Source organism: Vanacampus margaritifer, chromosome 2 (assembly GCF_051991255.1).
Source record: "Vanacampus margaritifer isolate UIUO_Vmar chromosome 2, RoL_Vmar_1.0, whole genome shotgun sequence".
In the NCBI taxonomy this organism is placed as follows: Eukaryota; Metazoa; Chordata; class Actinopteri; order Syngnathiformes; family Syngnathidae; genus Vanacampus; species Vanacampus margaritifer.
The window spans coordinates 41,217,468-41,361,646 of NC_135433.1; the positions used below are offsets into that span (position 1 = coordinate 41,217,468).

Here is a 144,179-nt window from a genome sequence, read left to right on the forward strand (position 1 = left end):
TTATCGTATTGTATTATTGTTGGATAGATAGATAGATAGATAGATAGATGTACAGTATACATTACATACTGTGGTGCCTTGAAATACAACTTTAATTCATATTATGACCACGTTCATTACTCCAGATACTCTCATCCCAAATCATCTTTCCTTATTGAAATGAATGGAAATGCCATTAATATGTTGCAGCCCCAGCCCCAACACCCAAAAAAAACTAAAACCTTTTTATAAATGCGTTTTTTTTTAAAAATAGCACTCTATGTTGTTCTGTCTAAAAATGTATTGTGATAACAAAATTACAACGAAATTAGAATTGAACAGTTAATGCATCTTGATTAATAATTGAGTCTGTCATTGCAACTTTGTCAGCGAAAGGCAATATAACAGAGTCATGTAGACAAACAAAGAACAGTTTCACTCAACTACTGCAATCGACGCAGTAATCTACAGTGAGATTGGTCATTAATCACAGAGGACAAAGAATATGTGACAGTGAGTATATATTGTCTGTCTTCATGTGTTTTAAAGTGGCTACTACACTATTTGTGTTATCCTGTCTATTGAATGTTAGCATTATGCTAGCGGACTTTTATGTAAAGTTATGTTGTTGTTTTAATTACACAACGTCACATTAACAAGTAGTGTCAACAATCAATTCCACGCAATCAACAGGATTCTTAGCAAGCGCCACTTGTCTAGGTGTAACCAGGAATTAACGGGTTTCATTTTTTACATGAAAATTACAAGTCACTGAAGCATTCCTAAGGTCCACTGTACTGTACACTCCAACCATAAATCATGTTGACAGACAGCCAAAAGCCAGCAAAGACAAGGACAGGCTGACGAAAGCCAAGCGCAACACTTGTCAGGGTCCTTCCCGCCAAAAAGGTCCGCCTGACAAGTGGTGCATCGTAAGATGGCCAAGCGAGAAAAAGTGAGGCCACATTTCACGACGGCGTTTCTGACAGAAGCGCAGCGAGTGGCCACACGCTGCTGGTGGCCCACAAATTATTCAGTGTTGGAGTACAAAGCGGCCCAGCCAGAGGGCGCATTGGGGTGGGCTAGGGAGGGGGGGTTGCAGGGATGAGTTGAGGGGGGTCTCTGCTGCTTGGATGGCAGGCCACTTGTTTGTATTTATGAGATTTTGTAGTGTGTGTGTGGTGGCGATTGGGAGTCATCCTGATATCAGGCTGAATGCAGAGTCGGCACTAATCTATGACAAAAAATGCTAAATGCTAATGCAATTAGCAAGCATATTAGCAGGGACATCAGGACACAGGACGGATACACTCGATCAAAGATGGATTAATGTTTAGAATGTTTAGCTATTTGTTAGCTCACATTAAGAAAATTGAATAAAAAAAATACAGATTGGTAAAGATCTTAGCAATCTTTTTTTTTTAAGGCATTGTTTTGTTCGCCTAAACACTTAACAGTTTCTCATCATCTGGACATTACGTTTTGGATAGTTGACCAATCTTATATTAGTGCAAAGTATAAGTGTATTGGTTTTGTAAGATTTTGATATTTTTAGCAATAGTATTATTATTATTATTGATGGCTAACTTTTCTAAATGTGAATCTATTACTGCGTATATACACCCTTTCTTAGAGTGGGCAAGCTAGCTATGGGGTAGATGCCACGGACTTCCGACTTCCGGGTTTCACACATCAGCGTCGTTTCCGGCCACTGATGGCCGCGTTCCAAAACTCACAGCCCAGCCCCTGTGCCCCCCCAACTGCGCACTCCCGCCGGGCGTCTCAACTCTCTGAAATGCTTCGGACAACTGAGGCAGACACACTACATGCTCGCACCCGTCGACGGGAACGTGCAACCGAGGGGCACAAAGGCGGAAGCGCAAGAACTGAGACGCGGCCCGCACGTGGCAAACAGGAAACAGAAACAAGGCGGATGTGTGAAAACCAGGGATGTCCCGTCTCCTCCGTGGTATATACCCCATTACTTTTGTTAGCCCTGACACATTTTGTTTTTTTAAATGTGGATATTTTACGAAAACATCAGTAAAATCCAACTCGCAACCACAAGAAAGTTTACCAGAATGTTATGTACCATTTTATAGATAGCTACAGTTTGCCTTTTATATGGCTCAAATTGTTATGATTTGTGTATCATGCTTAGGTTAACGTTTTGGCTTTGTGTCCTGTCTTGCTCGTTAGGTTTTGTTTTCGCCTGTGCTCGTCAACCTGTTCCCTTGTGTCATCCAATCATCTCCCCCAGCCACTTGTGTCTTGTCCAGGTGTCTCTCGTTGTCAGTTGGCTTCATTTTTGGCCCCGTTCAGACGGAAGCAAAGCCATCTTCGTTCCTCAAACAAATCTCGTACACACAGAAGCATTTCAAGACTTGCATGTGTCCAAAAGAAGACGCTGAGGACGCTTAACGGCTGTTATGTATATGCCAAGTCTGGAGTGGCGCTGTAGCGCAGCCCCAAGGAGTTAACGCAAAGCGTAGAAGAAGAATCAGCAAAGAAGACGAACTATTTTTTTCCCTAACTTTATTGCAAACTACAGAACAAACATGGCGTTGCATGTATCAAAACAACATGAAAAAGTCGAACACAGAAGAAGTGACAATGGCGGGTGATTCAAGTACAACACCGCTTGTTGAAAGTGGGAATAAAGAAGCTAAATATTTTGCTTCAAAAGCATAAGCAAGCTTAGGAGGCTGCGCAAAACGACTACGACATGGCTATCCGCCATTGTTGTTGACAGACGTACGCGAGAATTGGCGCATACGTCATCAATGTGCGACAATGCGTCGTCATCGAGCTGCGACCATTACGTCATCGCCGGAGGAGTATGCTGCATATGATGTCCAGACGGACGCGTACGGGGCGCGTTTTGAAATCTTTCCACTCTGAAGCCCGGTTTCAAAAGTGATCAGTTGCAAAAGTGATCGGTTTCAAGCTCCGAAACTGCACCATCGAACTCCGGCCTGAATGGTAAGAAACTTGTGAGGATACATTGAAACTGGCTTTGGTGTGGACGGGGCCTCAGTTTCCTGATTTTGTTCAGTCTTTGTTAGATCATTGTTGTTGTCACCACTCTTGTAAACTTTTTTGGTTTTGTTTATTTAGAGTTTTACCCAGTACCCCTGTTAGTATTTTTTGTTAAATAAATTGTGTTCAGTATTCCATGCATCCCTGCCGTGGTTGTCCTGCCTACCTGTATTTGAGTCCTTCCCCACCAGCTCACCGTGACACAAATGCTAAATGCTAATGCTAGTAATGAATGTTAAGAAGCTTACCAAGGCCACCTCCTTCTTCAACTCATCTAAGTCTCGGTTCTTCTTCCTCTTCTCTGGACCGCACTGCAAGGACCAAGACAATATCATCATCGTAAGAGGGTTACTATTTTTATCTATATACAATATTATTAAGATGTTGTTGTTTTTTAGCCAAATATCTTTTTTTTTTTGCTTTTATAGTTGGAAATTTCCCCAATATTTCATATAAGATTTTATTTTATTTTTTTAACCAATCACAGTTTCCATGCAGAAATTAACAGCTAAACTAACTAATCTAAAATTAAATGTAATACCTTTTCAATAAATTTTAATGCCATTAATTTTTGCTCATTTCAGTACAAACCCAATTCCACTGAAGTTGGGATGTTGGGTTAAACATAAATAAAAACAGAATAAAATGATTTGCAAATCAAAATAATAAAAACTTTTATAATTTTTATAGCTGCAACACTTTCCAAAAAAGCTGAAACAGGTCCCCAAAAAAACGATAAAACCGTTGAGGAATGCTCATCAAACAGATGATTGGAACATCCCTCAGGTGAATAGCCTAATTGGGAATTGCTCAGTCATTCAAAAGCAAAGATGGGGCGAGGTTCACCTGTTGAACAATTGCGTGAGAAAATAGACAAACAGTTTAAGGACAATGTTGCTCAACGTACAATTACAAGGAATTTAGGAACACTTAAGGATCAGGAACCCTTCAGAAAACCAATGTCAGTAAATACAGCAAAAGCCATTTATCAACAACACCCAGCTTCTCTGGGCTCGAGCTCATCCAAGATGGACTTATGCAAAGTGGAAAGTGCTGTGGTCTGACAAGTCCACATTTCAAATTGTTTGTGGAAAATGTGGACGTTGTGTCCTCCGGGCCAAGGAGGAAAAGAACCAATCGGACTGTTATGGACGCAAAGTTCAAAAGCCAGCATCTATGATGGTATGGCGCCGTGATATTGCCACTGGCATGTGTATCTTGCACATCTGTGAAGGACCCATTAATGCTCAAGATATAGGTTTTGGAGTAACATGTCCTGCCATCCAAGCAACGTCTTTTTCATGGACGCCCCTGACAAGACAATGCCATACCACATTCTGTACGTGTTACAACGGCGTGGCTTCATAGTAAGACTGAAGAGTAGACTGGCCTGCCTGCAGTCCAGACCCGTATGCCCCATTATGAAGCGTATAATACGACAACAGAGACCCCGTACTTTTAAACAGCTGAAGCTGAAAGAATTCCACCTACAAAGCTTGAAAAATTTGTGTCCTCATGCAATTCCCAAACATTTATTGAATGTTTTGAAAAGAAAAGGTGATGAAACACAGTGGTAAACTTGTCACAGCTACATGAAATGTGTGGCAGCTTCCAAGGTAATGATTATTTGCTAAAAACAATTAAGTTGGGCAGTTTGAACATTAAATATCTTGTAGTGTATTCAATTAAATATAGGTTGAACGTGATTTGCAAATCATTGTATACGGTTTTTATTTACGTTTCACTCAACAACTTCATTGGAATTGGGTTTGTATAAAAAAAAAAGTGTACACTGTACACCTGGTACGTACAATAATAATAATAATAATGTTGTTTTTTATACTCACCAAATTTAAAGTAGAATATAGTTATAATGTTCAATACTAAAGCCATTCAATCTTTATTTATGTTTATATCTTGCGCGCATTCACACTTTCATATCACTACACAAAAGCTCCTCACACATGCTAATAAACGCCACTAAGGGAGCGTTGAAGTCACCTGCCACTGTCAGTCTCCGCAAAGCGCATGGCGGCCGGCCGGGAGAAAACAGGCGCAGAGGGAAAAGTAATCAAACGGAAGCAAAGGGGGAGCGCCGAGCCCGAAATGGCGTCTGGCGGAGCAATTCTCCTACAAGATTACCCCCATGTCCTGCCATAAAGCTAAATGGAATGGGGCCCGACGGCAAAGAATAAAAACACAATTGCGTCATTATGCAAATAAAAATCAAGCCGGGAACGATATTTCCCCATCTCATCCTGAGATGTTAAGTGTGTCGGAAATAAAGATAAAGCAAGGCAGTCGTAAGCTTTTTTTTGTTTGCTAGCTAATTTGCTTTCAGGGAAACGGCACATTTTGCGGGCGTATTCGATAGCTCAGATCGTGATTTTTTTTTTTCAGCCCCCAAAGACAGTTAATTTGGCAACCTGAAATTTGGTAGTCATGTCTATCATAAGTACACCCATAAAAAAGTCTCGAGAAACCTTCCCTAAAAAGACACAGGAAGTCTGCCATTTTGGCTCCTTTAAAATGGAAGTCAACCTTCAACATTTCTTGACAATAATATGTTATATGTGACCTCACTAGTCTGAACATGACATTCTGATTGATATTGCATTTGTGGAATATATGGAGTTATGAAGCAAAATCCAGCCGTTTATGTCCATCTCAGGGGCGGCCATTTTGCCACTTTCTGTCAACTGACATCTCAATTGCTCAGGCAACGACCAATCACAGCTCCCCTGTTTTCTGAAGCTGAGCTGTAATTGGTTGTTACTGAGACCTGGACAACATTGATGTCATCTTCATTCGACAGCAAGTGGCAAAATGGCTGCCCCTTGACATGGACAAAAATGGTTGGATTTTGCTGCTTAAAAAAATTCCACAAATGTAATATTAATCAGAATGTCATGTTTAGACTAGTGAGGTCACATATAATATATTATTGTCAAGGAATGTTTCCGGTTGACTTCCCCTTTAATGAAATATCATTTTATTATTGTCGAGATTTTTGGGGGGGAGGGGTTGACTTCCCCTTTGCCATAAAACTCTTGAGATAACTCACATATTTTATTTATGTATTTTTAATTCAGCCCCCGAAGACAGTTTCACTTGGCAATCTGAAATTTAGTTGTCTTGTCTATCATGAGTAGCCCCCCAAAAAAATGTCTCAAGAAACAATGCTTGAAAAGACACAAGAAGCCTGCCATTTTGTTTCAAAGGGGCCATTTTAGTTTAATCTTGGTCATTTCCTGGGGTCTTCCTAAGGCAAACGCCCCCCCCCCCCCCCCCCTCAAGATTTTGTCCGATTGCTACCAAAATGGTTCCAAAAGTACTACAAAGATGATTGACATGATGTGCCAATTATTGGAGTTTTTATCATTGTATATACGGGTGAAAAATGGTGACAAAGTTTGATGACTTGTAGCATAATATCAAACTATAGTGATAACCCAGCTCATTCTCTTTTTTTTTTATTATTCAGCCCCCAGAGACCAGCAACCGGAAATTTGGTAGCTATGTCTATCATGGTTAGAACCACAAAAAAGTCTCTAGAAACCATGTTGTGAAATGAACAGGAAGTCTATTTGGGTTTGGAGCAGCCATTTTAAGGTCATTTTTTATGTCCATAATAGTTTAGCAGTCATCCGACGTGTGAGGAGATGCTGGATGAAGACATTCCTTTGTCTTTTTTATACCAAATACTTCCCGAATGAGGCCTCTTAGTCTTGTGGAATTTCCCAGTTGTAGGGCGAATAAAGGCGTATTCAAGTCTTATCTTCCCTCCCGACAAAGGAAGCCAAGTAGACCAGAATCTCCACAAGGGAAATCATTGAAAAAGGCCATTTGAAGTTGAAGTTTGACCGTTTGCTGATTGGCCAGCAGATTCAGGCACTGCTCGAGCAATCAAGGGGACAACCTCGCCTGTCAATCATCACAGCTGCACCACTGATTTGCAAGGGGGGGGATTGCGACGAATCCTCAAGTTAAAACGAATGCTAGAAAAACTACAGACAAATGGCCAATACAAGCACATTTAAATCCGTACAGCCACCAAATATGGCATTCACATCAGAATGGTCGAGGAAATTCCTACATTTAAATCATATTTTCATTTTGAATAAACTCATGTTTATGCAATCAAAAATTTTTGGGGGTGTTTTTTTTACATTTTTTTTTAATTGGGGGGGTGGGGGTGATATTTAGCTAATTGCATCTAATATTTTTTTTTTCAAATATTTTTTCCAACAAATAGAAAAAAAAATATTTTAAAATTTGTGTTTGTCATTAAATATTTGTTGTTTTTTCATTTATTTTTTTATAACACAGTTTAATTTAACTCACAAACTTTATGAATACAGTTCTCAAAAAAAAAAAAATTGGTTCAATTGTAGTTTTTTTTTTTCATGTCTTATTTTGTTTCATCAAGTATTTACGGATTTTTCCATTCAATATTTTTAGTCAATCACGGCTTCAACCAGGGGTGTCAAGTTAAATTTAGTTGCAGGCCACTTTGTAATTAACTGCTTCCCTTAGACGGTCGTTATGACGGTGAAATAAAATAAATATTTAATGATTATTACATATACTGTACACAACAAATTAATGTATTACTAGTTTTGAAATCAGACGTCAAGGATAATAGTTTTTTGCTCAAGTTACTGTTCAGTGGGGAACAAAAGAATTCTTACAAAATCTCAACATTATTATTTTTTACGTATGAAAATTAAAAAGTGTTGGTTGAGATTTCAGGAAGTAACATGAAAGTTGACACACGATTGATTTGCTTTCATGGGCCACATAAAATTATGTGGCGGGCCGGATATGGCCCCCGGGCCTTGAGTTTGACACCTGGTGTACATAAACTTTCTACATAAAATTCTAATATTCCGTTTAACACTTCTCAGTACATTTGAATGGCTTTCATTTTTATATTCTTTATCACCTTTATCGCTGTGGACAACTTGTATAAAGGAAAATTGCAATTATATTCGTCTATTATGTTCCCGTATTTGAAAAATATATTGATATAAAGAAAATCAATCTATTTTCATTAGTAGATTATTTTTGTATGCATGCAGATGGGTTTTCATTAAAATCGTACCTGGCCTATTCAATCAAGTCTCGTACTTTGTATTGTGTTGTTTTGTTCATTGTAATACATTATTCAAGTCAAATGTCTGTTTTATCAATCCAAAACAACACCAGCAGCGCATGCGTACACATATTTCGAACCAAAATGTGCTCACCAGATGTTAGCAATTTGACAGCCCAATTTCCACATTCCAATTGCATCGCCTAACAAACAATGTGAACGACATTTCAACCACTTCAACGAAGAAAGAAAGACACAAACTTACCCCTTTGCCCATGTCGGATGTCCACAAGCCGCCGGCTTGAAAAGTAAAGGACGGCACTCTACCACCCCCACCACATGTGGCTTTTTTGGGGGCCTGACACTGTATTCTCCCCCCCTCCACTCACAGGGGTAACCCGAGCCAGGCAGCCCTCCAGTCCCCCTACAGGCTCCCCTCTGGAGGTGAGAGGGGTGATCCGTGGGTTGAAACCCCCAAACACTAGCATACAAACATGCACACTCCTCAAAACAACACATTAATCTGAGCCGTCAACACATGAAAGCAGGCAGCAGGGACCAGTTAAACAATGGAATACTGTAGATTACCTTACTACAGTACAGTATATACTAACAGGGTTTTTACATTCTAAGAAGAGATTTGTTGAACCAATTTGAGATTACAAATTAAATTGCTGTCCAACTTTTTTTTTTATATCTAAAAACAGTTGAGTCAAAAGTAACCCATTTATGGTTCAAAAATGGACCGATCCACATAAAGGATCTGACTAATATTTACACTGAAAGACCCATTTATTGACTCAAAGTTGGGTCAAATCGACCCAAGTAGAGGATTGGTTCATTTTTGAACAGTTTTAGAGTGTAGATAGTAAACTGAAACCTCATCAATAAACATCAGTGGCAGAACTACATGTTAAGAGTTGGGCCGGGCTGGCGTGCCTAAGTCAAAATGCCAGGGCCGACTTTTTTTGTGCCAGTCCAGCCCTGAACACAGCTGACTCAAATGATCAGCTCATCAGCAAGCTCTTTAGAAGCCTGATAACGATCCTGTTCATCAACCAATCATCAATCAGGTGTGTTGGTGGAGGGAGACATGGAAAACAGGAAGGACAGTGGCTCTCGAGGACCAGAGTTCCTGGCCCCTGCTCTAAATTGTGGGCCGGTCTCTTAGCATAAAATTGAGGAAAATAATTAAATCGCTGCATCAACTCCAAAAGGAACCGGCCCACCTGGCATCTGCCCTGAATGCCAGATGGTCAGTCCATGTACAAAGTGTGCGTATGGACAAACATGTTGAAAAAATATCTCAGACTAGGTAAGTAAGGGGCCAAACAGATTTTTTTTTTAGCATATCGTCGATGCTATGTGAAAAACACTTACGTCTATTTATCTCATTTTTTAAATTGTTATGTTTTTGGGATGAATCTAAATGCAGACATGCCAAAAAAATGTACAACATGATCATAAAAAAAATAATAATAATTTATTAAAAATTTGAAGAAGAAAAAAGGACAGAAGTGTTTTTCACATAGCAGCGATGAAATAATATATAATATAATATTGATTTTTTTAATGACCTCTATATGTTTTTGTGATTATAGAAGAGGTTGGGAGAATAAATGAATAATTAGTTTGTGATTACCTAATTATTACATAATTTGACAATATATTAAAATATTCACGACAACTCACGACAATGCAAACCCCATCTTTCATCATTTGTCCGTTTAGGACCACCGTCCATTGGCTTCTAGTTTGTTCAATGATGTTTATGTTTTTCTTATGACAATGAGTAAAACATGCCGACCGAGTGAATGGAATTTAAAATGGGCCACGTTTTTGTCGGTCGCACAAAGTGGATACGTCTGGTCACCACAAGGTTAAAAAATACAGTCGCTATTCAAAGTGAAGCAAGGGGTACAGGCGGGGGCAGCTGATATTAGCGTTAGCATATTGGGAGCATACGCCAGCGGGCCCACGCGACAGATGCCACCGGTGATCCTGCGACACCGCCAGCCTGGCATATTTTCACGCTGGCTGCCAACGCGTGCGTTTTGGCTTCTTGCCTTCTGTTCCTTCTTCTGCACTTGTGCGCTTCAGGCGCATGAGTCACTTTATTAGGTACGCCTGCGCAATCTACTATACGGGGAAAAATTTTGACGGTGAAGGGCCGGACTGGTTTTTCAACCTTTACTGAGCCCAGGCACACACAATCATGTGCTAAACTTAACCAAAAAAAAAAAAAGAGAATTACACACCTTGTGTATTTAAAACAACTAGCTTAGCCTTGAAGTCCTCTAGCATAATGCTAACGCTAATTAGCATCTATATTGCAGTGCTATATAACTCAACAGTGGCAGAAAAACTCCAATACTCTCAAATTGTTTTTATGTCATTACCTTATGTTTTTATGAAGTACAAAGAATATTATGGAGTACTATTTTTCTTTCTTAAAATTCCCATTAAAAAAACATTTTTTTCAGGTCGGAATGGATGGCATTTCATTCATTTCAATGGGAAAAGATGGTTACAGTAGGTGCCGCCTGGATAAAGGAGCAATTATCACCGAATGTTCACACATGGATGTCATGCAGGGCATATCATTTTTTTGAAAGTATTCCCAAAGTGTCTCATTAACATGTCTGCGGCATACTTTTGTCAAAACACCCCAAGGATCAAGAATTATGTATGCATTTTTACAGCATATATCACTATATCACGCAGTGATGAAACTGGCCTGAAAATTACACTTGTCAATTAATATACAGTATTAATGTGTGGGCAAAGACAAATAAACCCCGCCCCCTTGTAGAAAATGTATGCTAATACATGCCGTGCAGGCAGGCCTACAATTCCAACCGCTAATCAAGTAGCAGAGTTCAAATATTCACATGTAAGCTTCATTAAGAAAGACAAACATGGTGGGCTTAAATGTTTTATTCATGTTCTTTTTTTACAACATATTACACATTCAATTAGAGCGACGATAAGCGTTAAATTAAATAAACGTAAAAAACAACAACAAAGAGATGAAGCTGCAGTCAATTCAAATGAGGGAATGTTACACTTCTCCTACTACGGCTCATCAAATATACAAGGTGTTTTAATAAGATTACAAGCGTTCCAGATAGCGAGGAATTTTCAAAAGGAACGTTCAAGTCTCGGCCATCCCCAAAGCTTGACGTCTACCGATCCGCCCTTTGGCTCATGGTTTGGTTTTTGGAGGACAGGGGAGCACCTTTGAAGACCACCAGCCAACTAAGACTTGGCGAAGGATGTGCAGCCATCCACAAAACTCTATTGCTTTACTTGGGCTAACATTGTTGGTTTGATGCTTAGCTTAGCATGACGTACATGATGAGCCGTGTTTCCACCAAGTTCTGTTCCAGAATGGTACGTAATTCTCTGCGTTTTTACTGTCAAAAGTAGTGAAGTTGAACAAAATATCTGGTCAAATCACCCATGCCAATTCCTGGTCTGACTTCCTGTTCCTGCCGACTCTCCCTCACCTTTCTCTGTTGTGTGTGGGACACAAATTTGGCCTAGAGAGAATTCAGTCTAGCAAGTGCAACAAGTTAAAGTCTTGAAAGGACCAAATTTTCTGTTATAGAAGCGTGCCTTAGGTTCTTGCCAAAAAGCAAAGCATTCTGCCCCACACAAACTTGTCCTCAGCGGAATTCTGACTAGCAACAAAGTGACAAAAGTCAAGAAAATTTGGAACAATCGTCATTGCATCTAGGTAGCTAAGATTTTAAGTTGTTGGGTTTTTCCTCGACTGTCCCTTTCCTTTCTTTGGTGTGCGGGGCAGTACAGCCCTCTGCCCCAAGTTGCCAATAAAACAGTGTAGCAAGTGTGACTGGTGTGTTAATTTTAGATGTAATTCTGCCTGGCAACAAAGCAAAAAAAGTCAATAAAGTGTCCATCCAAGTGGCTTCATTTCATAAAAGCCTAGCTAACTAACTAGCTAGCTAGCATATCGTTAGCTGTTCTGTCTGTAAATGTTGTTAGATGTTGTGTCTGCTACATCGAGTTGTCTTTGTTTATGAAATGTGCTACAGAAATAAATCTACCTTTCCTTGACTTTTTTGTTGTTGTTGTATTTTAAGTGTTACCAAGTGTCCAACGTAATTTTGCCTAGCAACAAAGCAAAAAATTCCAGTTTCAGTTGTGTTGTGTTCCTGAAGTTTCTGCCACCGCTCCCCCTCCGTTTTCTGCTGTGTGTAGGTAGCTCAGCCCTCTGCCCCAAGGTGTTAAAAAACCTGTGTTGTAGCTAACAGTTGACGCTAAAATTGACCACTACAAGAAATGCGCTAAAGCCTATAGCAGCAATTGTCCTGTCAAATTACTGAGGCATAGCTAAAACAGAATATTATGACAGCTGCTGTTTGTGTGTAGCTGGCTAAAGTTTCCCATAATGTGTAGCTTAAAGAAAACTATTGTAGATGAAAACAGTCTGTTTGTTCGTTACAAAATGTTCCATTTATGAGTCAATTACACGCAGCGATTGCCACCCAAGAAACACAAACCGGATCAGGATTCATCTTTCCAAGCATACCGAACCGAACTAGACCTTGGTGAAAATACGGCTTTTACACCCCGAAGCTCCCTTTGCCAGTCGGGGGCAGAGGTGAGCGTCTTGGCATTTGAACAAAAGACAGAAGAAGGGTCAGAAGAAGGAGAGCGGGATGGCGAGGACCGCACGGCTCCCCGGGAGGGCGAAGGGAGGGCGGGGTTGTTTGAAGGACAAGCCAAGGAGGGAGGAAGCTGCGAGTCCGATAAGAAGAGGCTTAACGAGCGTAGTGGATTGTGCGGGGCCGCCAGACGACAGGAAGCGGAAGGCGATAAAAGCCAAAGACATGATGAGGAAGTGGGGAATGGAGGGACGGCAGCGAGATGTTTGGGGGGAAAAAGGACAGTCCCGTCTTAAGTAGCTCCCGTCCGCCGCCCGCCCTCCAGCTCCTTAACGTCATCCGTGCTCGTCAGTCGCCGGCCTGCCGGGCGAAACGGCGGACGCTAAATCATACCTGCCACCACCCAACACCGACCCACTAACTCCTCTAAGAAATGCGCAGCTGTTACAGTCAAGGCGGACAGAAATAGACGTATTGACCTCCATCAGGGGCCAGAAGGGGCTTTGTAGCGCCCTCTATTAACAGGCCGAGACAAGACAGCGGCAAAACATGTTGGTTTTATTTTTGATGTATTTTTATCCCGAAAAAAGTCGTATTTAATAGTAGTTTTGGGACATTTTCCCTAAAAAAAAAAGAAACAAAAAAACCCACAGCTTTATTCCTATGAGATTAGATTTTTTTTCTCAAAAATGTCCGACTTTTTTTCTAGAAAAATTGTATTTGCGGATTTATTTCCCCTGGTACGAATCATCTTTTTTTTTATATTAAATTTTAATGTATGTTTTTCCACGAAATCCTACAATTTTAATCAGGTATTTCCCCTTCAAAATGTTTTAATTTTCCCTTTGACCCCCCCCCCCCCCACAACTTTATTAATGTAAATTATGACGTTTCTTTCCCCCAAAAAACATGCAACTATATAATGGCAATTTCCCCTCAAATTACTACTTTTTTCTTGGAATTTTTTTATTTTATTTATTGCTGTAAAGTTAAGACTTTTCTCCCAAATTCCAACTTTATTCTAAAATATTAAAATTCCCGCGAAAAAAATGCAACTGCATCTTTGTATGTTTCGGACTTTTTTCCCATAATAAAATCTCATGCTAAGATGATTTCAGGAATCATATCTCAGTGGACGCTGCCCCGAGGTCTGGCCGGGGCTCTGTCACGTGCTTTCCGCCAGATTGAGTCATAAAGGGGGAAAAAAGATTCAGGAGACTCCGGCCCGGCCCGGGGGCCGTCTGGCGGGCACCTGTGGCGCCGGTTATGAGCGTCGTTAGGCCTTAAACACTTTTTTACGCGTCGCCCGGTGAGTGCATAAAGGGACTCCTGTGAGGAAATTATTTGACACGACCACTGACAGTGCGGGAGGGAGGTGGCCATAGAGGGAGGGGGGCTATTCTTCTTATAGCCTGCCTTAAAGGAGGAGAGATAATTTAAAGTAATGACGACTGAGGGGAAAAGAGAAGGGGGGGTGCGTCAGGCAGACTAGAGAGGTGGAGGCGTCACGGAGGAGTCAGACCTTTATCTAAGAAAAGAAGAAGAAGGGCGGGGGGTGAGAGAGAAAGAGAGAGAGGAGACAGTGGTTAGAAGAGAATATTGAAACATCCGCAGGGTGAGGGGAGGGAGGGGTCGGTTGGCGCCCCAGTGGGGTGGGGGCACAAGAAAGGGGGGCGGCGTCAAAACGAGGCTGGGACTAGATAACGCGGACGTCAGGACCAGAAATTGATGTAGATACCGCTGCACTCGTTTATTAGAGATGTTACAGCCCCCCCTCGCCACGGGCGCACCCCCTCATTTGAGGGTGAGCTGCCGGGCGAGCCGGGAAAGGAGGCCGGGTGCTTTAGAGGGGCCGACGCCCGGGCCCTCCTGGCCGTTCTTACGGGTCAGCTCCAGCTCGATGGTCATCAGCACCCGCCCGGCGGCGTCCTCGACGGCCGCCGCCGCGCCCCCTCCGCCACCCGTCCCCTTGTCCCGCCCGGGCTGGAGCAGCCGCCCAAGGAGCGCGCCCCAGCCCCGCCCCGTATCCTATTTGCGCTCCTTGCGGGACTCCTGCTTCTTCTTCTCTGAGGCCTTCGGCTTGGCGGGGTCGGCCGCTGGCGCGGGGCCCTGTGGGGGAGCAGGGACAGAGAGGGGGGCGGGGGCAGAACAGGGGTGGAGAGTCACTCGAAGAGGAAAGGAGTGCCGGGGGAGCGGGGGCGTGGGGGTGCTTTAGAGGGACGGGCGGCGCTGTGGTGAACGGGAGAGAAAAAACATTTAAAAGAGAAGAAGAGACTCAAAGAGGTGAGAAAGAGGGCGGGGAGGGGGCGGAGAAATGTCCTTTTAAGGGCGGGGGGAGAGAGTGAGAGGGGGCGGTGTCCAGAGCTGGAAGGGCGGAGGGACAAAAGAGGTAACCATGCATTAGGATGGGACAATGTGACAGGTGGGCTCCACACACCTGTACAAGTCGTGACAAGTCATTGACAACACACACACAAACACACACGTGGATGTACACACAAATCCCATCATGTTTCATTTGATCTTTTTTTTAAGGTTTTTTTTATTTTATGTGAAAACATCACGTAACATCATCACTATTTTTCCTATTTTTCATGCAAAAAATTTTTTTTTTATTTCTTTACGGCCTTGTTAAAAAAAAATTAAAAATTTTATCTAACTCCCCTATTTTGGTAATACTGTATTTTGTCTTTCCCCCCAAAATATATATTTTTTTTGTAAATTTGTGAATTTAATTTAAAAAACAACAACAACTGTGTTCTTTCTTACTTTTCTGCAAATAAATTTAATTCAAATTCTCATAAAATTCTGACTTTTTAAATCCAATGTATTTATTTTATTTGTATTCTCGGAATATTTACTTGTTTTCTCCAAAAATGTAAGTTTTGTAAAATTACAACACTATCTAAAAAAATTCAGTTTCTTAAAAAATGTCAGAAAATTTTCGGGAAATTACAACTTTGCATCATTTTGTATTATTTTCATGGTTTACATTTTTTCTTAAATGCCTGTCGACTTTTGTGTACTTGCTTTCTCTCATTTGTGAGCATTTGAAAATGCACGTAAATAGCCGATGTACTGTATGTAAAAATAGTGTGCGCAAAGTGGAACTGGAGCGTGTAAAGGCCGCTTTTATGAAGCCTTCTCACTATGAGTCCTTTCAAAGCGCGGACCGCTGGCGGCGAGGAGAATTTAAAACACAAGCATCAGCTTGACGAGCACGCCGGTGGTCTCTAATCAACCCCCCGCTGAGCACCTCTAATTGGACTCTGATCATCACCAGGAAGACCAAGAAGAGGAAGAGGAGGAGTAGGAAGAGGAGGAGGAGGATGTGGACGCGGCCGCATCCGGAACCGCCACCGTCCGGAGCTTCTGCCCCTTGAGGCTAAAATGGAGGACGGCGGAGGAGGGTGCGAGGGGGAGGGGGGGGGGTGCAAAAGCCTGAGGGAGGAGGGAGAAGATGAAGAGTGAGTGCTAGTGATTTCCTGTCCGAGCGCATCACATGACCTGAAGGAGAAAAGGAGGAGGGGGGAAAGGGGAGGAGGGAGATGGGCAGATGCTCCTCCTGGCCTGCGGGGGGGAGTCAAAGGTGAGGGAGGAAGAGGAGTTCCAATCGATACAGAGCGACAGACGCAATTAGAATTCCACCACTCGTGTGTGGATGTGTGCGACTGACTACATGTATGTCTGGGAGGCTGCAACTGTGTGTGTTTTCGTGTGTATAGAAGAATGTGTGCGCTTGAGTGTGAGTGCATGCGTTTGACACCATTTTGTGTGTGTGCGTGTGTGCATGTGTTTATACGCATTTCTTTGTGTGTACATGTAAGTGTGTATATGAGACTGTGTGTGCGCGCATATATGAATAAATAACTTAAAAAACAGGAAGGATGACATGCGTGACCGCGTCGTCACGGCAACCAAGCAACGACCACATTGGCCTGCTTGCGCGCGCGCACACACACGCACACACACTGCCCTGTAGCACTGGAGAGTAACCTGACAATCATCTGACAGTTAAAAGAAGAGAAAAAGAAGAAGACAGAGAAAGTGGGGCCACGGGTGGGGGCCACGGGGGCGGGGGGACGGGGGGGGGGGGGTCTGTCGAGTGACGACGACGAACATAAGAGGCAGTTTGGTGCCCCCTGTAGGCGTTAAGCATAATAACAAGAGAGACTTTGTTTTGCTTTGCGTTTGAGAACTTCACTGATGAGACGTCGCTCAAAATACACAAGATGCTGGTTCAAAATAAATCGGAATCTTATGATGGCAGTAATCCCAAATGTAGTAATGCGATATCAAAATCAAAATCACTCAACTTCTTGACATCAACTTGCAATGTTGAAAATCAATTAGGTTCTTTTCATAAGCCGTAGGCGCACACTGGCAGCCGCGCTTCCGTCAGCCTGCCCCGGGGCAGCTGTGGCGACTTAAGTAGCTTATCGCCACCACAGTGTGAATGTGTGAGTGCACGAAGAATGTATCCATTCCATTGTAAAGCATGTTTGAGTGTCTAGAAAAGGGCTATATAAATCCGAGGCATTATTATTATTATAATTATTATTATTATGTGATGTGATATGCTTATTTTATGTGTCGGTGTTGACGGCGTGTGATTGGGCGAGGAGCGGGAACAGGACGAGTGAGAACAAAAACCGTGTGTGAACTCGTCAACTTGCCTGTCTCTGCTGTGATCCCTCCTTCTTTTTCTTGCCGTGTTTGCTGGAGGACAAAACACAAAACAAATAGAAGTCAGGATGTCTTTCTGCCGGCGGGGTGACGGACGCCGCGTCATCGCATCCTTGCGCTGGATTATCCGGCGGATTACACGGAGATGAAGATTACAATCATGCTAAATCACTTGGCGCGCATCCAGGGGCGGCGCTAATCGCGTTCTTGTCATAATGTCGCGACAGCCAAAATCAGCCATGACAAAGATCATTGGTTGAAAATCATCTTTAAAAAGAAAAAAAAAAGTTTAGGTCCCTCAAAACCAAGTTGTAATGTCATGACACTCAAACTGATAAAGCCCACCTCCCAAAAATCCGCAAAATTTAAAATAAACAAAATAACGAACTCCTTTGACCTTTCACATTGCAATTTAGGTCATTCAAAACCAATAAAAAAATAATTTAAAAACATTTCCTAAAAATTTTGACTGTTAGAGATGTATTAGGGTATTTTTCAACACAGATAAATCCGCCACCATACATAAAACTTGTTGCCACTCAAAACCAATAGGCTGCTTTTCACAGCGAAAAGATGGCCAGTCGAATACTCGGGGCTGACTGGACCAGAGCTAACGAGGAGCAGGCGCCGACTAGGCGACGCAGGTGTCGGTGCCCGGGAGGGGCTCGGCCTTGGGATGCAGCCCGAGGCGGCCGGCGCGCAGCCGCAGCGTCCGCTCGGGGCCCCGCACTGACCTGACGCTGAGGCTGAAGACGCGGCGCGCCACCAGGAAGCGCATCAGGTAGTAGATGACCACAATCAGCAGCAGCAGGCCCAGGACCGCACCCACGATGGAACCCGTGATCACGCCCGCCTGGATGGGCACTGCAATGCAAGGAGAAGCACGGAGGGAAAAAAATTGGCTATTGTAATCATGAACATTTGGTTGTAAATACAACTGATAACAAGGTGATGTTAAAAATGTGACCGTAAAAAAGTGACGATAGAAAAACTGACGATAAAAAGCTACGATAAATTAGTGCCGGGAAAAAAGTCAAAGTATAAAGTGGTGAAAATAGAAACAGTAAATAGATTATGGTTTAAAAACTAAATTCAAGAAAATTCAGTTAAAAATGTTGACAATACAAAAGTGACTATAGAAAAACTGACAATAAAAAGTTATGAAAAAGAAGTGCCAGAAAAAAAGTGAAAACATTAAGTGGTGAAAATAGTCAAAGTAAATAAATAGGTCATGTAAAAAAAAAAAAGTGATGTTGATTAAGTGACGATAGAAAAACGGACGATAAAAAGTTACAATAAATACTGTAAGTGCCGAAAAAAAAGTAAAAGTATAAAGTAGTGAAAATAGAAACAGTAAATAGTGTTTAAAAAAAAACATTACGGTAAAAAAATGTGACCATATAAAAGTGACGATAGACAATAAAAAGCTACGATAAATTAGTGCCGAAAAAAACTCCAAGTATAAAGTGGATATATAAATAGATCATGGTTTAAAAACAGAAGTCAAAAAAATTCAGTTATAAAATTTGACAATAAAAAAGACCATTAAAAATGTGACAAGTGATGTTGATTAAGTGACAATAGAAAAACGGACGATAAAAAGTTACGATATATAAGTGCCGAAAAAAAGTAAAAAAAATAAAGTGGTGAAAATAGAAACAGGAAATAGTGTTTTAAAAAACACATTGAAGAATGGCAAAAAAGTTACGTAAAAAAATGTGACTGTAAAAAAGTGCTGAGTGATATTGATTACATGACGATAGGAAAAGCGTCAATAAAAAGTTGCGATAAATGAGGGCTGAAAAAAAGTTAAAGTAAAAAGTGATGAAAATAGTAACAGCAAATAGATTCAAGTTAAAGCACCACTTGATTGTCACACCCGTCTACTAAGTGGGGCGAAATGTGTTCTCCGCATTGTGATTAAAAACATTTTTTTTTTAAAGAGTAACAGTAAACAAAGCGATGACAAAAAAAGTTACATAAAAAACGTGATAGTCAAAAAGTGACATTAAAACCTGCAATGATTGAAAAAAAGTGACGTTGATCAAGTGACAATAGAAAAACGGATTTAAAAAAAACGTTACAATGACTGCAAAAGAAAGTTAAAGAAAAAAGTGGTAAAAAAAATAGTAACAATACATTATTGATTAAAAAAAAGTGACGTAAACAACGCGATGACAAAATGTTAAAAAATGTGATAGTAAAGAGCAATGGTAAACCTTCGATGGTGTAAAAAAAAAAGTGACTGTAAAAATTTGTCAATAAAAAAGTGACATTATGAAAGTGCTAAATGCATAAGTTGCGGTGGAGAAGAGAAGAAGGTCGGGAGCTAAATCAAACGATAACAATCTCAAAGATAAGTCCAATGACTTCCAATGAGCGGAATCATGCATTATTCATTCAGCACTTAATGGATCAATGGTGGCAACACGGTGAACAAGTGGTCAGCACGTCTGCCCCACAGTTCCGAGGGGTTCGACTTTGCAATTCAACCAGCTCAGGAGGTATCAACACGTTTTTACAAAATTGTAAAAGATAAATAAAACCCCAATTTTGTTACACTAACAAAGTTTCTTTTGTTGCTTTTTTTTGCACACAATTGTACAAAATGAACAAAATTGTTTAAAAGGTTTTTTTCTTTTCTGTACAAGCAAAACAAAAAAACTTTTTAAAATAAAGTGCATACATTTTTGTACAAAATGTATAAAAATTGCAGAAGACTGGTCACAAATCTGCAAAACTGTAAAAAAAATAAATAAATAAAAAGGGTTTAAATGAACAAAATCGACAAAAACTTTTTCTACTAATGGGATTACTTTTTTAGATTACTTTTCCTACAAATTTGATAAAAAATGTTAAAAATTATTCACAAATCTACAAAGTGAGGAAAATTATTTTAAAAAGGGAAACAGGTAAAAATCTAACAAATAAAACCCCAAAGTTTTTCTGATAATTAGATGACTTTTTTAAAATAGAATAATGGACTAAATTGTACAATATTGTGCAAAATTGTACAAAAGGGTAAAAAATGAGTCAAAAAGTTAAAAAAATGAACTAAAGTACCAAAATGTAGAAACAAAAAATGTTTTTCTACAGATCAAATTGTGTACAAAACTGTTTAAACTATATGCCAATTTTATGTATAAAAAATAAATGTACATCTTTTTTTTTTTTATTTATTTATCAAAAGTCTTTTTTTGTTATGTAAAGTAGTTGTAAAAATGGACGATTCCATTTAAAAAAAAAACAAATCTGCCGTGCGGGCAGGCGTCTGACCTTTCTCAAAGACGAGCAGTCGCACGCTGGAGGGCCGTCCGCCGATGTCAGGCGGGTTCTTGGCGTCGCAGGTGAAGGTCCCGTTGTCGCTGAACTCTAAGTTCTTAAGCAGGATGGAGCCGTCGCGGCGGCCCGGGTTCCCCACAAACTCCAGCCGGTCCCTGAAGGGACCCTTGTTGTCCACGTAGGCCATCCCGCCCGTGTAATGGAAAATCTGAAAACGTTGCGTCATTTAGGAACACTTTCACTACTAGCGCAACATCAGAGGTGTCAAACATACGGCCCGTGGGCCAGAACCGGCCCGTCGGGGAGACCAAACTGGCTCGTGAGGACAACACAAACTGCAGTTTTTCACTAAAATGAACTGATGTTGCTAATTATGTCCACTGGAGGGCGCAATGACAACCATTTAAATGACATTCTGAAATTTGGCTGTTACTCAAAATTTGGTGCAAAAATGTTGCCCTCATTTTTGTTACAGCATTTCAGATTAATCTGCAATAAATGGGAATATTTTCAGAATGTACCTATTTATATGTAATTATTTGCATCAGGAAACAGGAATTAAAATGAATTTGACACCCCTGCTCATCATGCTTATTTATCATATACAATTGTCAACAACTAGAAAAATGTCTGGATTGGCTCATTCAGAGAAGTACTAAATATAATGGTTCTCATTCATAATGAATTCATATGAAATTATATTTAATCATGCATTAAATTTAGAACTTTTTATTTATTTATTGAAATATAAATATTTATCCCAAAACATTTTTATTGATTTAAAAAATACATTCTACTTTAGGTTATGAGTGTTCAATGAAAAGGTGCTCAAAATTTCCTCTTTTTTTTCTCTTATTAAAACATTAAGTGTATGGTAATCTTTATAAAATTCTTGAAGAAAAAAATTCAAGAAGCAACTTTAATACTCCCAATTAAAATGCGATTTTGTATGAAATTGTACTAAAACATACTTTAATGATTCTTTATAGCACTACAGCAGCAGTTCGGAAATATGAAACAGCTGCTAAAATGTCCGCCGCGGCCGAGATAATGAAAAAAAAGGAGGAGGACAGATGGAGGGAGATGAAAGTGGAGATTAGAGGAGCGATGAGAGAGGACGATGAGAGGACGATAAGTGGGTGAGGACGAAATGGAAAAAAGATTCCAAGCTAATGCATGCAAAGTGCAAACGTGATGATGCTAATTAATAAGCGGCACCTTCAAGTTTTATCAGCACCGATGTGTTTTTCTTATTAGCACCATCTTCTCTTCACTGATTGGCTGGGAGAAATCACATGCTTCAACTACATTTTCTATCAATTTGGCTACCAAATATGGTTGCAGAGATCCATTTTCGGTAGCTTGTCCTCATTAGTATTTAACTTTTTATGTTTATATTAGGGGTGTCAAAATTAGTGCATTCTTTTTTTAGTTAACTTAAAGTCCCTTTAACCCCACTCTTTTTTCTTTTTCTTTTTTACGCAATTAATGACCTCCTCTTACTTGGAAAGCCTGTACTGGGGTAATTCCAGTTGCAATAAAGAAACGTCCATGTCAAAATTTTGCAGTAATAAATGTAATAATGCATATATTTGTAGAGACTGGGGTCAAGTTGTATTTTACAATTTAAAAAATGTGCAGAATTTCACAAGCTTCTTCATGTTAAAGATTAAATAGCTCTTAATATAAAAAGAAAAATGCACTGAGCTGTTACCATCGTCTTACATATGCAATTATGCCATCTAGGGGCAGAAAAATGACCTCAACACAAATCAATATCATATTTTTTACAGTACAGTACATCTTTTTAATTTTAACTCGATTTGATGAATTATTTATATATTATATTTATATTTATTTATTATTATTATGGCTAAAAGATGCAGCCATGTTTCTATTAGTTTAACTTTTGTTTCACTTTTATGTTAACAAGAGTATGAAAACTTAATTATTAATTAATATAATTAAATAATTTGATTAATCGTGAGTTAACTATTGAAGTAATGCGATTAATTCTGATTAAAAATTTTAATCGCCTGACATCCCTACTTTATATCAACTCATTTGCTTTCAAAAATGTATAAATATGTTCTATTTTAAATGTTTTAAGTTTCCAAAAGGTATTATTATACGTCTACGTATTTATACGTCTTTTTACGCTTAAGCATACAGAAGGCTTTGATGCAGCCTCTGACCTGAAGAGGTCGCTTAAAGCAATGGTAGTTATTACAAAAAACGGCCAGCAGGTGGCAGCAGAGTATAAGAGATCAACCAGTGCCATGTTGCAAAAATCTCTTTCCCAACTGTTTTAAATAGATTTGTGAATAATGATGAAACTTAGCTATATTCTCATGCTAATTGCTGCAAAACGGAAACAGATAGAAATATATTTTTTCCCTGATGAAAGAAGAAACTCAAATCTTTATTTGGGTGGTTCCATAGCCGGGAGAGAAGGGCATTGCAAATGGCTGCGAGTGAATAAGTTAAGTGTGTGTGTGTGTTTGTATTTACAGAGATGCTGTCCCTGGCCCCATCAGGCCTGTAGGTCCAGGAGAAGGTGACGTCCTCAGAGATCCAGCGCCAGGAGAAGAACGAGCAGGAGAGCCGCACCTCGGTGCCCACCAGGGCGTGACGCTCCCAGCCCGTGTAAATCACGATGGCTTGGGATGGCTCGGGCACTGCACAAATGCAGGCAAGTAGCAAAAGTCAGTTCTTGCTACTTTACAGCAAAGCAATAAAATTCCTGGACCTTTCCTAAGTATGCAAACCTCCTCCAAAAGTTGCTAGTTCCTACTTCTTGATCCACCACACACCCTTCCTTCTCTCTGAAAATGTTTTTTTTCCCCCACCTATCCAGCAAACTACTAGCACCAGTCAACACAACTGTATTAACAAAACTATGAAAACCTAGAAAAAAAAATGTTTTAAATCTCAAACAACAATTTAAATCGCCTGACACGATTTAGAATAAATAAATAAATAAATAAAGATTATTAAAAATTAGGGATGTCAGACGATAAATTGTTTAAATCGTAATTAATCACATGACTTCACTAGTTAACTCACTATTAATCACAAATTGTATATCTGTTCTAAATGTACAATAAAAACAATTCTAGGTTTTCATACTCTTGTTAACAAAAGTGGGAAAAATGTGATACTAATAGAAATAATTCAAATGAATTATTGACGTCTATAGCCGTCAATGGCAGTGAATGAGTTAATCATCCTAACCTGCTGCACATCCTTTCCATCGCTATCTCTCGGTCTGGCTAACCTGTAAAGATGATGTGTTTCCTTAACTGAAACCATACAAGGGTGAGCAGGACACGCAAAAAAGGAGGAAACAATGTATAAAGTGAGCACATACATGATCATCCCAATCAAAGCATAATGTAGAGAGAAAATATTGAACGTGTCACTAGTAGCGGGTGGATGATGATTGATGCTAATTGGCTTTCAGGCACTAAATCAATATTTCACCAGCCGGGAAAATATGACGCTGTCAAACAATCTGAGTGCATGGAGTAACATCTTAATAATGCGGCGCAAAAAGGGAAATAGCGTTGTAGCTTTTGTGGCGAGTCGTATAGCGAGCGAAAGGGTCACGATGTGTCAAGTAAGGAAGACGATATCATTAAAGTGGAGTCAATTAATGATCGCTAAGCCGCTTAGTGGTCGTTAAGGAGATGCTGAGGACTAATCAGTAGCATCAACGTGTCCTTCATATTTACACATAGCATATTTGAACATGTAAATGTATATATGATATCACATTATAGCCATTAAAGAATTAATGGTTATGTAATAATGCTCGTCTTGCAAAACATCTGACTATGAAAAAAAAAAACGTTTTGTTTTTTTTTTATCTAAAAAATATATGTGATGATAGTTGAGTTTTTTCAAATTTATTTACCCAAAAAAACTCGGCCATGAAACTAATATATTCATTCAACTAACATGTCAAATAAATTTATTATAATTGTAAAGGATTTATAAAGCTAAAAATATTTCAGATGAAAAGCTAACAGGCTAACATTAACAAAAATTCATTTTGATCTAAAAAAAAAATATATATATATATATATATTTTTTTATGAATGTTTTCAGAAGCAAAGTTAATCAAATGTTTTCACTATATCGTCGCTGTCCATTTAAAAATAAAACAACTATGTGTAATATGTGTATACAACACGTATATTTTATCTGACCCCCCCAAAAAAAAAAGAATAAAAGGGGAAAAAACAGTGGGGATGGGTGAGTACCAAAACCAAGAATCGGTACCGATGCAAGTCTTATTTTGTGGTATTGGTCCTTATGGAGGCTGCCAATACCAGTATCGGCCGCCCTCCTGTGGCAATTTTACGATCAGGAACTAAAGATGCCCATTAAGACGCAATGTCTGTAAGTATATGTACAGAAATATTAAAACATACCGATAATAAAAAAAACGCCATTAATTTCATGAAGTTTTAAGGGAAAATTCTATATTGGAATATAATAGATAATTTTAAACAAAGACTTGTCTTTGTTTTTGTTTTCTTATTTTAGGTATCAAAAGTACTTCTAGTATTGGTATCGGTGACTTCTCAAGAGTTGAGTACTCGTACTGGTATCGGTCTGAAAAAAAAAATTGGTATCGAACATCATACATAATTTGAAGATACTTGTTTCTGATTGGATATTGTAGATGCACGGACATGGCTTTCATCACACAGCAACAAATCCATATTTGACACTGGTTTATCAATACTGTATCAGAACACAAGTTAAACTTTTGTTTATGTGTACTGATCAATTTGGCATAAAAATGTGAATTTCTGTCACAAACAATTAGCAATTAACATTTTGACATCACTTAATATTATAAAATAATAACTGCACTAAATGCAATATACACACATAATAATTACTGTGCAACACATATTTTTTCTGAATCTTTTTTTTTTGGGCTCATTTTCTCCCACTGAAAATTTGCATATCAATGAATAAAAAATAATTTTGGAGATTAATCCACATGCACATTGCATATTGTCACCTAGTACAAAGATTGTCTTTTTTTGTCCCTTTTCAGCTACAGTAGAATTAAATAAGTTTTGTTTGGGGGTGGGGGGGGGGCAGAAACAGAAAATGAACAACAAAACAAACTTGCATGTGCAAATGTGTTTTGTTTTCCAACAAACAAAACACATTGTGTTCCCGCATGGGGGGGAAAAAAAGACTCACACACCAAGAATTTAGTCACTGTCTAATAAACAATGAGCCTTCCAAAAAGTGTTCAATTCAAAGGCGAAAGAAAATTACATTCTTTTTTTTTTTTGCAGAAAACTAAACAACACAAATTGGGTGACACACATGATCATTTTGATACATTTCCCTTTTCATCCAAAATAGGCCCCAAAAAAAGGAGGTTATTTTGTTCCTACGCTAAAACACGGACATACATGTTTTCCATCAGATATGCAAAGCTGACTAGAAGCACATGCTTTCGATACTTGATGCAGGTGTACGGGTGTGGTTTACTTACCTGCGGCCAGGACGAGGAGGGACGCCAGCGCCACCAGGGTCAGCATGATGGTCTGCGGTCGAGTGTGGACTTTCCACCGACACAGGAATCAACAGGGGTGAGAAATATACACAAAACGCTCAGAGACACACAAGCGAGCGGTCTCGGTGGCGTAAGAGTCCCACTCTGCAGGAGAGTGTGAAGAAGACGACGAAGGATGGAGCCAAGAGGCACGGGACAGCAACAGGAGGCCCGGCGGTGTGAGGGGTCTTTATAGGGGGACACACCCCTCGTTCGTCCCCGGCCCCAGGGACCCTCCTCCTCCTCACCCCCCCCCCCACACACACACTTCCAGGGGGCCACGCAGTACGGCCATCCCTGATAGAAACACACCCTCCAGAGACGGTGACGTTAACCCCTCATGTGGAAGACAGGAAGTGACATTTATTGTAAGAGGTCGAATTTGAGGAAATACTTCTTTTAAGTGCACGAGCTGAGCTTAGAGAACCACTCTGGACCCTACTTGGACCACTCTAGAACACCTTGGACCAACCTTAGGACACTTTGGATGACTCTATACCACCTTGGACCACCCTAGTTGAACTCAGATGACTCTTGACAACTTTGGACCACCTTGGACAACTCAAGACTGCCCTGGATCAAGCTTAGACCAACCTACTTCAGACCACCTTGGACCAAACTTCCAAAAACGTGGATCATCCTGAACCACCTTTAAACCTCCCTGGACAAGTTGAAACTGCCATGGACCAACCTTACACCACCACAGACCACCATGGACCACTTGAAACTACCTTCCACGACTCCTGATGACTTTGGACCACCCTGAACAATTCAAGACCTATACCACTTTAGGACACCTTGGACCAATCTTGAATCCCTAAGACTCACTTTATACGACAGTGGACCACCTTAGATCAACCTAATTTACTATAGACCACCTTGGACAATCCTTAGAACCATCTGAATCACTCTAACCACCTTGGAAAACCCTAGATCAACTTGGACAATTCTAGATCACCTTTGACCAACCTTGGAACCCTCTGAATCACTTAATACCACCTTGGACCACTCTTGATCAACTCTAGCCCACATTGGAGCAAACTTCCATCATCCCTGAACATCTTTAACCTTGCCTGGCCTACTTGAGACCACCATGGACAACCCTAGACCAACTTGGACCCCTCTACACCATAGGTGTCAAACTCCAGTCCTCGAGGGCTGTAGTCCTGCAGGTTTTGAAGGTTTCCCTCTTCCAACACAAGCTGATTTTAATCAGCAGGATCGTTATCAGGCTTATGCAGAGCTTGCTGATGAGCTGATCATATATCAGCTAAGTTGGAGAACGGAAACATCCAAAACCTGCAGGACTGCGGCCCTCCAGGTCCGGAGTTTGACATCTATGCTCTAGACCACCATGGACCAATCTGAGACCACCCTGGACCATTTGAAACTACCTTGCACCAAAATACGCGCATCGTAGACCAGCTTGAACAATTCAAGACCAGATTGAACTACTTTAGACCAACAATGGAGAACCCTTAGCCCCTTGAGACCATCTAGTACCATCTTAGACCACCTTCTGCCACTCCTGACCCGCCCAAACTACTTTCAGCCAACAAGGGCCAACTAAGACAGCCTCGGACCAATCTTATACCACCCTTGCCCTAGAATTGAACCGATCCTTTTTTGTGTGTGGCTCTGTGATTCTAGGATTAATACTACATGCTGTATTAAATATAAAATGGACATTGGAGAGAAAACAACAAGGACAGACTCCCCAGTTGAGTCGCTGCATAAAATTGGCTAATTCCATTTTTTTTATTTTTAGCAGGAGAGTGATTTAAAATTTAATGGCTGCATTATGGGGGTTTATATCGTTGTGTTTTATTCGACAATGATTACTTGTTTTTACAGAAATTGTGGTTTTCCTCAGATTTGGCCATTTTGAAAATACTGTATGATTTTGGACTTTTATCATACTGGATATTCATATTGCTTGCATTTTTTATCCACAGAGGAGGCACTTTAGTTCTCAGTAGCTCAATTGACCCAAGAGTTTTGTTGGTATTTTTATGGGCGCTAAGTGTGGCGGGAGGGCATTTAGGTCTGGGTCACGGCGGTCCAGTTTGCTCAGAAGTCAGAACAAAGGCCGTAAAGTCTTTACAGTCCCTCCCGCCAGATTCCTGCTGACACAATGGAGCGCGAGGGGGACGGAGCCCGGGCCCGGGACCTCAATGGCGCTTTCTCCCACCCCACTGGGACGCACAAAGACGTGCATTGAGTGCCCCCACGCCGGAACGTGTCACCGCCGCCAGCCCAGAAAGTTTAGGCTAGGACAACGGGAATAGAGACAAACGAAGGACAAGATGGGCAAGAGGAAAGAGCACGTTTGACATCTTGTTCAGGGGTCCCAAAACGCATACAGTAAATGTACGTACTAATGGAGCCAACAAACCGCTCAAATATCCCCATTTTCTCCTTTATTTCTCATCAGTTTCCTCACTTTGTATTATTGTGATATACTGTAGCTACAACAGCCAGGGCAAGTCGCTTCTTCCCTGGCAATCACACCATACGGTTTGTGTTTAATTAAAAAAATATAAACATCGTTTATGGAGGAGAACACCAGAGGTCAAAGTATCGCACGGTGTGCGGCAGTTTTCGGGTGGTCCGAGATGGTTTACTGTGAGCCACTTTGGGCTCGAGTCATCCAGGGTGGTCTGAGCTGGTCTAGTAACTCTAGCCAAGATCACTAGACCACTCTGGACCTATCTACAACACCACCTTGGTCACCTGATGTTTCCTTCTTCGAACCTTGGAAGTAGCCTACCCTGCTGAGTCATTTAGGCTTAAAAGCTGAAACCATGTGGAGCACTGCTTTAAAAAGTAATAGCACATATTGCAGTGATTGGATGCACTTTTTGTGAAATTTTCTCATAGCTGCATTCGATCGTTTGGAAGGAGTAGCGTACAGACTAAAAGGGTTTGGAACGTTTGTAGCAGTCATTAGTCATGATGCAAACACCCTGAGGGACGCATGAGTGATGATGGTGGGGGACAAGGAAGACGAGGAGGTCTTGATCATCATGCTCATCCTGGCACCTCTTTCGTGCTCAGGGGTCCTGGGGGGGGTCTAGCGGTAGACATTTTGTCCACTGGTGACAAATCACTGCCTCTCCTAATAGAGTCCGCCGACGTCACCGCACAACCAAACGGACCATCTGCCACCAAAATGGAGACAAAAAAAATGTGGCAGATTGGTGATGGTCTGTAGGGGTCTGAGGGGGACTGTGGAGGGGGCTGCAGAATTTGGTGCCAGTGCTGCAGAAGCTGCATCACATGCGGAACGAAAGGCCTCATTGTTCCCCCGGTGACATTGACATCATTATACAATGCAGACTTGGATCCAGGACAAGCCAAGAACACCTTGGACCCACTTCAATGTATGAAAGAGAATTTGGTTTTCATAAAGTGTAATTAATGAATGTTGGGAAAAGCTGAAAGTCAGCAAAAACAAGAGTGTATTCGAAGTGGTCTACTTTTTTCCTAGTCTTTGTAATTTAGCAGTTACTTTCAGTTATTGTCAAATTGCCTTTTGCCCTGCCTTAGACCCTGACATCGGAAAATCTCTCGCAACGATCAAAGTGAGACTGTTGCATTCCGCAACAACCACCAGGGGACAGGTTTTGAGGAAAAAACAACTCCCCGAAAACATCTACCTGTGGCGTTTCATTTCAGGAAATGGACTCTTACTTCAAACATTATACAGCGCCAAACTATGTGATGAAAGCTGCCCACTCTGCATCCATCCTGCATAAAACTCGCTGTTCTCTCACAAGGAGCTGAACAACAAAGTTCACAAAAGTTGCCTGACCCATGAAAATCCACCTCTGTGCCTTTCTGTGACTCTTCCAGTCTATGTTGCAACCTCCCGATGACACTAAATTCAGAGGCCACTCCCCTCTGAGAACATCTTCTCTTTCAACATTTTGACTTTTCGCACCACATTTTGATTAGAGTACCGATTACAAACTGGCAGCTGGCCTCAAATTGATGCTCTTGGTCTATCGTTTTTTTTTTATTTTTTTTAATATGTGTAAAGAATGGATTTCATTGGGGTAGGAGGAGCCCCTACAGTAAAAAAATAAAATGAGATCCTAAAGGTTAGTAGCCAACGCCGCGAAGAAAAACACTATTGATATTCCGAGGTCTTCGGCCCAGGACAATGGCGGCGTGTGTGCCTCCCGCTCTCCCTCATGGCTTGGAATGGCAGCGATGTCACAGCCAGCGCCAAGATGGAGGGATGAGGAGGGATGGACAGATGAGAAGGAGGAGAACAAAGCCTTTGTTACCGCGGATGAGGAGGGTTGGACGGATGGAAGGACGAAGAGGCGGAGGAGAACAAAGCCTTTGTTAGCACAGTGGACAAAGAGACCATTGGGAGGGGAAGACACGGACACCATGACGGACAAAAGTCTTGGGACGACGTCCACCTACAGGAAGTCGACAACAGCGGACAGACGCGCTTCTAGGAAGACCTGAGCTGACCTGATGCAAGCTGACCAGCTGGTCGTCTGACCGTATCCAAGATGGCCTTTACAGACCAAACCAAGTCAAAGCGGCAGTAAAACAGGCCAAAATCCAGATCCAGTTTTCTCAGATGTTCTGACAAATTTAAAAGAACAAACTAGAGAGAATAAATACATTGAACCAGGTTCATCTTTGTGAACTGAAACCCTATCATCATTTCAGTATTCTAACTTTTTGTGTCTTGGTTCCGGCATGTCATGAGATTGTTCTCATGTAAAGTGGGTGCCTTCCCTCAATACAAGTTGGGAAACACTTCCACAGAGCAACTTTGAGCACCCTGCATTGCTCGGGAACAGTTGAGGCCGCTGTGCAGCGCAGTCCGATAACAACAGACTTGGAGCACACCTCATTCCATATTTGCATTTTCAATATTTTCTGCTCTGCTGCCTGCTTGATTTCCATTCAGCAGCAACAACAGCGACGATGGGGAGGAGGAGGACATTTTGGAAATTCAGTCACACGCACGCTGGCGCACACAAATGGACAAACGCACACACCGACTCGCAAACACGGTGCACCACAAAGACTCACATCTAAACACATGGACACACACACACAGAGACTATTACATACACATACCCTCTCACATACACAAGGCACCAGCACACACACACACATTCGAGAGTAGCATACACACACGCTCCCTCTCACACACACATGGACTAACAGGCGCACACACACAGGGTCCATCCCTCTCACGCACTTTTGAACCAACAGACTCTCATACACATTAACGCACTCTCGCACACAAACTCACACTCTCTCAAGGTGACTGTCTCCCTTCTTCTTGGACTAATACAGACTATAGCACACACACAAATTGTGTCCCTCCCTTTCACAAACACTTGGACCAACAGACTCTCACACACACACACTAGGACAGACTTAAATCTCCCTTCCTCTCTCTCACACTAATACATAGTCTTTCACACACATGGACTAACACACTGCATCCCTCCCTCTCACTAAATATGTTCTCTCAACAGTCTTTCATATTTTCACACAATGCTCTCTCTCACACACATATGGGCCAACAGACTTTCACACCCAAACAGGACTAACATTGACTTGCACATACATTAACACTCTCTCTCACACACACACACATTCTCTCAAGTCTCTCGTATTTTCACAAAATCACAGTGCGCTCTCTCACACATACACACACGGGCCAACACTCTCACACACAAACAGGACTAACATTGACTTGCACATACATTAACACTCTCTCACCCACACACAAAAACACTCTCTCATGGTGACTGTCTCACTTCCGCTCACTCTCTCACAATTGGACTAACACAGAGACTATAGCACACACACAAACTGTGTCCATCCCTTTCTCACAAACGCTTGGAACAACAGACTCTCACACACAAACAGGACTAACATAGACTTACACACACACTCATAGAGACAATCTCTCTCTGAACGTGTGCGCGAGAGGAACCTTTGCTACTGGAGCTGTAGCCTACATGTCGGGGAGGTGGGGACAAATTGAACTGACTTGTCGTGTCCTCCACACGCGGACAGTTTAAAAAAGCTTCACGGACGGGAGGAGGAAATGGCGACCGTTATTTACTGTTTGGAACTTACTCGGCTTTCTGAAGGAGCGAAAGTTTGAGTTGAGAGTCCAGCGGCATGCTATGTGCTGCAGCCCGCTAGCCTACAACCATAATGTGAGTTACACCTTCCAAACAAATTCACTCTTTAAACATCATGCAAAATATATACACTGGGATAAAAGTTAATTTTGCAATTGATGTCACACATCGTCATCCTCATTGGATGATGATGTCACACATGAGAAGCTCATGATGCTTGTGTGCTATTAATATTACTTTAAAACCATCTCCCTCCCCTCATCGGGCGGGTTCGGGCATTTGGTGTTGGTGTTATAACTTGTGTTATGGTTCGGACAGATGGATTTCAACGTATGCCGCTCGTTTGCTCGTTGCCCGGGGTAACGGCCATTTCTCATACAACGATATGGGACGTGCATTGAACGTCGGCATATTGGCTCCATTACTGAATCGCTTTGTGCTTAAAAAGACTTGTTATCCCCTCCGGCTCCAGCTCCGACACAAAAGCGAGTGGCCCCGTACTTCCTACTTCCTTTCCTCCCGGTGGGGGTCACATGCCTACAGGGAATGCGCAAAAAGTGTTTCCATTAGACTTTTGCCAAATACTTCTATTTCGACACGTCTCAAAAACCACCTGAGAGCGTAAAAACTTTTTGGAAAGTCACGTGTTTCCATTACCAGCTTGTTTATGGGCAACTTGAGTTTTGCGCAAAACTGAGGGTAATGGAAACAGTTCAGTGACAGTTCGAAAAAAGCATCTGACCTTCAATTAATCGCCTACATGTTTTTTAATTACACAAGGATTTTTGCTATTTGTAGGCCGCCCGGGTCCCTATCACCCGTAAATAGCAGGGGCACATTGTATAGATTCTATACAGAGTATCACCACAACATATATTCTATACTATAAAATATATATTGTGGTGATTCTCAATATTGGAGTAATCCAAAGTAATCAAGTTACATTACTTTAATAGTATGGTACTTGGCTTACGTTACCAACTACATTTTTTTATCAGGTAACTTGTAACTGTAACGGAATACATTTTAAAAGTAACCCTCCCAACCCTGTACGTACGCTTGGACTAACACACAGGCTAGCACATACATTAATACACACTGCGTTCCTGCTTCTCAGTTAAATTACCTCACACATACGCATACACAAGTCAGGATGTGTGACAGCCAGGAGCTTTTATTTCCATTCAAATTGCTAAAAATACATTTATTTACATTCAGGCTGATATCAATGATTGAAGACAATAATTATTCACATAGCGATCAGGTCAATAGTAGTCCTCCGTGTCGGCTTTGTCTCCCTGATTCTGGATCTGCTGCTGCTTCTTGTACAGGTTGGCGATCTTGAGGGAGGAAGAGGAGGATAAATCCAATATCCTTCAAAATCAATAACCTTCTTCCTGACATAAAACATAAGCACTGAAAGAAAAGCTAATCAAGTCTAGGGGTGCCTTCAGGGAAAATGCAAAATCATAGCGGTTGTCACAAAACAACCCAGGGATTTTTAAAAAATGTCATTAAATGCTTTGTCTATCTGTCACTCGATCCATCCTAATTAAGTCTACTGTTGCCTTCAGGGAGAATCTGAACTCACAGTGTTCCTTGCAAACCAACCAAGGTAAAATCTACTGCTCCACTAACTAAATCAAGTGTTGCATTCATGGACATTCTGAAGTCCCAAATGAGTGATTGTCTTGTGCAACCGCCAAGAGATTGTTCCAAATGTCTTTACATGCTTATAATTTATACCGCTACCTGTTCTTACCAAGTGTTGCCTTCAGGGACAGACTGAAAACACGGATGCACTCACAAATGAATAATTGTCCCGAAAGTGCTTAACTGCTTACCTAAATTGTCTTATTGCTCCTCTAATCAAGTCTCATGTTGCCTTCAATGGCAGTCTGAAATAACAGTATTCTTCACAAAACAAGTGAGTTATTGCCCAACTTTTTCATTAAATCACTATCCATCTGTGTCAAGTCGAGCGTTGCCTTCAGGACCAGCCTGAATTCACTGCTCTCCTCACACGACTGAGTGATCGCTCCAAATGTCTCCGATGGAATTGCCTATCTATCCTAATCAAGTCTGCTGTGGCCTTAAGTGACGGCCTGAAATCAAAGAATTGTCTTTTTAAATAAATAAATGAATAAATCACTCCATCTCAAGTCCAAGCGTTCAGAATTCAGATACAATCTGAAATAAATCAATCCATACATACATCCTCTATCTACTCTAATGAGGTGCCTTCTGAAATCACAGTTTTTCCTCACACAGCAGCTGATTGTTCCAAAGGTCCTGTTGAATTTCTATCCATCCATCTATCCAGTCTTGCGATGCATTCAGGGACACAACAACCAAACGATTGTTCCAAATGTGCTTTAATGTTGAATTTGCATGCATCCATCCAAAGCAGTTATCCTCACAAGTGATTGTTTCAAATCTATCCGTTTGTTCATCTCATAATCAAGTCTCGCGATGCCTTCAGGGACAGTCTGCAATCATTTTTCCTCCCACCACAACCAAACGATTATTCCAAATGTCTTTAAAAAGTCGATCTAAATCTATCCCTTGCAATCACTGCTCATTGATTTCAGCGAGGTGTAGAAGCTCCCCCTACAGGCTTGGCGGAGAAAGACACACGCCCACTGAATACATGTGCTATACATTACTTTGATTCTGGTGCACTCATTTATTAATGAATAAACGAGTAAGCGTGTTGTACATCATAGTGTGCGTCTAGTACGCACTTTATCAATGAATATATGTGAGGGTGCTGTACATTAGACTGCGCTTCTGGTGCACTTTATTAGGCAGACGGCAGCAGTAAAGCTGCTGTTATACAGCCTGTAGTAAAGCAGCCTCGCCCTTGTACTTGCATTCAACCTTGAAGTTGAAAGAAACTTAACAGGTCAGATCTTTGGGGGAGGCCACAAACAAATGCCCGTCGTCACACGGCTCACCTGAGATCCGCTGGTGGCGTCCTCGGGCTTCTTGTCGTCTCGGAGGCGAAGGAAGCGAGGAAAACGCAGGGAGATTCCCTTTTCTGGATCCACCTGAAGAACATCATTGGGCGGTGAAATGAGGAAAAGGGGGATGAGGAACAAGTAAGGTGGAAGGAAGAGGAGGAGGCAGGAAAAGGAATACAATTAAGAAATGAGAGAGAATATTAACTCATTGACGGCTATAGACGTCAAAAATTCATTTGAACTATTTCTATTAGTTTTACACTTTTGTTAATAAGAGGATGATAACCTAAAAAAATGTTATTCATTTAGAACAGATATATAATTTGTGATTAATCGTGAGTTAATTATTGAGGTCATGTGATTAATTACAACTAACAATTGTAATCGCCTGACGCGATTTAAAAGAAAAGAATATAAAAAATTAGGGGCATCAGGCGATTAAAATTATTAATTGTATTTAATCGCATGACTTCACTAGTTAACTCACGATTAATCACAAATTTTATATCTGTTCTAAATGTACAATAAAAAAAATTCTAGGTTTTCACACTCTTGTTAACAAAAATGGAAAAAAATGTTAAACTAAGAGAAATAGTTCAAATGAATTTTTGACGTCTATAGCCGTCAATGGCAGTGAATGAGTTAAGGGAGGCGATGATGAAAGAAATGAGGATGAAGACTGACAAGAAGAATGTGTCGACATGAACTGACCATTCCCATGGCGGCCTTGTACACGGGCGACAGCGACAGGTCGGCACACTTCACTTCCCAAACCTGCACGGCATCCAGCCACACGTCGGGCTCAGCCGATTGGTCCACGCGGTAGTAGGGGCGGGGCTTGGGTAGGATGTGTTCCTGGTGGCAAACGCATTAAAAGAGGCTTGCTAAGGAAATCAAAATCAAATACATTCCCCTTTGACACAAAAAGGCTGACTTCCTGTTAAGTTTTCGGGCACGGGTCCCTGAGACATTTTTATGCGTGTTATCATCTCAGATATAGCTATTACATTTTAGAACTAGTGGTGAAACCTTCTAAATTTCCAAGAATTTCCAAGGGGCACGAGTGAGCCAATTGTTTATCCTCTAAAACAGTGGTTCTCCACCACGGTCCACGAGTACCCCTATCAGGCGTGTCTCCCACAGCCAATACAGGTGTTTCAAACGTTCATCTAATCAGCAAGCTCTGCATGAAGCCTGGTAACGATCCTCAGCTGTGTTGGCTGAGGGAGACATGGAAAACAGGTTGGATGGGGGTACTTTGGACCGAAGTTGAGAACCACTGTTCTAAAACCCTTCTTTTATTTACGGTAGCTATTAAGTATGGAAAGGTTACAAAAAAATACCACAAATAATAGTTGATGTATTTATTTAAACATGACATTTGGAATAAACTAAATACGTAAGCATAAGAGTTAGCGAATTAAAGTTATGAGAAACATTTCAATATTTCCACTTCCCTGCAAAATAACTAACTTGCTGTTTGTTTTCAGGCGTGGCTTCTTGAAGCTTTTTCTTGAGGCTTATCACAGCAGATGTGGCAATTAAATTTTGTGCCGATCAGTAAAACTTTTTTTTCCCCAGGGGGCACTAGTGAGGCAAACCGCGGAGCCTATAAAATTGTTTTATTTAATGGTACCTAATAAAATTATTATTTTTTAAAGTGTCAGAATATCAGTCATGAGGAATCAGTCTTATGTTCCCTTTGACACAAAATGGTTGACTTCCTGTTTGGATTTTGGACAGATTCATGAGGTTTTTTTTGCACATCTCATGAATTCTGCATCAAATAATGACATTTTTTCATAAATTTCTCATGGTGAGTTAAATCTAGATCCCAAAAGCTGGGAGATGATGAAGTGCATGCAGCAAAATAAAAATACAAATATGTACAATTATTATTTGTTTTTATTTTTAATTACTTCATTTACTGTCTAATAAATAATACATTTTATAATAATATTAAGTTATACTATTGTGCTATAAGCGCCATATGTCCACATAACACGCGCAGTCGAACCGTCGCTGATGTGCGAACGGGGCCAATCACGTCGCAGGCGGGCTCCCATCAGCTTTCCTTAATCCACCATCCATCACAAGGAGCGCTTGATTACGGAGCGGCGCAGCGGGATCCGATCGAGCCGGGTGAGGGCGGGGGACTGTTTTTCTCACAATCAGCGTGATTGTGCACCATCAATATGTTGGAAGCCGTGTTTTTCAAACATTATTTGCTTAAACTCTTCAACGGTAAATGTGAGGTATGAAGTGATTCGATGCGTTTTAAAAGTCAGCAGTCGGTCCAGTATGTTGATTTCTCAATTGGTTGGACTTTTGACATCATTAAATTCATTCCACTTCACTTTTTCCCCCCGATAACTGCCCCCTATGTGAACCGCACCGAATTCTTGACTTTTGTGCGTTACCTTCAAGAACTTGTGGTGTTGCTCCAAGTCTTCGTCCTTGAAGCCGGTCCCGATCTGGATGAGACGCAAACAAGAAAGTCACGTTTATGGAGTACAACTCATAAAAAACATCAATAATGTAGGATTACTATGACTGGAACACTTCGCTATCAATGTGCATTGTGTGCAAAAGTGTGTTGTTTGCATTTGTTTGTGTTTTGCTGGCAGCATTGCACTCACAAATCCTTTTGCCATGGATAAAGACATAAAAGTTACGGCGGTAAAAAGCAGGGATTAAAGTTTTTTTTTTGGAGGACGGAGACAGGAGGGAACCTACGCTGCACGGTCCTTGTTTACACACTTCACAACCACACAAGTGATAAAGGCGTGTGCGCGCGCACACACACACACACACACACACACACACACACACACACACACACACACACACACACACACCAAGCCAAAGAAACATAAAAAAAATAAAATAACTCCTGCATCGGACGCAATCCAAACAAACAGTAAACACACAAAGATGAAGCAGTGTGCACTATCAACAGCTGATTTAAAAAAATAAATTAAAAAAATCACCCAAATTCTAAAGGATCAGTTCAATCGGCAAAGCCTAGATGGGCTGCGGTAATTTGTTTTATCATGAAGAACTTTCGACTGTGCGCTGTGTAGGTTTTAAAAGGTCAAAAGTCAACTCCAAAAATTATTTTTAATAATAATATGTTTTATGCAGCCCCACTAATCCAATTATGGTGTTCTGGTTAATATTGCAATATGAGTTATGAAGCAAAATCAGGCCGTTTGTATCCATCTCAGGGGGCGGCCATTCTGCCACTTGCTGTCGACTGAAGATGACATCACAGTTGCTTAGGGCTCAGGCAACGACCAATCACAGCTCACCTGTTTTCTGAAGCTGAGCTATGATTGGTTGTTGCCTGAGCCCTGAGCAACATTGATGTCCCTTTCAGTCGAGAGCAAGTGGCAAAATGGCTGCAATTTGAGGTGGATAAAAGGGCCTGATTTTGCTTCATAACTCATATTCCACAAATGTAATATTAATCATGTCATGTTTAGACTAGTGGGGTCACATATAACACATTATTGTCGAGAAATGTTTAAGGTTGACTTCCCCTTTCAGCACTTATTTAAGTAAAAAAATAAATAAATCTACTCTTGAACCTTATTTGGGCCCGACTAGTTTTATGCCTAAACAGGCTGGAGACGAAATCAAAAGTTTGACTACGTCTTGAAACTGTGTAAATACAGAGCGTGGATAGAAACCTTGCACTACAACTTGCCGAGGATTAATTAAAGCCCAACTAGTATGGTGCCTAAACGAACGGGCTACAGAATTAAGTGAAGGTTGTACAGCGCAACCTCTAAAGGTTTAGCCAGCGCTAATTACGCAACACTTTGAACACTTAATCAGGCCCTAATAATGGGCTACAGAAGAAATTGAAAATTTGATGCTGCTAAGTCTCGAAGCTGTGTAAAAAAAGGCAACGTGGATTTTCAGTGGGTGTCATTAATTCAGGGTTAGGGTTTGAAAAAATATTTAAACGGGACGTCAAAGTTAAATAGCTAACGGTTTAGCTTTGGTGAGGTACCATGAAGAGAGTAACATGTTAGCACAGATGCTAAGCGTAGCACCGATGCTAGTCCCACACCTTGCAGACCGACTGGAACTCCTCGTTGTCTTCGTCGTAGCAAGCCAGCAGGAAGCCGCCATACGTTCCCGTCCTCTTGCCTTTACCCAGGTAAGCGCCGATAACGCACAGGTCCACCGTGTCTCCAACACCCTCCAGGTAGTCCTTCTTCAACTGTAGGGCGGGGACACATTATGAAAAAGTGGCTTTTTAAATTCATTGTATGCAAATAAATGAGCAATTGACAGATATAATTAAAGTAAATCAACAATGTGGTTCAAATCAAGTAAAGAACTAAAATATGTTATTTTTAGCTGCAGAAATGAAGACAAATCTTTTTCAGCCGATACTGATCAGCTGAAAGATCATATGTTCATCGGGATAAACCTGACAAATCCATCAGAAAATTGCCATTTTTGAAGGAAAATGCGGTTTTACCCACGTTTTGTTGTCGAAATGTCAAACGCTTCGCAACTTCCTGTTGTCAATCTGACCACTACACCCATTTAGAATCCGGTAATAATCGGCTCACTCCCCCAAGGGAAATTCATCAACTCATTCACTGCCATTGACGGCTATAGACGTCAAAAATCCATTTGAACTATTTTCCACTTTTGTTAACAAGAATGTGAAAACATTTGTGAGTTAACTAGTGACGCCCCAAATTTATATATATATATATATATATATATATATTTTTTTTTTTTTTTTTTTATCGCGTCAGGTGAATACAATTTTTCATTGTAATTAATCACATGACTTCAATAATTAACCCACGATTAACCACAAATTTTATATCTGTTCTAAATGTACAATATACATTTATTTTTTAGGTTTTTCATACTCTTATTAACAAAAGTGGAAAAAGTGGAAAACTAATAGAAATAGTTCAAATGAATTTTTGACGTCTATAGCCATGAATGGGAGTGAATTAAAGATCAATGGAAGCGGCAAAAAATAAAAATACTTTTCTTTCTTTTTTATTGTCGCTCTTCCTTACTCACTTGACTAGATTCGCACAATAAGAAGAAAATGGCTGACTGGGTTTTTTGCTCACATCGTCACCATTTTCAAAAACTTCCCGATCAACTGTGACCAAATTCGTATATCCCATAATCGACTCCTTCTCGCAGACATATTCCATTACACATGACAAAAAAGAGGCTAAAATCACAGGGAAGCTGTGTTTTTGAAACAAAATGGCTGACTTCCTGTTTGTTTTCAGATATCGTTCCTTCAGACTTATAGTGCGCCTCATCAATGTCGACATGGCTGCTGAATTTTGTGGCTATTGGCGACTCGAGCAAAACTTTGCTCCTACTTTTTAAAGCAAAAGAAGCAACGCTGTAAGCAACCCGCTTCCACCGGCTGCCTATTATTGGTCCAATATCAAGCCCGTCACGTTCTGGACCGCTAAGCCTCGTCAACGGAGTGCGTGCTCACCTTGAGCCAGTTATGCGAGCGCTTGGCGATTTCATAGGTGGCGTCCTTCTCCAGAGTCTTCACCATGAGGCCTTCACACGAGTCTGGACGCGCACACACAAACACACACACACAGTTGTCAGGTCGTGTGAGGCATCACGTAAACTGACACACACACACACACGCACGAACACACACCTCGGACAGACTGTTCCAGGAACTCGGCGATGGCGTCCGTGTTGTCCGAGTCGATGTATCGGGCGAATAAAAACTCGCCCTCCGCTTCGGCAAAGGATTCTCGCAATAGCTCCCGACGCCGAGACAGCGGCTGTCGCACCAGAGACTACACACACAATCACCATCACAAAATTGTATCCTTTCGACTTTGCTTGCACTGACAAGGATGAAACATGAAAGTAGCTGACCCCCACCACAGCCGACCTAGCAGACAACCACACACACACACACACTACACACGAACGACGACACACGTACTGGGTGATCAAACCAGATGTACTTCCGACAACTGTGATTGGCCAGATTTTTTTTGAAAACTGCGTTAAAGGGTCTCTAGACGAGGCCATAAATTGAGAAAAGCCAGTATTTTTTTTCTCCGTAGCATGTTATCTCCGCTTGTAAAGGACCAGATACGCATTAACTCATTCACTGCCATTGACGGCTTTAGACGTCAAAAATTCATTTGAACTATTTCTATTAGTTAAAATTTTTTTCCCACTTTTGTTAAAGTATGAAAAACCTAGAATTTTTTTTTTTTATTGTACATTTAGAACAGCTATAAAATTTGTGAATAATCATGAGTTAACTAGTGAAGTCATGCGATTAATTCTGATTAAAAAAAATTATTTGCCTGACGCCCCTAATTTTTAATAATAATATATTTTTCTAAGAAATGATTATTAAAAATTAGGGGCGTAATTTTTTTTCGTAATTAATCGCATGACTTCGCTAGTTAACTCGCAATTAATCACAAATTTTATATCTGCTCTAAATGTACAATATTTTTTTCCTAGGTTTTCATACTCTTGTTAACAAAAGTGTGAAAAAATGCTAAACTATTAGAAATAGTTAAAATAATTTTTTGACATTCATAGCCTGATTAAAAAATGTATTTGCCTGACGCTCCTAATTTTTAATAATATTTTTTTAAAGAAATGATCATTAAAAATTTGGGGTGTAATTTTTTTCAGAATTAATCACATGACTTCACTAGTTAACTCGCAATTAATCACAAATTTTATATCTGCTCTAAATGTACAATATTTTTTTTCTAGGTTTTCATACTCTTGTTAACAAAAGTGGGAAAAAAAGCTAAACTAATAGAAATAGTTCAAATGAATTTTTGACATTCATAGCCGTCAATGACAGTGAATGATTTAAGCAAGTTGAATAAATAAATTGAATAGCATATGTTATATAAAGGAGGCGCCACTGCAGCATGCAAATAAAGCGGCAAGAGCGGAATAACGCCGACTAAATAATGTAGCGTCAGACAAGTTCTAACTGTGTTAGGCCACATAATGGCACAAATTAGGCGTCACTGTTTTAATTAGCTAATTTGTTTCGGTCCACTTGGGGGGGGGGTTTGGGGAAACGCAATCGTGCTGATTTGCATTTTGCCGGCGACAACTTTTGGGGACTCTGCTGGCCTATTGTGTTTTACTCGGAGGGACGCACAAATGCACACAAACACACACAGGTTATGTGACACAATCTCATTCCCACGCAAACACACATTGCGCTGGAATTACAATGAGCGCGAGCATCATTATCTGCTTACGGCGCTCGTCATTGGCATTCAGGGACAACAACACTGTGACATGCTCACAAAACATACAAAGCGCACCCGTGCAGCTAGAGGAGAAAATACACGTAAATGCAAACAATATAAATAACACAAACTGAAAACCAAGCACACACAACCACACAGCTGCACAACCACATGCACATTTACACACCGGTGTGTTTTTTTCCCCAGTGTTTATTAGCTGATAATAATTTTCAGTAAAAGGGAAAGAAAAATTGGCATAATTATTATTATTATTTTTTTTTAAATACAAGTTCCAACTTTTAACTTAGTTTAAATGTCTTAAAGAGGAGGTCAACCCAAAAATGTATTATTTACAATAATTGCATTCTCTGTTCTTCCCCTCTAATCTAAACACGGTAATCGGATTAAAGTTGCGCTTGTGGAATATGAATTAAGCAGCAAAATCCACCTGTTTTTATCCATCTCAGGGGGCAGCCATTTTGCCACTTGCTATTGAGTGAAAAATGACATCACAGTTGCTCAGGGCTTAGGTAATGACCAATCAGGGCTTAGTTTGTGAATGTCACATGACTCAGAAAACATTAACTCAATCACTCACCGCCATTTTCACTAAAGCAACCCCCTTTGCTCCTGGCTGTTTTACTGGATTTTGACCGATTTTGCAAGACCCACAGAATATTGTGTTCTAGCGCTATAAAAAAACATGCAACCTACCAAAAGAAAGATTAGAGTCTCTTCATTCATCAGGAAAAAAAGTATATTTGTATCTGTTTCTATTTTGCAGGAATTCACATTAGAATATAGCTAAGTTTCATCATTATTCACAAATCTGTTTAAAACAGTGCGGGAAAGAGCTTTTTGCAACATGGCCCTGGTTGATCTCGTACTCTGCTGCCACCTGCTGGCCATTACAATTGCTTCAAGCATTCTCTTCAGTTCAGAAGCTGCATCAAAGCCTAGCACTAAAAAAAAACATTGTGATATTTAAAATAGAACGTATTTATACGTTTTTGGGCGCATGAGTTAACTAATATGCTAGCGTGCAATGTTTCATACTTTCAAGTGTTGTTTACAGGGTCCCTTCCTATCAGCTTAACATGTTAATGCTAACGTGCTAAAATGCTAACTCAGCACTGCTATGTACTAGGGATGTTCAATACCATTTTTTTTCAGATACCAGTATGAGTACTCAACTAGAAGTCACTTATACCGATACCATTAGTACTTTGGATACATAAAATCCCCCCCGCTCCACCACCCCCAAACCCACCCAATGATAATTTCAAAGAAAGACCTATATCTCCCAATACAGCATTTTTCCTTAAAACGGCATGAAAATAATGGCGATTTTCTATTCTTCTAATTTCTAGTTCTTGATCGTACAACATCCACAAGATGTCGCAAGTATCGTCCCGAAACCGATACTTGGTATCGGTACTCGCCCATCCCTACCTATATTAAAATGTGATATACGACTTGACGCCGTCTTGTAATAATTACCTCTCCATTGAGGTAGAGGAGATCAAAGGCGTAGACGCACACTTGAACTTTGATGTCAGCTGCATCCACGTCCTGCAGGAACAGACGCGTGCACACAGACACAGGGACAGACACACAGACATGATTAATTTTGTTTCCCGCAACAAAAAGGCATGCAAACGGCTTGTGATGCTCGTCTTATTCACTAACTAAATTGTACAACCTTGGGACTCCAAAAAGAACGCCTTCCATTCATTTTCAATTTATTCCCTTCAAGTTAATACCTTTTCACAGACTCGCCTTTAATAATTAAACACAAACACACACACACACACACACACACACACACACATACACACACACACGCACACGCACACGCACACACACACACACAATCGTCACATAAAATGCGCTAAAAAGACTCTAGTGCATTATAAAAAAGTGCCTCATAACTGCTTTTTCTCCTCATTAATGGCGTTGAATGATTCCACAGAAATGTGTGCAAAATTTTTCGCGCCTCCCCCAGGGAAAGTGCACGCATTAACACATTTCGATGTCACAAAATAGCAAGCAGACTATACACACTTTTTCAAGGTGGGCTTGACATGAACTTTTTTGCTCACCAGCCGCTGTGGCTAGTGGTTTACCAGAGTTAGCATTTTCAGCATTAAAATACAACATACGCATGTGAATAAGGTCCATGCATAAACATAACCCAAAGACAGTGCCAACTACAGGCCTGGAATGCACACTACAACTGTTCTCACTTCTCCCTCTGACTTGGCTGGCAACGACAACAGCGCCATCTGTATGTCCAGGACGTGACTGCGTTTGTGCATAAGGATGTCATTACAAGTAATGGGGAGTCTGCGGAGGAGGTTGAGGCGTCACCGGGAATAAAAGCACAACAGCAACGTTCATCTTGACGTTCTTCCATTAGCGCCGGCTCCTCATCCTTCCTGCCCTTTTCTTCATTTGCGCCCATGTCAGCGGCGGCGAACGAGAGGAGAGCGAGGACAGAGGATGTTTCCTCCGCTGCCGTCATGTGATTTGTGCGCCGCGCAAACGCCATTATTCTGATCAAAAGTGAGAAAAAACTCGGCTGACATTTGCAATCACACAAAGCCTCTCCCCTCCGCCATCTCATCTTCACCCCTCCGTCTCCTCCATCCGCCTGACGCCTCCTTATCAATCCTCCACTCCTCCTGCTACTGGATCATCTCACTCCATCACGCGGTCCTCTGCCTCCTCCTCCACCACCACTTCCTGTTCTTTACCGTCCGACTACTTTTCAAGTGTGTAAATGATCAGGTATGTGTCATTAGCCATGTTTGTGTTATTTCTATTCTTTTACTGCCGTTTTTTTTGCCGTCTACAATTACATTTTTGTTTTTAATTTTCCTAAGTTACTGCATTATAACTTTCTAAGCTTTTACGTATGAAAAAAGAGTCACATTTAAGTAAAACGTTCTGTGACTACAAGTACCTGTACAGATGTCAAATCAAATTTAACCATTGAAATGAACTGAAATGCCACTAATTCGTTCCAGTCCCCGCCACACACACAGACACACAAATGTTATGCATTCGTATTAAAGAAAATCACACTGTAGTGTAAAAAAAAAGTAACAGTGAACAATGCACATTAATGATTCGGCTTTGCAAAAAAAATTGAGAACCAATCCTCCGTTATTGACTGGAAATCTCAACAATTTGTTGTGCTTAGGAACAAGCTATGACATTATTACTTAAGCATTGCCATGGAGTCTTGATGTTAAGTTTATTTTAGTCATAGTGGGGCTTTTTTAATCGTCTGATGTCGTTTTGTTGGTGACCCTTGATTGCACCTTGTGCACCATCAAAAGCGAAAGTACTGTATGTTTTTTGCTTCTCTCCTGAGGCAGCTGCTAATAGCCCCTGTAGTTGACTTGCCTGTATTGCTAATATTTATCTATTGTGTGAACAATAAATGTCAAATGGTGAGTCTAATGGCTTAAGCCATTTGTGCCAAATGCTAGACGCAAATTTGTTTACCTGCGTGATGCCATATGAGTTTGTGCAAGAATCTGGGGTGCACCTGTTTTAGCCAATTCCTTTTGGGGCAATTCTGGGTCACTTTCTGTTGATTTGGGGGGCACTTCCTGCTTACTCCCGTTCAATTTGGCGCACTTCCTATTCATTTATAAAGCACTTCAGGTCATTTCCTGTTCAATTTGAGACAATTCCTGTTGATTTGGGGGAACATCGGGGTCACTTCCTGTTCAATTTGGGGGCACTTTCTGTTTATTTTGTGGCACTTCCTGGTCAATTTGGGACAATTCCTGTTGATTTTAGGGAACATCGGGGTTACTTCCTGTTCAATTTGTGGCACTCCCTGGTCACTTTCATGTTCAATTTGGAGCACTTTCTGTTTATTTTGTGGCACTTTCTGGTCACTTTGTTTAATTTTGTGGCACTTCCTGGTCACTTCCTGTTCAATTTGTGGCACTTCCCGTTCAATTTGGAGCACTTTCTGATTTTTATGGGACACTTCGGTGTCACTTCCTGTTCATTTATGGAGCACTTCAGGTCACTTCCTGTTCAATTTGGGACAATTCCTGTTGATTTTGGGTAACATTGGGGTTACTTCCTGTTCAATTTGTGGCACTTCCTGGTCACTTCCTGTTCAACTTGTGGCACTTCCTGTTCAACTTGTGGCACTTCCTGGTCACTTCTTGTTCAATTTGGGGCTTTTCCTGTTGATTTTGGGACACTTACGGGTCACTTCCTGTTGATTTTGGGATACTTACGGGTCACTTCCTGTTGATTTTGGGACACTTATGGGTCACTCCCTGTTCAATTAATTGTTTAATTCCTATGTCATTTAGGGGTACACACATGGTAGTTATGTTTGATTGACGTATGATGGGCCTTTTTTCACCCTCATTTTACACCTACCTTCCTCTTGCGTGTGGTGAGGACCTGGAAAGGCTGGATTTGTTTCTTCTCGCGGTCCCACGCCACCGCCTCTGAGTCCAGCACGCAGGAGACTACAGAGTCTTTCTTCACCTGCGGAGGAACACCAGAAAAGGAAGATAAAAGCACAGTGTATGTGTAGCCAGTGTGAGAAGCTAATAGAGAAGTTTATTCTTTATTCATTAATCATTATCTTGTCAAACAGAGGTACCGTACCACCCTGGCCACATTGTTTTGTTTTGTTTTTTTGTTTGTTTGTTTTTGGAAGGGGGGAGGAGAGTAAAACATTGCAGTTACATTTGTTTCAAACCATAAACACATGACATGTGCAAACCAAACACACAATATACAATGCAGACACATACATTTGTAACACACGTAATAAACACATAACAATGTTTGTCTTTTATGTATTCCGTTTATGAGACATTTACATGGTGTAATTTGTTAGCATTGTTTTTAGCATTAGTTGATAGACGCCAGAAACAAAACCTTGTGCCAAAACCTTTAACTTTGTTTTGATGGTCTGCAAAAGGTTGAAAGTTTGTGACCAACCACAGCAGGGTTTAGACTGTTCTGTAATGACGTAAATGTCTATTTGTTGAATATGTGATTTATTACAAAGCTTCTAATGAATTCGATTTTTGTGTTTTAATCTGAGTCCCAGCACTAATTACAATGGAAAACAACTTTGAGCAAGACTTTTGACAAGAAATTGGGATTTTTGTCTCAGTTAACTGAAGTTGGACTAGAGAAAGACACCATGCTGGCACACAATCGCGCTCAGTGGTCTTCAGCGGGGCACACAACACGATTATTAGAGCTCTCTGTCTACAAAAAACAAAAAAATCGATAATCCCATGTGTCAGGAGTGCTTTTTCCCCCCAATTGTTTGGGTCCGAAAATCGGAAAAGATTAATTTTTTTGACACTGAAGTATGGTTGTGTTGGATGTTTGAATAACATATCTCACAAGTCACTCGCCACACTTTAACTCATTAACTGCCATTGACGGCTATAGACGTCAAAAATGTATTTAAACTATTGCTATTAGTTTCACATTTTTTCCCACTTTTGTTAACATGAGTATGAAAATCTAGAGGAAAACAAAAAGTTTATTTAGAACAGATATAAAATTTTGAAGTCATGCGATTAATTACAATTAAAAATATTTAATCGTCTGACGCCCCTAATTTTTTAATAATATATTTTTTCTTTTTTAATTAGGGGCATCAGGCGATAATTTTTTTTAATTGTAATTAATCACATGACTTCACTAGTGAACTCAAGAGTAATCACAAATTTTATATCTGTTTATATCTAAATGTACAATACATTTTTTCCTAGGTTTTCATACTCTTACAAAAGTGAGAAAAAATGTGAAACTAATAGATATAGTTCAAATGAATTTTTGACGTCTGTAGCAGTCAATGGTAGTAAATGAGTTAAATGATGAGCAGAATTTGCAAACGCAATGTAGTTACAAAATAATAACAATGCTAATTTCCGCTAGCAAGTCTATAGAGTTTCACATTTTATGTTAGCATTAAGCTAGCAAAATTTTGTTGGATGGTTTGATTGAACATTTTGGTGCGTAAATATCAAATTTTAACTGTCTTTTTTTTTTTTAAGTCAAATGCTTTTACAGTAAACTTTAATGGTCAACTGTGTCAAAGGGATATTAATAGAAGCAAGCACTGGAGAACCGCCACAAAGGCACATTTAAAAGTGTGTGTTATAACACGTTTAAATGTGTTTTAAGTGTGTAGAAGGATAAACATATCAAAAATGTTTATATAGTTCACTCTAGTTTCTCTTCAAATCGTATATAAATCCCTCGCCTTTATAAAGACTTCTGTGGGGAGGAACAAGAGTGTCCATTTTTTGATGCTCCGCGAAAGCAGAGCTTGAAAAAAAAAAAGGGGGGGGGGAATGTATGGTCTCTACAGATATAAAGATAGACGTATAGTGACTCACAATTGGCGGGAGTTGATGATACTGTGCTTTCGAGGGGCTCCGCGCACACGCGTTCTTCAACCCGACGTCAGCCCGCCGAGTACTTTGACACCCGTCTCATCAGACATAAGCGCTTTTGATCGGCTACTTTTTAAGTCAAAGTCGGCCCTAACGAGCGGCTAATGCATCTATATTAACACCGCGCCACTTTTGCCTCATTGAAATGCAAAGCGCCGTCTCCTCGCTAGCGGCCCGACTCCCGACATCCATTGTGCGGCCGCGTCGCCGTGACAACCTCATGCTAATTCCGAGGCGTTTCCCCACGATTGACTGACTGTCGATTTTGTTCCCCTCCGTAAACAGAACGAGGGACAAAAACAGTCAATCACTCGCAAGGCATTCAACACCGTCGGAGTTAAGTGAAGGGTCGGCAGACAGAGTGAGCGGCGTTGATAAAAACAAACCGGGAGGAGAACGAGAAGAAAGCCAAACATCCGGCGGTGAAAGAGTCGGGATGCGCCGAGAGCGGAAAGGAAGAAGCTGCGCAAAGGCGATAAAGACACGCCGACGGCACAGAAACACAAAAAAAGTGAGAAGACAGTCTAAAAAAAAGGGAATAGAAGGAATGTGTGAGAGTGGAGGTACCAGAGGCGAGAAGCCAAAAAGGAAAAAAAGGTGACAAGAATGTATCAAAGCCCCCCCCCCCTCCTCCTCCCCCAAAAAGAAGGATGAGAGGCACGACACAGGTGAGAGGAAGAGGTTTCATTAAAAAGTCACAAAGAGACGAGATAGGAGTGACACCGTGCCAGGTGTGGAGGATGAAAGAAAGTGCTGCAAGGGTGCAAGACCACGCCAATATGCACTTTGTTGAGTAGGGTTTCGGGGGGGCGTAAAAAGGCTGTGATGTCTATTTGGCTTTGCTAAATGCATTTTTGATTGCTAGTAAATAATATTTGAGGCACTTATGAGGTGATTATTCAAGCATGCTAGATTTAATGTTTTTGTAGTGTATCATTTGGTTTTCAATTATTTTTTTCATCTAAATTTTGTCCTAGTTTTCATGCAAAAAACTTTTTTTTTTTTTTTTAACTCAGACGTTAATTTCCCGTAACTGATGTGCGTTCATTTAAAGCATAAATTGTGTATAAAGGGTTCAACAATGCATGAGCTGATTACCGGTTTGCCAACACTTTAAAAATTCAAGGTTTTAATAATCACCAGTGATGAGCTTGTCTTTTTTTTTTTTTTTTGAGAGGACGTCTAAGCACGACACAATATGCTGCTTGCAGAGTTAAGTAAATGAGACGCTTCTTTGAAGTTAATTGCCTGAAATTAACTTTTTCCCTCCTTCTCTGCGCTCAATGGAGGAGGAGGAAAGATGGAGCAAGATGAAATCCTGCAAAAGCAGTTTGTTTTTTTTTGCTCCGATCAATGTGCATTGTCCTAATTTGGTACCAGCAGGTACTAGTCAGTCCAAAGTACAACATGAGCAGCACGCGGGTCTGTTCTAAAAGTAGCTCACCTGTGACGGGACAAGGTTTCTAAGAAAAATAGTGTTGATCCACTACCAATGCCGGTACTGGGAGAGGTTCCGATTCTGCATTAAAACAGTGGTATCGGAATCGGCGAGTACAGTACTAACAAGTAACATGTCGATGTCATTATTTCCGACGCTAATATAGGACTTTGGATGCAGCATCTTGTGTCTTGCTCGTGCGCGACATTCGCTGATGTGTGACGAAGATATCATCTTGGCCCTTGAATGCGCTGAACCAATGGCAGGGCAACTTTTTAATGTTTAGAGAGAAAAAAAAAACTAGGTATCTGTACGGTATCTTCATCGACCGATACTGCAAAACTGGATATCGGAATTGGTGTCGGGAGCCAAAAAACGTTATGGGAACAACTCTACTTGAATACAGCAAAAATCAGCAAGAAGAATGTCAACATTTATTGATATAAACTTAACATGTTCATTCTTCTGTATTCCCTATAAGAAATATTGCTTTTGATTTCATACATTTCGGTCTTCTTTGTCAGACTTTCTCGCCAAGAATTAGACTTTGATCCAAAGCGAACAAGAAAACTTGCTGTGCTGAAAAGATTGTGAAAGGAACCACGCGAAAACAATCTCCCATATTTTTCACAACATCTGCAAACCTGATTTGCCAAAGAAAAACAGCCATGCCTCATTGGCGCCCCGTTCAAACCCTCAATCTCAACAGGAAGCAGACGCCGACGTTACTTGGCGTAGCTTAGCCGCGCCGTGAATGAGGGCAACTACGCGGCACAACAAACAAAACAACTTCCACTGAGCGACGCAACCATGCGAGTAACTCAATTAAATATTTTAACGCAATTAAAGGCCGGGCCCGCAGATATACGACTGACATTTCAATAACAGCCGCGCGCCAACGAGCATGAATGAGAAGGGCTCTAATAAACCCATGTAGCCTCATTTGCTATTTAATTGCAGCTCTCCACTAGACGGGAGGGGGTGAAAAAAACAAGCTCAGCGGGCGCGAAGGAAGCGAGCGCTCACTCTCGGTTAACCTCAGGCCGACTCTCAGAGCTGGTCCAGCGGATCGTCTTGCAATTGTCAGCTTAAATGACTTTCCACTTCCAAAACAAAATGGCAGCTACAGACTCAGCGAAACGGCCGACAGTTGGACGAGGACGAGTTTTTGATGGCAGTTAATTACTGTGGTACCTCCACTTAGTGTAACTCAATTTATTTAAGGGCTGCAACGATGTATCAATAAAAAAGAAAGATAATTGAAAGTAGAGATGGGCTGAAATGGTTTTCTCGGGGTCGATACCGACAGTTTATTACTAATTAAGGAAGCGATAACCGATGTTTGCCAATTTTTATCTCTTTTGTAATGCAAAATACGAAAGGACGATTGTAGAACAGTTAGATGTTCTGCCTGCAATTCAAATCCTTATTGTTGTAAGCGTTGGGACAAAAAAAGACATTGTTGTATATATTTTTTTAACTAATAAGATGATTAATCAGTTATCAGAATTTAATTCTTCCAAATAACGGCATCGGTCTCAAAAAAATCCTTATCGGTTGGCCGCCCAAGTCTAAATATCACAACAAAGTGAACGGCTGTCACGTGAATGGAGCCATGTCTCACCTAATCAGCACATTGCTAACATTTTGATAGTGTTTTACCTTGGGGATACGAGATATGATGTCAGGGTACTTGCTGGTGTTATCCTCCTGGTTCCGGCTGAATATCCGAACCTCGCCGCTCTCCAGGATGTGAATCTGCCGGACAAAAAACAAAGTCAAAACATGGATTAACATCCACAGTGACTTAATAAAGTGGTTAAAATGGAACATTTTCCACGCGACTTCAATTAACTCATTTGCTCCCGAAAACGTCTAAATACGTTCAATTTTAAATGTTTTAAGTGTCCCACAAACGTATTTATACGTTTTGTGTGTGTGTGGGATTGGGGGGGGGGGGGGGATTGCAGCCTCTCAACTGCAAAGAACGGTTGAAGAAATGGTAGTTATTACACAAACGGCCAGCAGGTGGCAGCAGAGCAAAAGAGATCAACCAGGGGCCATGTTTTAAAAAAGCTCATCACTCACATTTTGAAATAATGATGAAACTTAGCTATATTCTAATGCTAATTGCTGCAAAAAGGAAACAGATAGAAATATACTTTTTTTTTCCTGATGAAAGAAGAGACTAATCTTTCTTTTGGATGTTTTTACAGCAATAGAAAACAATATTCTGTGGGCCTTTTAAAATCTGTCAAAATCCAGTCGGGAGTGAAGGGGATTGCTTCTGTGAAAATGGCTGGGAGTGAATGAGTTAAATGATCAGGATGCAGACATTTCAAAGAACAGACCTCTACCAAGGCTTAAATAATTATGACACTCACATAAAACAACCTCACAAACATTAACAGCCAAAATGGGGATAAAGATCAACATGAATTGATCAAGTGGTTAAAAGTTTGCAATTTCTCTGCTTGCTAACCAAAGCGCTATAGAAATATATCGAAAATGACTGGCTGGTTATTAAAAATGATCTGGTGAGTGATGTGGGTGTCAGTGAATGAGAGCGTAGCATTGGCCGGCTGTTCCGTCAGGCATCTCTTGAATAAATGTGCTTATTAATGTGTGTCATCTGTGGCAGCGAATACATTTGCGTCAAAGTTTGAAGGGATGCAAACACATTCCCATGACTGAAAGGCTACGCTACAATATCAAAAAGTACAGAAGCAATTACATTTAGACATAAACATAACTTCCAAGGCACAGGTTAATATTTCTTGTGATGCGCTACATCACTGAATTAGATCCCTCCGAAATTTGCACCCATGTTTCATTTGTCAACGCTGTCACTCGGATGGCGATTTGCTTACGCGCTGCTCTAAACAAATGTGCCCGAGACGTCAAACTGCCGCTTAGCTCTGGAACAAAACGACGGCAGACACAAGTCGCCGTCGCAACAGATGCTGCCGGGGATGCAAAGAGCCTCAAACAATCCAGACATTTAAACTCGTCTCGTCCAAAAGACGCTTCAGCTCATTTGCCGGCTTCGGGCCGTCTGTTTTCCCTCGCTCTCCTGTGCCGAGAGAGGAGCCTAATTGCGGCGAGATTTGACGTTTTTTGTTTGGCCACATGCTGGCATCCGTAGCGGCGGCTGATCTGCTCAAGAGGCGTACAAGTGGAAACAATCTGGAGCTGCTGTGTGCACTACATAAAAAGTCAACACAAAAGACACAGCTACTGCTGTGCCATTGTTGTGAGTAGTGAGTGGTCGCTCCAGTGAAAACAAATACTGGATACTGCACCGTGAGAGATAACAACACAATTGGGATGTGACATTTTGTCCAATCCCCACCCCCCTTTGTGATCATTAGCCAAAAACTTGCTGTCTTTTCAACATGCTACTATATTATCTATTCATTAATATGAATAAATAATAAAGAATTATATATATGAATATTGCATAAAAAAACAAAATTATGTAATGTACTACAGTGATAAACTGAATACATGTATTCTAAATGGAGTACAACATAGTGTAGATTTAATAAACAAATGAACTCTTTCACTGCCAATGACGTTAAAAGACGTCATCCAATTTTTTTTATTTTTTTTTATTTTTTTTGAAACGGGTGGAGGAAAGCCTTCCCCAGCTGTGTTGAAAGTTTCAAGCAGGTCTATTGAGCCTAATGACTATTTTTGGCCCCTAGATGGCAGCAATGACTCTCTTTTGACAAGATTGGGTAGGCGTCAGCAGAAGATGTGAGGCGGGGCTAGAGTGTTGAGGGGACAATGGCTGAAGAAGCCATAATGGCGACCGGTTTACAAGCAGCTCACGGTCGAGCCGTTTTTTTCAAAGACGAGAAGCATCGACCAACGCTATAAAGAGCACATTGATGACGACGATGATCATCATCGATGATGATGATGGTGACTCCGAGGTTGACGGCGAAGTTGGAAGCGTTGACGCGGCGGCTATGACGACGTCATAAAAGGTTCACGGGCTAGCGATGCCAACACCGGAAAATGCGTAGCACAACGGAGCACGCTCAGGCGGACGTTCAATCTGACGACGAAGCGTACCCCGAGTCCAATGCATATTCATCGGAGGAGTGGGTACAGTCTGCTACTTGCTATTCCCCGGAAAAAAAGGCCGTCTGCACGCGAAACGGACAATGGAAAGTGAAAGTAATCTGTTGTGCAAACCCTGCTCCCTCTCCTTGCACGCAGGAGAGCGTTACAAAAAGAAAAACTGTATTTGAAACATCCACACAATTGTAAATAGTACCACAGTTGCACACATTTGTAAATAGTTTGCGAAATTGTTTTGTCAAATTGTTACACTGTTGAGTGGAAATAAACGTATTTTGCAATCTAAAAACACTTTTTCATTGTTGGTGGTGGTGTATTACAGAAGTAAAGCACTATTTAGGTGTTTGTGGCATCATTCATGGACAAAAAGAAGTGTACAATTCACTAGAGTGCATGAAATAACATCGTTTCACAAAAAGCTCTTTTTTTCCACTTTTTGTTTCAAAACAGAGCATTTCGGTGAAAGTAACCATTTTCTATTGTTGATTACTGAAGAACGGAATAAGGTAGAAACAAACTTTTTTTTCTGATGAAAGATGAGAGTTCAATCTTTCATTTGGTAGTATGTGTGTTTCCATAGTCCAAACACAACATTTTCTGTGGGCCTTGAAAGATCAGTCAAAATGCTTAAATCGGCTGGCACTGGCGACATCCGGTTTCTGAAAACGTCTGGCAGTCAAAGAGTTGAATTAAGATAACAGTGGACACCTTTTATTTGCGGGAATATATTTCATGAATAACTGATGGCAATTATAATTCCATTCGGAAAGAAAGAAAAGAAAAAAAACAAGCAAATATTTGGAAGCAGGTACATACCACCAATAAGCATTTCCCCAAAATATATTTGAAAAATATATTTTTTAGTACGCATGGGTCTACTCTATATTAGATTTTATCATACATTACTCTATAATTTGTTCATATTTTCATGTATCAATTAAAATTATTAAATCACTCAACACTGACAGTAAGTACCAAGTACAAATGCTGTAATATAGTTTGAATAATAGATTAATTAATACAAATGAGTAAACAAACTGATAAAATACTGTACTTTAAAAACATTTTTAAAATACATTTTATTAAATTCAAAAAATCAATAATGCATTAATTGTATTGAACACTACAGATGAATGTAAATATAAATTTTGCTATTAATACTTTAAATCAATCTACTAAATGCAATGTATAAAATTAATAGAAAGATTCAAATGTTTTTTTTAAATGACACTTTTAATTAAAAAAAATAATGTATTTATTAAAATTGCTAAAAGTGAATACAAACGAATAAAGAAATAACTTTATCCTAATTAAAAACAACAAAGTATGTTTGAATAGGTCAAAAAGTGTTAGATAAAAATGAATATATTATTGGCATTACAGGCCATGTCTTACAGGACTGGCCAAAACGATCACCTGTGCGAACTAAAAGCCATCATCGGTTGATAGCGCACTCATCAATCCTCGCGACAGATGCGTCAACACTGACCGACGCTACAGATGTCGACTCCGCGTCTCAATTACTGCCCTTTTCTCCTTCCGCGCTGATCAATGAGCGTGGACTTTGACGAATGAACCCACCAAATATGCACACAATCACTCACTTGACTGATTTGATGGGTGGCTACTGTTGTTGTTATTCACCGCACACATTAAGACACAAAAGTGAGTGAGTGCAAGAGTGAGAGAAACTGGATATATGGTGGATCATGAGTTCCCCTGCTGGCCGTTGCGTGAAATAACAACTGCAGAAGACACTGAGCCGCCTTCTTATTTGGAAGGAGCCCAGCTCAAAGGCTCTTTATAGGCATGACTGTCCGGAATTAACGCTGCAAGCTGGATGGGTTTGCATTACAATCTGCGTCTCTTTATGCGGACGCCTCCTGCTGTGTCTTACATGTTTGCTTCTTCCCCTCTTACGTCTCTCTCTCGCCCCTTTCTTCAACACACACACCAAAAGAAAAATACTCTTCATCATCCTCCCTTTAGAAGCTCCGCGCTTTTTCTGCCAGCAGGCCCAAGGGAACAGCGGCGCTAATGTTTATCTTGAAAGAATAGGTGCACAATAGAGGAACATCCCACTCCAGTGAACACAGAGTGTGCGTGTGTTTGTGTGTATGTGCCGACCACTTCACTCTCACACAAATGAAACTCACCTGCGCACGCTCGCCGTCATATTTATACTCGCAGGTGAACGCAGCCTCGTCAAAGCGTTTCATCACCTCCCCAACTCCCTTAGTGGGGTGTGCCAGCATAGGCCTTAGGGGTACACCTGCCACACAGGGGTAGAGGGTGGGGAGATGGAGGAGGAAAGGAAAAGGACGGGAAAGAGTTCATACGCACTTTCAATAAGAATTCATCTTTGAAGGACTTCATGGAAAAGAGGAGAATAACTTTAAGGTAAAATGGCCGCTTTGAAACAAAATGACAGACCTCCTGTGTCTTTTTGGGCATGGCTTCATGAGACTTTTTTGTGGGTCTACTCATGAAAAAAAAAAAAAAATGTGTTTGGAGTATGGCTATATACTGTAAGGAGCGGCCAAAATGACTCTAAAATAGCCGCTTTGAAACATAATGGCAAACTTACTGTGTTTTCAGGCATCGGTTCAGAGAATTTTTTTGTGGGTGGACTCATGATTGACATTATTAAATATCATCTTCTTATATGAAACTGGTTTTGAGTATGGTTTGAGAATGGACCCTAGAAATGGCCAAAATAGCTCAAGTGGACAATTCAAAACAAAATGGCTACCTTCCTGTGGTTTTTTTTTGGGCATGGGTAAATGTCATGCTGCTAGCTGAAATTGCCTCCAAAGTGGAGTTTGTCTTTGAAAGACCCCAAAAAATTACACAAAAATTGACTATTCGAAACAAAATGGCTGACTTCCTGTGTCTTTTCGGGCATGGGTTCTTGAGACTTTTTGGTGGGTCTACTAATGACAGAGCTTGCTATTAAATTTGATTTTCTTATATGAAACTGGTTTTGAGTATGGTTTGAGAATGGACCCTAGAAATGGTCGAAATAGCTAAAGTGGATGCTTCAAAACATAATGGCTACCTTCTTCTGTTTTTTTTTTTTGACATGGGTTCTTAAAGACTTTTTGGTGGGTCTACTCATGTTCGACATTACTATTACATTTCCTGCTGCTGGGTGAAATTGCCTCCAAAGTGGAGTTTGTCTTTGAAAGACCCCGATAAATGTAAAAATTGACTATTCGAAATAAATTGGCTGCCTTCCTGAGTCTTTTTGGGCATTAGTTCCTAGACTTTTTTGTGGGTCTACTCATCAACATAGTTTTGCAGTTCATCTTGCAAAGTGAAAGTGCGTTCAGGGAAGAGTTCATCTTTGACGAACCCCTAGAATGTCCAAAATATGGCCGCTTTGAAACAAAATGGCAGACTTCCTGCGTGTTTTTGGCCATGACTTCCTTGTTTTTTTTTGTGGGTCTACTCACAATAGACACTGCTATTAAATTATATGCTTTATTGCTTTTGGATAAAATTGCCTCCAAAGACGATTTTGTCTTTGAAGGACCCCAAAATGACACTAAGATGGCTGCTTCAAACCAAATTGTCTTCTCTAAGATCAATAACTACCACTTACAGATGCTTACAGTTTTTTTTTACATTGCAGTTACTTATCAGGTAGTGTAATCAGGAATAATTGTTTATCATTATCAGTTGGCCTCCAGCAAACAGATCAATAAACTTTGCATTATCTTTGCAGCCTCCCAATTGGTTGTTTACCTGGGGTGAGCTTGCAGTGATTGGGCAGCTGGTCGATGCCTTCTTTAAGGAGGACAGGGATGAGGATGTCGTAGTTGGGCATCTCGCTGGACATGGGCACAAGAGAAAGGTGCGGATTACGGAGTGATAAACACATAAGAATGTTCAAAATACAGCATTCCTCCACTATACTGCGCTTCATCATTAGAGCCATGCAATTTTACAGATTTTTTGTTTTCAAGGGTTGATACCATATACTCGCAACTATTTGTGTGATTTAGTTTTTTATTCTTTCACAATTTAACAAGAGACAGTATGGCAAGAACAAAGTAAAATGAGTAAAAAGTAGTTTTGGGGATTTTTATTTTTATTTTACAATTCAAGAAATCCATCCATCCATTTTCTTAACCACTTGTCCTCACAAGGGTCATGTAGGGCGCTGGAGCCTATCCCAGCTGGCTTCGGGCAGTAGGCGGGGTACCGCCTGAACTGGTTGCCAGCCAATCCAGGGAGCACAGAAACGAACAACCATCCACACTCACAATCACACCTATGGACAATTTAGAGTGTTCAATTAATCTGCCATGCATGTCTTTGGAATGTGGGAGGAAACCGGAGTACCCGGAGAAAACCCACGCAAGCACGGGGAGAACATGCAAACAACACCTAGGAAGGCCAAAGCCCGGACTCTATCTCACATTCTCTGCACTGGGAGGCGCACGTGCTAACCAGTCATCCATGAGCCGCCCAATAATAGCAATATTACAAAAATGAGTTATGATTTTCAAAAGAATATACCTTACAAGAAAAAAAGACTATCTGCAAGATTTAAGTCAAAATAAAAACCTTTAGATTTTTGTGAATCTTTAACTCATTCACTCCCAGCCATTTTCACTGAAGCAACCGCCTTCGCTCCCGGTTGTTTGACTGGATTTTGAAAGGCCCACAGAATATTGTGTTCTATTGTTATAAAAACATGGAATTTACCAAAAGAAAGATTAGAGTCTCTTCTTTCATCAGAGAAAAAAATGTATATTTGTATCTGTTTCCGTTTTGCAGCAATTAGCATTAGAATATAGCTAAGTTTCATCATTATTCACAAGCCTGTTCAAAACACTGGGGAAAAGAGCTTGTTGCAACATGGCATTGGTTGATCTCTTATACTCTGCTGTCACCTGCTGGACGTTTTTTTTGTAATAACTACCATCAAGTGACCTCTTCAGGTCAGAGGCTGCATCAAAGCCTTCTGTATGCTCTAGCATTAAAAAAACAACAAAAAAAACATAAAAAACATATAAATAAGCTTTTGGGACCAAGGCAATATTTGAAATAGAAAATGTGTATACGTTTTTGGGAGCAAATGAGTTTAAAAAAAAAATAATTCACGTGGAAAATTTGTGGCCATAACAGGATTGAGGTAAAACGTAATGAAGATTTTGTTATTTCTCGTGATAAAATAAAACCTTATCTTACTAGAAAAAAATTGGAATATTGCTCAAATACTATCAAAATATTAACATATTTTTGTTTGTTGTGCATGTCTGTATGTGTTGATGTTCTGTATGTTAAAGTAGCAGTTGTTTAACATTTAACAGTTACTGCTATTTTTTTAAAAGACTACATGGCAACATATGGTGCCACTTTTATTTAAGAAGTTTAAAACAAATTCACTTTTAGTTGTCAAAAGGAAGGAAGAGGAAAAAACTAAACCACAAACATTATCAGCTGTCCTTACCAGTACGTCTGCTTCAGAATAAGACTCTTCTCTTCTATCCAAGCACGCCTGCTCTCAGTGGTCATCCCTTTCCCGGCATCCATCACGGCGTGGGTGGCACCTGGAACAAAACACATCACCCGGCATCCATTTTGTGAGCCAAATATGCTTATTATGTGTCGCCACGGTTGGCAGAATCTATAACACACCAGGGTCGCATCAGTGGTCCTTTTATGGCTGGCCCAAGGTTCTGTTTACAAGAACTGAGGGGTCCATTTGTGATGTAACGAGCAACCTCGCAGCACCGCACAGGGATTTTATTAGCAGACACGTACGGGAAATTGGCAAAAAGTGGACAATTACTATAAAACGTTTTTTTTCCCCTATGGGCTCAAGTCTTGAGTCAGTCAGTCACTAGAGTGGAATATCTTCTTATTTATTTTTTTTAAGCGGTTTTCTTCCAATAGAACTTGATTTCAATGTTATTGCATCAGTGACTTCAGTGGTCACCTATTCAAATATTCAGTTTTCATCTACGGTATATACAGGAGTCTTAATGTCAAAGTTCCGCATGAGTCACTACTTTAGAAACTGGTGTGCCATCCCATATAATGCCACCTATCAAAAAAAAAGGAGGGCCTATCTATCCACTGCAGTAAACGATGCACAACTCAAGACTTAGATATTAAACAGATCTTCAATCAATGCTCCTTTAGTTTTGGATGGGGTTTTTTTTTCAGCTTGTTATCGTGATTAAAATTGGGAAACAGATTTTAAGGTGCATTAGCGCCCCCGGCGGGACAGGGGTGGAACAGCACCAGCTTTAATTGCAGGCTATTCCAAAGCATATTGTACCATGCCCGGGGCTGCCTGATTAGATAACTCTTCAGTTGGAAAATAAACAAATAAATATCAAATATTAAGCGCAACATTTCCGGCGCGGGCTGCAGATCAATGCAAATTTACCCACTGAGCCCGGGGTCTAATTGGCTCTTATTAAAGCGCTGGCGAATGAGCTCTGAATGCTAATTCGTTTGGCGTTAAAACAAGTTAATTGGCTGTGCGTGTGTGTGTGATTGCATCTGGTGAGAAGGTGAAGCCCGTCAGGAACGTCAGCAACGAGTTTAAAAAAAAAAAGAGAGAGAAAAAGTGGGTTGATTCCTAATCATCACGTTCTCGAGTTTTTCGGGAACCTAGAAGCAGGAAGATGGGATGTTATAAAATTCTTCAGTGACTCTTGTAAGGGATATTTAAACACCTTTAATGAGCGTTCTATAAATAAAACATGGCCCCTTTCCGACCTCGGAGGCTGCATTATTTAAATGGCGTGTGGGTAACACAATTCGACCCAAAAAAAAAATGTGCGCCAAGTGGAGCAGCCGAGAGGAAAATGGAACTCGTGTTTCATCCGCCGATAAGGGGGACGACTCTCCAGATGACTTCTCCAAAAAGACGTCCTGACACCACACTCGGTGATAAGAGAAATTCTTACACAAGCTTAACAAAAAAATGGAAAGAACAATTACAGAAGTAGGTTTCTTCTAGATACATCATTGATGTGCAAGTTGTGAATTAGTCACTACAGTGGACAGCTATTTAAAAACAATGGGCGTTTTTATTCTATACGCAAAAGTGTTGAAATTACAGTTTCGTATCTGTCACTACAGGAGAGGAGTGTTTTCTTCTAAAAGCTTTATTCTTAATTCATTCACTCCCAGCCATTTTCACTGAAGCAACTCCCTTCGAAAGTTTCATCATTATTCACAAACCTGTTGAAAACACTGGTGAAAAGAGTTTTGCAACCTGGCCCTGGTTGATCTCTTATACTCTGCTGACACCTGCTGGCCATTTTTTTGTAATAACTACCATTGCTTTAAGCGACCACTTGAGGTCAGAAGCTGCATCAAAGCCTTCTGTATGCTCTAGCATTAAAAACAAAACAAAAAAAACGTATAATTACGTTTGGGGGAGTGAAGGACAAAGTATTAAAAACGTATTTATACAAAAAACATATAAAACGTTTTTGGGTTAGAATGAGTTGATGTCAAAATCATCATCTGGCATCAGTCACTAGTGTGAGCAACAGTTAAAAAAATAAAATATATATTTCTATAAATATTCATATGGATTTCAAAGTCATCTCATACGCTCCTACCCACTGGTATTCATCGTGATTGCAAAAAAAAAAGTGCTGCGAATGAGTAGCTGACAAATGCAGACCAGAAAACATACCTTTTTGAGGTGTCGTGAGGCACACAGCTTGACTCAACGCCGAAAGGACGCTCTGCTCGGCCAGTCCGATCCGCAGCTTCCCAGCTAGAGACCTGTCAATCAATCAAACGATCAATCAATTCATCAGTCAGTCAGTCCGGACTGGGCGAATCGCGCTGGGCTCAACTGGCGACGCTCCCATTACCTGACGATATAGCGGGCCTCGGAGAAGCGGCAGGCCACAAAGAGTCCTTTGATGATGTCGATCTTCTTATTCATAGCCTGCGGCGGCGGGAGAGGGACGATGTTGAGATTCAGGGACGAGCCAGGAGACAAGCGGCAAAGACTTGAGGTCAAAGGAAAGGAACAAACTCCACCGAGAAGACGAGGAGAGGGCGCTTATTGCTAGAGGGTACGTTCACTACTAAAAAACGTTTGTCGCATGGGGCTTGATTTCAAACGGTGCGCATCAGTCATGACATCAAACAGCTATTCAAATAAACTATTTTCTTCTACGAACGTTGAAGCCAAGCGTTGCTCATCAGTCACTACAGTGGAGAGCTATTCATAGCCACTTTCCTCGCTATTCGTGAGCCTTGATGTCAACAACATGCAACTGTCACTACAGCAGAGAGCATGACAGAGAAATCTTCGATGTGAGTACATGCTAATGTCAAATTTGTGCATCTGACACTATATGTAGTAACTTAAAAAAAAAAGGTTTCTTCCGTATGCATGAGTTATAAAGTTTAAATGTCACTACAGCAGGCAACTACTAAAAAGGCCTTTTTCCTATATGAAAAAAAAGTCCTCAAACTCAAGATTCTGACAGAATGTGTTTATCTTTACTGTCATGTCTGATGTGCAACTTGGGAATTAAAACGCCAAAGATGGATAGAGGGGGGGAAAAAACATTTTTGAATAGTTGTCTGGCATGGCAGCACATGGGCAACTTTGACATCATGTGGATGGATGTACTGATATTTTCAACAGACTACTGTAGTGACTGATGTGCAACTTTTGCACCAACACCAAGAAAATGTAAAAAAAAGAAAAGAAAAACAGGCTTTTTAACTCTTTCACTCCCAGCCATTTTTATTGAAGCAATCCCTTTCGCTCCCGACTGTTTGACTGGATTTTGACTGATTTTGCAAGGCCCACAGAATATTGTGTTCTACTGCAATAAAAACATGGAACCTACCAAAAGAAAGATTAGACTCTCTTCTTTCATCAGGAAAAAAAGTATATTTGTATCTGTTTCCGGTTTGCAGCCATTAGCATTAGAGCTAAGTATCATCATTATTCACAAATCTGTATAAAACACTGCTTTTTGCAACATGCCCCTGGTTGATCTCTTATACTCTGCTGCCCCCTGCTGGCCGTTTTTGTAATAACTACCATTGTTTAAAGCATTCTCTTCAGTTCAGAGGCTGCATCAAAGCCTTCTGAATGCTCTAGCATAAAAAACATTTAAAACTTATAAATACGTCTTTGGGAACATGGTAATATTTATGTATCAATGAATGAATGTATCAATACGTATTTGGGAGCAAATGAGTTAATAGCATTTTTCCAACACGTATGCTTAAGCTAAGCTATCTTTGGCATCTCACCGAGTTGCCGCTCATGCTTGCGATCTCCTTGAGCTTCTTGAAGACGCCGCCCACAGTCAGGCTGGCCGGCCTGAACATGGTGCGCTGATTACTGCGGGAGCTCTCGGCCACCAGACCCAGGTCCCCGCGCTCCTGGGCCTCGGCCTTGACCTTGTCCAGCTGGCGCCCTAGCAGCCACAGAGCGGCGGGTAAACAACGTGTCCGTGTCTGTCTGCATGTATGTGATTGTCAAGCGGGTACAGTATGTGTGCGAAAATGTGTATTTGTGAGAGTGAACGTGAGTGTTAGTGTAGGTTTGAGAGTAAGTGAGAGTATGAGTTAAGAAACACAGTGTGTGGTCGTGTGAGTGTATTTAAGAGTGTAAGATTGTGTGCGAGTCAAGTACATGCATGTGTATATAAAGATGCGTGTGTAAAAGAGAGAGTGTGCGTTATGAAATCATGTGCGTGTGGGTGAATATGTTTATGTGAGAGGAATGTGAGAGAGTATGTATGTGATGTATGCGAAGTGTGAATGTGCATGTGTATGGAGCTTTGAGAGAATGCATGTGTGTGAGTGCATGTTAAAATATGTCTGTTTGAGAGCGTGTAGTGAGTATGTTAGTGTGAGAGAATGTGTGTGTTTATGTGGGTGTGTCAGAGGGTGAGCATTAATGAAAGAATGTGTGCGTGTATGTGTAAAAATGTGAGAGTAATATGCGAATATGTATGTATGAGAGTGATGTGTGCGTATGTATGGACTGAGAGTGTATGTTTTTTGTGAGAGAGCGTATGAGTGTGAATTCATGTGAGAGTGTGCCTGTGTGTGAGTACATGTCAAAATATGGCTGTGTGAGAGTGTGTATGTACGAGTATTTTAGTGTGGGAGAGGATGCGCGTCAAGGGTGGGCATGTGTGAGTGTCAGAGAGTGAGCATTTATGAAAGAATGTGTGCGTGTATGTGTAAAAATGTGAGAGTAATGTGAGAATATGTATGTATGAGAGTGATGTGTGAATATGTATTGGACTGAGAGTGTAGGTGAGAGAGTGGCATGAGTGTGAGTTCATGTGAGAATGTGCCAGGGTGAGAGTGTATATGTGAGAGAGTGGGTGTGTGTCAAGGGTGGGCATGTGAGCGAGAGAGACTATGTCAGTTCGGTCCTCGAGAGCCACAATCCAGCCTGTTTTCCATGTTTCTCTCCCCTAACACACCTGGTTCATGATCAGGATCGTTATTAGGGTTCTGCAAAGCTTGCTGATTAGCTGATCATTAGATTCAGCTGCGCTGCAGGAGGGAAACATGGAAAACAGGCTGGATTGTGGCTCTCGAGGACCGAACTTGGCCACCCCTGGACTATGTGTATATGTTGTGCCTGTGTGTGAGAGAGCGTTAATGGAATGTAAGAATGTGTCAGTGTAAGATTGTAGGAAAGTGTGAGAATGTTAGTGTGAGAGTGTGTGTACGTGTCAAGGTTGCGCATTTGTTGCAAAAATGCAAATGTGAGAGTGAAAATGTCTGTGAGTGTATGTGTATTTGAGAATGTGAAAATATGTGTGAGGGTATATGTATAAAACGTGTTTGTGTGTGTGTGCGTTACCCGTGGCCTGTGCAACAGCTTTCATCAGCACCGTCTCCCCGATGCCAAGCTCCATGCCGAGGTAGGCGGGGCCCAACTGGTTCAGACACAAGTAAACGCAGCAAAGCAGGTCGTCTACACACACACACACACATTATAAAGATCTGAAAACATCTTCCACAAGGTTTCCCATCCACTCGCTTGTTGACAGACATATGGAAGGTTTATAATATTGATTGCGCATTACGCAATACGTGTTTCACATTAATGCAGTGTGACAATCTCGCCCCCACACAAACACACAAATCCAAACATACATGAAAAGAAGATTCATCAGCCGGCCGGCCGCCCGCCAGCGTTGCAACAAAGCGGGCGTTTACCTGGAGAAAGCAGCAGCACCGAGCGGAACAGGTTGGCCAGAGTCTCGATGTTCCTCAGTCTGAGTAGAAGAATAGACAGCGAGAGGGAGAAAGAAAAAAAAACACCTTTGAGGCTTTGAACGCAGCGAGGCGGCTAACGAGATTTGTCTGTCTGCTGCGTTTTTAAGTCCCGCGTGGAAAGCCGTCAAAATGTCCCCCGTCTGTGAATGCGCTTTGCAATGTGTTGAAAGGCAGCAGGCTTCACTTACAAATCCTTTTCAATGTATAGTTTTTACATTAGTTACAGCTTTCGTCAGTTCCCTTTAAAAAGGAAAAAGCACGGCTGGACACACTAGCACAGTTTGCGTTAAACATTCGCACTGGGACACAAAAAGGTTCATGTAAGGTGCGTTGATATACGTCCGCCTGCCAGCGTGTGGCGCTCTCACCTGCCAGAGTCCTCTTCAATCTTCTCAAAGGTGCGAGCCACTGCCAGGTAAGGCACTCTGGTGGAAGACAAGTTTAGAATTGACATCATTCGCTAAAAAGTGAAATGATTATTTTATTAAAAATACAAGCTGTGTTTTTTACAGTGTGGACAAGAGCATTCACAATTATATTATTAGATTGTTAAAATGTGGGTGAGTAAAAAGTGGGTGTGCTACATGTATATACATGGCTAAAGAACTAGTGAGTAAAAAGAGGTGACACCAGATGGGTGGGTGAGTAAATGGTGGGCAACTAAAAGTGGATACATGGGTAAAAAGCGGACTCATTCGTCAGCAAGTGCTCCTCCACAGGTGGGTAAAAAGTGGGTTAGTAAAAAGTTCACATGTAGGTAAAGAGCGGGTGAGTTAAAGACCAACTTTTGTCCCTCCTTCCAGCAGGCGTGTTCAAGCGGGTGGTAGTTGGGCCTGGATGGGTTGTAGTCCATCTCGGTCGACACCGACTCGCTGTCGGAAAAAAATAAAAAAAAATAAAAATGATAATCAAATCTACTTCCTGTTTACCATCACTTCCTGTTTGCCCACCTTTTGGTATTTTTGCTGTCCTCTGCTGAGGAAGTCGGCGTCTTTTTCTCTCCTTCACTTTTCTTCTCAGTCTTCACTGTTGCCTTTCTGGGAGCTAAAAATAAAAATTGTTTTAATGCAACGTGACAAAAATATCTAAATGCCATTCTCATGTGTTCTGACCAAAGAAGCTGCTCATCGGAGCTTTGGTGGCTTCCTTTTTGGTGTCTTTGTCGTCCTTCTCTTCTTCGAGCTTTTTTTCTCCCTGCGCCGCTTTCTCTGGTTCTTTGTCCTGCGCCCTCACCTGCTCCATCGCCGCCTCCTCGTCTCTTTCTTCTTCGGCGACCTCGTTTTCTTCTTCGGCGACCTCGTCTGCGCACAAAGCGAGGCCACGTCAGCCGTGTTGAGCGGGGGCGACCCGGCACCCTCCCGGGAAAATGGAGGAAGGCGGCGAGGTCGTGACCCCCAGCCAACAGAACATTGAACGCTTCACAGAACTTTGAGTTAGTGGTCGGATATCCATTAGGGACTCCTATTTATTTCCTTCCTGGCATTTTAATGTACTTCCTGCTTTAAAGTCTCGCGAGACTTTGGAGGATCCCGTGAGACTTTGACACCTGATGGAAGTGTGACTAAACTTGGGCCCAACCGATTAATCAGCTGGTCGATTTAATTGGGAGATCTTAGCCCTTTTATAATCGGTAGAATCAGCCAATTATTTTTTTTCCTTTTAATTTACACAACATATTACAACGTAATACAACAATAAGGACAATCAACCAAAGCAATTAAAAATCTGTACAAAAAAAACATCCGATTTCTGCCAATCTTTCTCTGTGTTGTAAAATTAAACAAATACTAAAAGACAAACTCATTTAAAACAGTCAAACAATCTGCCTGTAATTCATACCTTTATTGCCGTAATTGTTAAAGGGACAGAAAAATAAGTTATTTTATTCACTATATTGTACTTTTTTTTATTAATCAGCCGATTAATTGATTATCAGAATTTTATTCTGACAAATATCGGAATCGGTATCTGCCTAAAAAATAATAATTATCGGTCGGACCATGATGATAGCCAATGGACAAGGAAGGTAGATAAGGAATAAGGATAAGGAAAAATGGACAGGTCTGCTTTTTCCATTTATACTTGGAATACCTATACAATACCACCAGGTGGCGACATAGCTAGGAAAACACTTCCTCTTTCACCTGCCCCAATTACGTGTCCGCGAGATGTTGCCAAAAGACAAGTAGTTTTCCGGTATTTTGGCTGTATTTCACTGTGGTTGACTGAACTTACCCGTCTTGTCATCGCCGTCATCATCCACGCGGGCTCGTTTGTTCCGCTGAACCTCGACTACCACCGCAGGATTCGTACTGACGGCCTCGTCCTCCTTTTGACTGTCGCTGCCGCTGTCGTGCAGTTTCCTCTTGGGGAACATTTTTCTCGCTGTGGATGTCATACAAAAGGAGGACTAATTTAAAAAAAAAAAAAAAAAAAAAGTTGGAAGAAAATCATTTGTTTGGATGCAGACCTAAATATGTTTTTATCGTGTTTTCATGATTAAAATTATTACAATTATCTTTAGAATTTAACAAACATATTTTGTTAAATATTTTGAATTTAATAATTTTTCTAATTGTTAATCATAGTGTTTACTGCAGTATGCCATTAGTATAATTTAAAAAAAATATCCAGATTTGTTTTTTATTCAAACTTTCATTGTTTTTTTTTGTTGTTTTTTTACAAAGAAAAAATATGTACAAATGAAGCAAAATATAGTCCCCTTTATAATATTGAAATTTAAATCCACAATCAATTTTGGTGAAGTTGTTTTTAATTTAAAAAAATGTGTCGACTGAGGGGAAGGAAGCAAGGGAGGTTTGGGCGGTGCCGACAGATAATTGAACAACATGCACGCATGACGTGCGCACCCCATGATGTCGCAATACGTCCCCTCGCAGAAATTTGGGGCCTCTCCATGGAAGACGGGTCCCGATATCTACATATAGGGAGTAATGGCCCCGATCTAAAGTATAATAGGCACTCTTCCTATGGATTCATTTTGGCTAACATCAAAGCACCCGAGCGGATTGCCTCATTATTAAAGAAAATTAATTCACGCTTCTAAACGATGACAATGTTTTTTGCTCCGTGCCACACTTGAAGAGGGCATCAAACGGCGACAGAGGGGAAAAAATCCAAATTTTTTTGCACACCATTAAAAATACAAGACGCTCCACTTAGGGCCCCTTAACAATTCTACTTTATGTGGTGGGGAACACTCAGCATCCTTAACGATGAGAAACCGGGGGAGAAGAAAAAGCAGCATTACTTCCTAATATCGCACTTGAAAGAACTCTCCGTGATGATTTCATCATCATCATCATCATCATCATCATCATCATCATCACACAAGAAGCTAAATAAATGAAAACGTAAATGAACTCATTCACTGCCATTGATGACTATAGACGTCAAAAATTAATTTGAACTATTTCTATTAGTTTAACATTTTTTCCCACTTTTGCTAACAAGAGTATGAAAACCTAGAAAAAAAATATTTTAAATTTAGAACAGATATAAAATTTGTGATTAATCTTTAGTTAACTAGTGAAGTCATGTGATTAATAACAATTTTAAAAAATGTAATCGCCTGACGCCCCTAATTAAAAAATATTATTAAAAATAAGGGGCGTCAGACGATTAAATTTTTTAATCGTAATTAATCGCATGACTTCAATAGTTGACTCACGATTAATCAAAAATGTTATATCTGTTATGACTGTACCGTAAAAAAAAAATTCTAGGTTTTCAGAAAAAATTAAATTAATTTAAAAAAAGTTAAACTTATAGAAATAGTTTACATTCATTTTTTACGTCTATAGTCATCAATGGCAGTGAATGAATTAAGATTATTTTTAAACTTAATAAATGTTATATTTTTTTATAACAATATTATATCATTTTAAAATCATTTACCCCCAAAATGAATTCAATATATTTACAAATTTGATATATTATAATATTCAATATATATGTTTAGTTTTTTCTTCTCCAAAAGTACTCACACTTAAGAGGTCAATTATTTTTTGGGGAATGTGTTTAATTATATTTATGTAATTTTATTTTTCCTTTCCTAAACAAATTAAAAAAAAACACTAGGATACATGGATAAGGGATTTCCAATTTTTCTGTCATATTAGAATTGATCCAATGCTGTAACAGAATGCTAAAAAAAAATTTTTAAACTACATTAGCTCCATCTTAAGTCTTACCTGTCTTGCGCTTGCTGGTGCCTCCAGAGTACGAAATAGAGTTGGGTGTACCTGGAGACATGGAGGAGGCGGGAGTGGCAGGGGTGGAGGGCGTGGCGGGTGTGGCAGGAGCTGGGGGTGGCGGCGGCGGAGACATAGGAGTTGGCACCGCCTTGAAGACGTCATCTTTGACTTGTTGTTTGGTGGAGTTCACTTCTTCGTCGTCGTCGTCATCGTCGTCACTATCTAGAATCCGTCGGCTGCGTTTGGCAACCTTCTTGACGGGCGAGTCCTCCTGGTGGACCCCGTTTTGGGCCTTCAGCGGGCTTTTGATAGGCCTGGAAGACACCAAGCACATTAATAACTACACCATGGGGTGACCCTCAATAGGTGCTCTGATCCTGTGCAATTGTGATGTAACGGGCCTGAAAGCACTGGGAAAAATCCTGGGAACTTTACTTTAACCTAGGCAACATTTATGGTAACCTCATTTTAACCGTTACAGTACAAACATCAATACAAAAACAAGACATGACATGTGAGAATAGTCGTTACATCAAATGAGGGTACAGTTGTAATTGTCATACCTCTTAAAGTGACTAGTAGCGCAGTAATTGTTATAAGAGAAAACTTTGGTTGTTGAGCATTTTAAAGTGTCTAGTGCAGTGGAATATTGTTCAACAACAGTTATGCAAGTATGTATAGAGCTAAAGCAACAATGATCAGTACAGTGCTGCAGTCATATTGGGGGGTGCATAGTGCAATATGTGTTATGAAATATTAATTATTGATTGATTTGTTTATTGAACAATTTCTGGAAGCCGGTTGGTCCCCCACCCATCTTTTTTTCAGAAACTGGAGCATACATTTGTCAGGATTTTATTTTATTATTTTTTTTAAGTACAGTAATTTAAAAATGTTAATGGTTTACAAGTGTGGGTAGAATTGATTTTTTTTTTTTAAATACAGTAGTCATTTTTGTCAGAGCAAAATTTATGTGCTTTACTACAGAAGTGTATTGCATTCACTTGGAAAAAAGAAAACAACTCCTGTTTTTCAGACAAATTTTTGAGGGGGAGATTTGTTTTTTTGAGTATTTTTTACATTTTCTGAATATGTTTTTCTGTTTAACTGAATATTTTTTTTTCTGTCAAAAAGTATTCAGAAAAACAGGCTGATTTTTTTTTTTTTCAGAAAAACAGGCTGAATTTTTTTTCCCCATAAAAACAGGGGGGTTACTCATAAAAACAGGGGGGGGGATTCAAAAAACTAAAGAAAAAATATTGAGTAAAATTTTTTTTTTGCCTCTGAACTCCAAGTGACTTGTTGCAGACTCGCTAATAGCAGAAGCGGACACTTTCCCGCATACCTCCATATGCAATAAGATGGTCATGTTTACTTACTGGCTCTCAATAAAGGAATGAATGTGTATACTGTATTGTGGTTTGTTCTCTAATCTCTGAGGGAAAACCCCTTTAAAAAAATATTCAGAAAAACAGAAAAAAATATTATTTTATAAAACGGGAAAATTACTCAGAAAAACAGAAAAAAATATTCAGAAAAACAGAGAAAAAAAATATATATTTTAAACAGAAAAAAATACTAAAAAACAGGGAAGAAAAATATTCAATAAAAAAAGATTTAAAAAAAAAAGCTCCCCCAAAAAATTTGTCAGAAAAAAATGACTTTTTTTTCCAAGTGAATGTAATACGCTTCCGTACTTTACATTACAGTATTACAAAATCTTACTTTTTCACTTGTTCGTCACTGGCTTTCTTCTGAACATCCTTGCCCTTCGTTTTGGGCTGGAAAAAGGATCTAAAAAATGAAGGAAAAAAGCTATTTTTGTTTACAACAACACAGTAAAATTGCATACCATTATAATGACGCAGCTACCTAACACAGGAATACATAGGACGTACAAATGCCTTTTTAAAACTAATGACTTCAAACAGGTTTTCTAGTTTACGTGAGGTTTGTCCCTTGCGTTAGCCGTAACACTTCCGCGTTTAATGTGACGTCACATTTAAAAAGGCGGCGTTAGCTTGACGCGTTACTACTACGCCACAGGCAGAATAAAACACAAAAGACAACATATTAACCTCCAACTAAATAAAAATAGATGTTATATCACACTCAAATGTCTTAGTTATCGCTGATTTAAAAAGTTAGGCAACCCCGCGCAAACTTAACTGCCCTCCCCAGATAAACAAGCTCGTAGCAGTCAAAGGGAAAATTTCGACAGTACTTACGCAATGCTGCGTTGCATGTTGTCAACAAGCTCTTCCCTTGGCCGTCGAATCAACACGTTAGACGGTTAAATAAACAACATAAATGTCCACAAATGAGGAGACAGATTCCCGCGCTGCAGAGCCCACTCACAACAACTGCAACATTCCGCGCCAAAATTGCTACTTCCGCCAAAGATCGCCTGCGAGGGGTACGAGGGTTTTGAAGGGGAGGAAATTCGAAGGGGTCGACGTTTGGTTGTACCTCAGCATGCTTATTAAAACTTTTTAAATAATCGTTAATAAGTATAAATCATAAACAACAAGTAATTCGTATGGTTATTAATACATAAAATTAGTGTCTCTACGATGTCGGGGGTAAAAAACAACAGAGTCAAGTTCTGCTGTGAATCTCTGCCACTCAGAAAACGGGTATGTGGAAGGAAGCGTTCCCTGCCGTCCCAGAGCGGTACATTTAAAAAGAAAAGCATCCATTCATTTTCTTAACTATCTATGATCTAACAAAAAGAAAACGTTGGAACGCGTCACTTATTTATTTTAGTACAGTACAACGAAACACACAAAGCAAGATAATATAGCTTGAATACTGACTCACACACAAGCGGGCCACATTGTTAGTGCAATCTCCTTATTGGGAGGAATACGATAATAAATCTAAAAAATATATTTTGGGACAAATTTGTGGAGCTTGTGTCAAAGCCCTCCCTCTCCTGGAATATGCTTCCCGAGCCTCAGAACATTGAGGTGGGCCCTCCAAGTGATGAATGGCGAGGGGGTGGTCTGCAGAAAAGGCGGTGCTGGGACAAATGAATGAGGATGATGAGGAGGAGGAGGAGGAAGGCAGCATGGTGGCAAGAGCAGGTGAGGGCCGCTCTGGAGAATCTGGAAGATGGATGGAAGGAGGCAACGTTGTGCATCAGTCACTCACTACAACGAATAGCTTAAAAAAGTCTATACAGCTCTGATACCACATCTTTACTTGCGTTGCCTGGGCTTCTAAGTGCGTGTGTGTGTGTGCGTGTGTGTGTTTATGAGATGATGTAATGAAGACCTGATGACAAGATGGCGGCAGGTGGTAGTTGACCAGGATGAGTTTGCTGAAGTCGAACTTGTACGTGAATCGCTTGCCTTTGGTCTTGTGCAGGATGCGCTTGTTGTAGTAATATCTAAATATGGCGTCATACAGTCATGATGATGTCATTCATTTTCACCATGACGTCACACGCACTTCTGGGTGGCAAAAGGCGGAGCTTACTCCCATTGCGCCATTTGTAAACAAACCTTAAATTGAAAATTGTATAGTGCGCACTAGTAGGCAACCTATTAACTATTATGACAACATAAACAAATATTTTATAAATACAGTAAAGGGATATCAAAAGCCTACACACCCTTTTAAATGTTGTTTTTTGTGACATTTAAAAAAAATGAAACCAAGGTAAATCATTTAAAAACTTTTTCCAACTTTTACAACTCCATCGTTTTTTAGTTATTTTTTTATCTTTTCAGGTGTTGAAAGTAAAAAATAACCTGACACAAGCCTTTGTAACTGGGGTGGTGGCTTTGTTTACAATAAAATAATCACCTTAAAACTCCTTAAATGGAAGTTAGCTAACATTTCTGCTTGTGAATACCTCAAATGAAGTTCAGTTGTTCTAGTAGGCTTTAACTGACTTTTTTGTTGTTGTCTTTAGCTGTTTAGAATTGTTCATAATTCCCTCCACCTTAACTAAGGCATCTGTTCCTTTTTGCCATTATTTTCTGCTCATGTCAGTGTTAGCCAATTACTTTTGTGCCACCCGGAAGTACTTTGGCGCCTATTGTTCACAAAAATTCTGAAAAGGTCTGTCGTTGCGTTACCTTAGCGCCCGACTCAGCTTGTCATAGTTCATGTGTGGCTTTCCCTTCCTCTCGCCCCACAACCGTGCCAGCCGCTCAGGGTCGCGGATGACAAACTCGCCCCACTCACACCCCCAGCCGATGGCATCACCTTGGCCGCCTCCCAGTAGCTCCAACAGGAAGTGCCACAGCTGCACCTGACGCGAGCCTGGAGACCACGCTGACTTGTAGGCCCAATCGGGGAACAGCGCTGCTGCCCAGGAGGATATCAAATTTCATTGCCACAACTGACAGTGTCAACAACTACTCTCTATTTATTTATTTATTTTAAAATTGTGTCACTACAGGATACAATGAACATTAAAAACATTTTTACTGCAGGCACTTATTTAAAAATGTCTGTTTATGTGCTTAAGTCAAAGTTGTGCATTAGTCGCTACCAGGGCTGGACTGGCACGCCAGCCCGGCCCAACTGTTAACATTTAGTTCTGCCACTGATGTTTATTGATGAGGTTTCAGTTTACTATCTACACTCTAAAAACATTTGGGTCAAAAATAACCCAACTATGGGTCAAAAATGGACCGATCCCCTACTTGGGTTGATTTGACCCAACTTTGAGTCAAGAAATGGGTCTTTCAACGTAAAACAACTCATAAATATTAGTCAGATCCTTTACGTAGGTCAAAAAATTGGGTCATTTTGTAAATGTATAAAACAAAAAGTGACCCGGAAAGTTGGGTCAAATTTACCCATAAAGTGGAATCGGTCCATTTCTGTTCCATAATTGGGTTACTTTTCAACCAACTATTTTAGAGGTGTTGGGTCCAAAAATTGGGTAATTTTGTATAAAACAGAAAGTGACCCAGAAAGGTGGGTCAAATTGACCCATAAAGTGGATCGGTCCATTTTTGATCCATAATTGGGTTACTTTTGACCCAACTGTTTTCAAGAGTTGTTGGGTTAAAAAATTGGGTAATTTTGTAGAAAACAGAAAGTGACCCGGAAAGTTGGGTCAAATTGACCCATAAAGTGGATCGGTCCATTTTTTATCCATAATTGGGTTACCTTTGACCCAACTGTTTTCAAGAGTTGTTGGGTTAAAAAATTGGGTAATTTTGTATAAAACAGAAAATGACCCGGGAAGTTGGGTCAAATTGACCCATAAAGTGGATCGGTCCATTTCTGTTCCATAATTGGGTTACTTTTCAAACAACTTTTTTCGAGTTGTTGGGTCCAAAAATTGGGTCATTTTGTATAAAACAGAAAATGACCCAGAAAGTTGAGTGAAATTGACCCATAAAGTGGATCGGTCCATTTTTGATCCATATTTGGGTTACTTTTGACCCAACTGTTTTCAAGAGTTGTTGGGTTCAAAAATTGGGTCATTTTGTATAAAACAGAAAGTGACCCGGAAAGTTGGGTCAAATTGACCCATAAAGTGGATCAGTCCATTTTTGATCCATAAATGGGTTACTTTTGACTCAACTGTTTTTAGAGTGTATATTCGAAATAGATTAACAGACTGGTCCCTCTAAATGTAGGAAAATACTAATTAAAAAGCGCTGCATCTGCCCCAAAAGAGGCCGGCCCACCGGGCATCTGCCCTGTATACCAGATGGCCAGTCCAGCCATGGTCACTACACAAACACACGCTTACTTCTACTCCAGTAAGGGGACGAACAATAATCGAGTGAGCATGTGCACTGCATCTGAGGAAGGAAAAAAAAAAAAACAGTAACGTAACTGTAGTCTTATTTTCAACAACACTGCCAGTGTACTGGATAAAACCACGTTGATGCCTCCCTTACAATAAAATTAGATTGAAGGACAGAGAATGAGAAACATAAATGGCAATCAAGTTACCTTGTTGAAGACGAGTAAGATGAAGATAAAGATGACACGCATGAGGTGGCCCGCTTTCCGAGTGAGACAAGACTGAAGGATGGATGCAGCTCAATCTTAAAATCTCCTCCTGGAACACCCACAGGCACCCCCACCGCACCCCTTACCCGTTCTCCTTGCCCATCCCACATCGAGATAGATGAACTGATAGATGATAGATAGACGGACAGACAGACAGTTAGTTGTGTGAGTATATGTTGTCATTTCTATTTCTACTGTGATTACAGATTTTTCCCGAAGGCACCATTTGGGATGGATGGATGGATGGAAGGACAGACGGTGAGAAGAATAAACGATAGCTGTGCTATAATTCCACACTGTCCCTGAATGCATCACTTGAGTATAGCTAGTAGCTACTATAGATGGAGGGATGAAAGAAAGAAAAAAAGAAAAAGTTTGATTTCAGATTTTCCATGAAGGTAACACTCAACGTGGATGGTTGAATGAACTGCCTTTTGCTTTCATGTTGATTATTTATTGCAAATTAAGAATTGGTTTGATTATTTTTCAACCATTTTGGCTAACATTAGCAGAGGGTCATCTTAGTTTTAACATAAAAACATAAAAAGGTAACTAGATTTAGTTTTTTTTTTTTTTTTTTTACATAACTTTCTTTATATATATATATATATATATATGATGAATGTGCAGCCAACAACAAACAGTACTATCCAATTTAACCACTTATGCTAAGCTATTAGCATGCTAGTCATAGCTCCATATATAGCATGCTAGTATAAAAATGTTTTTCAAATAAGTTGACTTTTTGATATTTGTAAAACATGGTTACAAAATCCGATAAGTCACTTGATGGCTCTAATTTCAGACTGCCCCTGAAGGCAACACCTGACTTGGATGCGGAAAATGAACAAAAGTGATTTTACAAGCATCGTTTTAGTGGCGTGCAACAAATGAAGAGATCAAACACTAAATGGAATTTCAAAACAGAAACTGCCCGTGGCAATACACACAATCCATAAGATTACCAAGTACACACACACGCAAGCTTATACTCGTCAAATCTTTGAGATGGGATAGCTGACACCGGAGGCTTTTAATTCCAGTGTAAACACAAATAGTCTGCCAGACACACATCAATTATGGATGCGGCTAATTGACTTTTAGCAGCTCAGGGGTCACCCCCCCAAAAGCCTGATACCAAACACACTTTCATGCACATACATGCACACACATTTCTAGACGTCTACCTGATAGACATGACATCATCACTATGACTACAGTTGACCCCGCTTTGGCATTCACTGATTCATTTACTTGTTTGGGGGCTCACTCATCATTTGCTGAACCCTCGCTTATATGTGGCATTTTTCACTTTTTATTATTTATTTTTTTTTACCCCTGCATTATCACATTTCCTTTGGGATTTTATTTTATTTTAACTATAATCCATGCATTTCTTAACTCTGCTTGTCCTCACAAGGGTCGCGGGGGCACTGGAGCCTAACCCAGCTGGCTTTGGGCAGAAGGTGGGCTACACCCTGAACTGGTTGCCAGCCAATCGCAGGCAACTATAATGAAAATCAATCATTTGCAGATTTTGTAGTATTTTAGTTTTATTTCACAGTTGTATTCTATTTAATGCATTTCACTAGGATTTGAAAAATCTAAATACACGAAAAACGGAGCATAGGTTTTCAAACAAAAAAATGGTAAATAGTTGAATCCACAAATGCCGTACTGCAAATATGTGGGGTTCCCACTGTGTTTGAATTAGAATTTTTACGTAAATTGTAGTTTATTATTCATCGGGAAATCACGAGACAATTCAAATAAACACTTATTAGGAACACTCGCAAAACTGTGATTATTTCATACTGTCCTTGAAGGCAACACTTGACTTGTATGAATGGATGGATTTGATAGTTTGAATGTGAGGAAAAACGAAGAAGATTTTTTTTGTGTGTGCGATAAAAATGATTTCTGCTCCTTAAGAAAACACCAGACAAAAAGTTGACACAAATACAACCTTTACGCCCTCGCACCTTTATCCACATCCTCACTACATTCTCATCTGTTTTGAACGAGGGAGTGTGAGAAATTTCTGAGGCGACATCCTGAAACAACCCATGTCTCCCTCCCTCAGTCAACAGTATTACAGCTACGGTGACAAACTGGCCGTGTAAGTGTGTGTGTAGGTGCGGGGGTTAAATCTGGATTTGATCCTGCGCTAAAAGGACTGTTTGTTTTACGGCTGGCGAGCGCTCGCTTTAATCTGGCGCTTAGCTTTACACTCTTTATCCTCATCCTCATCCTGCCCTTCATCTCAATCCTATCATACACACGTACATGCGCGCACTTACACGCACACACACACACACACAAACTTGTTTTTGTTACATAGTGGGGCCAACATTTTCAGCATTTCACAGAGTTGTGGGGCCCACCAGTCCATGTGGGGCCATTTTGCTGGGCCCCACAAGTTTAGACCTCTTTTTGAGGGTCAAGACTTGATTTTAGAGTTTAGGTTTGAATTTGGTTATGGTTGAGGTTAGGGTAAGGAATAGGGGTAGGCAATCATTTTTGATGGTTGGGGTTAGGGGGCGGGGCTAGGAAATGCATTATATCAATGAGATGGCCCCACAAAGATAGTAAAACAAACTTGTAAGTGTGTGTTGTGTGTGTGTGTGTGAGTGTGTGTGTGAGTGCGTGTGTGTGCATGTGTTGAAGAGGATGATGGTATTGCAGCAGATGAGGGTCACACTGAAACGGGTCTTAAGGGTCAAATCGAGTTTATTTTTTTAATCGGTTTATTTTGTGTGTGTGTGTGCGTGTGAAAATGCGACACTAGCAATTTGACAGCTCGACTGTAAACTGAGTGCAGAAATCCTACATACGAGAGATAACAATAGTCTAGGAGCACCATTTTTTGTCCGAGACAATTGTTTTTTTTTTTCAGGGACTGGAATGAATTTCAATAAGGAAAATTACTTTTTTAAAGAGTAAATTGCATAATTATGTCAAGGTAGCACTATATATATAGGTTATATTATAGACCATAATATATAGTGCATCCATGTGGTTGTGATACAGTTATCCATCTCCATCATGAAGACAAATGACAAAGAAGAAGCACTGGCGCCCGCAGGCCCTGTAAAGAAACGAGTGAAAAATTAAGTCAATAAAAGGACAATAAAGAAAAAGACCTGCAGCAAGTCACAATGAAGTGTAAGTGTGTGGGAGCATTTGTGTGTGTAACCTAAAAGCACTTGATGACGTCCTCAGAAGGTTACAAAGGCTAGCCGGTGGTTCAGGTGTCTCTCAGGGGACTCGTGTGGTCTCTTAAAGCTTCTGCTGCCAAACCTTTCGTCTCTTTTGTGTCCTGGCAAGAAAAAAAAAAAGAAAAAAAAAAAAGACATCCTCACAGAACCTGAGAGGCGCCGGGACAAAGAGGACCTTCCTTTATAGAAACCTCAAAATGTTTCTCTTTTAGGGGAAAAAAATTAAGGTTGGGACTTAAGGCAAAAAAAATTCCCTCAGGGAAGTAATGGAAAGAGAATGAATCTGTTTGAGGGTCAAAAAAGCATTAGTGCAGCAATAATTTACATGTAATACAGACACACATCCCTTTTTTGAGGAATTCAAATGACTATGCATTCCATTAGTCTTTTTGGCTAATGAGCTAACTAGCTAGCATTCCGTTTGTGTCTTTGGCTAACAACAGCATAGCATAAGTGCATCTGAATTGCTTACAGATTCAGGTGTGACCATTTGAGGTGTAGTAGGCCTATAGCATAATGTTAGCATTAGCATACTGAAGGATTCTTACTATTTGCGTGTTCATGCCGTTGATTAACAAAACATACAATGAGATCTGTGAAAAGAGATATTTCCTTAAGGATTTATTACACAAATTTGTGGACAGACGAGCTTGGAGCCTTTCGGTTCCATCTCCTTCCTCATCTGTGTCGTTTCTCACTCCGCCCGTCGGTAATATCCTTTGTCCTAGAAGTCCCTCCCAGAATCACATGACATCTCAACACAGTTGACCAACTGCCCCCCTCTCTCTTTGTCCCAAGATGGAAAACAGGTAATCAGATAAGAGTTGACGTTGTTTACAGAAGAGACAGAGAGACTCTGAGGAGCCGTCTTATAAACAAAGGGTCTAATTAACACATTCGCTTTCCCCCACCTCATATGTTCTAAGGAGAGAACAAAGAAAACCAACGCCCTCACATCATTTGAATTCTCACACAAAACTATACTGAGTAAATCAAAGCAACTTTGTCCAATTCTAAATAGTTATAACTAAATCAAAACCGAATTAAATTGAAACAGAATATTTACTTCAATACCTATCATATGCATATTATATAACATATAGATAACACTAACATTGTTTACCTGAGCACAAATGTGGAATCAAATGAATAGGTGTGCGACAGCATTCTATTAGCATTTTTAACAATCAACTGCAAAACATCATTTTACACCTAATAAAATTTCTTACACACCAGATATTATCATGTGGCTGACCACACAGCATTACGTTAGCATTTTGAGCTAACTATTGCATAGCAGTATTTTTAGGAAGATAAATGCTGCCAAGCTTGGCGCAAACAAATGTGTGTGTTTTTGTCAGAGATTCAAATGACCACAAGGACAGCCGTGTGCGTGTAGGCTATAGCATAACATGAACATTTTGTGCTAATAACATAGCATTACAGAACATTCAGTATGCCTGTGTCTGGAGAAAAGTGTTTTGTTTTTTGTTTCTAGCAGTAGCATTGTTGGCTAACAAGGGCATGAAATTATTTTATGAGACATAACCTTGCTGAGAACAAGGTATTCAAACTACTAAATGGACCACTGCATATCATTAATGTTAGTGTTATGAGCTAACATCATAGCATTATCTATGTTAAAATGATCACGTTAGCCGGTGTGTATTTGTGTGCGTGCTTTAAAAACAAGAAGCCACACAAGCGTGCGTTTGACATGTCTTTATTTGGCGGCCTGTTGGTTCACGTGGTCCATGAATCACAAACTGCTCCCCAGACAGGCCGCGCACAATTAACTGGTTTATTAAAACACCATCCAAATTACTGCACTGATTTGAACAGATTTAAAAAAAAAAAAAAAAAAAAAAACATGATTGAAAAATGATAAAACATTAAGGCTTGTTCTCTCTAGCACGGTCATTGAGAATTTAGCGCAAAATTTGACAATGTATAAATAAATAACTTGCAATGTAAGGTGCTGGGTGTGTGTTTGTGTGTGTGCATGTACGTGATTGTGGGTGTGTTTCAGGCTCATCAGGTTAGTAGCTCATCACAAAAAAACAATAAATCATTAAATATGCAACAGAAGTAAAAATGATCACAATTTTAGTGTTCTTTTCCTGCATCCCACCTCTCCAAGTGATTGGCTTAATCACTTCCTGTCACACCAGCAAAAACAAAGATTATTTACAACAAAAAAAACCTTGTTCTTCATCAAAGAGTTTGAGAATTCATGATAATGGAGGTTAGCGTCGTCAGATTTAAACAATCACAGCTGTAGCGATATCGCGATTATGGTAAATATCTAGAATTTTAAGTCTGAGGGGCTCATCGTTTGTTTTGTTCGCAGTTACCATGACAACACACCATTTACAACTTTAACTAAACAAGTCGATCAAGGCGAAAGCTAGCTTAATGTTGCCAACTTAAAGGAGACGATTTGTGCACATGGCGACATCATTATGGTTTTACAATTTCACGTTGCAGAAAAGTTTGCAGTGGAACGGATTCGTTTTGCTCTTTGATTGTGGTTCACATTACGATAAATCATTTTTGATACGAAATAGTTTGTGTCAAAGAGGAAGCTAGCCTTGCTATACATGAAGTAAGATCAGGATTATGGTAAAGTCATCCATCACAATTTCTCGAAATACGACAAATCAAAGGAGAAGCTCGCCTCGCTAAACATCAAGCGACAGCGATTATGGGGAAGTTTTTGCGATTTAATGGCCGTGGGGTCTCGGAACTGACTCGTCTCATTTTGATTGTGGTTACCAGGACGATGCACACTTCAAAATTTCACGAAAGAAATCAGATCAAAGCTAGCCTCGTTTTAGGTCCTTTTCATGAAAACTTAAGAGGAAACAAGTTGAAAGCGACATTGCGATTATGGTAGAGCTTTTTTACAATTCTCAGATCTTTCAAAAGACACAGCATCTTCCTTCCTTTACAACAAAGCTCCTCCCACCCATCATGAGTGACCAATCAGGAAGCTTTTCACCTTGAGCTTAAAAATAAAAGTAACGTCCCCCTGGTGGTGCGTTCATAGAAAGCAGGGATTTTAACGTTTTCTTTTACGCTTCACAAAGCAATGTGCTATTACAGTAAATGATACAAAATATTTGAAAAAAACAAGCAAACAAACAGTATTTTTTGCTTTAAATGTGTTTACGTTATACTAGCAATAGCAAATAAAGCTGTCGAGACCGGTGAGAAACATTTTCATTTCCAGTTAAAATTGTTTGCTAGCTTCAAAGACCGTTTGGCCGTCGCCATCCGGAATTTGTTGGTCAAATGTTTTGTTAATGCTCAAAATTCTTTCCATTAGCGTCACTTTTTGAAGGATCAAAGTGGCTCCTCAGGGGTTTGGGGGTGTGGGGATATTCGCAGGCGGTGTTCTACCTTCACACGCGTTGAAACATTTCAAACAGCTCCTTCATCCTTTTGATTTACAAAGACGGCGACAGCATCAATGTCGCTGGTTTAGAAAATGCTAAATGCTTCGTTCAAGGCGCGGAAATGACAAAGCTGACGGAGGAGATGGAATAAAATGTAGTACAGGAAGTAGCCACATCACCAGTATAGTGAAATAAATATTTCTTATCTTCTTGTTTTAAAGCCATTCATCCACTGGCCTGGCCACTCGGGGGAAGGTTTGGAGGAAAGTGTGGGGGTGTTCGAGGGCAGGAGGAGGGGCCGGGGAGTCTATGTGAAGCTCTGGAGAGGCTGGCTGACCCGCATGCAAGCCCAGTAGAAGGCCCGTGCCAGGGTCACCAAAACCAGAAGCAGTAGAACGGCCCAAGAGGCGTAGATGCCAGGGTAGGTCTCAGCCTTCAGCCACGTGCCAGCCTAAAGGAATATGGGTGGCATGTCAGGAAGTTGCTCGTAGTGACTTGAAATTTAATAGCAACAGCTATCATGAGTTGACACACGAAAAAGTCAAAACAAGGTATGCCCATAAACACACAGGAAGTCTGCCATTTTGTTTCAAAGCTAAACTTAAAGTTAAAGCTACTGAACGCGGAATATTCCATTTCGAATCGCTACTGCCACCTGCTGACAAAAAAATGAAACTGCACATGCCGTTCTTCACGTACACACCACGCACATGACGTCACATCCCAGGCGGGGCGCGGGAAATTCTAACCTGAATCCAGTCTGAAAACTATTGGCCAGAGGCTTGCAGGAATACCCATTGTGAACAGCTAAGGTGTTAATCGACTAATTAGAAGACATTTCAGTCATAAATGGTCAAATATAAAGCTTATTGTAAAGTAACTTTTGGTAAAAAAAAGTTCCATATTGCAGCTTTAACTTTAACTTTGAAACAAAATGGCAGACTTCCTGTGTGTTTTTGGGCATAACTTGTTTTGCTGTCATGTTAGAACGATTTCCAGGGGTCCTTCAAGGCAAAATGCCTTCTAGATAATTCATTGGACTGACATGAGAACTCAAAATTAATGATAAATTAAACGCACAACATAACATCAAAAACCCACGCCTGAAAAAACACAGCAAGTCTAACATTTTGATCTGAAGCCAACATTTTAAAAAGGTGACTTTGGCTATTTCCATTGGTCCTTCAAGGCAAAAAGCCTTCGAAAGACTGTACTGGGTTGCCAGTATGATACCAAAAAAAAAACAATATGTTATATCTCATTTGTGAGCAAGGTTATAATAGTTCACAAAAACAAAAGAAATAAGTAAATTTGCACAAAAAAACAGAAAAGCTTAAAAACAAACAAAGACTAACTGAAAGTATGTCTTATGTTAATAAAATTAATGAAAACAAACTGTTTTCATTACTTCATTAAGATGAAAGTCTTTGTCAAGTCATTTTAAATTGAGTACATTTAAATTCCTGTTTTTATTTTGGTATTGCTGTACATCAGGAGTGCCTAAACCTTTTCTTCCGAGGGCCAAGAACAATCTGCAGTAAACGGACCACACTTAAGAACCATTAATGTGATGTTTTCACAAATCGGACCTTGATACAAAGCAGCAAGTGAATGAAACCACTCTTGTTTCTGAAACTGAATTATCTTGACCTCCACAGTGTTACAAACAGAAATTCAGTTACTATTTTTGTGGTAAATTTATGCGTGTTTTTGCATAGCTATAAAAGTTTAATTGACTGAATTTAAAACTGAAACTGAATTTAAAAGACAAAAGTCAAAACAAAACAAAAACTAACTGTAATGAAAAATCCAAAACTATTCTAACCCCGGTTGAGTAGAGCCACAAAATAAAAATAAAAATAAAATTAAATTTAAAAAATCAGTAAAAAACCCATGTCCTAAAAGATTATTTTGATCTAAAGCGGGCAGTTTAAAAAGCTGATTTTGTCTATTTTCATTGGCTTCTTCAAAACTAACTTTTGCTGCACATTTCATTCCATGAGGGGCTCCGTAAAGTGATTTTGTCGAGCTCAAGTCTAATTAGACCGCCACTAGAATTCCACTTGATGATGAAACCAAGCGCAGGACAGCTGTTGTGGATCTCATAGCAAGGATTACAGATGTTTTTAAAGCACATTTCTAAGAGAGTTGGGCAGAATGCTTAAAACAACTCTGCAGTTTTGTGCTCCTTTAGCGCCCTCTAACGGCCATCAATAACAATGCGTTGAATTATTACCCATTTGTTGGTATACATTTTTGTGGAGTCAAATCCAGATTGCACATTTAGCCACACCGTAAAATGTAAAATCACGTATTTTGGCATTTCAATCTTCTTCTTTTTTTTTTTTTTTTTTTTTAACACTGCCTGTAAAAGTCATTTTTGCTCCATTGCAAAAACACACCAGGTTTTACAGCTACATCTGGTCTAAATCTGAGCAGATTAGAGACAATTTGAGAATAGAAAAGGAAAATAAATAACGTTAAAATAAATAAAGTAGCATAAACTTTGGCATGACTGCACCATTTTACTCACAATCAGACCAGCAGTGGAGATACAGAACAGCAAGCAGAGCAGAAAACACCACAAACTCCGCCTCCTGGGATACCGCTGACCAATGGAGGAGCTGCAAGGTTGACAAAGAAGTTGAGGATGTTTGCAAAAATGATTCTCCCATTATTATTATTAAAAAAACAGATTGTTGTTGGACTAAGTTGACAATAAAAGGATCATATCTCTGCAAAACAGCTATTTGGACGGTGCACACAAAAAACAACATTGACAAGTTATTACATCAGGGCTGAAAATAATGCAATTTAACAGGGAACTACAGTGCAGCAAGACATCATGTAATGTTGGATTTATAAGACCCTTCACTGGGATGCACATGATACACATTCATTGTATTATGTAAAAATACAAAATGTTAGATGAAAAAAATACACAAATATTAGTTAAAAAATATTTCACAAAAATGGTAGGAAAAAATGCATATTAGACAAAGCAAAATCCAAAAGAATGGGAAAATACACAAACAATATTAGCAAAAGTTACAAATATTCTTGCAATAAATATTACATTTACAAAAATATACACCACAAATATTAAGCAAAATTATAAAAATGCTTGACAGAAAATAACTAAAATATTAAAATGAGAAAATATTAAAATGAGAAAATAAATATGAAAAAATTGACAAAAATACTAGGGCAAGAATGAAAATACAAAACTAGACAACAACAAAAAAACATTAGGAAAAGGACTACAGTGGAACCTCGGCGTTTGAACGTCTCGGAACTCGTACAATTCGGACTTCAACCAAAAAATCGGAGTAATAAACTCATTTTTGGAGTTCAAAAACCCAAGCAAAGCAAAGTAAGCCGAACATACCTTGAAAACGACTACCCGAGTAAAGCCGAGCGAATGCCGAATGCTCACATTGTGGTAGTTGAGACGATGCGCTGCTTATTTCCAGTCAGATTGTGAATACTCCCGGAGGTGCTCCATACTCGCAAGTGCATTTTGATTTTTCCACGACAATTTTCTTCGCCATGGGCCCAAAGAAAGACAACAGTGGCAGTAAAGAAAAACATACAGTGCTACGAACCACAGTGGAATTAGGAAGGACTACTTCTGTAAATACTGGCACGAGGACCCCCTTAGCTGTTCAACAACGTGCCTGAGGTTAAACAACGCACTCAAGGACCGCTTAGTAGTCTAACACTATGTAACAAAACACATGTTTTGCCCAATGTAAAATACACAAACTCATTACTGAACTAAAGCTAGCATTACCATAGTATTTATCATCACCCGATGCCATCACACCACAACAAGAAATGTAAGGTATTTTTATTGTTTAAATACTGTACGGTAATGTAAATGTAAAAAAACTAACAAATAGAAATTCAAATTGGAATTTTCTGTTTTTGGAGCTTGGGAACGGATTCATTGCATTTACAATATTTCCTATGGGAAAAAATGTTTCGGAGGTTGAACAATTCGGACCTTGAATACTTCGCAGGAGGAATGAATTATGTTCAAACTCCAAGGTACCACTGTATAAGAAAAATATTAACAAGTTACACAAATACTTAAATATTACAATTTTAATACATAACAATTAAAAAAACATTTTGCAATAGTAAGGCAAATACAAAGATATTATCTGAAAAAATATTAGAAAAAAAAGAAAAGAAAGAAATATACAAATATCACAAAAAGACCTGATAAAAAGTAAAAAAAAAATATTACAAAATAAACAAAAAAAAAGCCAAAAGAGAAATGATAATTACTCACACTTTCCTGCAATGCGGGCATCTGGCCAGCGTGCGGTCCGTGAACTCGGTCCACTGCAAGCACAAAACATTCTGACAATCAGTTTTTCCTGTAGCGTGCTCAAGCACGGACTGACTCTTTTCTTTTTCAAGTTGTTTTGAGTATACGAAGGCGTCTATGTCATAAGCCAAATAGCCTCCAGACTTTCTGTGTCAGTATGTAAAAAAAAAAAAATAATAATTGTAAGCACTGATGAAAAAAAATGAGGCCAATAGTGACACCGAGCTTCGTTTCAGTTTGGATGAAGACAAATGCTCGTCTGTGTCCGTGGAAATGCTAGCCAGCGTTGGCTCACTAATTACGCGGTGGAAAAAAATGTCCGCTCGGCAGCTTGACGGCCATTAAATTAAAGACGCGAGCAGCCACAGGGACAAGTGGACGATAAATTGCTGCGTAAATGAGAAGGAACGACGGCATTTAGCCGACTTTGTGCTGCGGAGGTATGATTGTCAGCAGCAGGAACAGGTACACGCAGACATTCTTCTTCATATGTATGTGCAGCAGAGACAAGTTTATCAGGCCATCGATGACAAGGATAGAAGCGCTACAGCACCCCAGGCACAGGTTAGTACTCGTGTTCCCCAACAGGACAGGTGGAGGCCCGCTGAATAATAAATAAGCACCTCATTCAACGCTTTTTATTACCTCCACCAAAGCCGGAGTTAGAGTTACATCATCATTTTGTTTGCTAGCAAAGCAACTAACACTGTCGAGCAGTTATATTTTGGTGTAAAGACATAAGCGCAATTATTACAATTACGTTAATCACCTTAAAAAAAAAAAGTATGTTAATGTAATCCGTATTTTCCTCGTTTTATATTTTTGTTGACATTTTTATATTGTACCCATGTGTATTATTCCAAAAATATTTCATTTTTATCATTAATATAATTACATGAAAAAAATGAAGGCTTTTATTTTAAAACATACTGTTTTTTTGTAGACTTACCTTAAAAAATGTACAAATATTTAAAACATAATCATACAAAGATCAAGTTATACTTTTTTAATAAACAAATAAAATGATATTTTAAAATAATGTTTCTTATATATTTTAATATATTTATGCGTTATTTTTGTTTTTATTTGACATAATTTAAATTATATATTTTAAAAGATTAACTTTAGTTTTTAATTATAATTATATATTTTTTTATTATAATTATTTTTTTAGAAGTTTATTTGGAAAATGTTTAGAAGTTTATTTGGCACATGTATACAATAATGGGGGGAAATGTATTATAAGTACACTTGTAAAAAAATTTAAGAAGAAAAAAACAATTCAAACAAACAGAAACTAACATCAAATGAAGCAACCAGAAATAAAAAAATCAAACCAGTAATTGGTCGTAATTTAGACATACATGTTCGAAAAGTATACATTTATATTCCTAGCTGTTTAACTCAATTTCATCATCAAAATATCAAAAATTATCATTTATAAATTTTGTTTAAATTTTTTTTACAAATATATAATTTTAAATTTGAACAGTCTTATGTTGAATGCTGTTGCTAAAAGAGAAAAAAAAATACAAATAAATCGTACGAAAAAGACGACAACGACGAAGTAGAACTCCAGCTTGATCTGAGACTTTTGATGCTAAACTAACTAGCATAATGAGGACTAATGAATGGCAAGAGAGTCGACGGCCGGCATACCAGGAAGGTGTTGCTGCAATGTCCGCAGGAGACGCGGGCCCCGGCGGGTTGGGGGTCTGGACTGGCTGGACCGGGATGAACTGGGCCCAGGTTGATTATCCGCTTACTGCAACCACACGTACAGGAAAAAATACACAATAAGACACCACCCAAATAAACAAAAAACAAAACTATTCCACTTGAGACTAGCTTAATGAGCAACTGGAACTGTGTGTGTGTAGTGTGTAAATGAAGTACCAGTACGGCCTGGGACACGCGATCCGCTGGGAGGTGACTTTGCAGATGAGCAGGCAGTTGCAGGGACAGCGAACGTACTTCTTCCCCGCCGGAGCGTTCTTGATGGGCTGCACAGAAAGGAATTCCTCACTTCACATGGACATCAGAGTCACAAGCGCCTTAGAAAACAGCACAAGAGGGTTGGAGGGGCAACGTTCGACCAGCTGCGCCATTCACTTGTTGAACATTTAAAATATTATTTTTACATTATGTGTCAAGAAAAATCACATATTTGTATTATTGGTGTAGACTCCAATGTCGCTCTTTTGTTGCTTTAGTGTTATAAAACAAACAAACAACGAAACCCAGCAACAACTTGAACAATGCAATCATGTGAGCAGCTTCTCAGACAAAGTTTCAACAGCACGCTGCGGCTGCTGGATTTGCACAAAAGATCACACGCAAGTCATTTGCCTTCACCTGCAAGACCTGACTCTCACGACTACAATATTAGCCAGTTGGGTTAGTGATCTCCACCAAGGCAAAACAATTCTACTGCATTTTGTCAAAGTGTCTAGTGCCGTTTTCTTTTTATCATTTTTTTTCTTTTAGATCTTTATTAGGACAAAGACATTTCATTTGTACAATCTAACACCATTCTAAATCTGGTACAATTGGGCATTTAAAGGACAAACAAATAGCGGGGGTCGACTGTAAAGTAAATAAACAAGTTGTTTGTTCAATCGTCTGATTGGACTGGTGATCAGTTAGCATTTTTTTTTTAACTCGCTGATTGGCTCCAAAATCCTTAGTTCATACATGAGATTTAAAATACATAAGGGATCAATTACTGTATTTTTAAAAAAATATATATTTTACTATAATGTTTCATTTTATTTACAATAAATTTAATTATATAAAAAAACCTAATTTAAAAACATTAACTAATATTATTAACTAATTGTGTAAAATAAAATAATCAGTTCATTAAAAAGTGAAATGGATCAGGTAAAATGTTTCTTTTACATTTACAGTAAATTTAACCAAATCTCATCACTTGCATTTAAAATGTTAAATGTATAATGGTTTAATATTTATAATTGATCAGCTACAATAAATTAACCATTTATTTGATGAATACATTAATAAAGAACAAATACATTTTTACAAATTATTTTTAGGAAAAATCTGCAACAAATGCTGATAGTTTTGCTTTTCACTTTTTTCCTCCAGTGGCAGTGGATGAGTTAAGAATGTTGAAACACAACTTCAAGCATGTACATTTGAAGTGATACTTGACTCATTCAGCTATTTTCAGCAATAAAAAATATATTAACACATTTTGTCTAGAATTAATTTGATAACTTCATCAACTTTCATTTACAATTAACACCTTTAAAAACACATTTTGCCTTTTGCTGTGACATGACAGCTGCTCAGAGTTTTCTGGGTTTGGTCATGTAACGTTCGCAAACTGAGCCATGATTGGTCGTTAACTGCGCCCTGAACACACGTGATGTCATTTTCAGTCAATTTTAAGTGTCAAAATGTCTTTCTAAAGCTATTAACTGTACATGAAAAATAGTTATCAAATTAATTATAGACCAAATATTAACGTCTTACTGCTGAAAATGGCTGAATGAGTCAAGAATCCCTTTAAGGCTTTACAATGCCGACAGTCTGAGCCTGAATGGATTAATTGACTTTACGTTATTCTCAATGGAACAAATAAGACGTACCGTGGCCTCATTACACACACCACACTTGACCACGTGCTGGTGGATTTTTCCCTCCACCGAGATGAGACTCTGGCACACCCGGCAGCTGATGACGGGCGCGCTGCCGCTCTCGGGCGAGGTGAGAGGCGAGTACGGAGGCGGGTCCTCGCCCAGGAGCACCGACGGCTGCGTGGGGCTGGGGAAAGGTGGGAAGCCTGAATAGGGAGTTTAAAAAAAACACAATGATAATAATACCAAACTACAGAAAGAGTCAATTGTCACATATCCATTAAAAAAATTGTATCTATGTTTTACTGAGTCAAAAACGTCATAAAACAGCTGATAGGAAAGTAGTAATTGGTCATTTTATGCATTGGACACCCACCAGCATTCTGACATTTCTGGTGCATTTTTCCAAAATTGTCTATTTTTCCTTTGTAAAATTACAACATACGGTAATTCTATTAATACAAATGTGGTTTTCAGAAAACATTGACTTTATTCTTTATTTTTGATCTTGTCATATAGTTTTTTCTCTCTCTTATCTCATCTTCTCAAAATATTTGAACTTCTTTCGCAAAACACCACAACTTGGTTCTTGTCAAATCAAAAATTTATTCTCACAAATGATGTCTTTTTCTTGTAAAACTAGATATTTCTTACTATAAAATTAAATTTCCCCTCATAATATTACAACCTACAGTATGCCTTGACATATAACTATTAACAACTTGGTTGCTCTAAAGTTAGAATTAATTTTCATAAAAATCTGACTTTGTTGTAAAACAAGGGTTTTCTTTGTTGAAATTCCATTTTTTACTAGCAACTTATGTCAAAACTTTGTCTCAGACAAATAACAAATGCATTATTTTTAAACTTTCAATTTTGTTGTTGTAAAATTGGATTTTTGTTCTCGTAAAATCTCTCCCTCTTCACTTACATTTTCCCTTCACTTGATATTGCAAAATCCACAACTTTATCCTTGAGGAAAAATAAAATAAATAATTCTCATAAAATTTTGACTATATTCTTGTAAAATTACATAACAGTATTTTCCTTTGGTCAGTTTTTATCTCTCATAATATTGTAACTTTATCGTCGCAATACCACAATTTGGTTCTCATAAAATTCCTTATTCCAATAAAATGTATTATTGAAAAAAAAATATGATTTGAGGGATTATTAATTATTCTGTCAAGTTACATTTTTTTCTCATAATACTACGAAGTATTTCTTGTAATTCCACACCTTAGTCTTGTAAAAAATTCCGATAGAGGGGGTGGTAAACAAGAGTGACAAACAAGGGTTGGTACAACAGGACTGCAAGAAAAAAAGAAAAGTTGAATTTCCCATGACAAGTGACCTCTTTATGATTAACAAGCTAATAAGATTTGGTCTCGAGTTCTGCTTTCTGAAAGCAGCTTTTGCAAGGAAAACACTCCAGGAATGCTGGGAGGGAAATCCAACCCATCAATCTGCACATGCTTAAAATGAATTATATATAATATTTCTTCATCTTATTCATTTGATTAAAATGGGTAAGTATTTGCGAAAAAGTAGACCATTTTTAAATATAATATTAAATATTACATAGACGGGACCCTTTTGAACCCAACGCCTCAATTATCGACCACTCATTGGCTACAGCTCTGCTTGGACCCGACCTGCGACGTCTACCGACAGGTGTTTCTCGTGCTGATGGCCATTGAAAAAGGCGAATTAAACTTGATTCTGTTCGAACTGAGCGACGCTAAGCTTTTTAAATACGACCACAGTGTTACAAAAAGGTCGTAGCCAAGTCGCGTAAAATGGCAAGCTGCGAAATTGACGTTTAACTAGCCTTCCAATGCAGCTTTAGGTCGGAAAACACTCTTGGGCTGCTGGGAGAGGGATACAACTAATGAGACACCCGTATTTAACATGGTTGACTTCATATTATTGCTTTAGGTTTTTAATTTGTCTGAAAATAAGTAAATAGATGAGGAGAAACCTCATCTGAACCCAACCCATCCCTCATCGGCTTCTCACTGGCCAGAGCTCTGCTTAGACCAGCCCTCTACTGTCTTCCGATTGGCCGTGTGACGTGTCAATCAAAACAGGTGTTTCTCCTTTTTGCTAACCAGTGAACCAGCACAATTAGCTTAATTGCGCTCGTAGAAAAAGACAGTGAGAATTTAAAGCCCAACTAGCATATTTTAGATGAGTCGTAACATAACTGTGGTGATGAGAAGTTGCCATTTTGACGTTTAGTGAGCATTTTTGGCCAGATAATAAGAGGTAGCTCGCGTGCTATTACAGCAGAGTGATTAGCTGGTTAGCTGTAGTGATGCGTTCAGGTCCTTGGAGAAAAAAATGAGTCAATACAAAATATTCAGTCTCCCCCGGGGACAACGTCTAGAGACAGCCGGCAACCGACGTCATTTCCCGGGGTGCAAACAAGCACGTCGAGCCGGTTCTCCGTCACTGTCACAGCGCCAGCTAGCTGTTAGCAACAGGCTAGTCGAGCGGAAGATGGTGAGCGCGAAGGCGGCGATGAGGCAACCGACTACTCACTCTGTGGCTTGCTGGACACACCGTAGGGCGCCGCACCCGGCGACAGGCCGCCGTTGCCGCTGCCGAGGGCGCCGTCGCCCAGATCCGACAGGAGCGGAGACCTCTCGCCGTCCGCCATGCCGAGAGCGAGCGAGCGAGCGAAAGAGAGAGAGAGAGAGAGAGAGAGAGAGAGAGAGCCTGGCACGAAGCGAGGGAGGGGAGAGAGAAGAGAAGAGAGGAGCGCTTGCTACGCGAGTATGTTGTATTGTTGTGTCGGAAATGCGAGCGTCACGTGATCACGCGCCCGCTGCTGCGGTAACAACGCATGCGCATGCGCACAACCATCACAACCAGTCCTACTTTTGTCAATGATTTCATATTTAAATGACATATAACAAATTTGCCATACATCAAAGTTTCACCAGTGCTGTATAGTTGATCTAATATCCTCTAATCCTACGAGAGAGAAAACCCCCGTTTAATTTAAAAATCGTAGTCTTTCAAGAAAAAGTCATACTTTTGAGAAAAACAAATCGGATATTTCTAAGAACAATGTGAAATATTTGATAATAGCTGTATAATTTTGAGATGCATGCATATAATTCTGGGAAGTAATATATTTCAGAAAAAAAGTTGCATGTTTTAAGGAAAAGGTTGTTTTAAAATGTTTTAGAAAAGGTGATAGGTTGAAAACAAGTTGCATTTTTTTGTAGGAAAGCTTGTGTTTGTAGCTTCTGAAAAAAAACATTTGCTTATTTTTCGATAAAGTTGTTTTTTGTTTTCAGAAAAAAATACAGATTTTTGACAAGTAATGCATATTAGGGGGAAAATATATTTTACTAAAGTCACAGTTGAGAAAAAAGTTGCATATTTTCCAGAAAAAAGTCCCATTTGGAAGGGGAAAATGTTGCTTTTAGAAACAAATGTTCAAATTTTAACAGATCATAAATTTGAGGGGGCGAGTTGAAAATATTTGGTATAACTTTAAAAAAAATTGTTTAAGGTTGAATATTTTCGAGAAAGGTTTTTCAAGTTTTAGAAAAAGTTATTTGAAAAAGCTAGAGTTTTAGAAAGAAGTCTTGTTTTTTATATGTATCTGTGGGGAGGGGATTTCTATTTTTTTATTTATTTAATCATATTTGACCTTTTTTTGGGAAAATATTTGAAAGAAAGTTATTAAAAAAAAGTTGCATATTTTGGCAAAAAAATAATCTTGGAAATTAGTTTGAGAGAAAAAATCTATTGACTTAATAATTAAACGTTTTCTTCTACGTCTACACATTCAAAATACTATAGTCCACTTTTGTATTAATTTACAAGACACTTGACATGGGGTGCAGCCGTAACGTTTGTCCACGAGGTGGCTCTAAAAAACACAAAAAGTCACCCAAAAAAAAGCATCTGTCCATCTTCCAAACGAGTGAACTGGAGGGCATGACTTTTGGCGAGAGAAATTGGGTACATGCTGAACTGGTCACCCACCGATTGCAAATTGACATTGCCCAGCACACCAGTTAATTGTTTGACTACATTGTGCCCTTTAATTAACTGGACATTAGTTCATCATTTGTCTATATTGTGCCCTGAGAGAGACAGGCGTCTAGTCCAGCCTGGCATCTGTGCTGACATTGGTTGTCGACCATTCCATTGTTCAACTATTAATGTCCTGCAATTGACTGGCGACCAATCCAGCATGTAAGAGTAAGCACCATAGAAAACACAGACTCAGATTTATTGTCATTCACAAATTGATTGCGTAGCTAATGAAGTGCCCTGTGAGTGCAGAAGCTTGTCGAAATATATTGATGTAAATATAGTACACGTAGGATTGAGGGCCAAAAATTGATTGTAGGGACTATTTTGTGAGGATATAAATTAGTGATGCACCGAATATTCGGCCAGAGAACAATTTCGGTTGAAAATGAGAAAAATATGCATTTTCGGCATTCGGCCGAAATAAAATTGGAGCCGAAAAAATATTGCCAAAATAGGATGTTGTGGTCAAGAAGAAGAAGAAGAAAAAAAACTGAATCTGAGTGATATTAAACATTGTTTTTTATTTTGCTAATAACTTTTATTTTTATTTTTTCGGTTTTCGGCCAAGCGTTTCTCATTTTCAGCCCAAAAAAAAATCATTTCGGTGCATCCCTAATATATAAATCAAGGTTTTATGGGCAAAAATCCATCCTAAGTGACCACAAAAGGGGTCCATGGAGTCCTCTGGCGTCGAGGTTGCCTACCGCCTGGAAACAAAAGATCGTTTGTGGGGCGACTGGCATGGAGCAAAACTTTCTCCTTTTCTCTGCTTGTGGAACACCTGCGAGCCCAGAAAGACCAGAATAACATAATGACAGCCTTGTTTGCACGGGAAATGATGCCTTTCCTGTCGCATGGCTAAGATTAGCATACACACACGCACACACTTTCTCTCTGTGCGGCCAGGAGCAAAGCTTCCCAAAGAAAGACTCTTGAAGTCCACGTCACCAAAAGTTTTTATTTTGGTGGGAGAAGTGGGAGGTTTGGAGCATGTAAAAAATACGTTAGACATCAAGTACACCTCAAGTCGAAAATAAACACAATTAGAAAAATATACAGTGGAACAGAACAGCAGACTAAAAACATGTACAGGGACGGATGGAGGGGTAGATTGCAGCGGCAGGATTACTAAACAGTCTTGAGGTGTGCACCGGCGCCGTAACAGAAACAAACACAACTTAACAGACTTTGCCTTTTACGCAGTACCCAGCAAAACGGCAGGAAATTGTTGCATAGTAATATCCCAAGGCTTTTCCAATGTACATTTTGTCTTTTATGCAGAGATCCTGCTAAAATTCCTGCATCTCAGCAATACCAGAAAGGACTAGAATTTAACTGCCTTTGCCTTTTACGCAAAATTCCTGTATTGAGTGGTAACAAATTAGACACTATTTATTTGGCTCTATCTTTTACACAGACATCCTGCAAATTTCTTGCAACTGAACAGTCACAGAAAAAAAGACAGATTTTCACTATCTTTGCCTTTTATCCAGAGATACTGCAAAATTCCTGCATTGCAATTGTAACAAAATATCAGGCATTGATCTTTTTCCCATTTACAGAGAGATCCTGCAAAACTCCTGCATTGGAATTGTAACAAAATATCAGGTATTTATCTATTTTTCTCTCACGCATTTACACAGAGACACTGTAAAATTCCTCCACTGGTGCAATAACGGAAAGAGCCAGAATTCATTCACCTTTGTCTTTTCTGCAAAAATCCTGCTAAATTTCTGCATCAGAATGATAACAAAAATAATCAGCCCACCCGCCACCCCCGCCTTTTCTTTTTTACACAGAGATCCTGCTGAATTCCTGCATCATTTGGCAACAAAATACCCAGCTTTCCCTTTTACTAAGAGATTCTGCAGAATTCCTGCATCGGAGCCATAACAGAAGATCTCACATTTATCTACTGTTACCTTTTCACACAGAACCCAGCAAAGACTGTTTGGTTTTTCACACAGCGACACATTATCCTGCTATCCAAAATATCAGATGTATTAGACGTATAGTTGCCAGACAGCAACAGTTGCCTTCGACATAAAAGTTCGGGAGAATGCCCTTTCATAATTTGGAGACCTGGCATCCGTTACGGCTCTAATAGCGCCGCCTACCCTAGACAGAAAATTGCAAGTGTCTGGTGTGAAGCATAAAATCCTTCATTAGATAACTGCTTTTAACACAACAGGGCGAGAGAAGTGACATGGGTGTTAATAAACGGCATTGCGGAATTTCCTGCCTCCGGAAAGGTGGAAAATTGCTGGGTCGACTTTGTCCAACCAATTTGGGGCGCTGGTGCCATTAACACAAAAAAGCGACGCTGAGAAGGTGGAAAATGGCAGTGTGAAAGGGGGCTTTGAGTCCTGTGGAGCGGTTCAGGGACAGGACAGGACGGGCCGGCGGTTTTCTCAGAAGAGACAGTTCATGCACTTGACGGCTTTGCTGCCGTAGTCGACGCACTCGGGCCCGATACACTGACAGCAGGCGTTGTGGAACCAGCGGTACTTGGAGCCGCCCATGGACTCGCAGTACAATTTGCACTGGCGGATGGACACGCAGTCGTCAAAGTACACCACCGTGCACATGTTCTCTGCGGGAGAAGAAGCCGGTAAAACAGGTAAAAAAATGTTTTCTTTGCAACAAATCTCATCTTCTCATATCTCATATTAAAAGCACTGGCAAACGTTTTCCACATCTGTCATTGTTTAGGTCAGGGGTCAGCAACCTTTACTGTCAAAATCTGTTTGAACATTGTGTGATGAAGGAAACGGTGTGTTAGAGTTCGTCTAATGTACTGAAGACCCAAGAGCTAATTGGAGCTGCACCATAACAGAAAAACATGCAGCATCCAATACTTTGAGATTCATTTTTTTCTACCTTTCGTCTTCCATTTGGGGATTTTTTGGGGTAATTGTTCATACATTCTTAGACTTTTTGGCATTTGTCAAATTTCTGACAGTTTTGGACATTTTATGGCTATTTTTTTTGCATTTTTTCTGCCTTTTGTTTGCTATCAATTTTCTGTAATTTTTGTGAAAATTTTACAGTCATTTTTGGGATATCTTCTTTCGTTTTTGGACATTTTATGGTTAATTTTTGAATGTATGCTGCCTTTTTTTTATTATTAAATTCTTTGACATTTTGGGCAATTGTATGGACCTTAAAACCTTTCATGTTAGTTTTCTGCTTTTTCTTTTTTGGACATTTTATGGTCACTTTTTCGACATTTTTAGATACAGTATTTTTTAAATAATCTTTTTCATCTACCTTTCATCTTTAATTTTCTAACAACTTAAAAAGATGGACTCGGGCATTTAAACAAATATTTATTCATTTTTTATTTAACCATTAATTTGTTTAAAGAATCATTTATCTAAAAAATAAAAATAAATATGTTAAAAAAATAAAATAATTTCTAGTAATTTTCAAGAGACCTACACAGAGCCACATGTAGCTCCAGAGGTTGCAGACCCCTGGTTTAGGCAATATGTTGTAAAACTATTTTCAGCAAACCTGGTCAACTTGTATATCACATGAAGGCCCCTGGCAAGTGATTTCCAGATCTGTCATTATTTAGTCAATAAGTCCTCAGAAGAACAAATGATGAAAAATCTATTTTTGTGATGAAATTTTGTTGAATGTCCTCGTGAGATGACGCAATAATGAAAATTTTTTATTTTTTTTTGTATGAACATTTACTACAGCCTAGGTAAAAATTTGACTCGATCTGTACAATTAGTCAATGCAGTTGCAATAGGACGCAAAAGATGGGTAAAAAATTGCAGGGAAATTGACTACAAAACAGATAAAACAGACTCTACTTTAACTCTTTGACTGCCAAAACCGTTAAATAACGTTTAGTAAAATCCTACGGAGGAGCGCCAAAGACGTTAAAAGACGTTCACCAAGTTTTTTTTTTTTTTTCTGGAAACGGGGGAGGAAAGCCTTGGCCAGCTGTGCAGAAAAAAAGTATCAAGCAGATCTAGTTAGTATAATGACTATTTTTGGCCCCTAGATGGCAGCGATGACTCTCTTTGGACAAGATCGGGGAGGCGTCAGTAGTTGAAGACGTGAGGCGGAGCTAGAGTGTTGAGGGGAGAATGGCTGAGAAAGCGAAAATGGCGACCGGTTGCAAGCAGCGCACGCTTGATCGTTTTTTTCAAAGAAGAGAAGCATCAACCAATGCTAAAGAGCACATTGAAGATGACGATGATGATGATGGTGACTCCGAGGTTGACGCCGAAGTTGGAAGCGTTGACGCGGCAGCTATGATCACCGATGACCGAGTCCAATACATATTCATCGGAGGAGTGGGCACAGTCTGATCACGGAGAAGACACTGGTTCTGGACTACGATGCCACCATGAATGGAGCGGATAAGATGGATCAGAACATCTCTTACCACCCGGTATAGGAACTGAAGGACATGAGGAAGCCAGACGTAACACCACCGTAACGTCACCGTATCATGATCCTGAGAGTAGACTTGATGGCAACATGGCCAAACACACACTGCAGTATATACTTGCTATTCCCCGGGAAAAAAAGCCAGCAAAAAAGTGTAGCGTCTGCAATCGCAGTGAAACTAATCTGTTGTGCAAATCCTGCTGCATCCCCTTGCACGCAGGGGAGTGTTACAAAAAGAAAAACTGTATTTGAAACATCCACACAATTGTAAATAGTACCACGGTTGCACACATTTGTAAATAGTTTGCGAAATTGTTTTGTCAAATTGTTACACTGTTGAATGTAAATAAACGTATTTTGCTATCAAAAAACACTTTTTCATTGTTGGTGGTAGTGTTTTACAGAAGTAAAGCACTGTTTAGGTGTTTGTGGCATCATTCATGGAAAAAAAGGTGTCAAATTCACTAGAGTGCATGAAATAATATCGTTTCACAAAAAGCTTGATTTCTCCGTATTTTGTTTCAAAACAGAGCATTTGGGTGAAACTAACCATTTTCTATTGTTGATTACTGAAAAACGGAATAAGGTAGAAACAAACTTTTTTTCTGATGAAAGATGAGAGTCCAATCTTTCATTTGGTAGTATGTGTGTTTCCATAGTCCAAACACAACATTTTCTGTGGACCTTGAAAGATCAGTCAAAATGCTTAAATCGGCTGGTACTGGCGACATCCCGTTTCTGAAAACGTCTGGCAGTCAAAGAGTTAAGATGACGCAATGAAAAAAAAAAAAATCACGTACAAATCTCCAAATTCATTTCATAACAAACCTCATCGACTCACGCGTCATATAAAGCCTGATGAATGCTTTCCACATCTGTAATTATTTTCTTAATATTTCCCCATGAGATGAAATAATGACAAAAAAATCCTCACCTTGCGCGTCGTAGCTAGCGTGGATGCTGTTGGCGGGCACCGACACATTCTGGTGCGGACCGTCCAGCGACTCCAGGAAGGAGACCAGGTTCTCGTGGTGGGACAGCTCCTCGGCCACAGGGAAGGAGACCACCATCATGTTGACGGGCGTGTCGCCCTCGGTGAGGGCACGGAAGAGCGACGGGATGGGCCGGTGCAGCTCTTCCACCGTGCTCTTGGATGTGGCAGGAGAATCACTGTAGTTCTTGGGATTGCACATCCCTGAGGAAGATGACAACAATTTGACAAATTCATCAGTATACTATTGATGTTATGTAATACATCATAGAAGGCGGCATTATTCTGAAATTTTACTACATGAAAATTCAAATTTGATCACAAAAAATGGTTTCCTGCCCCGAGGCATTGCCAACATCACTGTATCCCCACCACAGATATTTCCAGGCCACATAAGTCCATTGTACTAAATCACTCCCGTCTATTAGCGCCCTCTCTTGGTGTAAAGTTGATACTACAGTCAGTGAGGTTTTCCTTGTTAGGGGCACGTCTCAATAGGTGTCGCCACTTGCCACTGTATGTTTGGCATACTTTTTACACCTGATGTCTATACGGGATTGGTACCGGTTAATGACCGAGATGGATTTTAACGTTTAATGTATTTTTTATTTTATTTGAATTTTAATGGATTTTAATGACTTTGTGACTTGGATTTGAACCTTAGTCCCCAGTGTCAAAGGCAGCAATCCATCGCATTGCTCAGCGGCAAGATAAGGTGTTTTCACTTTACCATCAGTTAGAATGTAATGAATCTAGCATCACTAATTGGAAAGTACTGCATGGTGTTTGTAGACTAGATATCATGAAAATATGTGTGAAAGTTGGAAATGGAAAATAATTTGCGTTTAAATGCAAGAAAGCAGAACTTAGCATGGCTTGAGACACATCTACCACATCGCTAAGCAGAGCCCCAGTCATTTATTCGATGGAAGAGTTATTAGGATAATCAATTCTAAAATGATGTGACAGCACTGAAAAAATGCATAATATTCATAAAATTATCTATTTGAAAGCTACAACAGTAATTGATTTTTTTTTTTACTAATGTTTTTTTTTTAAAACTTTACTGTTTTTAATTTTAACATACATTTGTATGTTTAAGACAGACCATGTGTTGGGTGAAGCAGCATGTAGCTCATTTGGCAAAGTTGTTACTTTTTTAATGCTTGTTTTGACTATTTAATTTGGGGTATAAAGTTAAAAAAAAGAATACATTACTGAACATTTAAAAAAATCAATTTACAGACATTTTTAACGAAAAAGCAACTTTTAAATTGATTTCTATAAGCTTTTTTCCCCACTTTATTTTTCACCCCGATTATAACAAAATAATCAAACTAAAAACATACAGTGCTAGTAACTTTGGTGAAGCAGCATGTGGTTCCCTCGATTATTTTCAACTCCCAGTTTAGAGTAACCATAAATCAACACTATCGGCTCAAACATTTGTAGTCATTTTACGTGTACTACAATCTGTGCTCCGATCTGCACAATATCTCCCCGTTCTCGTAATTTGTGGTGTTATCACCATGACGCTCACCTACGCAGTCGCAGCACTCCTCCCACAAATTGCCCAGGCACAGCATGCACTCCTTGCAGCACGAACAGTTGCCATCGGTGGGCCGACACTGGCACAACTCCTGCGCACAAAACAAAAAGTGGGATAAAAGAGACAAAATGGACGCCACATGTCAAGTAAGACCATGTGATTCCTCCTAGCCAATCAGAAAATATAATGAAATGGGGAAAAAGGGTATTATTTGCCACTGTCACATTGTAGGTCCAAAATGTAATTTCAATTAGCTTTTATTTTGAAACGCACTCTCAGCAGAATCTTGGGATTTTAGTTTAAAATCAACCCCAGAAAAATGCTGTCATACTTTCTGAGTGAGCTGCTACTCAAGGCTCCAGATGTGATTCCAATTGACTTTTATTTTGAAATTCCATTCAGCAGAATGCTCCAATAGAGCTCAAGATGTCATCCTGCACTTTGATTTTGAAACTGGCCCCAGGATTTGTCATAGAAAACGGCATCTCCAGTTCATCTTTGTTCTGTGGGGGGAACCAAACACTCGTCGTTTACACTCCTCCACCAAGTCATTTGGCTGGACTACCCCCAAGGAGAAGGTGGAGGGGTCGTGTTTGTGTATGTAGCGTAAGTGGGGGAGTGACGTTACTTGGACTGGCTTGTGCTTTGTTTGAATGTTAAGATGTTCAACTCTGAGCCTCAGTTTCCTCATATTTGGCAACTGGAAATAATTTTCACTGGATTGTTTTCACATTTATACATGCTGATATTTCTCAGCAAGAATCAATAGGTTGCTTTTTATTTCCTATGACGCTAACTAGTTTTGCTTTAGCTCTGAGCCTCAGGTTCTTCATATTTGTCCTTTAAATGAATGCGACTAAGTGAACGACCACTGGACAGTGTAGCCATAATTCTCAACACAAATCAAAAGCCTAGTGTTTTGTTGTCTTCAAATGTGCTTTCATGAGTTTTAGCTCTGAGCCTCAGGTTCTCGATATTTGCCCTTTAAATGAATGCGACTATGTGAACGAGCTGGACAGCGCGGCCATAATTCTCAACATAAATCAAAAGCCTACTGTAGTGTTTTGTTGTCTTTGATTGTGCTATTATGAGTTTTAGCTTTGAGCCTCAGGTTCCTCGCATTGGACCTTAAATACTATTAATTAAACTGTGACCATACTGCTTTCATAATCACGCATGTGGCGATTCCTTAACAAGGATCAATAGGCTATTTATTTTCTATTACGGGGAATGGTTAGCGTTAGCTCTGAGCCTCAGGTTCCGCATACCTAATCTTTCAGTAAAGGCTATGAATTGAATTGTGACTACATTCTATTAATATACTCTTAAACTTACAAATGCTAATACTTCTCAACATTACATTGACTAGTTAGCTTTAGCTCTGAGCCTCAGGTCCCTCGTTTTTAGGTCTTTGAAGACGGCAAATTGAACCACAGCTGGTTCATTTCAGCTCTGAGCCTGGAGTACCTCTGCCTGCCTTTTCTGTGCACGTTTTGTTTTCATTCCTCAACACTTGAAAACTTTCCAAATACTGAACAAGGCTTCTGCGGATTGGTGCAGCAGCATGAGGCGCAGTGAGGGGTGAAAAGGAGGGGGGGGGGTAGCCATGTTCTGTTCCCCAGGTGTTGTCTCCCCCCAACCCACCCGACTTCTTTCTCCCGCCTCCCTCATAGCGGTGACCTTGACTCGGAGGAATGTGCTCTCTTGTTCTGCCTCGGGTAAGAAAGAAAGCAAGAGGAGGAGGTAGGAGGGGTGCACTTTGGGGGTGGTGTTGAAATCTCCTGGAAGGTTCACCCACTTTTTCTATCGCACCTTTCTAACAGACGCTAACCAAAGCTTCTGTTTTGGTTCTTGTAAACAAATTATCCGTGAGTGAACTGTTTGGAAGTTGACCCAGTAGCTTTCCACCTTCAGAGGTAGCATTGGAACCGTAACAGAGGTGTGGAACTGCTTAGGGTAACGCCATGTTTCAGAATAAAAGCCCTAGATGTCACCCAGGGAATATTATGAGAGCATTCCTCTGGGTGAGGGACTTCATAATAAAAGCCCAAGCTTTTACCTAAGAAAACATGGTTGCATTCTGGTCAAGGGTTTCAAAATAAAAGTCTAAGATGTAGACATAGACATCAGCATTCTGATGGTGAATGATTTCAAAATAAAAGGGTAAAGTGTCACGAAGCAAATGTGAGTATTCAGCTGGGGGTGAACTTCAAAATAAACACCAAAAATGTCAGTGAGGAAACACGAACGCATTATGCTAACCGCTTTCAAAATAAAAGTCCAAGATGTCACCCAGCCAATTCGAGAATGTTTTCATTTGAAAATAAAAGCTCAATATGCCCCTCAAGCAATATCAGAGCATTCTTCTTGGGAAAGATTTCAAATGCAAAGTCCTCTGAAAACACATTTGGGGCATTTGCAAAGATTCTGATGGTGGATGTTTTCAAAATAAAAGCCTAGGCAAATATTCTGCTGAAGGCAATTTTAATGTAAAAGCCAAAGAAGTCACTCAGGCTATATTAGAGTGACCTGCTGGGTGGCCAATTTCAAAATAAAAAGTCAAAATGTCACCCAGGAAATATGAAAATTTAGTTCAGGGAGGGGATTTCAAAATAAAAACTCCAGGTGTTACCTAGACAATATTAGTGCATTTTGCTTGGAAGAGATTTCAAATGAAAAGCCCTCTGAAATCGCATTTGAGGCATTTGCATTCCCAACACGTGGGAAGCATGCCAGGTTACCCAGGAATACTTAAGGCTGGGGGTTGATTTCAAAATAAAAGCCTAAACTGTCACCTGGGCAATATCAGCGTGTTCTATGGCTTTGGGATTTTAAACTAAAGGATTTCCGAAATCACATTTGGGTCTTTTAACTTTGAATCCCCACATTCAAATGTGACAAAACTTCCTGGGTAACATCCTCAGGTTGTTAAAAATGAACTGAAAAGTAAAAACTAAAAAAGTGGAAGAAAAATCTTGCAGCGTTTTAGCGTAACACGCAAATGAAAGCCGGCTTTGAAGTGTTTTTAATTTCCCCTTCGGAGCCGACTCTGGACTGCAGCTGCCAGCAGGCGACGTAACGAGCCGTCAAGCCCTCACCTCTTGACAGCTAGCAAGTTGGTGTCGACGAGGTCGCGGAAGCTGCCGCAGTGGGCGATGACTCATCGGGCAACAAGAAAAAATAAAAGAAAAAGAAAAGAATGAAGAAGAAAAAAAAGCCACCTGGAAGCAGCGAGAGGGAAAAGCGGGCCGGCAGATGTTTTGGATCGGGACTTAAGTGAATCCAGAGGGAAAACAAGCCGGCTGGTTGGAGACGCTCGGAAAACATCGGCTCAACCAGCCGCTGACGGATTTAATTAGCATCAGCGCTAACGCAGCGGCCAACTATTTTTAACATCCAAATATTTACAGCGCTTTGCTTCAAAGTGAAAGATGTCACAATACTACAAGAGCTGACCTCCAACAAGGCCCAAAACACTCTAGTTGGAAAAAGATGCTACAAAAACACCACAAATGCTTGTTCCCCTCGTGAGATTGCACAGAGAGGGCACAGTAAATTTCGGGACATTGCTGCCATGTAGCGGACGTGTTTTGCCAATTTGGATCATGAATGGGTGAAAAGACGAACAACCATTTGAAAAAGATTCCTCAGTATTGCTAGTTAATATGTTATTGTTATTTTAAGGTCCTCTTCCATGTATTTTTAACACAAGCACACACTTAAACACGTACGCACAATCAATCTTTGCCCAGTCATAATTTCTCACACTCCAACACGTACACACGACGTTGTTGCATATAACCTACATAAACGCACTCACAACACTCTCTCTCACACTTCACTCACACACACACTCTCACACAAATCTTCGACGCACAATCACTCACCCAGTCACATTCATACTCTTGCATCTGGAAACGACTCACTCACACTATCTTCTCAACTCTCTCTCTCTCTCTCTCTCTCTCTCTCTCTCTCTATCTCTCTCTCTCTCTCTCTCTCTCTCTCTCTCTCTCTCTCTCTCTCTCTCTCTCTCTCTCTCTCTCTCTCTCTCTCTCTCTCTCTCTCTCTCTCTCTCTCTCTCTCTCTCTCTCTCTCTCTCTCTCTCTCTCTCTCTCTCTCTCTCTCTCTCTCTCTCTCTCTCTCTCTCTCCAACCTGACACACACACGCTTTCTCTTTCTCTCTTCTCACACTCTCTCTTTCTCTCTCTCAAAACACACACACACTCTCTCTTTCTCTCTATCTCTCTCACACCCACTCTCTCTCTCACCCACTCTCACTGTCTCTCTTTCTCTCTCACAGGCACTCACTCACTCACTCACACACACACACACACACACACACACGCTTTCTCTCTCACAACCTGACACACACACACACACTCTCTTTCTCTCTCTCACACACACACATACACTCTCTTTCTCTCTCTCTAACACACACACACACACTCTCTCTTTCTCACACGCACACAATCTCTCTCTCACGCACACACACACACTTTTTCTCTCTCTCTCACACACACACACTCACAGTAACTATTAAACTGTCATGAACAGACACACACTGCTAGACACAAACTGCTTCTCTCACTGTCTAACACGTACAATACACCTTCTCACACACACACACACACTCTGTGTTTCTCTAACGCGCACAAACAAAAACACACACACACACACACACACCAGCAGGAGGAGTCTAATCTGACCAAATTCAATGTGACAGGTGGCGGAAATCCAAGCAAACAGCTCATGCGGGAACATCACATCGGCTCATTTCACTTGTCCCATCATGCACTGGAGCTTGACACACTCACGCACACAGATGTGACAGACAGGAAGTGACGCCTCAAGATCAACACTGGATCAAAACCCAACCCTCCACATTCCATCTTACTGCCAGGTCCAAACTCCGGACACGGCTGGCAGATGTTGGCGGCAAAACGGTGGGCGTGACTTACTTGGCCGCGCTCTCCACAAGTTTGCTGTTGAAAGAAGTTCCAACTTGATGTCGACCTACAAGAAGTTTAGCTACGGGCACCCTTTGGCCACGATTGTTACGCTCCGACAATAACGGCATTGAAACAAGAGTTCAGACCAACCTCTTCTGCCTTTTTTTTCTGTTTGATGCCGGTACAGCCATGTGAAGTTTAACAGCTGACACACTTCACGGCACAACTTGTCACCTTGTTGTGTCGAAAGCTACAGTCACTGTCCAACAACCAATTTATAACCTACACCGGAAAACTTTCTGCCTTCTGAATTAGTATCGGAGCTGTAACAGATGACGGATGCCACCTTCTACATTCACCATCTTATGTTGAAAGCAGTTGTTTCTGTCCTACTGAACTCGTATCACAGCCATAACCAAGGCGGGACACGCCAGTTTTCCATGATGTGTATTTTGCTGCCTAAGGAATCGGGATCGGCATTTACCTGGATGAGGCACTTGCTGACGTCACTGGCGCATAGAGCTTTGTTGCAGCCGGAGGTGAGAGACAGAGCCGCGAGGAGGAAGAAGAGCGTGACGGTGGCGGCAGAGGCGGGACGGATCAGCTGACCAGGCCTCATCCTGACAGCTCACCTGCACGGCACTGGAACACCTTCCGTCAAACAGGCGGGAGAAACCTCAACAGGTGCGGAATGACAGATTTTCACGCTGTTCTGTATAAAAGTGTTGTTAGGATCAGATTGTTCTAAGAGGTGTTAAGTTTAATTGAGATGTGACAACAGTAAGGATGTCCATGAATGCAACATTAGACGTGATTAGGATAGATAGATAGATAGATAGATAGATATTAGAGACATAAACAGATAGCAATATAAAATAAACTCTTGAGAAAGAGGTTCTTAATCTCAGTGGGACCAACCTGGTTCAATAAAAATTGAATAAATAATAAGATTTAAGATTTAGACTAAACTAACCATTCAATGGCTGTGATTTCAGACGGTCCCCAAAGGCAACGCTACACATTTTACATCGACAGACAAACATTTATTTAAAACAGTCCCCAATCTGACACTAAACGTGGTTTAAGGAGCGACATACAGAAATTAACAGAAATATTGCTACACTAAACTGAACTTTTAAGAACAATTATTTCATACGGTCCCTGAAGGCAACACTAGAGCAGGACGAACAATTAAAGTAGTAGAAGACGACGTAATAGTTGCAGAGGAAATACTAAAGTAGTGGTGGAAGATGTATTCAAAATCAAAACAGTGGTCGATGAAGGAGTAGAAGAAGAGGAACAACAACAAACATCTGGCAACATCAGCTTCGGTCTGGCAGATTTCCACGCAAACATGCACCTTTTCTTTCTCACTCCTTTGCCCACTCACGCATACAACTATAAATGTCGCCGCATTTTTTCCCCCTTCTCAACCACAACGTGTGTGAGAAACGAGGTTTTAAAATGGCTGAAAACTCACCAGGGCGCGCTGAGAAGTTCTTTCTTTTCGAGTGGTTCGGTTCGGACAGACAGTGAACGTGTGTGTGTGTGCGTGCGTGCGTGTGGGCTAACAAGGGGCGTCAGACACAGGCCTTAAAGGCACACGCTCCATTTTGGTTCTTAGCTCCTCCCACGCGTGGGCTCGACGACAATGAGGAGGGAAGAGGAAGGCGGTGGCGGAGGTCCGAGGCGATTAGGGGATGTCACTTCACTAGTACCTAACAACAAGTTGTTAAGAATCGGAACTGTTGTTGTCGCCACCTCCCGCCTTTTTGTCTTCGGGCGACCTGTTGTGACGTCACATCACCTGCTGGGCCATTCAGGTCCACATCCGATGACTGTCGGCCACGGTTTGCATTCGCTTTTTATTTTTTCGAATTATACTAAATTAAACCTTCAAGGGGAACTAAAAGTTAAAATCGGTTGTATCGGTGTATTTTACGTCTCTCTTTTTTTTTTTAACTAAAACACGTCTTGCCAGTAGTGAGCTGTGCGCACCACCTGCTGGCGTTGATTTTTACTGCAAACTGATCGGACATCTGTTTTGAATTAGCACTGCCATACCATATATTTAATGTCATTTATATAACAGCTCTTTTTCAAAAGGATATAATTATGAAGAAAAGTTTGGCCACAATGCAGAAGGAGTATTATAACAATGTTACCCCCCCCCCCAAAAAAAAATCTATTTCTACATATATTATACAAATTCCAGGAATTATTTACAACAAATTTTAATGCAAAAATAATAAAATACGAATGCATATAAAATATCTCTATGAACTAAAATTTTAATATAATTCAAATTACTCCATATTCAAAATGCAAATAATTATACAGGGGAAACACAAAGCTAAGGAACATGTATTCATTTAGTCTAAATTTAAAATACAATTATGCAGGAAAATTCTAGAAAATTTAAAACCCAATTTGTATGTAAATAAATAAGAGTAAATTTATACTAAACATTTTCTAATTCAGGCTACATTTAAAGTATAAATATAATACACTGGTAAATTCTATGTATTATACTACATTATTAAATGTAGTTAAAAATAAACACTTAAAATATTTTAATCGAAAGACACGTGCATGATTTATGAAGATTTTTTTTTCAACAACTTATTACTCTATTAAAAATTGTTAAAAAGAAATTCATGTTTAAAAAAAAAAAAAAAAAGGAACAACCCCAGCACAACAAAGCTTTAGTTTCACAACAAATAAAATTTATTCAATTATATATTACAAGTATGTACATGTCATGTAACAAGTAAATATTAAAATAGACATTTTTTTTTTTAGAACTATCGTTCATCAAAAGGCATTGTTATGTTGAAAAAATAGCTTTTTGCTGTGACTATGTTGAAACTGTTTTTTTTTTTTTTACTCCCTCGCTCTCCTCCATGGACTTGAACGCACACACGGGATAGCACGCACGGACGCACACACATACAAACGGAGGAGGCGAGAACACGCGGGAATTAAAAAAAAAAATTGTGGAGGAATGGGGGGGGGAGAGGCATGCACAGCGTGAAATTGTGACGGGGAAAAAATATGGTAACAAAAAAAAAGACTGTGAAAAAGCACACAAGGACATCAAAGAGGAAAACACACTGAAAACAAACACTTTGGTCCATTAAAACAGGAGACGTTTACAATCAAAATATCTAGTACTTCTTTTTTGTTGGGTTTGTTTTTGTACAGCGCTTTTTAAAACAATAATAATTACACTTTTTTTGCTATGTACAAATGCACAAGTTCTTGTATGTATAAAATAAGTTAAAAAAAAAAATAAGAGCACAATCTGTACACAAAAGTATCCACACAACTTTTTGACGTTTTGTGTGTGCGTGTGCATGTGTGTGTAAGTGACCCTGCTTAACGCGACAAACGGTGGCGCTGGAGGGTCGGCGTCCTATTTGGCGTCCTGTTTGGCGCCCCGGCTTCCCGCGCTGGCCGACCTTTGGGTCTCCTGGACCGGCATCTCGCTGGGGGGGGGTTCCTAAGTGCTCCCCGCCGCGTCGGTTGAGTGCGCCGCCCCTTTAAGTGCTTCACATTTTGGTCGCCGCAGCAACGTTGGCGACCGCGGGCGTGGCTTCGCTCATATGGGCGTGAGGTCGAAGTCGTCGTTGACCTCCACCAGCGGGATGTAGAACTCGGAGATCTCGAAGATGCTGGTGGACTTGTAAGTGGCTGGTTCGAGCTCCTGGAGTTTGAGCTGCCATTCCAGACGCTGCACGGCGTTTAGCGCCGCCGCCTCGTGCTGCTGGCGCATTAGCAGGCACGTCTGGGAAGTGCAGACAATTGTCATTTTATTATTTACAATACATATACTCAACAATTATCAAATAAAATGTTCACTCTAAAATCTGTTATTTCTCTAATGTTTAAAAAAAATAAATAATTATCTAACACAATTTATTTATAAATTACATGACTGTAAAATAGCTTATTTGACCAATTAAAAATAGATTAACATATTTAAAATATATATTTATATAGGATTATATTTGTAAAAAAAATAATAATTGAATTTACTAACACTTTTAACAAAATATTCAATGCAATTTATAAATAGATTACATACATTATTTTGAGGTATTAACTCATTCGCTGCCATAAATTCATTTGAACTATTTATATTAATTTAACATTTTTTTCCACTTTTGTTATAACAAGATGAAATGAAAACGTAGATTTTTTTTATTGTATATTTACAGATATAAAATTTGTGATTACCCGTGAGTTAACTAGTGAAGTCATGTGATTAATTACGATTACAAATTTTAATCACTTGACGGCCCTAATTTTTTATCATTTTTTTTTATTACGTCAGGCAATTAATTTTTTTAAATTGTAATTAATTGCATGACTACACTAGTTAACTCACACATTTTATATCTGTTCTAAATGCACAATAATAATAAATCTAGGTTTTCATACTCTTGTTAAACAAAAGTGGAAAAATGTTAAAATAATTGAAATAGTTCAAATGAATTTTTGACATCTATAACCGTCAATGGCAGTGAATGAGTTATAAGTTTTACTTCTTTTTGCCCTGATTTCATTTCTTTTAAGAATGAAATAAATCAAACCAAATGAAAACTCTTCCCATAGATTTGGATCGAAGAAACAAAGTGACGTCAGTAGCGATTTTCTGTGTCAGGCTGTCAGCATCAATTCTATTAAACTGCCTTTAAAAAGTAATCCGACGGCTCCTGTCATCTTGCTGCAGGCTAGCTAACAACTAATGGCTAACGCTGGAGATGCTAACACTGTACAACGGCGCTGAATGCTGGAAACAGACAGCGTATAATACAATGTCAGCGTAATCAAGCAGAGTTTTAGCGTCCTTAATTAGCAATTTGATTTCAGGACGACGTTATGTTGCTGACACCGCACCAGTGACTCCAAAAATGATTCATTTCAGCGGTCACGTAGGGAACAACTTCAAAATAAAAGCAACCAATGTCAAGGTATTACGGCATTTTATTTTGAAGTTGGTCTAACCACTGGTTGCGTGTCCTGTCATGGATAGCATGAACAATTGTTGCTGCTTTTAGCTTTACTAGTTTTGCTCACGGTCTGTACACACAAACAATTTCTGGAAACGAGGTACTTATTAACTAATTTGTTCCCAAAACGTATAAAAACGTTCTATTTTAAATGATTTAAGTGTCCCAAAGACGTATTTATATATTCAAAAAATGTTTGTTTTTTTAAATGCTAGAGCGTTGATGCAGCCTCTTAACTGCAAAGAACGGTTTAAAAAAAAAACTGTAGTTATTACACAAACGGCCAGCAGGTGGCAGCAGAGCAATCAATCAGGGTCATGTTGAAAAAAAAGCTCATTTACTCACAATTCTGAATACATTTTGTGAATAATGATGAAACTTAACTATATTCTAATGCTAATTGCTGCAAAATGGAAACAGCTAGAAATAGACTTTTTTTTCCTGATGAATGAAGACCACAATATTCTGTGGGCTTTGCAAAACCAATCAAAATCCAGTAAAACAGCGCGAAGAGGGTTGGCTTCAATGAAAATGGCTGGGCCATTTGTAACCTTATACATTAAATTTCATGTTGGAATGCAAGTACACCTTTTTCTATAACATATAGGTACCATTAAACATCTATAAAATGTAAAAAATAATAATATATATATATTTTTTCAATTATTGCTTTTTATGATCATGAATATTATGGTGGGATGATTTTGGATCATTGTATATGAAAAAAATAGAGTGTCTTATTCACATGATTTTACGGTCAACAATCAGCATACAAAAAAAGTAAAATGGTGCAAAATAAATGGACCAATTATTGAATTTCCAAAAATGTACAGTGCTGCTCAAAAGTTTGTGAACCCTGCGGGCATGGTCAGACATGCCGCAATCAGATATTCCGCATGTAACGTTAGTTTGCCGTCACTTTGTGAACGTAGTAACAGAACTGTGACACTTGTGGGTCTTGCTGATATTTTCGAAGGTCATCCACTTCGTAATTTTCAGTGTTCTCTAGTTGCAGATGATCTGCTTCACATTGGAATGATGAAGCTCAATTATTATTTTTTAGATGACTTTATAGCTTTCCCCAGACAGATGTGCTGTCGCTACCCACTTCCTGAGGTCCCCTGAGATTTCTCTTCCTCTCAGCATGACTGACCTGTATGGGTTCACCTGGGGAGGACTAAAGTGATGTGGTTTTGTCTTTGTTTCAGTCAGTGACGTCTCTCATTTCATTGGTCCATTTAGCTACCAATTTGTCCTACCTGATCCTACTTGATTGCTTGTTTTAAGCAATGCAGCTCAGGGTTCACTTACTTTTGCACCTACATGAATTGACCAAAAACTATTTTTAATGAAGTTTTGACTACACAATCGATTAAAAAAAAGAGAGAGAAAAGAACAACACATTGAATTGATCAACCTACACCTGTTATTTCATATAAAATGCAATGGTTCAGATTGAACAACAAAATCAGGTTGAAACAATTGGAAAGTCCAAATTGCTCAAGAGGTTCACAAACTTTTGAGCAGCACCGTATATCTAAATCTAAACTTGATACTGGGCTGGAATAGCTGTCAGGTTCATGCCATGCAACACGGGTGCGAAGCGGTATTTTTCTAGTCGACGTTACAACTGACCTTGAGCTTGTCAAACTTGTCGTCGACGTCTTGCAGCCAGGACATGAACTGCCTGGCGTTGAATCGGTCCCTCACCGACGTTTTGCCGTCGTCGCTCTGCAACGCAAACACGTTCACGTCAGGTGGGCTGCCAGTCAAGGATGTCCCGGTCGCTTCTGCCGTTCTCACCTGGACGTCTTGAGGCATGTTGTAGACTTCGGCGTCCAGCAGCACGGTGCAGGCGCTGAACGGCAAAGTCTGATTGGCCAGCGTCCTTGCAGCCCGATAGTGCACACGCAGGACTTCCTGCTCGTTGGACACGATCAGCTTCTCCTGTAAAATGGACGAAAGAAAAATCATTAGCATGCGTGACGGTGAATTTTGCAAAACTTGATTGTGTCAGAGGAGTTCTATATGCAAATGACTGGCTAGGGTTGAAAAACACAAAAGAAGCTGGATGGACGGAAAAACAACGACTTAAAGGCTGTCTCACCCGCTCAATGCTGTGTTGCAGGCGCAGTTTCATGCGGACCACCTCCTGTTGCTTGAACATCTCTTTTAGCTGCTCAGGTAGCGAGGGAGGCGGCGTTATCTGTCCAGGATATTACCATCATTTATACCTCAAGTTCTACATTTAGCGGTATGACGTCAATGGTTGTGTGGACTTACCGTGGGAATACACAGCTTGCTGAGTGGGTTCCCGTCCAGGAGGTAGGAGCCGTTGAAAGTGACGTACTCGTCATAGTACTGCGGCGGCTGCGGTGCGACGCTGCACAGCACCTTGCGCTTCTCCTCGATCTTCCTCCGGATGTGTAGGAACTCGTAGTAAGGGTTAGCGCGCTCTGTTTGGTAGGGTTCGATCTCCTCCAGCTTGACCGATGCCACAATGGCGGCAAGCGACTGCTGCTGGATGGGTTCACCACTCTCCCGTTCCTGGTCCTGCTGTGGGGCCGGATCTGACTGGCATGGGGGCAGCTTTGGCATCTTCCTTTTACGCGGGTGCGGCAAGTGCAGGTCCACTTCCTCATCCGAGGAGCGCAGCTTGACCTTGGTGCCAGAGCAGTCCGACTCTGGTTCTCCGGACTGGGGGGACGAGCTACCTGAGGCGCTACTGCTGCTGCTGCTGCTGTTAGTGCTGCTACAGCTACTGCTCAGGTCGCTGTGGCCCGCCGGCTGCCTGGCAAACAGATTCGAGTCTTCAGCTGAGGACTCCGTTTTGCTGTCCGAGGGGTCCACTTCCATGGGCTCAGGGTGAAATTCAGAGGATAACTCCGCAGTCAGCTGCTCTTCGAGTGAGGAACTTGGAGGGTTCTCAGGGTTCTGCTGGACGTCGCACATCTCTTGGTCCTTGGTCATAATGGACTCATCGTCCGACATGTCCATTGGAGTGTCACAGGTGACTACATCAGGAGGTCTTGGGTCCACATTTTCGTGCGGACATTTAGACTCTTTGCTTAGTAGAGTTTCAGTCGTGCTAGTAGAGGGTACTGGACTTTCTGTCGTCTCAATCTTGGTGCTCTCTGATACACTTTCCACACTTTGGTGTTCTGCGCCATCCATGATGGTCGTTTTGTCCTTCTGCTCCAAAAGCTGGGCCGAAGAAGAGCCCACCGGCTGGCTGACTGGTGGGACAGGTTCCCCAGGTGGGAGGTTTTCAGGGTTCGTGAGCTCTGGTGGTTCTGTCGACAGAAATGCTGACAGTGGGTCAAAGTCCCTGTTGGCGGCTTCCGGTTGAGAAGTTGGACTTTCCAGACAGGGGATGTCCCTCATGAGCGTGGCATCAGAGGTTTCTAATGCAGGACTACCACAGAGAGTGAGACTTGGAGGCTCTCTGTTTGGTGAGGAGCTGCCATCAGTACACTTTGCCACCAACTCAGCGTTTGAACACTGTTGACCGACACCCACCTCTTCTCTTTCTGCTGACGTCTCCCTTGTCCGTGGACCTTCTGCTTGGTGTTTTGGTGGACTGTCAGCAACCCTGCTTTCAGTGGACGCGTTGGCATCCTCGTCCAAGATGGCTCTGAGGTACGGCGATTCGTGTTTGCCAGTAAGTGTCAGCCGTTGAGCATCTGGAAGAACAATGCAGTCCTTATCCAGAACAGATGTCAATCTGGTGGCCTGGATGACGAGGGAGGACTGCAGGAACGTGGGCTGCATGTCAGCCGGCTCCGGATTCATGTCGGAGTCATACTCCAGGTTCTTAGGGGTCAACATCGCTGCTTGGCAGGAGTCCTCAGAGCTGGCGACTGAGACCAGAGACACGGACCTAGACATGAGGTTGCAGTGCTCGCCCTCGGGTCGCGGGGAACGGCTCAGGCAGTTCTCAACCGCCGACATGACCTTGGCGCCGATGGAAGGCAGGCTCTTCCCGTCTAGGGACACAGTCCTGAGACTGGAGACGTCCTTCAAGGGTTTCTCTCTGCCTTGGGCGTCGGAAGCTTCAGAGCTTTTGGAGCGCACAAGCTCTTTGCTGAAGCACGCGTCTGTCTTCGTCCTGTCTTTCGGCCTGGATTTTCCAGAGTCCGGCAGCGGTCTCTGTTTGAGCCTCTCCCGCTCCTTCTGTTTTATCTTCTCCAGATGCTTCCGATGCCACTGCTCGATCTCTTGGTCCTTTAGGCTGAGCATTCGCTCAAAGCTGGTCTGCATCAGGTCATCATTCACCAGGCGCTTCTCTTTGGGCCTGGCATCTCGTGTTCCGGCAGTAGGGGTTTTCGGTTTGGGCTTTTCGGCATCCGTCTCACTTGGCTTGACTTTGCTGGTCTTGGTTTGTTGGGAGCGGTCCTTGTGTCGGTCCTTGTCTTTGTGCCTGTCCAGATCTCTGTCTCGCTCCCTCCTGTCCCGATCTTTCTCTGGAGTCCTCCCCACCTCCTCTTTAGATTTGGTGAATGAGGATTTGCCACTTTCAGAGAGATAAGCCTTCTTTTCTTCCAGAAGTAATTTCAGATTGGAACTCGAGGAAGTCGTTGAATCTTTTAGCCTCTCTTTTCTTTTTCGGTCACAGTCCTTCTCCTTGGAGCGTTCAGATCTACCGTGATCGGAGGTTTTCTCCAAAGGCTTCTTCTTATCGGAACTCACACGATCCTTTTCTCGGTGATCCGTGACGCTATAATCTCTATCGGCGCGTTTGTCCGGCTTGTCTCGGCTCTTTCGGCTGTCTTCGTGCTTCTTTGCAGCGGATAGAGACTTGAGTTTGTCACTCTCCTTGTAGTTTTTATCACCTGGCGAGTGGCAGGAAACTGCCCCGGATCGCTCTTTTTCCTTCCAACGCTCCAACTGATTCTGCGGTTCTGCTCTTTCTGTGTGCTCTGACTTAAGTTTTTTTTCCTTGTCCGGATGCTTTTTCTCCATTTTTTCCGGTTCCTTCTCTTTTCCTGGGAGCCGCTTGTCTGTTTTCTCGCGCGTGTGCTCCAGATGGTCCTGATCAGCTGCGAGAGTTATGGGCTTCTCGTCCGTCTCCTCTTTCATGCTGTTGGTCTGTGGCAGCTCGGCATCTGGAATCCGCCCGCCGCACTCGCTTCTGTCGTCTCGCTCTTTCACCCTCTCCTCTCTGCGCTCTTTTTTTACTGCCTTGTCCCTGTCACGCTCGTCCTTCGGCCGCTTGTCTTTGCCGCTGGAATGTTTCTCCTTGGCATTCTTATCCTCCTTGAAAGGGGAGCCGTCAGACACCCTCTGGAGGGAGCTGTGCTCTTCTCCATCACGTTTCACAGGCGGCGCGTCATCTGTCTCGTCGCTTTTGAAGAAGTTCTCCTTCCAAAACTCTCTGTCAAACTCCAGATTCCTGTGGCCGTCTCTCCTGGCGTCCTTCTGTCTGTGACGGCTGCGCTCCGCCTCGTACTCTCTCCGATGTTTGTCTTTCTCCTTATGTTTGACTTTGTGCTTCTTCACCGTTTTGATGTCCGGGTCCGTTTTGCGCACAGCACCCTCGGTCCCGATTGGGCCAGCGGTGTCCCTGCACGGGCTGGCGCGGCAGTCGTCGCGCTCACTGTCCCTCTGGTGGTGCTTGCTCTTCTCTTTGTGCTTGTGGGCCTTGGTGCTGGAGCCTTCCGTGGAGTAGTCAGGGTCCGAGTAGTGGTTGTACTTGATGGCATCGGTGGGACATGAGCTATTCTCCTGCTTAAGCGGTGTGTGCTTGTCGGCCAGTCCGTGGTTGAGTTTGGGTGACTTGATGGCCGACAAGTGGAAGAGATGCACGGACGAATCGTCTTTGGGGCTGAAGGACATCTTGAAGGAGTCCTCCTCGCGGCCTTTGTCTATGCTCTCTGAAACGGTGGCCAGCTGGAGGACCAGCGTCTTGCTGTTCTCCTTCCCGTCCTCTTGGTTTTCCTTATTTTTATTCTGGCTCTTGTTCTTCCTCTTGACTTTGCCCTTGTCTTTCTGCTCGCTGCTGTCCTTTTTGGCCTTGACGCCCTCTAAGGTCTGGGAGCAGGTAGGTGAGCTCCTCTTGTCGGGGAGGCTCTCTTGCTCGTCGCTGGACGTGTCCGAGCTGCAGTGCACACGAGGGATCTTCGGCTTCTTTGACTTGGAGGGAGCTTCCCCTTTGGCACTCTGCTTCCCGGCCACATTGTTTTGTTCCTTGTCCTCCTTCTCCTTCTGCTTCAATTCTCGCCGCAGGATATGTCGGTCATTAAGCGCTTTACTCAGGTCATCCTCCTCTTCCTCATCCTTGAACTCATACTCGTCCAGGTCAGGCATGCACGACGACGACTTAGCTTTCGCATCAGAGTCCTTCTCTGCATCAGAGTCATCTATGTTGTCGTCCATGCTGGACGGGTTGACAGATGGTGGATCCTCGGAGTCTGCAATATAAAAAGATGGGATATACATGATAAGATTCATGAATGACTATTTAACACTGTGTACACATCTAAATCTTACATGTACCTGAGGAGCTGTCATCTTGATCCGAGAGCACCGTCTCTCCTTTCAACAGCTGTTCCAGCTCCTCAGAGTCAGCCACGTCCACCGGACGCTCGCCGCGCTTGTTTGCCTGGAAGGCGTCTCCACCATGGCGTAGCAGCAATTTCACAATCTGGATCAGAATTGCAGGATTTGGAATGAACCACAGATAAACATGACTTTGACAGATAATCGTGTGCGTCTTACGTCTTTGTGTCCGCTGCTGGACGCGTCATGGAGAGGCGTGTCATCATCCAGTCCCTGTGTGTTCACCTCAGCGCCAGCTGCTATTAACACCTTAGCCACATCGTAGTAGCCCAGGTTACAAGCTTCGTGAAGCGGAGTCCAACCTGCTCAAAACACCCCAAAAAAATTTAAGGGTCTAACAATACACGTATTTGTAATAGGAATGATATGGTACACTGATGCACCAAGTTCCTAATAAAGCTGGGTGATAATGGGGGGAGAATCTAATGTTTTGATTGCTATCAAAATCACGATAAATAAAAACAATTATTCAGTGATTTCAAAACAAACTATTTACTACCAAAACACAGCTTGTCAAAACTACCATCATAGCCTCATGGCAATTTTAACACTTCTTTTGTCAAGTACAAAATTACCACTAAATATCATGTGAAGTTCAAGCATTTTCATTCTGCTGCAGACACACCTTAGCTGCATTGCATCTTTGCACACATGGAAACCATTGATAAGGATCAATTATCTCTTTATTGTATTTAACTCTTTCACTGCCAGACGTTTTCAGAAACGGGTTGTCCCCACTGCCAGCCGATTTAAGCATTTTGAGTGATCTTTCAAGGTCCACAGAAAATGTTGTGTTTGGACTATGGAAACACACATACTACCAAATGAAAGATTGGACTCTCAGCTTTCATCAGAAAAAAAGTTTGTTTCTACCTTATTCCGTTCTTCAGTAATCAACAATAGAAAATGGTTACTTTCACCGAAATTCTCTCTTTTGAAACAAAAAACGGAGAAAAAGAGCTTTTTGTGAAACGATGTTATTTCATGCACTCTAGTGAATTGTACACTTCTTTTTGTCCATGAATGATGCCACAAACACCTAAATAGTGCTTTACTTCTGTAATACACCACCACCAACAATGAAAAAGTGTTTTTAGATTGCAAAATACGTTTATTTCCATTCAACAGTGTAACAATTTGACAAAACAATTTCGCAAACTATTTCCAAATGTGTGCAACTGTGGTACTACTTACAATTATGTGGATGTTTCAAATACAGTTTTTCCTTTTGTAACGCTCCCCTGCGTGCAAGGAGACGCCGCTGGACTCGCACAACAGTTTACTTTCACTTTCACATTGGTCCGTTTTGCGTGCAAACGTTACACTTTCTTGACGGCCTTTTTTTCCGGGGAATAAAAAGCAAGTAGCAGACTGTACACACTCCTCCGATGAATATGCATTGGACTCGGGGCACTCTCCGTCGTCCGATCGAACGTCCGCCTGTGCGTGCTCGGTTGCGCTCCGCGTTACGACACCGTAATAGCCGCCGCGTCAGCGGTTCCAATTTCGCCGTCAAGCTCGGATTCACCTTCATCATCATCGAGTATGATCACCGTCGTCATCAATGCACTATTTTAGCGTTGGTCGATGCCTTTCGTCTTGTAAGTGTAGAGCTGCTTGCAAACGCTCGCCATTGCCCGTTCCCTCCTCCATCTAGCTCCATCTAACGTCTTCTACTGCCGCGTCAATGCTTTCCAACCACGGAGTCACCATCATCTTCATCATCGATGATGATCATCGTCATCAACAATGTGCTTTTTTAGCGATGCTTTTGGTCTTTGAAAAAAACGTCTCGGGTGTGAGCTCCTCGCGACCGGCCGCCATTTTTCCTTTGTCTTCCATTCTCATCTCCTGCTCGACGCTCTAGCTCCGCCTCTACTGACGCCCACCCGATCTTGTCAAAAGAGAGTCATCGCTGCCCTCTAGGGGCCAAAAATAGTCCTTAGGCACAACAGACAGACTTGAAACTTTGACCAGACATGCGGGAGGGTTTCCTCTACCCGTTTCAAAAAAAAAAAAAAAAATCATTGGATGACGTCTTTTGACGTCATTGGCAGTGAAGCGTAGGTTTTTACTTGACGTCTTTAAACGTCAGTGGCAGTGAAAGAGTTAATGTATCTTATTTTGTTTTTCTATTTGTATTTTCAAAAGTCTTAGGACTTACTAGGCTAACCTGGGACTTTGGGAAATGTTTTTCATGGTATATTATGTGGAAATGTGTGATGATGATAATGATGATGATGAAGACAATAAAAATTCCTTGAATCCTTAAAATCCTCAACTTTGGATATAACTTGAAAGAACAACCAGAAAATAAACAAAAACAACGACGTTAAATAAGAATATCCTAAAAAAATATAAATAAAAAGCAATTAATACTGGCTCATCATGTTGTGCCCGCGTTGGCCTCTTACAGGCAGTGTGGTGCCGTGCATGGATGGAACACACACAATGAGAAAACTTGTTTTTTCCCACATTGGAGAGAATAAGTACCTTGTGTATGTTATATTACCTGGATGTACTCATTGTGTTACTACAGCGTTTGTGTGTGAATATTCATTATTGGAATGAATATCACTTCCAGAGGTCAATCATAATTTTCCGTCGCATGACAATGGGATTTTACATTCAGGGTACTTTCACAACATCCGGAACTTGCACACATACCGCACTGTTGGGCACATTAATCGTTTTTTTTCTTTGATTACAATATATATGTTGAAGATTGAGAGAATCCCAAAAAGAAATCCAGATTGAATTTCGATGAACTACCCAGCCCTCGATATGAGATAGGAAGTGGAAGATTACTAAAGACAAGATTGATGTTGCACTGTACTAAAAATACAATCTAACTGTACAATATGATTAAAGTATATATTTTGTTTGAGAATCTTTCATTGTGGAATTTACTGCTTGAGTTTGATATTACATGTTCCTTAAAAGAAAAGGTTTACAGTAATTTCTGGACTATAAGCCACTACTTTTTTTCACTTGCATTCGACCCTGCGGCTAATAGAAAGATGCAGCTTATCCATCACAAGGGGGCGCACTATAAAGGAAGGGCAAGAGCGTCAGGCAGAGCAAAACAAACCAAGTGAGCCCAAACACAGTAGGAGAGACAGAACGAGAGCGAGACAATTTGCACCCTCATTATGGAAAAGAAAGTAGTGGGAACCCGGTGCAGTAACATTTAAACACCAGCGGCTTATTTGTGTAACAAACTCGAGTATTCCCCAAATTTAGCTAACACGGTTTATAGTCAGGTGCGCCTTATAGCCCTGAAATTACTCTACACACAAAAAAAATCTCCTTTGTTGTGACCAAAGTCAACCAAAACCTTAAAACCATGACATGTAACAAATTGTGTTTTTTTTTTTTTTGCCATACCATTACATCCTTCATAATAGTTTCATTTAATATGATCACAGCAAAATGTTAAATAATGGTGAATTAATTAAAATTAGCTACATTAAATGACTTAATTGGGGAGTTTCTGGCATTGCGGTCCCACCTGCAAAGTCCTTGACGTTGACATCAGCTCCCAAGCTGATGAGCTCCTTGACTTGCTTGGCGTCGCCCCGTATGGCAGCCATGTGCAGTGGAGTCTCGCCGCGCTCGTTCCGCTTGTTGACCTTGTCCTTCTGCCGCGACGAGGCGCTGCTAGGGACCTTCTTGGGCACCGGCGTGGTCTGCGAGGGGTGGCTGGGTGTGGAATCTGATCGAGACATATACAAGTCACTTTTCAGCGAGCTGAAGTAATAGTCATTTTTTGCAAAGGATAAGTAATATAAAGTGAGTGTTGATATATTGTCCGTCTACATGTGTTGCTCCGTTTTGTGTTCCAATAGCTATTGCTTTAATTGTTACAATACTGATGCTATCGGTTGTCCCGTCTGTGATGTTTTGTTTTGTGTGTTAGCATTAAGCCAGCAGAAGGAAAAGTTGTGTGCCAATTTTAAACGCAATTGCAAGTGATATTCTTCCTGTTTTATGTTTAACGTCAACTGGGAGTATCAATTAACAGCTTGAAACCTCTCTTTTGAAGAATTATTCACTATCTGCTAAACTGTTGCTTGTTGTGAAAAGAGTTAACTGCCAACATAAAATTTTTGCCTGCAAAAAAGTGCTCCAACAACATCGTTTTTTTTTTTAAGTGGCTGAGTGGTTGAGTTGCGTTCCTCGGTGTGCCTAACTAGAACTAAAAAGCTTCTGTGGGGGGGAAATGGTAAACAAACCTGGACTGTTGGCCGTCATTTGCATGAGTAGCGCCATCTGCTTGCGCTCAGACAGTGGGTAGCCAAACAAAAGGTTGGGGGCTTGGGACTTCTTGCCCCCGGCCTCCTTTTTCACCTTCTTCTTATCTGGTCCATCTTTATCTACAAAACAAATAAAAAACAAACACATTACACCCAGAGACAGAGACTCCTGTGTTGACTACAGACCCTCCACCTTGTATCTAGAAGCAGATTACAAGTATGAGGTTGAAAACTCGGTCCCCAGCCGCCACCCACCCAACTCTACCGCCCCCCAGTCTGTGGCGACACACATGCGTGGGCAGATGCAGGGTGAGAAAACACACACACGTGCTTGTGTGTTTGCGGCGGGCGAGGCGGAAAAAGGGGGAGAGAAGCGACTCGTAGAGGGCAGCAGCAGTATCATTAGCGGCAGTGGATTACCTGCGTACGTCCGGCAGGGGGCCGCTAATCTCTCCCCCCAGGTCTCAGCGGACTGGCCTGGGTCTGACTCATCTGCGGTGCAAAGCATCGTGGGAAAGAACGGCGTTAAACGCTCGCCCTGCTCACTTACACGCACACACATTATGTATGACTCATGGTGACACACAACGGAGGGCAGCAGTGGACAACATCAGCCCTTTACCCCACTCCCATCATCCCCCCTCGTTATTTTCAACTCATAATTACAGCGAAAGGCTTTTAACAACAGTCGATGTGGATTCTTACGGAAAATTGTTGGAATACACGCTTGTATTAAATATCAGAAATTATACATCAGTGATAATACGCCTGCTCCATTTTTAACCAGGCCCACTGGGAAATACATTGGGAGTCTTGCTGCATTTATTTTGCCATTTGCCCAATAAAATTGATGAATTAGAATGTATTTATTCATTTTTAATCACATGTATATTGTGTAGGGATGCAGGATAATATCGGTGGCCGATAATTATCGGCAATTATCGACCAATTTACATACAGATAAACCAGATAATGAAGAAATCAGCCAATAATAATAGACATGCCACGTGGTTCCATCTGTTGTGGTTGTTGTTCAAGTTGTGCCCAACTCTACGGTGGTCCTGAAGTGCAAAACGCAAAAACAAAAAAGTGAACACGACTGCAAACCAAAACACACAAACCGAATGAAAAAAACACTAAAACAAAAACAAAACACAACAACAAATTAAAAATAAAAATCACAAAAACAAAAAGGTAATCGCAAACACAAATAAAAAAAACCCACAAACACAAAAAACAAAAAGTAATCGCAAAAAAACAAAACACACAAAACCCCGAAACACATTGACAAATGATGAAACACAACAACATTTGGCTAACGGAAGGGGTGTTTATGTGGGGCGGGGGTGGCAGGGGAGATCCGAGGAATGTGATTGGACAAAAGTACCACCCTACTAACAGCACAGTTAAGCGCAGTTTACATGTGCTTAAAATATTTAGAAATAATCGTTTACAGGTTAATAGTAGTTAGTAGTTAGTTTAATAGTCAGTTTACAGCCATTTAATTTAGTGAGATAGTTGGAGAGAAAACGAACGCCATCTGGCACAAATGTACTGGAAATCCTAAGATGCAAGCGCATTTGTAAGGTGGCTGGCGTAGCGGAAGTTCAGTGTAGTGGTAAAGCATACGGCTTTCTGACCATTGTACATTTTGCAAATGGGTTCAAGCCTTGCTTTTGGCAACCAAATGTTCTCTTGTTGTTTACTTTGCCCACAAATTTTAAAACAATTATTAGTTTTACAAATGACTTATTGTACAAATATTACAATATTAAAAAATATATATATTAAGTGCCAGAAAGGATTTTGCCAACCACCCTAAAAATGCCATACCATTAAGGATTTCTAGTACATTGTGCCAGATGACTATCTCACTAAATTAAACAACTAACAATACTATAAAACTGTAATATCTATTATTTCTAGGTATTTTAAGTACATGTAAACGGTGCTTAACTGTGCTGTTAGTACGGAGGCACTTTCATCCAATCACATTCCTCGGATCCCCCCTGCCACGTAAACACCACATATTCGAGCCAACTCTCTCTTTTCAAATGCATATTAAAAATATTACTAGAACTGCTTTTTTTCACCTTCGTAATATTGCTGAAATTCGTCCTATTTTGTCTGATGGTGATGCAGAAAATTGAATTAATGTGTTTGTTACGTCTCACCTCGACTACTGTAATGTGTTACTCTCCAGTCTTCCCATGACTAGTCTTAAATCTGCAGTTAGTACAAAACGCTGCAGCTAGACTTTTGACGCGGACGAGTAAGTTGGATTATATTACCCCCATATTAGCCAACTTTCATTGGCTTCCTGTTTACTTGAGACGCGATTTTAAGGGTTTGTTACTTACATATAAAATATTACATTTACATTACATTACATTCTTATCGCGTTGATTTAATAGTACCGTATGTTCCGTAACAAAACCTTTGTTTGCAACACGTTGGTCTTTTGGTGATTCCAATGGCTAATAAGAAGTCTGCAGGTTCTACAGCATTTTCGATCCGGACCCTCGGAGGTCAGAGACGCTACCCTCTGTAGAAACATTTAAATCGCATCTTAAGACTCATTTCTATACTCTTGCATTTGGCTGAATGATGTGTACCTGGTGACTGCCGCTGCTTTCTTTCCCTCCCTTTTCCACAGCTTGGAGAGGGAGTTAGGTGTTAAAGAGCGATTTGGATGCTGCATTACGGGTTCTGTGCTGGTTGACCGTATTGCGACCCGGACCATCACCTTGTAGTTGCCGCCATGGAGATAGCTGCTCCGACCAACCGGGCTGGATTTGGATGAGGACCCACTTCCCTGACGTCTTCATGCTGCTGTGCTTCAATTATTTCAATGGACTTTCGCACTATTCTAGTTAATAATGTTGAGCATCACAAACGATGTAAATTTTTGCCCATTCGGCATCCATTGCAACCTGATCACCCTGGAAAGAGGATTACCACATTTGCGGTCCCCTTTCAAGGTTTCTCCTTTTTTGCCTGTTGTTTTAGTTTTTACTTACCCTCTTGTGGTTCGATTAGGGGATGTCAATGATATTTGTCAACTGTGGGCATGTGAAACCCATTGAGACTCTTGTGCGATTAAGGGCTATATAAATAAACTTGACTTGGCTTCCCTTAGCTTAATGTTGTTGTGCTTCATAATTTGTTAATGTGTTTTGAGGTTTTGCGTTTGCTCGCTTACCTTTTTGTGTTTTTTGATTTGTGTTTGCGATTTTGTTTTTTGGGTGTTTTTTGTGTTTGTGTTTTTAGAATTGTGTTTGCGATGTAGTTTTTTTTTTTTGATTTGTGATTTCGTTTTTTTGTGTTTGTGTTTTTTTATTTGTGTTTGCGATTGTTTTTGTTTTTTGTGTGTTTGCGATTTAGTTTTATTTTATTTTATGTTTTTATTTGTGTTTGCGATTTAGGTTTTTTTGATTTGTGTTTGCGATTTTGTTTTTTGTGTTTTTTGATTTGTGCTTGTGATTACATTTTTGTGTTTGCGATTACTTTTTTTTTTGTTTCGTTTTTGTGTTTGTGTTTTTTTATTTGTGTTTGTGATTTATCATTTGTTAATGTGTTTTGGGGTTTTGTGTTCGCGCGCTTACCTTTTTGTGTTTTGTTTTGTTTTTTGTTTGTGTGTTCGCGATTTTTTGTATCATATTTTGTGTTTGCAATTACCATTTTTGTGTTTTTTTATTTGTGTTTGCAATTTTGCTTTTTTGTGTTTTTTTGATTCGTGTTTGTGATTAAGTTTTTCTGTTTGCAATTACTTTTGTGTTTTTGTGATTTTTTATTTGCTGTCGAGTTTCGTTTTTGTTTAGTTGTTTTTTTATTTGGTTTGCAGATGTGTTTACTTTTTTGTTTTTGCGTTTTGCACTTCAGGGCCACTGTACTACTCATCAACCCCTCCCCTCTCTTATGGTAGTGTCATATATTTGTGAAGTCATAATGCGTGCAACCTCGTGTTCGCAAAAGATACATCATGGCGACATGGCAGTCGCCAGTGTGGGCTTTCTTAACTGTCCTGTTATGGAAAATAACTATTTAACACGTATTAACACAAGTTTATACTGGCTGTATTGTGGATACCTGTACGTTCTTTAACAACGGGCTTTTCACTTATTGTACATGAAGCCATATCGAAGTGACCTTGACTTAATCTTCCCATGATAATTTACTGCGCACACTCACAAATCACTTCTTGCAGACTGCTCTGTAAGACATGTATGTATATTTGAAGCTTCAAATATTAAGAAACCCAAAAGATAAATCGTTTTCCAGACTACTGAAAATTCCACAACACTCACAAAAATGTTACCCTTACAGTTTTTTGTTGCATATTTAAAAAGTGACTGTTTTGTTTTGGCAAACTCAAAATGAGTTACCGGTTGTCTTTGAAGCAGAGATATCAATATAATTCAGCTTCATGGTTCTTTACACAATGTTTCAATGTATTTGTACATGTTAGACTTATAGTAGGATTCCAAAGTATATTTGTATTCAAGTTAATTTTGCAACCAATTATCGGCGTACTTATCAGTTAGACACTTTCTAAATGATTGTTTTATTGGTATCGGTTAAAAATAGCATTATTGTGCATGCCTAAAATTGTGCATTAACAATAGTTAAATTAATAAATAAAATTTAATTAAAAAAACACTGAAAATGAATGGTCATGACTAATTTATCTAATCATACAATTTTCCGAAATATCATCTATAGACTAATGCTGTATTACAATTGCCCAAATCATTGATAATTTACTGTCGTAGTGATTAAGATTAATTACCTACTGTATGTGCTTGCTAATTATTTTTCTTTCTTTTTTGTTGTTGTAATTCTTAGTCATCCAGGTCACGGTAAATGCAAAGGTTGAATCGAGGCAACTGGACTCTTGCTTGTTGAATTTGTTGTGTTCTTTTCTTGTTTTCTGAAGCTGTTAAAAAATGACTTAGGCAAAAGGATGACAATATGTCCTCTTCATGCTAGAGCTGGGCTATTAATTGATTTGATTAATCCCCCAAAATTTTAAATATATATCTATATTGGCTTTCAGTATTCAAAGTGTGTGTCTGCAATTATGCGCTGCTTACACCAACATGGTTTTAACTCATGTTTACTCTTTGGCGTTTAAAACCCAGGAGCGACTGCCACTTTTTGTCCTTTAACACGCTTTGTTTTTAATGTAATGATGATAATTTAATATAATGTTTGTTATTTTTTGCTTTAACATTTATTTATTTTTATGTACAGTCTACCTCTGTTGAGTGTTGCCTTTTAAAGGTGCTACATAAATAAAGGGGTATGATATGGCACAGCTGCAAACAGAGGGGAGGTGGTTTACAAAAGCAGTTTCACTCTTGAAAATTTAACGACATTACTGAACACTCCAGTAGTACTTTTCAAAAAAAGCTAATAATGACTTTAATTCCCACTAAGGCACTGATTAATTTATACATTGCTTTGTGTTATGACAAGAAAGGAGCCCTCTGGAAGACAATCACAGCATCAATTGCCGAACATTGCTCAAGATATGGCGCCCAATTCTATGCATGGTGCAAAAGTAGGGGTTTTCGCCACATTTTGGAAACTTCGGCTGATGTCTGCGTATGAGTAGTGCATCTGTTGGTTGCGGCTAAGTAGTGTACTCCTTTTTGCATCCCTTACTCCAAGACATAATCCAAATGATCAGCAATTCCTTACGAACAACGCATCTTTATTGTGTATACATGGTGCAAAATGACATGACATGGCCTTGTTGAGTATGGTTATTCTTCACACAGGTGACTGGCGGCTGGGATGAGAGGGATTTATGACTTGAGGCATTTTCACATTTGCCCGCTGATTGACTGGTGACCACAGTTTGGTTGTAGCCAGAAAATGGATAATGGCATTGTATGACATTATTCGCCAATCGCCATACCCCAACAAACAACAATAACAACAAAATTCATAGCACTGATGCAGTGGATGAGGCCCTGTGATTGGTCCTGAGAATTCTCATCAGTCCGTGAGGCGCCGTCAACGTTTACATGACGCGTCGGCCTCCGGGGAAGATAAAAGCTAAGCCGGGCAGCAGTGTTGCAAAATGCCCGATGGCACACTTTACTGTAATTACAGCATTTAAATCTAAACCAAACAAGCTGCGACTGGGCTAAATTCAGAGTCGATGACGGTAGTGGACCAGCCAGTTGCACAAGTTGCTTTGAGTTTGTGTCCAATATGGAAGCAGAGGAGAAACTGAAAAGAGAGAGCGCCTCCTTTCCGAGAATTTCACATCCTGTAAAAAAACAGAACAACCACGTCGGAACCGTCTCCGACCGCACTCAAAATTCATGCGTGGACCAAAGAAGAAAACAGCTGGGCACAGTTGCAGGTTTTAAAAAGACTGCGGGGAGTATTTATGGAAGTGGGATGACAAAATCACAATGATGTCGTAAAACTTTGTGGCTGATAGGCCATTTACTGCAGTTATTTTGAAGGAGACTGTGACAGTTCCTCTGTCTTCTCATACAGCTTGCAGCAAATATAAGCTTAAACATTAATTGTAGCATTCTGATAGACACCCAGATGTTTATTTGAACAAAAACAAATCACGCCTTCTTGTCCTGCGCTTGTGATGCCAAGCATCTCACTTCCTGCCACTCTGTTGCTCTCTCACCCAGATATATGGCACCTTCAGGGACCTCCGAAATTTAAGTTTTACACAAAACTACTTACTGTTTTGTTGTTTTACAATATTAATGTCTTACTGTTTTGCATGCACGTGGGGGAAAACAATCTTTTTTTCATTACTATTATTTGCAGCTCTAACAATGCAGAACTTTAGTGTGGCAGCATTACAACTAAATGTCAAAGACTTTCCCATCACAAAATGGACAAAAAGTCAACTAAATTTATGTTATAAAAGGCGCTCAAACACCTGCTAACTCCATTAACAAACACAAAGCAGCTCAGCCTCTGGCTAGCCAATGCTGTGGCAAGTGTTTGCTTTTGGCAGTACAGCAAATGTAATAGGTAAAACGGTATTAGGTGAACATGCGTATATCATCGCAGCACAGGGAAAAAAATTAATAAATACATAAACTAACGTGGTGCTAATATTAACTTCCAGCAACATTTGTAGCTTCTCACAGGCTCTTCAGATGGAGCCCAAACAACAACAAACGCCATTCTACTGCAATGTTCCTATACTTGTATGAACTATTTCTATCCTAAATAGAAGACAAACTACAAATATTGCTTTTAATGAAAAAAAAAAAAAGCAGTTGTGTGTATATATGTATAATATTTAATCTTAGCTTATGGTATGCATTATTTTGTTAATTTGAGAATCATTTCTTTATTGGAGAGTGTACTGCTGTTCACTGTTTGATGTTGCACTGTCCTAAAAAGAAAACATTGAAGCTGCTTATAATGTTATTTTTATTTAAATGTTATACATTTGGTTCATTGGAGAATCTTGAGTTTATCGGAACTTAATCAAAGCAGTTTGCCACTGGATGTTTAATGGATGTTCCTGTTTACACAAATTAAACACTTTTTTTTTTAAACATTTTGCTTCCTTACAATAGCTTCCATAATTTCTGGTGTAGCATTAGTCACACTCCAAATATAATTGTAACTTAGCACTGTTAGGCTTTGACTTTCTGTCGCAGCCAAAATAATGACGATGAATCTAACTTTTCACACACTCTGAGAGCCAAAACAACTTATTGGACAGCTGACCAATATGGGTAGTGTGAGGACATGGCGACCCGCCAGCTGGGCTCACAGAAAGAAGAACAGGAGTTAAGGAGTCCTTACCGGTGTCTGAGTCTCGCTCCTCCGTCGTCGTCCGGGGAGGACTGTTAGTGAAGGAGAGCTTGCGCTTCATGGAAGACTTGACTTTCCCTTCCTTTCCCAGCAACTCGCTCCGGTCCAGCTTGGGTGTTTTGGTTAAGGGGGACAACTTGTCTTTGCACTGTTGGGGAGACAGAAAAATAATAAGGTGAAAAAGACATTTTATCTGCATTTTTTAATAATAGATACATTTGTTGAATATTTTGTCAATTAATCAAGAACCGGGTATATATATATATATATATATATATATATATATATATATATATATATATATATATAATTTTTATTAATTTTTTTCCAACCCTTTATTCAATAACAGGAAATTATTTCAATTTGACAGGGACCAAAAATGAATTATGACCCTGGTTTGGTCAGTAACATGTCAGAAAATAAGCAAAAATTTGGAAGATTTTTCTAAATTATGCACGCTCCACTCGTGCCCAGATGAGTACAAATAGCCCTGACTTTTTAACTGTGACTGCACGTATCATCTTGTATCTTCCCTTCAGTGTGGATTATTCGGGTGAACACTACTCAGCTTTTTGATAGGGGGGAGGGGTTGACACAGAGGTTGCAGTTAAACTTTAGGCCAGAGGTGGCAGTCGTGAGTAAACGTGCCAGGTTCTACAATGTACCCTTTAAAAAATATATATTTCCCAAAACGTACCAGCAGTATTACAATGCTTGAATAGCTAAACAACAAATTGAGGCTAAAAATGCAGCTATTACATTAATTGTCATACCAGAACCATCCACGTTTGGCATTACATTAACATTTACTATACTGAAATCGAAAGATTAGTGGTCAGAAAATTAGAAAGGATTCGCTACACTAAAGCTCTAAGTGTGATTCACGTGAGAAAACTGGAACACGAAGCTTTATTATCTTACATACTGATCTGATATGTGCAGGTGTACCTAATGAAGTCCAGGGTCCTACATGACACCTTTTTGGATGGTGGCCTAACCATGTTGTGATGGCCCTGCCAGAACGGCACAGGTCCTGTATATTCATGATATAGTAAGATAATTAAGTTTCACTGATTATTTTAGATCTAGTGTCTTTCGACTATATTTAAGCCTTTAAGAAAGTATTACTTCTGGGTAGTTACTTTTTTGCATGTTATGTTTTTTTTTTGCAGTAGAAAATCAAAGTGAATTTAGCACATGACATTTTGACATCTTGTTCAAGCCATTCTTGATGGAAAATTTAGCTTGATGTGTAAAAATAAAAAATGTGCGCGTAAAAAGAAGAAGAAGCCTGATCAATTTAAGTGGATACATTTTAAAATATTGATTATTAAATATTATAAAAGCAGGAACATGTTGATTTTATCATATTTAATTATGAAATTTATACTGGCACAGTCAGGTCATGTTGCGGCCCCAGGCTACCGTTAATGCAGAACCCTGACGTGGCAAAGTGATCTCCTTAAAAGGGAAGTGAAACTTTTTGATATTTTGCATTCCTCTACCACGCTTGAGTGACAAGCAAGGTGGGGGAAAAAAAGCCTTACTTAAAATTAAAGACAAACTTCAAATCTAATGGACATTTCTTGTCATAAAGAAGATGCTATTGCCAAATCACATGATCTTCGCACTAAATCATGTAAGACAAAATCACGAGACGTCCACAAATCACGTGATGTTCCTGCTCAAGATCTCATTCTGTATCCCATTGAATTGCGGGAGACCTATGCTGCATCATGCAGCAAAAATTGTGTAAAATTTCCACTAAACGGTGCAAAACATCCATTATAGCAAATCTTCCACTAAATTGTAAAAGGCTTCTGCTAAATCAAATGAAAAATCCGCAAAATTATATGTTAGTCCTACTAAATTGCACAAGACATCTGCAGACATCGGCATGTAATTCCTGTCTAATCTGCAAGACTTCAACAAAATCCTGCTAGAAAAATCATGCACACGCCATTTAACCTCTGCTAAATTGTGCGAGACTCACGCTAGCCAAATCTCAAGCAATTTACGCTAAATGTGAGACTTTCACGAAATAGCACAATATTCCCACTAAATTAGCCGACATGACATTCCTGCTAAATCTTGCAAAATGCCTGTTAAATCAAGTCTACCACAAAATCGTGCAAGGCTTCTTCTGCGTTATTATGCGAAATCTTAAATCAAATGTAATAGAATGCAATTATTTTTAAGCATGCGCACTACGCAAGCCTACCGCCAATTACTACTAATTACCATTTGCCGTGAGCAAGCAAGCAGCCCGGTGAGCGATGGAGAGTGACCGAGTGAGCCAGCAGCCCAGTCAGCATGAGTTAGCCGCAGAGGCTAACAGGAGCGGCTGGAAGGAGAAGGTAGTAAAAGCTAGCGAGAACAAAGTAGAGGGAGACAAGCAGCGGGAGCCCGAGGGAGTCAGTGACAAGCACCTGCAGGCCCGAGCTGTAGAAGGTAAGCGGCGGTCAACCCACTGGGATCCACACTACCTGCAAGCACCATCAGGGCTAACTACGTTTGAATTTGGGGGTCTGTAGCAATAAGAGGTCGACAAAACATGTCTGCCTCCTGTAATGTAATATAATTAGTGATTAGTAGACCTACAGTTACATACAAAAATTACTTTAATGTTATATAAAAATAAAAAAAATCTCCATATTATTTATATTAAAATGATTGAATTATTAGTTCACCACTAGATGGTGCTAAATTTTACAAAGTGCCTTTCAGAGCAAATAACTTTTATTCTGAAGGATATTGAACAGTGGCATTGAAATGCAGAACAACCACTAAAATATCTTAAGCTTAAGTAAAAAATAAATAAATAAAACAGACTGTGGCTCGTGTGCTCTTTGTGGCTCATCGTCACTACGCCAAAGCAACCACGTTGCTAACGTTTGGGCTGTTGTTTTGTCAAATGCATTTGGCCACTTGAGAAAAAACAAACAAAAAACATTCTGATGGTTTTACTGTTTTTGCTTTCATTCAATGTAATGCATTAAAACACATTAATGCTTTTTAGATATTGAAGGGGGTTGTTTGCATGGACCAATAATCACGATTAGCCTTTGCATCTGCAAAATTGTGAAAAGTAATGGTGTTGATATTTGAGTTTCATTTTATCCCACTTGAAACATGAAGTGGGCATTCGTGGTGTTTTAGTCACGCAGACGGTTCATTTGTGACGTATATCAGATTTCATGGACATTTCGAGGGGCGATCGCCTCATTTTGCCCAAACATTTGTAGCTTAGATGGAGGTTTTGGTCTTATGCTGTGTTCAGACCGAACGCAAGCTGAGCGTTTCTGGTGGAAGAGAGCTAATATCCTGGCAAGTGACCGTTAGAAGCTCAACTTTGACTGTTGTCAGTCTTCATGTTATAGGTTGCTCTATCAGTTTGGGCTTAAAACTCAAATAATTCATTTTCTCTAGACCCATCAGAGTGGAATTGTACCCAAAAAAAAAAGTCTTCTATTGCATTGAACAGTACTGTTGCACCTTTGCTGTGGTTATTTTGCAGGCTCTTGGTGTGAAATGTCCCAATGTTGCAAAACTTAGTCAAGATAAAATGTTTCCCCAACGTTGTTTAAAATAACCGGTGACGCAAGACTTTTCCAAGCACCCTTTCCCAAAAGGTCAAGACAACCTCCGAGCTTTTGGAATAGAAAAGTGCAGAGGCGACCCAAACCAGGGACTGTTGACTGGAGGAGGAGTCCGGTTTTTATGCGGTGGGGAAAAAAAAGAAAAAAGTCTTGACATATGGAATGTGCGGCAAAACAGAAGGCAATAATTAGGGAATATGGCGTCTTGAATTTCATGGCAGTCGCTATAAATACAGCAGTGATGTTTTAATGCTGCCAGCGAATGAATGTCAGACATTTAGGGCTGCAAGTCATTCCTCAAATAAAACTTAGAAGAGAGCAACTTGGGGATAATAAAGTGCAAGGAACCAAAGGTTTGTTGTATCAGTACCTTCTTTCCCGCTTGCTTTTCCACCATGGCGCCATCTCTGTCGCTTCCAGGTTTGGCCATGGTGTGGCATTCGACTAGCTGAGGCAGCTCCTGCACAGCGGGTTCATCATGCACCTGAAACCAAATGACAATTTTGAGTGAATTTTCAAAAATGTTAGAAAATGCATTTTTGTGATTCTAAAAAAATGGGGAAAAGATTTGTCATTTTTCATAAACCACTTGGAAACGGGTTCAATCATTTTTGTGTCCTCCTGCTACCCAGCAAGAGACAAATAAATGGAAACATTCTCCACCTGGGGTGGTAATAACAACATCACGATACAGTGATTATGTGACAAGCAGTGGTGGGTAGGGTAGCCAAAATTTGTACTGGTTACAATAATAGGGTTCAAGTAAGAAGCAGTTCCCAAATAATTACTTGAATAAAGAGTAAATAGGTCTGTCACTAGCAAAGGTTTTTAGAATCGATTATCCAATTGATTATTTCAATGATTTCTCAGGTAACCGATTTGGGGATATTCCGCCAGGGGCATTTTTCTTGAAAACCGGTCCTAGGCTGGTGTATCCTGCAGTTCTTCTTCGGCCAGTCTTTATGGAAATGAGTCAAGCCTGTAAAGACTGTGTGCGGGTATGCTTGTTGCCTGGCTTGGTTATGGAGTGATTGCGTTTTATTGGTGAACCGTGCCCATGTGTAACGGCGTAAAAGTACTGTTACTTCTTAACATATATACTCAAGTAAAAGTAAAAAGTATAGTGCATCAAAACTACTTTTCTTCTTTTCCTTTTGGCTTTTTCCTTCAGGGGTCGCCACAGGGATAGTGCACCTGGATTGGCAGACTGGGGTGGTGGTCCTCTTTTTTAAGAAGGGGGACCGAGGGTGTGTTCCAACTATAGAGGGATCACACTCCTCAGCCTCCCTTGTACGGTCTATTCAGGGGTGCTGGAGAGGAGGGTCAGTCAGGAAGTTGAATCTCTGGTTCAGGAGGAGCAGTGTGGTTTCGTCCCGGCCGTGAAACAGTGGACCAGCTCTAAACCCTTGACAGGGTCCTCCTCAGGGTGCATGGTAGTTCGCCCAACCGGTCTACATGTGTTTTACGGATTTGGAGATTGCGTTTGACCGTGTCCTTCGGGGAGCCCTGTGGGGGGTGCTTCGGGAGTACGGGGAATCGAGCCCCCTGATACGGGATGTTCGGTGCCTGTACGGCCGATGTCAGAGTTTGGTCCGCATTGCCGGCAGTAAGTCGGATTCGTTCCCAGTGAGAGTTGGACTCCGCCAAGGCTGCCCTTGTCACAGATTCTGTCCATAGCTTTTATGGACAGAATTTCTAGGCGCAGCTGAAGCGTTGAGAGGGTCCGGTTTGGTGGTCTCAGTATAGCATCTCTGCTTTTTGCAGAAGATGTGGTGCTGTTGGCTTCATCAAGCCGTGATCGCCAACTCTCACTGGAGCGGTTCACAGCAGAGTGTGAATTGGTTGGGATGAGGATCAGCACATCCAAATCGGAGACCATGGTCCTCAGTCGGAAAAGAGTGGCGTGCGCTCTCTGGGTCGGGGAGGAGATCCTGCCCCAAGTGGAGGAGTTCAAGTATCTTGGGCTCCTGTTCACGAGTTAGGGCAGGAGGAAGCGGGAGATCAACAGGTGGATCGGTGCAGGGTCGGCAGTGATGCGGACTCTGTATCGGTCTGTGGTGGTGAAGAAGGAGCTGAGCCAAAAGGCGAAGCTCTCGATTTACTGGTCGATCTACGTTCCTACCCTCACCTATGGTCACGAGCTCTGGGTTGTTACAAGATCCCAGAAACTAGCGGCCGAAATCAGTTTCCTCTGTAGGGTGTCCAGCCGCGGGCTCTCCCTTAGAGATAGGGTGAGAAGCTCGGTCATCCGAGAAGGACTCAGGGTCGAGCTGCTGCTCCTCAACGTGGAGAGGAGCCAGTTGAGGTGGCTCGGGCATCTGGTTCGGATGCCTCCTGGACGACTTCTTGGAGAGGTGTTTCGGGCGCGTCCCACCGGCTGGAGGCCCCAGGGCAGACCCAGGACACGCTGGAGAGACGTTGTCTCTCAGCTGGCCTGGGAACACTTTGGGATCCCGTCGGAGGAGCTGGTTGAAGTGGCTGGGGACAGGGAAGTCTGGGCTTCCCTCCTAAAGCTGCTGCACCCGCGACCCGACCCTGGATAAGCGACAGTAAATGGATGGATTGATGGATGGGTCGCCACAGCGAATCCGTTGCCTCCATCTAAGCCTGTCCTCTGCATACTCTGCTCTCACACCAACTATCTTCATGTCTTCTTTAACACCTCCTCTTTGGTTTTCCTCTAGACCAGAGGTGGGCATCGAGGGCCGAAGTCCTGCAGGTTTTGCATGTTGCCCTTCTACAACACAGCTGATATATGATCAGCTCATCAGGAAGCTCTGCATAAGCCTGATAACGATCCTGTTGATTGGAATCAGCTTGTGTTGGAAGCGAGAAACTTCCAAAACCTGCAGGACTCCGGCCCTCGAGGACCGAGATTGCCCACCTCTGCTCTCGACCTTCTGCCTGGCATTTGGAAACTCCTTCTGCCAATATACTGACTATGTCTCCTCTGGACATGTCCAAACCATCTCAGTCTGGCCTCTCTGACTTTATCTCCAAAGCCTCTATCATGTGCTGTCCCTCTGATGTACTCATTCCTGATTCTATCCATCCTGGTCACTCGCATAGAGAACCTCAGCATCTTCATCTCTGCCACCTGTCTTTTCCTCAGTGGCACTGTCTCCAGACCAAACTACATCAAAACTACTCTGCCAAGTATAATTATTCCAAAAGTTAATTGAGTTAATGTAATGGAGTAAATGTAGAGCGTTATTATTACCCACCTCTGCTTGAATAAAATGAACATTGACATATCACCGTGTTAAGAGACTCTCCCAAAAAAGAAGAACCATGTCCAAGCAAACTTTCGCCTAAGTCACATGAGAATTCTGCTGAAGCACAAACCATGTCCGGAAAACTTAAGTAGACCTCCACGGGCCTCATTTCAGCCAGCATCAAGCGTTTGTGAGTTGAAGTAGAATTAGGAGTGGGTGTTAGCATTAGTAGTTGGGAGGATTAGTAGTAAGAGAATAGTTAGGAGTAGATAATAAAAAAAAAAAATCCACCTGATTTCTGACGCTGAGCTGTGATTGGTCGTTACTGTGATGACAACTGTGATGTCATTTTGAGATGGATAAAAATGTGGAAGTCATAACTCATTCCACAAACACAATATTAATCAACATACCGTGGATAGACAAGTGGGGATGCGTAGAACATAATATTGTAAATAATATTTTGGGGGTTAACTTCCACTTTAACAATGAACACCTTCAAGTTACGTTCAGGCTCCCATAAAGCATGGGAGAATATGCCAAATAACTCAGGGTTGCTTAATAGTATCTTCGTTACATCTTAGCAAAAACAAAATTAGTTTCATTCAAATAAGATATAAAGCTCAAAATGTAAAGCTAATGAATTTAATATTTTAAACCAAATAGACATGCTTGTCATACAGCACAGACTGGCATACAAATTTGGTTAGAATTCATTCTTGTCTGTTTTCCAGGCTGGAGGCGTGGTGTAGACCCATATCTCGCTAATACCGGTAAATCACCTGCTGAAACTGGAGACTCCTGAATATTTCCATGTTGGGTAATGCGTGCCACTGAGTCACGTGACACAATCCTGATTGGTCAAATAATCATTGTTTTGTTTTTCTGCGACAGTTTTGAGACATTGAGGTAGGATTAGGAGGTAGGATAAAGTTTAGGTTGAGGTAGGATTAGGAATTAAGATAGGGTTGAAATTGGGGTATGATGATAATAGGGTTGAGATTGCGGTAGGATTAGGAATTATGATTGGGCTGAAGTTGGGGTAGGGTTCTGAGTTACGATTTTGGTAAAGAGTATTAGGGTATTAGGTATTAGGGTAGTGTTAGGCAAAAAAAGCAACTGTCAGGGTGAATATGACAAGCACAGATTTCATAAAATAATTCAACAGTTTCCCTGCCTATTCAAAGCACAAGCAAGACAAGACAAAGTACAGTCCCCAATGAGAAATCCGCCGTTAGTCAGCAAACATACTTTCATCAGCAGAAGGGAAGAAGCAAGCGATCAACCTTAAAAGTGACACCGGCCACCTCGCAGAAGACAAGCACGGTGCGGGTGGGCGGTAGCAACTATAATTACGACGCCGTGTGGGCCCCTCGCCAGCTTGGCATTGGGCTGACCAGCGCTGCCATTAACCTTAGGCCGTTTCAAGTCTGGAGCAAACCTCGGCATGGTTCAAACAGACGATAGCTAAAATGATCTTGGCACGCTCATACGGGTTATTTGAGGGCCGTATAAAAAGTCCATCAAGAACACAAATTAAGCGTGTGAAAGGGGCACACTGACTGGCTAAATGGTCCCCCTACTAGGTCCATATTGGGTCAGAATTATATTTTTTTTTTTCCCCAGGCGAAAATGCAACAGATTTAGCCGGAGCGGCCAACAAGAGCGTTAGTAGGAGCCATAGGTTGGAGTGGTTACCAAGAGCGGCTAGCGGGAGAAGCTAGTAAAAAAAAAAAAAAAAAGCTAATAAAAGCTTGCGAGAGAAAAGCAAAAGGAGACAAGCGACGGGAGCCCGAATCACGGGACTTGGCACACTTTTTCATTGACAAAATCTCAAGGCACACCATCCATGGAATACAAAAACCCTGACTAAACTGAAATAGCTATAGGGTTCCATTTTTTAACGCTTATATCTATTGTATATCATTGAGCAACAAATTCACATAACTTATAAAAAGCGCAAAAAATATCTTAAAATCAAAAGTGCAAATATTCTTTCAGGTGCATTATGCACATTATAATTAGGGATGCAGGATAATATCGGTGGCCGATAATTATCGACAATTATTGACCAATTTGACGTCATACAGATAAACCATATAATAAAGGGATCCACCGATAATAATAGACATGCCACGTTGGTCCATCTGTTGTGCTTGTGCCCAACTCCTCAACCCCTCCCCTCTCCTATGGTAGTGTTGCATATTTGTGACATCATAATGCGCGTGACCTCGTGTTCTTTCTTTACTGTCCTGCTATGGAAAAAAAACTATTTAACACGTATTAACATCAATTTATACTGGATATTCTGGTTATACTGCCATTATTCCCAACACTGGTTGTTACCAATTAGGTAGAATTGGACAATTTAACTAACCTGCAGTCGTATCTTACATTTCACACAATAAATTAAAAAAAACAGTGGCCTAATGAGGAATCGAATTTAAAAAAAAAAAAAACTGAAAACGGAGGCACCACTGTAGGCCTATACATTGTACGGTCTAATGAGCCTGGAACAGAACTTGCAACACAGATGTGAAGCAGCAATACAAGCTGTAGCATTAGGATTTTAAGATTTCTTATTTGTCCAAACAACGTGTGATCACTCACTCTGATTTCTAGCCTGCCGTATCTGTAAAACCCATCATAACGACAGCTCTGAGTGGTATACGTGTACGTCCTTGATGGGGATAGTGGTTATGGTTTTATTGAACATATAAACAGACAAACACATTACAAGTTTAAAATATAAATTGAAGTAATAAAGAAAAACAAGAATAGGAAGAAAGAAAAGAGTTTATATGTTCAAAAGGGATAGGAGGAAGTTAAAAACGTATCTAGTCCTATCCCTTATTTGTTTTGTGTTAATAAAATGATAAGGTTAATGTATTTTAACAAACAAAAATGTATAAACCGAGTCATATATACAAGTGCACTTTAACATACGCACATTTGTCGGCTAGCAACATATGTACATGAAATTCATAGGCATATACCATAATACATTTATAAATCATATCCTCATACTCACATATACCATTTTCATTACACTCATACCGATACATTCGAAGAAACAGCTCATGTCTAATTTAAATAATTTTTTCAAACTTTGCTTTTAAACATTTGTTTTAATACAGCAAGTGACTGACATCTTTTCAGGCCAGTTCCAAAATTATTCCACAAATTAACACCTTTTACAGAAACACACCTTTGCTTAATATTTGTTCTAGTTTGAATGTTTTTGTACACTTGTACCCTTATGTTATAAAGACTCTCTTTAATTTCAAACAGCTTCTGAGTACTGTTGCAGAGTAGATTGTTGTGTACTTTATACATTATTTGTGCTATTTTAAATTCAACTAAGTTGGAAAAAATGTCATTGTATTTGATTTAATAAACAGAGAATGAGTTGCTTCTGTATATTTTGATCGATTCATAATTCTTATGGCTCTTTTTTGCAGTTTGAAAACAGCATCGGTATTTGTTTTATATGCGTTTCCTCAGATTGCCACACAATAGGTCAGATATGGTAATAATAATCAACAATATAATGTGTATAATGATCATGGATCCTTAGTTTTAGAGAGTATCCCTATCATTTTTGCCATTTTTCTTCGGACATTATGTGTGACTCCCAACATAATTTCTCATCAATAACTACTCCAAGAAATTTGGATAAAGCTGCTAATAGAGAAGCTCCGCTGTGTGGCACCATGCTGGGAGCATTTGGGATGGTTGTAGGGTTGGTGCAGCTGTATGAGAAGCGCATCCAGTGTAGTAACCTGATCTTGCGACTGCAGCATGGGACGAGGGCTAAGAATAGCAACGGGGGCCTGACACGCAGCAGAGGAACGAGCAGCCGCAGTAGTGTCAACGACACCGTGTGCCATACATGTGGCACAAAGAAAAACCATACCATCCACTTTACGGAAATGTAATATCGCGATGGTGACGCCAACACGGGGGTGCAGCACACTTGCGGTGACAACAAACAGCCCGTCACATGGTTCTCGCCTTGTATGGCGAAATGGTGGCGTAGAGGTAGAGATGGGGTTGGTGGGGGTTCGCATCTATTCCCAGTCACCGCCCCTTCCTCCACCACTGACTCTCTAATGAGGAGCAGGACAAAGGCAGGCGCAAAAAAAAGCCTGATTACTAGAGGCGAGAGTGAAGGAGAAAGAGGGAAGCAACAAAGGCTCGCAGAGATCCAGACGCCCCTATAGCGTGACGGCACTCAGAGCGTCAGGCCAATGCCAGTGACGAGTCGTGTAAAATGTGTGTTTTCACGAGGCACACCGTCAAGATGACACAAAGGAATTGCCCTTCAACAACATGTGATTCAATGGCACATGAGAGGAGAATGCAAACCGCTACCCTGGACAAATAGTGATAAAAGTGCTCTACCAATAAATTGTGATAATATTTTAAATGGCTAGTACTACCGTTTCAGATTTCAATTATCAGATTACCCTCCTGGCGTATTTAGCATGGGGCTTTTTTTTAACATGTACAGGTGTGACACGAATGTTTTTAGACCGAGAGAACACATTAAATGACCCACCAAGTATTTGCCCTTCAAAAACTAAAAATATATTTACAATTTTATTTTGGGGGGAAAAAACAGCACTTAGTTAGTGTTACCCAAGGATAGACCGATTATCAGCTGGGCCGATCATCGGCGTCGGTATTAAGCGTTTAGACGAATATCGGCATCTGCCATTTTGAAGAATCATATGGCCGATAATAAATCCATTTAAAAACGTGTTATGGGGAAGAAGAAAAAAAAATCTGGGAACTAAATATTTAAACTTTCATAGATGCTTCTGACCCTGGGAACTCTCTGCACCTTCTGTTTGAAATTAAAACTGGATAAGTAAAATTTTAATACTTCTGATATTTTGAAATTGTAAAAAACTTTACTTACTGTAGAAAATAATAGGGAGTTATTTACTTAAGTTTTTATTTAACTCTTTTACTGCCAAAGACGTTAAATAACGTTCTGCAAAAACCTACGGAGGAGCGCCAAAGACGTTAAAAGACGTCCTCCCATTTTTTTTTTTTTTGAAACGGGTGCTGGGAAGGCTTGCGGAGCTCTCCTGAAAGTTTTAAGCAGGTTTCGTGAGCCTAATGACTATTTTTGGCCCCTAGAGGGCAGCGATGACTCTCTTTTGACAAGATCGGGTGGGCGTCAGTAGAGGCGGAGCTAGAGCGTTGAGCAGGAGATCAGAATGGAAAACAAAGGAACAATGGCGGCCGGTCGCGAGGAGCTAACGCCAGAGCCGTTTTTTTTCAAAGACCAAAAGCATCGCTAAAAGAGCACATTGTTGATGACGATGATCATCATCGATGATGAAGATGATGGTGACTCCGTGGTTGGAAAGCATTGACGCGGCAGTAGAAGACGTTAGATGGAGCTAGATGGAGGAGGGAACGGGCAATGGCGAGCGTTTGCAAGCAGCTCTACACTTACAAGACAAAAGGCATCGACCAACGGTAAAAGAGTACATTGATGACGATGATGATGAAGGTGAATCCGAGCTTGACGGCGAAATTGGAACCGCTGACGCGGCGGCTACGACGGTGTCGTAACGCGGTGCGCAACCGAGCACGCACAGGCGGACGTTCGATCGGACGACGGAGAGTGCCCCGAGTCCAATGCATATTCATCGGAGGAAGTGTGTACAGTCTGCTACTTGCTTTTTATTCCCCGGAAAAAAAGGCCGTCAAGAAAGTGTAACGTTTGCACGCAAAACGGACCAATGTGAAAGTGAAAGTAAACTGTTGTGCGAGTCCTGGCGTCTCCTTGCACGCAGGAAAGCGTTACAAAAAGAAAAACTGTATTTGAAACATCCACATAATTGTAAGTAGTACCACAGTTGCACACATTTGTAAATAGTTTGCGAAATTGTTTTGTCAAATTGTTACACTGTTGAATGGAAATAAACGTATTTTGCAATCAAAAAACACTTTTTCATTGTTGGTGAAAGCGTTTTACCGAAGTAAAGCACTATTTAGGTGTTTGTGGCATCATTCATGGACAAAAAGAAGTGTACAATTCACTAGAGTGCATGAAAAAACATCGTTTCACAAAAAGCTCTTTTTCTCCGTTTTTTGTTTCAAAAGAGAGAATTTCGGTGAAAGTAACCATTTTCTATTGTTGATTACTGAAGAACGGAATAAGGTAGAAACAAACTTTTTTTTTCTGATGAAAGATGAGAGTCCAATCTTTCATTTGGTCGGATGTGTGTTTCCATAGTCCAAACACAACATTTTCTGTGGACCTTGAAAGATCACTCAAAATGCTTAAATCGGCTGGCACTGGCGACAACCCGTTTTTGAAAACGTCTGGCAGTCAAAGAGTTAAGTTTTGAAGACATACTATTGCCCCTAAAAGATTCTTGAACTTTTTGTTAGCTTTGTAAAACAAAGATGTCTATTGACTCAGATTTTAAAAAACAAAACAAAAAAAACCCTGTAATATTTCACGAACCCTAAGCATTGTTCAATAAACATATGCTTAAAAAAAAAGAAAGAAAAAAGAAAAAGCTGGAGTTTGTATTTTTTGATGCCAATATTTCCCTTTTAGTGAAAATGAATATTGGCTCCAAATATCGGTTATCAGCATCATTGACTACTAATTAGATCACCAAATGATTCCCGCGTGCAACCACTGCTGCTGCTCACCGCTGTCTCAGGGGATGGGTCAAATGCGGAGAACGAATTTCGCCCCACTAAGGTGGGTGTGACAATCAGTGGTACTTTAACTTAATAATCGGTATCGGCCCTGAAAAAAACACATCGTCTAATTTTATCTACCATTCCAGAATAGCTGACAGTGCAAAATGGCTGCATCAAACCAAAACGTCCAGCTTCTTCAATTTCAGACATGGGCTTTTGAGACTTTTTCCTGCGTATTGTTGTTACATGCTTGTCAACCCAATTTTGTTTGTCAGTGAGACCGATGTTGGGGAAATTTTTTTCTCTTTCCAGGAGGTATGACTGTGCGAAATGGTCAACTTCCTGTTTCATTTCAGGTATGGGTTCTTGAGACTCTTTCGTGAATACTGTTATGTTAGATATGTCC

At 40.4% G+C, this 144,179-nt stretch overlaps 7 protein-coding genes across 12 annotated transcripts in view; all 7 read right to left on the reverse strand.

Annotated features, from left to right (window-relative positions):
- The window catches only part of atp1a2a (ATPase Na+/K+ transporting subunit alpha 2a), a 66,558-nt gene extending 63,158 nt beyond the window's left edge, over window positions 1–3,400 (reverse strand). The window contains exon 1 of the mRNA XM_077556086.1: window positions 3,267–3,400. Within this exon, the coding sequence (XP_077412212.1) occupies window positions 3,267–3,356 (90 nt within the window). The 5' untranslated portion in view covers window positions 3,357–3,400. The remainder of the gene's footprint in view (window positions 1–3,266) is intronic.
- A 7,635-nt stretch (window positions 3,401–11,035) lies between these two features.
- mpz (myelin protein zero) lies at window positions 11,036–26,464 on the reverse strand. Of its 2 annotated transcripts, none has more exons than XM_077558495.1 (6): window positions 26,240–26,464; window positions 23,224–23,390; window positions 20,707–20,920; window positions 18,165–18,294; window positions 17,421–17,463; window positions 11,036–14,272 (listed from the first exon to the last, which is right to left on the reverse strand). In XM_077558495.1, exons 1-6 carry the CDS (start codon window positions 26,283–26,285, stop codon window positions 14,261–14,263), a joined length of 612 nt encoding a protein of 203 aa, XP_077414621.1. In that variant the 5' UTR covers window positions 26,286–26,464; the 3' UTR covers window positions 11,036–14,260. The 2 variants fall into 2 exon arrangements, with proteins under 2 accessions (XP_077414621.1, XP_077414620.1); XM_077558494.1 differs by having other exon boundaries at window positions 11,036–14,853.
- A 7,123-nt stretch (window positions 26,465–33,587) lies between these two features.
- Window positions 33,588–72,694, reverse strand: lig1 (ligase I, DNA, ATP-dependent). Of its 2 annotated transcripts, none has more exons than XM_077557569.1 (26): window positions 72,363–72,694; window positions 71,860–71,928; window positions 70,183–70,448; window positions 68,153–68,302; window positions 67,030–67,218; window positions 66,868–66,961; window positions 66,703–66,789; window positions 66,286–66,342; window positions 65,858–65,916; window positions 65,499–65,612; window positions 63,923–64,089; window positions 62,515–62,591; window positions 62,331–62,422; window positions 60,120–60,219; window positions 58,406–58,491; window positions 56,815–56,930; window positions 52,232–52,327; window positions 47,081–47,191; window positions 44,165–44,236; window positions 41,074–41,218; window positions 40,897–40,979; window positions 39,475–39,627; window positions 37,817–37,870; window positions 36,108–36,251; window positions 35,391–35,483; window positions 33,588–33,773 (listed from the first exon to the last, which is right to left on the reverse strand). In XM_077557569.1, the coding sequence occupies exons 1-26, from the start codon at window positions 72,377–72,379 to the stop codon at window positions 33,699–33,701; spliced, it is 2,766 nt and encodes a 921-aa protein (XP_077413695.1). In that variant the 5' UTR covers window positions 72,380–72,694; the 3' UTR covers window positions 33,588–33,698. The 2 variants fall into 2 exon arrangements, with proteins under 2 accessions (XP_077413695.1, XP_077413694.1); XM_077557568.1 differs by having other exon boundaries at window positions 70,132–70,448; window positions 72,363–72,692.
- LOC144043097 (ETS domain-containing transcription factor ERF-like) lies at window positions 72,489–76,186 on the reverse strand. The gene is made up of 5 exons (XM_077556338.1): window positions 76,063–76,186; window positions 75,857–75,908; window positions 74,220–74,451; window positions 73,411–73,525; window positions 72,489–72,497 (listed from the first exon to the last, which is right to left on the reverse strand). The coding sequence occupies exons 1-5, from the start codon at window positions 76,102–76,104 to the stop codon at window positions 72,489–72,491; spliced, it is 450 nt and encodes a 149-aa protein (XP_077412464.1). The 5' UTR covers window positions 76,105–76,186.
- A 4,861-nt stretch (window positions 76,187–81,047) lies between these two features.
- pip4p1a (phosphatidylinositol-4,5-bisphosphate 4-phosphatase 1a) lies at window positions 81,048–93,486 on the reverse strand. The gene is made up of 7 exons (XM_077559022.1): window positions 93,221–93,486; window positions 90,689–90,882; window positions 88,971–89,077; window positions 88,734–88,839; window positions 87,036–87,088; window positions 85,272–85,362; window positions 81,048–83,189 (listed from the first exon to the last, which is right to left on the reverse strand). Exons 1-7 carry the CDS (start codon window positions 93,336–93,338, stop codon window positions 83,046–83,048), a joined length of 813 nt encoding a protein of 270 aa, XP_077415148.1. The 5' UTR covers window positions 93,339–93,486; the 3' UTR covers window positions 81,048–83,045.
- Window positions 93,487–95,673: 2,187 nt separating this feature from the next.
- On the reverse strand, window positions 95,674–108,326 carry twsg1a (twisted gastrulation BMP signaling modulator 1a). Its single transcript, XM_077559745.1, has 5 exons — window positions 108,118–108,326; window positions 107,122–107,288; window positions 101,677–101,776; window positions 100,080–100,340; window positions 95,674–97,328 (listed from the first exon to the last, which is right to left on the reverse strand). The coding sequence occupies exons 2-5, from the start codon at window positions 107,254–107,256 to the stop codon at window positions 97,147–97,149; spliced, it is 678 nt and encodes a 225-aa protein (XP_077415871.1). The 5' UTR covers window positions 107,257–107,288; window positions 108,118–108,326; the 3' UTR covers window positions 95,674–97,146.
- Window positions 108,327–109,341: 1,015 nt separating this feature from the next.
- The window catches only part of ankrd12 (ankyrin repeat domain 12), a 45,521-nt gene continuing 10,683 nt past the window's right edge, over window positions 109,342–144,179 (reverse strand). Inside the window, exons 2-13 of one of the 4 annotated variants that reach the window (XM_077558939.1) lie at window positions 134,251–134,364; window positions 130,273–130,429; window positions 122,887–122,958; window positions 122,446–122,586; window positions 121,722–121,925; window positions 118,370–118,512; window positions 118,148–118,295; window positions 113,936–118,062; window positions 113,760–113,858; window positions 113,456–113,599; window positions 113,288–113,383; window positions 109,342–110,424 (exon numbers count right to left, since the gene is read on the reverse strand). In XM_077558939.1, the coding sequence (XP_077415065.1) occupies window positions 110,239–110,424; window positions 113,288–113,383; window positions 113,456–113,599; window positions 113,760–113,858; window positions 113,936–118,062; window positions 118,148–118,295; window positions 118,370–118,512; window positions 121,722–121,925; window positions 122,446–122,586; window positions 122,887–122,958; window positions 130,273–130,429; window positions 134,251–134,310 (5,577 nt within the window). In that variant the 5' untranslated portion in view covers window positions 134,311–134,364 and the 3' untranslated portion in view covers window positions 109,342–110,238. Of the gene's footprint in view, window positions 110,425–113,287; window positions 113,600–113,759; window positions 113,859–113,935; window positions 118,063–118,147; window positions 118,296–118,369; window positions 118,513–121,721; window positions 121,926–122,445; window positions 122,587–122,886; window positions 122,959–130,272; window positions 130,430–134,250; window positions 134,365–144,179 lie in introns of all 4 variants that reach the window. The other 3 variants (XM_077558938.1, XM_077558942.1, XM_077558940.1) reach the window with 3 other exon arrangements.

What these genes read in the sequence shown, in the direction of transcription:
- mpz (XM_077558494.1), bottom strand. Translation starts at nt 26,285, where the DNA reads ATGCTGACCCTGGTGGCGCTGGCGTCCCTCCTCGTCCTGGCCGCAG. An exon ending in GGGCCAGGGACAGCATCTCT is followed by an intron (nt 20,921 to 23,223) that starts GTAAATACAAAC and finishes CAACGTTTTCAG; the next exon opens with ATTTTCCATTACACGGGCGG. An exon ending in GTCTTCAGCCTCAGCGTCAG is followed by an intron (nt 17,464 to 18,164) that starts GTCAGTGCGGGG and finishes TTTGTCCTCCAG; the next exon opens with CAAACACGGCAAGAAAAAGA.
- lig1 (XM_077557568.1), bottom strand. An exon ending in CACCAGCAAGCGCAAGACAG is followed by an intron (nt 68,303 to 70,131) that starts GTAAGACTTAAG and finishes TGACATCCACAG; the next exon opens with CGAGAAAAATGTTCCCCAAG. An exon ending in TGCTGGAAGGAGGGACAAAA is followed by an intron (nt 66,343 to 66,702) that starts GTTGGTCTTTAA and finishes GTCTTCCACCAG; the next exon opens with AGTGCCTTACCTGGCAGTGG.
- LOC144043097 (XM_077556338.1), bottom strand. Translation starts at nt 76,104, where the DNA reads ATGCGTGTCATCTTTATCTTCATCTTACTCGTCTTCAACAAG. An exon ending in TCTTACTCGTCTTCAACAAG is followed by an intron (nt 75,909 to 76,062) that starts GTAACTTGATTG and finishes TTCCTTCCTCAG; the next exon opens with ATGCAGTGCACATGCTCACT. An exon ending in GTCCCCTTACTGGAGTAGAA is followed by an intron (nt 74,452 to 75,856) that starts GTAAGCGTGTGT and finishes CCTCCTGGGCAG; the next exon opens with CAGCGCTGTTCCCCGATTGG.
- pip4p1a (XM_077559022.1), bottom strand. Translation starts at nt 93,338, where the DNA reads ATGGCGGACGGCGAGAGGTCTCCGCTCCTGTCGGATCTGGGCGACGGC. An exon ending in TGTGTCCAGCAAGCCACAGA is followed by an intron (nt 90,883 to 93,220) that starts GTGAGTAGTCGG and finishes CTCCCTATTCAG; the next exon opens with GCTTCCCACCTTTCCCCAGC. An exon ending in TCTCCACTGCTGGTCTGATT is followed by an intron (nt 83,190 to 85,271) that starts GTGAGTAAAATG and finishes ATATTCCTTTAG; the next exon opens with GCTGGCACGTGGCTGAAGGC.
- twsg1a (XM_077559745.1), bottom strand. Translation starts at nt 107,256, where the DNA reads ATGAGGCCTGGTCAGCTGATCCGTCCCGCCTCTGCCGCCACCGTCACG. An exon ending in TCAGCAAGTGCCTCATCCAG is followed by an intron (nt 101,777 to 107,121) that starts GTAAATGCCGAT and finishes TTTTGTGCGCAG; the next exon opens with GAGTTGTGCCAGTGTCGGCC. An exon ending in GGAGTGCTGCGACTGCGTAG is followed by an intron (nt 100,341 to 101,676) that starts GTGAGCGTCATG and finishes CATCTTCCTCAG; the next exon opens with GGATGTGCAATCCCAAGAAC.